Source organism: Cyprinus carpio, chromosome B2 (genome assembly GCF_018340385.1).
Source record: "Cyprinus carpio isolate SPL01 chromosome B2, ASM1834038v1, whole genome shotgun sequence".
Lineage (NCBI taxonomy): Eukaryota > Metazoa > Chordata > Actinopteri > Cypriniformes > Cyprinidae > Cyprinus > Cyprinus carpio.
The window spans coordinates 8,128,916-8,273,094 of record NC_056598.1 but is presented as its reverse complement, the minus strand read 5'-3'; the positions used below and the strand labels follow the sequence as shown (position 1 = coordinate 8,273,094).

General features: G+C 37.5%; 7 protein-coding genes, 1 long non-coding RNA gene and 3 pseudogenes across 36 annotated transcripts; 5 read left to right on the top strand and 6 right to left on the bottom strand.

The window, feature by feature from the left end:
• Nucleotides 1-16,781: 16,781 nt before the first annotated feature.
• On the bottom strand, nucleotides 16,782-18,200 carry LOC122136346 (annotated as a pseudogene).
• A 53,137-nt stretch (nucleotides 18,201-71,337) lies between these two features.
• On the bottom strand, nucleotides 71,338-76,435 carry LOC122136395 (glutamate-rich protein 6-like). Its single transcript, XM_042719348.1, has 6 exons — nucleotides 76,416-76,435; nucleotides 75,961-76,034; nucleotides 75,000-75,166; nucleotides 74,834-74,916; nucleotides 72,653-72,808; nucleotides 71,338-71,437 (listed from the first exon to the last, which is right to left on the bottom strand). Exons 2-6 carry the CDS (start codon nucleotides 76,010-76,012, stop codon nucleotides 71,338-71,340), a joined length of 558 nt encoding a protein of 185 aa, XP_042575282.1. The 5' UTR covers nucleotides 76,013-76,034; nucleotides 76,416-76,435.
• A 6,736-nt stretch (nucleotides 76,436-83,171) lies between these two features.
• On the top strand, nucleotides 83,172-89,049 carry LOC122134429 (basic proline-rich protein-like). 28 transcript variants are annotated; one of them, XM_042719224.1, is made up of 13 exons: nucleotides 83,174-83,434; nucleotides 83,521-83,670; nucleotides 83,828-83,943; nucleotides 84,018-84,681; nucleotides 85,063-85,264; nucleotides 85,383-85,564; nucleotides 85,684-85,943; nucleotides 86,063-86,116; nucleotides 86,501-86,563; nucleotides 87,182-87,536; nucleotides 87,684-87,998; nucleotides 88,113-88,310; nucleotides 88,428-89,049. In XM_042719224.1, the coding sequence occupies exons 1-13, from the start codon at nucleotides 83,215-83,217 to the stop codon at nucleotides 88,745-88,747; spliced, it is 3,099 nt and encodes a 1,032-aa protein (XP_042575158.1). In that variant the 5' UTR covers nucleotides 83,174-83,214; the 3' UTR covers nucleotides 88,748-89,049. The 28 variants fall into 28 exon arrangements, with proteins under 28 accessions (XP_042575157.1, XP_042575169.1, XP_042575171.1 ...); XM_042719220.1 differs by lacking the exon at nucleotides 86,501-86,563 and having other exon boundaries at nucleotides 86,063-86,443; nucleotides 87,050-87,536; nucleotides 88,428-88,462; nucleotides 88,529-89,049; XM_042719230.1 differs by lacking the exon at nucleotides 86,501-86,563 and having other exon boundaries at nucleotides 86,063-86,443; nucleotides 87,050-87,313; nucleotides 87,813-87,998; nucleotides 88,428-88,462; nucleotides 88,529-88,752.
• On the bottom strand, nucleotides 84,385-84,878 carry LOC122136348. The gene is made up of 3 exons (XR_006154080.1): nucleotides 84,822-84,878; nucleotides 84,562-84,693; nucleotides 84,385-84,444 (listed from the first exon to the last, which is right to left on the bottom strand). It is a non-coding gene; the product is annotated as an uncharacterized LOC122136348 (long non-coding RNA).
• Nucleotides 89,050-89,345: 296 nt separating the features above from the next.
• LOC122136345 (schwannomin-interacting protein 1-like) lies at nucleotides 89,346-94,207 on the top strand. 2 transcript variants are annotated; one of them, XM_042719295.1, is made up of 5 exons: nucleotides 89,346-89,461; nucleotides 90,948-91,066; nucleotides 93,487-93,604; nucleotides 93,718-93,922; nucleotides 94,072-94,207. In XM_042719295.1, the coding sequence occupies exons 1-5, from the start codon at nucleotides 89,432-89,434 to the stop codon at nucleotides 94,095-94,097; spliced, it is 498 nt and encodes a 165-aa protein (XP_042575229.1). In that variant the 5' UTR covers nucleotides 89,346-89,431; the 3' UTR covers nucleotides 94,098-94,207. The 2 variants fall into 2 exon arrangements, with proteins under 2 accessions (XP_042575229.1, XP_042575228.1); XM_042719294.1 differs by having other exon boundaries at nucleotides 93,718-94,204.
• A 9,704-nt stretch (nucleotides 94,208-103,911) lies between these two features.
• LOC109094186 (thioredoxin domain containing 12 (endoplasmic reticulum)) lies at nucleotides 103,912-109,214 on the top strand. The gene is given in 8 exon segments (XM_042719296.1): nucleotides 103,912-104,085; nucleotides 104,602-104,636; nucleotides 104,638-104,666; nucleotides 105,457-105,509; nucleotides 105,810-105,883; nucleotides 106,837-106,906; nucleotides 107,226-107,309; nucleotides 108,331-109,214. Coding segments are annotated over 8 exon segments (525 nt in total). The 5' UTR covers nucleotides 103,912-103,985; the 3' UTR covers nucleotides 108,411-109,214.
• Nucleotides 109,215-110,638: 1,424 nt separating this feature from the next.
• LOC122136394 lies at nucleotides 110,639-113,518 on the bottom strand (annotated as a pseudogene).
• A 427-nt stretch (nucleotides 113,519-113,945) lies between these two features.
• LOC122136393 lies at nucleotides 113,946-123,898 on the bottom strand (annotated as a pseudogene).
• A 1,020-nt stretch (nucleotides 123,899-124,918) lies between these two features.
• On the bottom strand, nucleotides 124,919-128,299 carry LOC109094184 (dnaJ homolog subfamily B member 4-like). Its single transcript, XM_042717946.1, has 3 exons — nucleotides 127,848-128,299; nucleotides 126,813-127,390; nucleotides 124,919-125,301 (listed from the first exon to the last, which is right to left on the bottom strand). Exons 1-3 carry the CDS (start codon nucleotides 128,056-128,058, stop codon nucleotides 125,068-125,070), a joined length of 1,023 nt encoding a protein of 340 aa, XP_042573880.1. The 5' UTR covers nucleotides 128,059-128,299; the 3' UTR covers nucleotides 124,919-125,067.
• Nucleotides 128,300-128,468: 169 nt separating this feature from the next.
• Nucleotides 128,469-137,527, top strand: slc25a24l (solute carrier family 25 member 24, like). The gene is made up of 10 exons (XM_042717945.1): nucleotides 128,469-129,670; nucleotides 129,792-129,918; nucleotides 130,083-130,170; nucleotides 131,141-131,252; nucleotides 131,717-131,875; nucleotides 132,762-132,899; nucleotides 133,035-133,142; nucleotides 134,832-134,999; nucleotides 135,750-135,888; nucleotides 136,337-137,527. The coding sequence occupies exons 1-10, from the start codon at nucleotides 129,548-129,550 to the stop codon at nucleotides 136,519-136,521; spliced, it is 1,347 nt and encodes a 448-aa protein (XP_042573879.1). The 5' UTR covers nucleotides 128,469-129,547; the 3' UTR covers nucleotides 136,522-137,527.
• A 1,746-nt stretch (nucleotides 137,528-139,273) lies between these two features.
• On the top strand, nucleotides 139,274-143,569 carry LOC109070137 (coatomer subunit epsilon-like). Its single transcript, XM_042717944.1, is given in 11 exon segments — nucleotides 139,274-139,431; nucleotides 139,619-139,681; nucleotides 139,969-140,069; nucleotides 140,249-140,401; nucleotides 141,158-141,211; nucleotides 141,408-141,489; nucleotides 142,336-142,491; nucleotides 142,864-142,873; nucleotides 142,876-142,931; nucleotides 143,120-143,194; nucleotides 143,327-143,569. Coding segments are annotated over 11 exon segments (900 nt in total). The 5' UTR covers nucleotides 139,274-139,329; the 3' UTR covers nucleotides 143,375-143,569.
• Nucleotides 143,570-144,179: the final 610 nt, after the last annotated feature.

Here is a 144,179-nt window from a genome sequence, read left to right as displayed (position 1 = left end):
CAGTTTTTATTTTTTATATTATAGCCTACTTACATTATTTACCAAGGAGGCAACAGTTATTTCCCGTAATTGTAAAATAAAATCAATAATAAATTTCTACTAACCAATACATTTACATTTTATAATTATTTAAATAATAATTTAAATTTTGTCAATAACATTTTGTTGCTTGAGCATAAAAAATTAACATTATAAACATTATAAATAAAATGAACACTATCTGAAATAAATTATGTTTAGGTTTTTTAGTTTAGTTTAGTTTAGTTTAGTTTAGTTTAGTTTAGTTAGTTGCGGCAAAATTTCTCTAGGCCCATATCAGCAAAAATATTTCATATACTTTGCATACTTTTGTAAACAACATTCTATAATGATATGACATAATTTCCAGAGTCATTTATAATTTATGTTGTTCATGTATATGTGTGTTTAAGTTGAATCGCCTAGATGATTAAAAAAGGCAAGGGTCAGATAATTTTTTTTTCTAGCCATTTGCAAGGAAAAAATCAACTTGATGGATTTGTTTCTTACAGACATGCAGCTTTTCGCTTCACAAGATGTTTAACTAATGGACTGGAGTGTTATGGATTACTTGCAAATTATTGTGATGTTTTTATCATCTGTTTGGGGCTCTCATTCTGACGGCACCCATTCACTGCAGAGGACGCCATTGGTGAACAAGTGATGCAATGCAAAACTTCTTCACATTGGTTCTGCCATTAACATCCTGGATGGCTTGAGGGTGAGTACATTTCTGCAAATTTTATGTCTGGATGAACTACTCAACAACTAAAGTATTCTTGTTTCAGTCAGCTGAGGTGTAGCATTCAAACGGGTGTCTGTTTCACACCACATGACAGAAGCCCCAGTTATTTTTGAACTGGCATTTTTACCAAAATGAAATGATGATTACTGCTACATACACAAAACCTTTCACTTTTTTTGTGCCTTTCGCACAGATGTACGAGGAAGCTTCTGCCCTGATAGTATACACAGCATTTTGGCACAGCACAAACTGAAGTCCCCTCTCTCATCACTTCAGATGTGTTATGAGAGAACTGCACACTGATATGAATCTTCCAGTCTTGCGCCAAAGAATCTCTGATTTGCATAAAACTGTGATGGGTCACGAAGTCTATCAAGCAGAATACAGAGATTATGCTGAACTAATTCACACCAAGGCTGCAGAAACCGTGTCAGCTGTTGAATAATCTTCTGCCTGATGCTTCCACAGATGTGTCAAGATAAACTTTTTCCACCAATCAAAAGATTTATTTGTTCAGGTGAGATACAGAAGTTGGTCAGAAAATATAAACAGGCATCAAAGAGATGACTTATCTGCATGTAAATTTGAGTTTTAGGGGGGCTTCAAGAGATGCACAAAAGAGTCCAACACTTCTTTTTTGTTTCTTTTTTTCTTTTCTTTTTTTACCAAGGTTTTAAATATCAAACTTTTGCTCAATGAATCACATCATCTCATAGACTGTTGTCTAATTTAAGGGCCATTTTAAGCTTCATTGCACTGTGTTCACTGTGTATGCACTGTCAGAGCATATAAATTAAAATGTTACACTTTATTTTTATAGCCCACTTTAGGCATTCTACTAACTATAAGTAACTTGGAACTGCATGTTAACTAACTCTCCTTAGAGTATTATTAGATTGTTAGGTTAGGGTTTAATTGATTAAGTTACTTCTACAAAGTGCAAAGTTACTAATAGTCAGTATATGTCTGTTAGGGGACCATCAAAAAGTGTGAGCAGACATTAAGCAGACAGTCTAATACTCTAGTAGTAGTTGAAATGTGGTTATAGTTAAAAGAATATCTAAAGTGGACTATCAAAATAAAGTGTAATCAGTTAAATTAGTGACAAAAAAAATTATGCAATACTGATATGTCACATTGGAGGATATGGCTATTCCTGTGTTTAGTTCCTGTTTTGGTTTCCTTGGTTTCTGATGACTGTATTTAAGTCCTCCTGGGAAGTTCGTATTTATGAGTTGGGAAGTCGTAATTAATACATTCAAATCACTTTGGTCAAAGCAAGATGGCAATGTACATTTTCTACAAGATATTTTCTCAGTGACACGCCCATAACTTGGAAAGTTTCTCACTCATAAATATGACATGGTGTTCATGTCTGTACAACTTGTAAATCTTTCCAGCATGACTTGAACACACCATATGTCTCTTGTTTCAGCAGTTACTGATCATATTCACCTGTTTTGCTTGCTTGGGTCCTCAGTTAATTCTGTGTATTTATAATCACTGTATGGTTTAGCTCTTTGTTTCATTTTGTATATAGGGTATGTTTACCTGAACCGCAATATACTAAAAACAGAAAAGGTTTTCTTTTGCAGTTTTCGTGTACAGATGACAATAGCCGTGTTTCCATTACCCTTCAAATTGTGCAAATTGAAAAATATGCCTAATTGAAACACATCAATTCGCAAAAACTGCCATATATTGCAAAAAAAGAAAAGAAAAGAATATATCACAAAACTGCAATGGAAACATTTGGCATCGCAAAACTGCTATGGAAACAGGTTTTTTAATTTTTAATGTATTATAAACCTCCAAATAAACACCTCATACATGGCCGCTCTCAAGTATACATGCATGGCTTTCCTTGCCATTAATGCTTGGATAACCCCTTATTTACACTACACATTACACTGTGGTGCATTACGGCTCCGCCACCAGCCACTCTAGTCAATGCTTGTGTTTATACCAGCTGCAAAACAGCACGTTTCAGATGGATCCCAGAAGCGACTTTCCGCACTGCGCTTCACTAAAGATAAATAATTGGCTAGTTGCGGTGACTGCAATATATGGTTATCCTACCAACATCCGTTGCTATGACTTATATCGCGAGAGGAAAAAAAATTGGTTTTATTTGCATAACATCTGTTAATGGAAAAGGCGTCAATTCGCAATAGGTTTTTTATCGACATTTCTAAAATATCACAAGTTTTACGCAAATCTGTAGTGGAAACCTGGCTAGCATTTACACAAAACGATCCCCGTTCACACCAAGTGTGCCAGAAATGACATAAAAGTGAAGCCAAGTGTTCAAGTGTTAATTTTTCTAAGAAGTTTGCTTTTATCTTGTTATGACATGCTATAAAAATGAGGTATGGTGTCAAGATTGTGTGCTTGCATTTGGCCTGTGGGAGTTTGGGCAGGACTTTGATACCGAGGCTCCAACTCACAATCACTACTGCGCAGACTCCAAATGACGTCATTTTCGTCAAGATGACAGTGGCCATACTGAGAATGTTTTGGCTTCACTTTCCACAAAAACAAACTTAAAGCACTATATAATGCATGTCAGGCCATTAGTTTGGCCAAAAATTAACATGTTAAAAAATGCATAAAAACATGTAATGTAAATGGTCCTTTAACATAGCGTTGGTTTTGCATGCTCCTTGAACTCCTGTGTGAATTAGCTGTAAATGATTAGGCTCATCACCACCTTGCCAATCCCAGTGCATACCCTCGCCTGAGTACTGATCGCACACACCCGCACCTCATCTGCACGCTCATCCAGCTGGCTTTATAAGCAAACACCTCACATCACTCTCCATCTACAAGTCAGCCAGCTGCATGAGGAAACTCTCCATCTCCTGGGTTCTGGAGGATTCCACCACTGATGTGATTCTTGGGCGCCCATGGTTTGTGCAGCATAAACCCCATCATCTCCTTGAAGATGGGTGATGTCCTGAAGTGGGGCACGTAGTACGATGTTTCCTGACTGGTTTTTCTCAAAACTCCTCATCCATCATGGCACCATTCCGAGACCCTCACCATCAACTTCCACGTCCACTGAAAGTCCATTTAAAGAAACAGTCAGTTGAGATTCCATCCTGTTATGCTACCTTTAGCGACGTTCCTTTGCCCGAAGAAAGTCTCACAGCTGCCTTCCACATTGGCCATGGGACTGAGCCATTTATCTGATTCCAGATGAACCAGTGCCCCATGGTCAAGATTTATCCACTGCTCACTCGCCCCGAACAGAAGGCCATGGAGGAGTATATTGAAGAAGGCTTTACAACAAGGCTACATGCCCCTTCAACACGATCCCCTGCTGCTAAGAGTTTCTTTCTTCGTGGCTAAGAAGGACAGAGGCCTTGTATATAGTGAAATGCCGGTATCAATTGTCCTGTTGCGATAATTTGATCATGTTTTTGTCACGGTATTACGGTATTATCACGGTGATTGAAATTTAGCTTTAAAAAAGGTGGTCATAATACAGTGTATAACAGGTTAAATAACTTTTTCTTATAACAAACAAATAACGGAACATTTAAATACAATTAATTTAAATAGCAATACAGAAAAAATGTATAAAGTTAAAAGTTTTACACATTCAAGTGCAAAAGAACTATAAAGACCAATAGGTATCACTTTACAATAAGAAATCATTAGTTAACCTTAGTTTAATGCATTAACACAAGGCAAGTTTTATTATTATAGCACATTTTGTACACAATGGTAATTCAAAGTGCTTTACATAAAAGAAAGTAAAAATAACATGAAGAAAAATAGGAAAAACCTCAAATAAAACAAGCGAGTTTTAAGAACTTTGAAAATTATTTAAAAATTGACTTAAAAAGAATTTAAGACAGTTTTAAAAATAGAAAATGATTTTACATATAAAATATAGTGCAATACATCACAAATGTGTAGTGTAATCAGTTTGGACATCGCATAGTGCTCATTCAATAAATGCACAGCTAAACAATGAGCAATAGTTAAATTTGCTACAGAAGTTAGCTAATCTTTGTTAAAAAAATACAAGTCTTATCCATGTTAGCTCATTAAATAACACAGTTGCAACTTTCGATTTTAACAATGTGTTTATTAAATATTGGAATACCTAAGATTAATGAATGTTCAGAAGAATTTTTCTCTGGCAGTTGGTTAACTAAAGAAGCCCTAATGTAAAGTGGTGAATGACCAATAAAGAAATCAAAACACTATTCAAACAATATCTAGGGCATGTTGTAGTCCAGATTTAAAAAAAAAAAAAAGTTTGTAAAAATAAATAGCTTTAAGTCTAAATATTAAAGTATCTTTGGCTCTGTGATGAACACCATAGCAAATACCACAAATCTGAAAATGAGGGGCTAGTTTAAAATTATTGTAAAAATGGTTTAGAAAGTAGCAGCTGCTTTATTAATGGGGTTTACAGGGGTAAGGGCGGCAGTTTAGCGCCCATCTGCTGTCAGAGAGTGGACACCTGTTGCTTTCATTCAGTGCGTACTCTCACGTGTTCCTCCTCCAGGTGCTTCTCTTACGTGCTTGTTTACATCAGAGCGCATGCTGCTTTCAAGCAGCATACAGCTGGTTCCCTGTTGTGCATTTTGAGCAGTTGATGGGAAAAATATTCTGTTAAACAATGCATTCCAAATTCTGACATAATTTGTAATATATAAGTATTCACGTTATTTAGAAGTGCCCACGATAACAATATCGTGCATATTCATTACCGCGATATCGCATTACCGAATACCGGCACAAGCTACTTGTATAGTCCGTTACCGGGGGTCCCGTGCCCTCAACACAGATAACGGTGAAGTTTCAGTATCCACTACCCCTCATTCAAGCGGGACTTGACACATCTCCGTGGAGCCAACGTTTTCGTCACGTTGGACCTCCACAGTGCTTACAACATCATCTGTATATGTGAGAGGAACGAGTGTGAAGACAACTTTCGTGCCCTCCACTAATGGCCATTTATGAATATCTGGCGATGCCATATGGCCTAGTAAATTCCACCTTCGTGTATTCCAAGACTTCATGACACAAGGTGCTCCAGGAGTATCTTCATTCGGTCTGTCCTCGATCTATATAGATGATATTTCTCATTTTACCTGTCCCAGGAGTCATGGCCGAACATCACCACCTTGTTTCGCTGGGAGGTCTCGAAATGCCTGAGAGGGAATTCCATCTTTTCCCTCAAAGCTGAGAAATGCCTCCTTCCATCAATCCTCAGTGCAGTTTCCTTGGATACATACATCAGCAGTGGGTGGCATCCAGGTGGAAGAGGGGCAGACGGAAGCCATTATGAACTTTGCCCGTTCCGACCACCATCAAGGAAACTTCAGCTGCTTCCTGGGATCTCAAACTTATATAGACCATTCAGTCACAACTACAGCTCCATCATCCTGTCCACTCCCCAGTCTGTTGAGGAACAAGCCCAAGTCTCTGTCGCCAGGTCACCAGCTGCCACAGAAGGCATTCCAAACTACTCAAAGACGGCATTCACCAACGCACCGCTCCTCAACCACCCAGACCCCAACAAACCCTTTGTTGTGTGGAAGTGGACACCTTCACCACTGGGGTAAGAGCGGTGTTGTCTCAGCAGCAGAGGACTCCAGCCAAACTCCATCTATGTACCTTCTCTTCCCGCAAACTCAGCCCGGCGGAGAGAAATTATGAACATTGGCAAAAGGGAACTCCTCGCTATCAAGCTGGCCCTTGAGAAATGGATGCGTTGGTTGGAGGGTGCACACACATCCTTTCATAATCCTCACTGATTCATAAGGCCTTACAATACCTGTGAGATGCCAAGAGGACTTCAACCCCCACCAGGCACATTGGGCACTATTTTTCACGACGCTTCAACTTTACCATTTGCCCTATTGTCCAGGCCCCAAGAATATGAAAGCTGATGCTCTCTTCTCAAACTCCATACCCCAGAGGAGATCAGTGAGGAACCGTAACCCATCAATCTCCAAAGAAAACTCATCGTAAGTCCCATACTAGTAGACCTTCAATCCAGCTACCTCCTCCAATGCTTCCACCACCACTTCGCCGGGCTGTCGCACCTGATTTATCAGCGTGTCACCAGAGCACAGCCATCTCCCTTGATTCACTCCGCTAGTTCACTCTTGTCTGGGCACTGGCCACCCAGGAGGCCCAAACACGCACCCTCTCGCGTGTTAAAGGACCCCTTCTGGTGCCCAACATCGCCCACCCAATGGATGTGAGAAGGTTTGTCCAAGCGTTTTTCCGACTGTGCCATCTTAAACAACCCTTGTCACCTTACCATCTGCGCAAACACCTTCTGCTGGCCCGTTTTCCCATCTGCCCATGGTCTACACATTAGGGGTGGATTTATCACGGACTTGCTGCCTCTGATGGAAACTGTTTAGTACAGAAAATTGTGGAGTCCGATTTTCCAATCCTGTCGTCTTCTCCCCCTCAACGGGTCCCTCTCCGGCAATGGGAGACGGCACTCATGTTTTAATCACATCTTCAGAAATCCGATCGAATTCCTGAACACATCATCTCAGACCGTTTGACCACAGCCCTTTTCCCTTCCGCCTCCAGTGGTACCATGATCCTCTCCTCTGTATACCATCCCCATTCAAATTTGCAGATGGAGAGGAAATCCAGACATTGTCTCTTCCTGCTACCACCCTCTGCCATTTCACTAAACCTCGTGGAACCATTCCTATGCTGGTCCGAGTACACGCAGAACGCTCTTTTGCCAACCTTCCACTTTCCACTCTGTACGCGCCACCCCTTTCCCCTGTTCTGAGGAACCATCCCAATGTTCCATCTGTCACTACTGGTTCCGAGAGAGCGCTAGGGTCTAGGATGTAGCTCACACCATCACTCCAGCGGGCAGTGCGCCCAGACAAAAGATTGACACCAGACCTTCGAAGATCTGAAACACCATCCTAACAACCCAGTCAGAATGTCTTCCCTCTCACTACAGAATTCACTCATCTTTCCATGTCTCATTGCTCAAACCTTACTATCCTCTCATTTCTGTTCCCACAGAGCTTGGCCCAACAGAGGAACACCCCACTTCAATCGATCCTCTTGGGACGGTGGCCATCTACAAGGTCAACAAGATCTTGGACTCCCGGCGCCATGGTGGTCTCTTGGAGTAACCTGGTAGATTGGGCGTGCTACGCCCTGAAAAAAATGTTCTTTGGGTTCCCAGGGATGACATCCTTAATCCCACATTGCTGGGAGCCTTCCACTCCACGCATCCCAATCGTCCTGCTCCCCGAGGAAGAGGTAGACTACACCATCCTACCCTCAGGAGCGGGCCCGTGGGGGGGTGCTGTCACAGATCTGCCAGGCACACTCACACACCCTCACCTCAGTAACTGATCGCACACACCTGCATCTCATCTGGCACCCTCATCAAGCTGCTTTCTAAGCACACACCCTCACGCCACTCCAGTGTCCGGTCTCGTTCATTTGAAGTGGACTCTCTCTGTTATTTGGCTCAAAACTGAATATCAATACTCCTACCTCCTTTGCGTTTCTCCAGCGCTCCACTCCAGCATTGTCTCCTCCCAAGTCTCTGGTGGGTATTACCCTTAATGGTTATACTTGAGTTTGTGTGCTGATCATCTGGTCCTCCATCCGTCTCATCCGCGATCTCCTGTAAGAACAAGTCTTTCATTACATTCCTCATCAAACTGTGAACTACATTAAACCATTTCTGCCATTTCTCCCAGGTGCCTCTGTTTGCCTTCAATAAAAGTAATCTGTTTCATTCTATCCTCTGTGTGAGTCTCCTTATGTAACAATAGGGTTGTTCATCATACCGTCTAATATTTATGACAGTACCTGTTTTGTATTTGTTAGGCAACCATGGATTAAAATGCAAATAATATAAAATTTGTTTTTCTTGTAAGATGTTTTGGTATAGCTCAATGTGCTAGATTAAATGGGCCAGTGGGTTTCAGTTAAAATAGTCCGCCTTTAACCCCGCAGGTATTCGACTCAGTATGAAAAATAATTGACAGTAACTGATTATTTTTATAATTGACGTATGATTGATGTGATTGACTGGTCATTGTCTAGCCGGTGTTTTCCAAGAGCTGGGACTGTTTCCAGCATCCCTGCAATTCTGCCGTGGAGAAGTAGTTTGCATACTTTTTTTCTCTCCCTTTTCAAATCTCGTTATCACATCGTTAAAGCATTTATTTTCAATATTAAGGAAATATCAAAAAGGTGAAAATAAAGTATAGGTTAGGGTAGGTGTAGGGAGTGATTTCTGTACCAATAACGTGGCATCCATTTAATTTGAAGTAAAATGATAATTTACACTCAATACAATATTATTGCGTACTGTTTTATAATTACTACAATACTGAATTGCAATCAATTGACCCTATTTGCAACAAGAAGTATACGTAGCCGAAAAATCCTGCTATTTTAACAGTGTAAATAGGTATTTGCACTCAGTGTAAATAGCATATTGCTAAAAATACTGCTATTTTCGCTTAGAGTAAATAGAAACGATTGCTAATATAGATTTGAAAGGGAGTCTCAAACTATATCTACCTCTTCCAGTTTGTCTGATTTGTCAGTGTGTTTTCTGACTGTTTAGTTTGTTTTCAAATTTGTCATTGTGTTTTCTGACTTATAATTTTTTCTGAACTGTTGTGTGGTTTCTGAATTGTGCCTTTTTGTTTTGTCGATTTGCATTTGCGTTTTAATTTATTTTGTTTTCATAACTGTAATCTGTTCTGCCACTTCGCGACCACCGTACTAATGAGATATCATACCTTCATTCCACATGTATAGACATATGGATCTTGTAGTCGCTGATGGGCCTTTTTTATTAATTGTCTGTTGCTGCACTGTCAGAAACAATATTGACAACAATGTCCTGTGAGGTCATCTCATCATACACAGCGAATTGGTGTCGATGCTAATGGATTATAAAAGATATAAGAAAGGAAAAAAGATGAACAGGACTAATAACAAGCCCAAGTCAAGATTAGGAAAAATCAGATTACTGATTCTACTAAATAGCTATCTTTACCAACAGTGAGTGCAGGCTTTTTATATTTCACAGGGGATGAATTGAATCTGGACACGACGAAAGCTCACCGCTGTTTTAGCAAATTTGCAGTGGGTTGATACTAATTAGTCCTTTCCTGCTCTCCCTCAGGACTAATTTTGTACACCGAATCCCCGGTCAGATAACTCCACCAGGACACTGTCACTATTAGTTAGATCATACATTGCGCAGGGAAAATGTATCATGGTTCAACATGCCACTTTCAAATCATGGATCAATGGTTAGATCGAGGCTTATGGTTCACTTTGTTGCATACAAATGGCTTTCCCTCAATATGCAAAGTAGATTGGCAGTATTCATTTTGAAATGTGATTCTAATAACAAAGAGAAAACTTACCTAGATTGTATGAATATCCCATATCGTTAACATCTGCGATAACAGTTTTCATATGGGGGGGGCTGTAACAAAAAAAAAAATTAGCAGCCAGTCATATAAATTAATTAACATACAGCAAGCACACTCACTTAATTCAATCAATCAATGAAATACATAATAGTTCAAAACATGCTAATGTACTTTTTGAATGCAGCTGCAGGAAAATTGTAAACCATATATGCGGGTCTAAGCAGGTTAAAGCTGTCTTTTTTCCACCATGAATTCCATGGAAAACACAGCAAGTATTGTTTACACATTACACTAGGTCTGCCTATAACCTATCACAAAAATAGGAGCCTACTGTCTATTTCGGCTTCATAGTGAGAAAGAGTTCCAATGTTCTGTTTCATATACAACAGGCTTTATTTGCTTAGGGTCACTCACTTGAGGAAGGGTGTATTTTACCGAATCCCGATTTTCCACAAAGAGCCCTTATAATATAAGTATTACCCCTCTCATGTACTATTAGTGAACAGAACGGGTCGTGGCGTGAAAGCGACTCAAAGTTTACAAACAGGTCTACCTGTCTAAATGTATACACATCTTCGAATTAAGAGTAACTGGCCTTCGTTCGTAAATATTTTATTATTTATTAATTTCATTATTTAGCTTTGAACACTGTGTTTAACTCTGTAGAGGTAGAGGTAACATTAAGTCTCGCGATACATACACATAAAATCGCGAGACATTGTTGCTCCGCTGTCAGTGCTGCAAATAGGAAGTTGAACTTGCTTGCAGGTCTGGTTTCTCACTTTATCCTTTATTGTTTATTATGAATCACTAACTGCATCACGTTGTGTGATTTAAAAATAACAGCTAGCAACATTGCATGCTTATCGCCTGTTGTTGTGAACTTTTTACACGATTGTTATTGAGGAAGTCTCGCAGTCTGTAGTTCTGTGTCTAATTTCACAATCTTGTTGCTCAATCATATATGCTTGTTGTTTGATGTGAATACGGTTGCGGGGATATATATACTGAACTGATAATAATCTCGACGGCACGAGCATGCATCTTAATGCATGCATTGCAATTGAATTTACTTATTGCATTCCGTATTTGGAACTCATGGACTGCACTAATGCAGTCTGTAATTCTTCAATCAGCTCGAAGTCCGACCCACGCAAGCGTGCTAACCCATTCCATCTCTTGATGAGACGCCAAATGATTCATTTGTACAGCAGCCTACAGTTTTACAACGCAGCCAAGCGTGGATTGTGGTCTTATTCACGCATGCATTATTGCTTTCAGACTGACGACGCAAACCTCTGTTTGCCCAGTGCAACATCAATTGTGCTTAGCAACCCTATTTATTTTAATAACTGTAATTATTTGTGGACAGGATCGCAGAACCTGCCCTGAACAGAGCGGTAATGGTCCAGACGGCTATTGCTGGTTCTGATTGACCCGATCAGCTGGGCCGCACCATGAACCCACGACACACCTTACAATGACGTTTGGAGAGTGCAGCCATGTTTCCCCCCACATCTTCTGAGCTAGGGCGCATTGCGCGCAGCTCCCATTGAGATGAAGCATCTTCACTGGCTGCAGCAGAATCCGTACAGCCATTCCCATGAGAACTGCTGCTTTGGCCTTAATCAAGAGATAGACGAGGGCGGTTGAGGAAGAGCTGTTGTGTGACCTGTAACGCAGGAGGTGAGGTATCCATAGTGGAGAACACCACCACGGGCAATCACCAGAAAATCTGCCAGTTTGGCGGCGAGCTGGCCAAAGTGGACGGGGGTGCATGTCATAGCTGAGCGTGGGTACTACGTGGACGTGACTCCACTCTGAGGAAACAAGGAAAAATGACCGTTGAGGTGAAGGTTGTGTGTGTGTTGTTATACACTGTCCGTGTTCAAGACGTTTGGACATAAAATATATTATATATAAGAAGTCTCTTATGCTTTACCAGTAGTGGGCTACCAGAATAATACAGTATAAACGCAGTCATATTGTGAGAGAATTGGTACATATTAACAATAACTTTTTTCGGTTTTAAAAATGTATTTATTATTCCCTGTGGTGGCAATTTTATGGCAAGAGAAATAATTTTTTTGGGAAGCATTATAAATATTTTTACTGTTCACTTTTGATGCAGTTTAAATTGCATTATTGTGTGAATAAAATAACAAATTTCTTTTTTGGTTATGCTTATCCCAAACTGTAGAATGGTAGTTTTTCTTGTGTTCTACATGACAAATAGCTAAAACTTTGCTTGCTTATTACTAATGAGTAAGGTAGTTGTTAGGTTTAGTTAGGGGATCTAAAAATATGGTTCATGCAGAATAAGGCATTAAAATGTAGGTTAGAGAAGTACTAATAAACAGCCAATATGCGCGTTAATTGTTGCAACACCAATAAGCAACTAGTTAATAGTTAGAATAAAAGGTGTCCCCTAAAATATTTTTTTTTTTTATATTTTGTTTTTTTTTTTTTGTTACCAAAAGTTCTTATTTCAAATAAATGCTGTCCTTTGGAAATTGCTTTTCATCAGTGAATCCTGAAAAAACTAAAATGTATCACGGTTGTTCCATCCCCACAAAAATATTGGGCATGCACAAACGTTTTCAACCATTAGATAATACTTTTTTCTAGTAGTGAAAGTTCTTTTGGAGATCACTAAAATAAACATATTAGAATGATTTCTGAAGGATCAATATGAAATGCTGAAGACTTGACTGGATGATGCCTGAACATTCAGCTTTGCCATCGCAGGAATAAATTACAGTTTAGAGATATACTTCATAAGTATAAACAGTAATTTTACATTCAAGTTATATATATATATATATATAGTTGTGTAGTTTTTATTGAATTAATGCAGCATTTGTAAATTCACTTCAAAGAACTACCTAATACAAAGTCAAAAAAAACAAAACCCACAAATCTAAATTATTTAATTGAACATGATACATTGTAACAACTGGATGGAAAAGATGGAAATGATTTGTTCTTATGATCTTTTTCCCCAAGCTACACTGTATCCTGTCAATGAGATTCTCATGCGCAGACGGTACAGATATCCGCTGTGGTGTAGGAGAGATCGGTACGAGGCGGCCAAATCACAGAGCGCGAGAAGAAGGTCTGCGAGCCACGCTCCACGCCAGACTCAGCCGGCTGCCAGTTATCATCCACCCGGACGAAACAAAGCCGCTCCTGGGGAGGCCATCCGAATTCTGCAAAGAAGCAGGTGGCGATATCTTCAAAACAGTCATGTCTCATCGTGGACAGGTAAGGCCACCACCCGAATGGGGAAAACACCTTGCAATAATGCATTCAAAACACATTTTATTACACCATGATAAATGACAAATTTGACTGATTCTGAAGCCCTAAAGACAAATCGGCTAAAGTCAAAAGCTACGGTCATATGACTTCCAACAACTCTCTTCAAGTCGTCTTTTCAACACACCACAAGTGTACTTCTAAACGTTGCACTCTAATATCAGCCGTGTCTCAACATCAATAGGAGCATATATGATCAACGAGAATTGCTGGCAGTCGCAAAGATGGGAGCTACCTTCGAATATGAGACCTCTTTGGCACCAGAGTGTTCCCTGAATATCAAGTTTTCACTGATGTTGACCATGTCTAGCCGACAGCCCGCCGAGCAGCATTTCAGACGGACGTATCTGTGTCAGCAGAAACAGACAGCCAATTACCCCTTCCACCTACAAGGGTTCATCAACATCGGCCTCTGTTTTCCTGGACTCCGTACCTCTTAGATTTCTAAACCATGCCCAAATTGATTAATGCCGCTATTCCTGTGAGACCAGATCATAGCTTCTGTAACGCTATCAAGCTACCTCATAGGCAAGAGTGCCACTTTACGTCTTGTTGCATTCGCTTGGGCTTCCTGATCCCGACAACCAGCCGGTTCTCGAAGCCGACCACCCATCCCTCCTCCTGACCACTGATACTCCACCCCCCCAGCACCGATGCCCCGTCTGACCACCGCCCCACCCGGTCATGGGCTGCTCCCACAGTGCCTGATACGCCTATTGTTCCCATACATGGCTGTCAGAGGGTCTACACCACATCCACCCGGTGGCCAAACTACTGCTCGCGCCATTCCTCCCCAATTGGTGGCATTTTAAATAAACCCAGCCGGCTTACACAACCTGTATTTCCCTTCACCACCCCGTCACATACACCCCCCAACGTGATTTCTACATTATTATTGTCAGCCGCACATTGTGTACGTTGTTGTCCTGTTGCATCGCATTTTTGGTGCTCACCAACTTCCCTACTGTGGTCCGACGCGGTGTTTTCATTCATGTTGCATCTGTTCAACCCTACCAGGTTTCCACACCCAGACCCCCCGCGGCTTTGTTATACGACCCACACTGCCCAAAGCCCCCCCCACCCCCCTGGCGCTTCCACCACGCCGCACAACCCTTGCCCATAAACCACCTCCCTTTTTTTAGCGCTGAAGAAGACTATTGTAATAATATAAAGATCTTTTTGGGCAAGTGGAATGAATTCTTAAATGGAAACATTGCTGAACTCCGACACAACCAACCTTTATGTAAGCTGGGCCAAAGTTGACACAGCAATCATAGCTCACATGTTACGTGTAACACTATCTAGAATCTTTCAAACACTCACATATGCACTAGTCTGTCACTGAGCAAAGTTCTCTCAGCACAACCCCGTGGGTTCCCCTCCCCACATGCTCTGCGTCATGGAAAAAAGGTGTTTTCCATTACCCTTGTGCTCGCCCCCCCCCGCCCAAATTTCCTATTTAGGCTCCTAATGCCAGCTCCGGGCCTCACCAAGTGCCCCCTTACTGCGCCTGTACTTCCCGGCTGACAACAGGGTACACCACGAACCACCCACCACACATGAAACGTCCCCACACAATCCCCCCACACATTCGACCCCCCCACCCCCGTGCCCACACACATCTTTTCCTCCCTCCCCCCTTTTACAGCGAGTCAACATCCAACAGTCACAACCACCAACCCCACACATGACCACTACCCACACAACCACAACACAAACAACACACCCCTCTAACGCCTTCCCGATTTCCTCCTGCGTTCCCTCTATGTATTAAATCCCGTGAACACGCATTACCCCTCCCCCCATTTCGCTTCACCCCCCTCGATTTGGTAAAACCATAACACACAATTTACTTATTTTCAGTCACCCGATTCGATAAAATAAATGTGCATGACTTCGACATTCGCAGGAATTGAACTAGTAAGCACTTGCGCAAGATTTAGCCCTCCTGTGTTTCTTCTGCATTGCCTGTGCCGCGGTTCGTACTACATTCTAATAGTTTCCAAACCCGTCTGCTTTCTGCTCTTGTGTCGCTGCCCCCCCATGTTGACCCTACCGTTGCCCCCTGGCCCCGGAAACACCCCACCCCCACCCTCCCCTGGGACTATTAGCAACTACGGTCGATGATGTGGAAAGGTGACAACAGTAGCCTAAAGCCACCACCAGCACCCCTAGCTTGCCTGTACACGTTTGTTGTTGTGGCAAGCTCTGATGTTTCACCAGCGCATACTTTTTGAAGGCATGGCGTTCTGACAGGTCATGGGTCAGGACAGATGAGATGAGTTTCTCTGTAGCAGGTGGCTGCTCACAGTGACTCCTGTAGGTAAAATTAATGACACTGTCAGGTGCTCTTTTCTCTTGTAACAATAAGGTAATATTAAAAAACATGCCGGAGTCATCCGTAAGTTACTTTTAAGAAGATGGCATGTAATTAATCTTGCCATTTCCTTTAATTTTAATATTTTTTTGCTCCAAGCATGAAAAAACTGATTTCCTTTTTTAATGTATAGATATAGGACTACATTTTACAATCGTATATATTTAGTGTTAGATGCTTTTAAAGAAAATAGCAAAATATTATAAATGTTACTGATCAATCATTCAGTAATCAAGTTGAAGGATGTTTTCATAGTTGCATTTGTTGAATTGCTGTACTGCACTATTTATGTAGAGCTTTTAGTTTTATATAGCAACTTTATACACGCATGCAAATCATACAAGATATTTTATTCACAATTATTTGATGGACACTGCAACATTACCAGACACATATTTTTAAATGACGACATTTATATAAAACGGTACAGAACGTGTGGCTTGAATGTGACAATTGTGTATGAAGAATGAGAAATTATAAAGAGATGTAATCTGAACTATATTCGGGGCTAATGGTGTGTGCTCTGTATTAGCCTCTTCTGATCAGCCATGTGTCAGTGTAAGGTAGACACATATGGAATGGAATGATGTCAAATGATTTTCTGCTTTCACGGCCAGTTAATCTCTCAATAAATATAACTGCAATCATCAGTGTTACGCTGTAAGATTTTTTTTTTTTCTAAATCACAGTGATTTTTCTAAAAACTAATTTGTGTGTAGAGGATGTGTTCTCATGCTTCGATATGTAATTCACTGGACATTCTGTTGTTTTGTCCTTCGCTCTGACATGGATGAGTTGTCACAGTCAAGAGGGTTAAACTTTTTTTTTGTGACCTCACTCTGATGCCGTTGTGATGTCAGAATGAGGTACATCTGAAAAGTGCAGTCCATGCCCACGGCCGTTAATCGGCGTAGACCATGAAGCCTGAAAATGTGCTGTATTTGTTGTTGTCTTCCCCCGTGCGCTCTTGCATCCATCTAGTTTAATGTAGATCTCATCTCCAGGCTCCCAGATGTAAAAATCACACTGTGGCTGGCGTAGTCATAGTTCTGATCTGCATCCTGTGCTATTGCACTTGCACGCACCTGCAAGAAAAAGATTTAGAACTTGTGTTAGATACAATTAATACCTTATTTATCCCATGAAATAATTGCACATAAAGTTATGACTCCATATTAATTACAACACCTTGTCCCTGTGGAAGTTAGCATTATTTTCTGAAAACTATAGGCAACATTTTGTTGTTTGGAACATTTTTTTGCAACATTTTAATGGGCATCTTTTAAAATAAAATATTTCTGATTTCTTAAATGCTATTGTCCTAAGAGGGACATGCTGGCTTTTACAATTTCAGAATATTATATGTGATATAGATACTTGCATAATAACAAAAACATAATGTAATTCTGATAATAATACAAAAAAACGATATAAAAAGGTAAATATAAATTATAATATTCAAATTTTATTAAAATGGGTAATATTACTATATTCAATACAGTATAGTCAGTGCATAAATAAAAAATGAACCTTTTTAAAAATATTTTTCAGCATATACAAGTGTTGATTATTAGAAAATATTTAAAGAAATGTTTTATTTAAAAAATATATTTTTTTCAAACAAATTAGAAAAAAAAAGATTTTCTTATGCATCAGTTGAGCATAGATTGATTTGTTGATTGATGAATATATAAATTGTGACAGCTGGATTTATGAGCTACCTGGTTATTCTTGCACAGATCAGCCCACATGCTGGTCCCGTCACCCACCTCTCATTAATACGTGATACACGAAAAAATAGATCCCGGGATGGAGCAGGTGAATTTACCGCTCGAGGGGTCATAGTGGTTGCCCAAGTTAGTGGACCACATCGTCAAACTTCAGCACCTCGTAACCTTCGTGTGCTTCTTGAGTCCCGCGTAGAAGGCGATTTTTGGTACGGTGCTGTACGTCGCCGCGCTTATGGACACCGGTGACCCCGGGCGAACCGGGTAATCCTGGTGGCCCCGGTTCTCCTATGACCCCGGGGGGGACCTGGAGGTCCGGGTGGACCCCTGGCGGTCCCGGCTGACCCCTCGGACCGATCCGTCCCGAGCGCCCTGACTCTCCTTTCGAACCGCGAATGAAAGTTGGTTGGGGACTGAACCAAGCGGTTATCTGTCGGTGCTGATGATGGAGACTTCGTTCCGTACGGATCGCACACACCATGCGGCAACCGCCGAGCATCTCGTAGCGCGGGTCAGATCCCGCCGCGCTGACCAGCACCGGGATGAGAATGACCAGCACCAGCACCATGGACAACACCCAGCACGCCCGTGGCGATCACCCGCGTTCTGACGCCCAGTCTCGACAGCACCGGGCGCGCCTCGCGCTGCGATTTACGTGCAATCTTGCTCGGCGCAAAAGAGGACGCCAAAAACAAAAATGAACTCCCTGCAGCTCCAGGAAAAGTCAATTAACTTTGTAATGAGGACGTTATATCATTCCCTGAACTGATGTAAACGTCACCTGAACCAAGTTTTTGTTTGTTTATAATGAAAACGAAGTTAAAGACTGGGAACACAAACAGAAGAGTGTGAGAGATGCATTACAGCCCTGCCTTCTCACCTGAGGGAGGGTGGTTACGTCGTGAGAAAGACAAAGAGAGAGAGAGTGCGCGCGCACGTGAGCTGTATCTTCAGAAAGATGCAAAGACACAGGGGACTGATCCAAAGTGGCCCGATATAAAAAGTGACTAAGAGGTTAAGTGAACTGTGTATTCACGGTAAAGGGTATTTTTTATTAAATAGTTTCTTTACAACAATAGTTTGTATGCGTGCGTGTGTGTTGTACAGTGTGGGACCAGCATTTTTTTTTTTCTCAGCATCATTTTATTCAGGATGGATCAAACTGATCAAAGTTAAAAAATACGGAAATATAATATTTATTTAATATTTATTAGTGTGTGTGTGTGTGTGTGTGTGTGTATATATATATTTGCTTGTTTTTCTTGTGTGTGTGTGTGTGTGTGTGTATATATATATATATATATATATATATATAATATATATATATATATATATATACAACGTTCAAAAAAAATGCTATTACTTGGCATAATGAGCAGTAACTTTTTTCAACATTGGAAAAAAAAAGAAATGTTTCTTTAGCACCAAATAAACATAATATTATGATTTCTGAAGGAACTGTGTGAGACAATGAAGATAATGGCTGCTGAAATTTCAGTTTTTCCATCACATGAATAAATTAACCCTTTAAGCCCTGAGGCCATTTTTGCCTCACTGAAGTTGATGTTTTTTATGAGTGACATACACAAAAATAATGACTCATAACTCGAAGACTGTAGCAAGGAGAATCAAAAGTATCCCTTGGTAGAAAATTTCTGTGCTTTCAGAAATATTTCATTTGGACATCTCCTCCTGATGAGAAAGTGCTGATAAAATGTAAGAAAAAAAAAAAATGTTCAAGAGAAATTTTTCATATCTGTCTTTCAATGTATTTACAATTATTTGACATTCAATATCTCAGGACAGAAATAAGGTAGAAGGACAATCATTTTGTTGGTTATGTTTATTTGTTTTTTATTTTTTTGTGTTAGCATAAAGTATACAAAAGTTAAAGTATTTTGTTAGCTGTATTGGCCTTTTTGTTTAGCTCTTGACTACCTGAAGGCATTTTTTAAAAAGCTTTTTCTGAGTGCCATACACAAAAATAATGACTCGTAACTTCAAGACTGTAGCAAAGAGAGTCAAAAGGTAGGTATCATTTGATAGAAATCTTTCTATATTTTTAGGGGGGAAAAATCTTTGCATTTGAATATTCTCATGTGAGAAAATAGGTGATAAAATGTAAGAAAACTTAGTGTGGTAAGGGAAAATTTTTCATATCATTCTTATTTGACATTCAATATCTAATGAAAAAAATAAGGTAGGAGAAAAATAATTTTTTGGGGATGTTCCCCAACGTATGTGAATAAAATTTTGTGGTGATATCATGAAGGTAATCAAAAGTTACAGCATTTGGAACCAAAGATAGCCTTCTCTTAGCCCTTTACAGTTTGAAATTGTTGTTTTGAATTTGAAGTAATGCCTCACTTAAGTAGGCACTGCAGGCACAGGACATCAGTATAACCTTAGGTTAACTTGGACATGATGTTGGACAAACATGTGCATTTTGGTTGGAGAATGAAAATCTGGTTGACATCAGTATTTGATGCCAATTTGACATTGACTTATGTTGGATTTGGTTAAGCACACAAAACAACAAATATCAGCATCATCTGACGTCAGAATTGGACATCAAATTAACGTGACATTAGATGTTGAATTGATTGCCTCATAAAAGAACACAAGGAACAACTTAAGAGCCGAAAACTGTCATCAGTGTAAATTGTTATTCTGATCATCTACAGTAATAGAGTCACCTAAAGTCTCTCTTTGCCCATAAATCAGCTAGAGAAATATAATCAATTGCACCAATTCAGAGTGATTTATAAAGCACCTCTAAAAGTTCCCACACATTGTCATCTTAGGACACACTAATATCAATGACTTAAAATTAAGTTCTCAGCACCTCATCAAACTGAAGGAATCAGTGAGTGTCAATTTGCATATTCAGTCACTAAATTAAGATAGTTCACCCACAAAATGGAAATTCTGCCATCGTTTACTGTCTACATGTTCTACAGTTTCTTCTATTGAATGCAAAGACAGAAGATATTTGAAAGAATGTGTGGTAACCAAGCAGTTTAATAGTAGACATTGACTTTTCCCCCCTTGTTATTAAAAGCCAATGGCGATCTTCATCTGTAAGTTTACCAACATTCTTCAGAATATCTTCTTTTTCTCAAAAGAAAACAGACCATTCATACACGGTTTAGAACAAATTGAATGACAGACTTGTCATGTTTTGGGTGAACTATCCCTTTAAAGACTGGTCTAAAGAACTTAATTGACGCAACTAGCAGGTTAGTCAATGAGGTAATCAGTCTTTTTTGGATTCAAGTGTAGACTATATTTTATGTAACCCACTTAAAAGGTCTTTTTAAAACCATTTAAAAACAATGATTACCTGTGCAAAGACTATATCGTAAGCCGTTTATTATTTCGCAAACCAACCACAGGTATTTGTGGAATGAGAGATTAGGTCTGCTGCTTAATGAAGATTATTATACTGCATAAAACAACACCCCTCCATATGGAAGCGCTAACTTGTGTTGAAATTCCAAAGGGTGAAATTAAAAACAGCATGATCTTCATCCTATAACCTTAACTAGAGCATTTATGTTACTAGAGCATTACTAGAACATTTATGATGTTATAAAGAGCATAGGTGGGGACCATGATATTCACCAAATGTGTTCTCAACACATGCATATATCTCATGATTAAAGAAGCAATCATGCATTTTCATAGAGCTCACTGCTTTCAATCACACCTCACTGCACTGTATGTACACAGACAGACACAGACCTTGCACCAGTGCACACAAACCCTCTCGGAGTCAATGAGCACTTGTGTCCTGTCTTGTCCTCCTCTCCAGCTGGCTCAAAATCTCAGTGGGCTTACCCTCAGCGTGATTGGACCGTTACGGATAATCATGAGTCACATGCCATCTTCATTGGACAGCAAGTGCTCCAACAGACAAAACATGAAACAACTTTTTTCACCATTAATGTTTCACATTACTATTGTGAAATATATCTAAATGCAACGGACAAAGCAAAGCAGCTGTTCGATAAAACAATGATCTATGATGAAAAGATTGCACAAGAGTATGCAAATTGTTTGGTCACTGAAAAGCAGACAGAAACAGTGCAGAGCTCTCATTGTTTCTGATATCTGCAAACAGGTGAGCACGTTCTACTTGAACCATAATCAAGCTTTTTTTTGAGCTATAATAATAATAGGCAAGACTAAGGTGGCGGTGGCACAAGGAACAAATTTCCACAAGATGGTAGGTACTGGATAGTCTCACATAGCCAATCTGTTGACTGGATTGGCAAAAAGGCTGATCTTGTAAAAATGATTTAGCCACGTTTTAAGTAACGCAAAGATAATTAAGGTTTAAATGCTATTTCAGTCAGTTCTCGATATTTCAAAATCTGATGAAGTATTATTGAATTAAAACGTGTTTAATAAAGGTTAAGTTGCACATTGTCCTTGAATTTATTTGTGAAATTTACTAGCAATTCCTACAATGGAATACTCAAGAAAAGTATGAACCAATCTGCATAAAAACACAAGTGAAGAATCATGACTGATACTAGATTGCTTCCTGATTTTAAGGAAGTAATAGACGCAGTAAAGTTCCAGGTGATGGCATGAAGTCAAGAAAAAGAATCTGTTCCTATATAAAGTAAATGACATAGACCTTGATATAGTCGTGCAAATATTCATTACATGGAAAGAACTTTTGAATGCAATGAAAAAAAATGAAAAATCACATGGGTTTATGTCTGTTAAATGGGGTGTATTACTCTGCAGATACTTTAATCTTTGTTCGTGTTTTTTCTCATCATGGTTTCCAAGTATGAACTCAAACAACGTGCTTCACAGAAGCCATGCGCTCTGCATCTTCTTGCTCTGTGACTTAACTTGTTTTTCTATGTGTGGTCTTTGTTAGTTTGTCAACTCGGCAGGTCTGTGGAAATATCCAGGCCTGATCCAGAATGTAGAGAGCAGTGCAACAGAAAGGTAAGAAAGGATAGGTGCAACCAACACCATCAACCCCCTCAAAGACATGGCCACGCCCCCTCATTACTGCCTGGTACCAACTCACTAACCTGGTCACTGGCCGAGGGATGATTAACATCTTATGTAACCAGCCCGTTTCTTGGACTTACTTTAGAACATTCACACCAACCCTATGCAAGCCTCATTATCGGATTCTTCAAATGAATAGTCGTAAACGCACTGGACCATGATGTTTACAGGACAAAGAATGTATTAAAAAACCGGATTATTTCTCTTTGCCACTTTTTGAAAACGTTTCACTGTAATGGACAACATACATTGTCAAAAATGATCCCCATTCAAACACAGATCATGCGAAAATTACTGTAAAAATGCCTTCAATAAATGTTATGGCAGACCAGATAGGTTTGGTGATTGTGATGTTGTAAAGAAACACTACTCTGCACTCAAGAATGAACAAGTAAGACATGCATACCAGTGACATGGCAAAACAACCAGTGTTTTCCCAACAAATTTTGTGATTTTGTTTTTCACAAAGTTAGCATTTTGTAGGTTCCCCCTCATGCTGCCAAAACTACTTTTGATGCATCAAGGTTTGGACCAGAGATTTGTCTTACTATTCGCATATGAGAGGGTCTTGTAACAATTTCTTCCTATGGAGGGAAACGGGGAAAAGGAAAGGCGACTTAATCAACTTGGATCACATGTGCCATTAATAACCAATCATATTTACAGCCCTTGACGTCACTGAAATTTCAGTCATAAGTTGTGCATCACTCCAGTCCCCTTTTTACGGATAGCGTAGGAATGACAATGAGAAGTGACATTCTCAATTATTAACCACGGCACTTTTGAGGTGTAAACTCTAAAAATAGTTCAATAGCAGATGTACTGGTTTAGATGTAAAAACATGTTGAAGATTAGCAGAATAGGCGTGTTGAAATCATTTAAATGATAAGCTGTTTCCATCTAAAAAGCTGTGATTATTCAGCATAGTTGAAACTATCCTTCTCATCCTTGACATACAGTCCACAAGAAAACTGGGTTCATCATTGTTCTCCTTTCCCACCAAGTGACATGCCAGACCAAGAAAGCGTTAGCATATATCTCATTAACCTTTTTTTTTTCAGCTAAAGCTTGCGATCTTGAGCCTTCTAGTGGCTTTGGTTTGGACTCCAACCAAGCCCTCTGACCATTGTCTTATGGTATCTGGTTCTGAGAACATTAGCCGCAGATCCTTTAAAGTTACTGCAAGTTCTGCAGGGTTGGGGCCCAAACCCCCCTCCATGGTATTTGGATCTGTTGGTCCAGCATAAATGCTTACATCCGACATTGCAATCGGGGGTTCGGTTGTTGTGTTTTCTTGTTAGCAGGTGGAGGTATGACAAAACAGCGAACTTCGTCCTGTTCCTTAAACCATTCCTGAACCCATATTTTGCAATGTGGCGGGGTGCATTATATCCTGGCCGAAAGAGGCCACTGCCATCATGGACACTCAACACAAGTCCACACCCTTGCCACATGCAGTGGACAATACGTGGTCACTGCAACCAACAGTCAGGGTGTACCTGTCAAAAGTACCACCCACAACATGAAATACAAGGGACATTTTTCCCACTTCCTAACAGCAGCAGCAAATTAGTAGTTTCTTGAAACCAAAAGTCGATAGTTACATAGTTTAGTTATATGCAAGAATTGGACCGTAAAGAAAAGTGTGACCCGAGCTTCGTAGGTTTCAACGAACCGCAAGTCACTCGGCGAGAAGGAAACGATTTTTAATTAACTCAATTTAATGTTTCACAAAATACAGGTCCTACATTCTTTATCTTTGCCCTAAACTTCATTTGCCTTGTGTCTTGTTAAAGCATTTGAAAATACTTATGATTTCATTCTCAGAAAGATCCTTGTAATGACAAGTGAAAACTGAAGCAAACATCCAGTGAGTGTGTGGACAGAAACATCTGGGCTGGAGAGAGTGTTTCGGCACAATCGGAAGAATCTTTGAGTTCACCAATTTTTTGATCAAAAATATCTAGTCCTAAGTATTGATCAATTACTCTGTACACGGTCTACCTAGACCGCAGGGAGGCACAGTATTGAATAACCTTGATAAGGAAAGAGATTTATCCTAACTCACCCTGTCAAACTCGTTATCATTTTCAAATTCATTAGCATGTTTTAGGCATCTACATATTCACCCATCCCATGTTTTTTTTCACTAAGGGCGGCTGTTCCTGTTAGACCAAACTTTGGTTAACTGTGAAATAAACCAGGGCCTCAAATTGTATTTAGTGCCGTTTTGGATACTTAAAGCACATAGTTAATAAAGCCACAATACAACCCTAGAACCCCATTCCTCAGAACAAAATTTTTCTAAGTAGCCTTTGTTTTTAAAACCAACTTAGTCCCCGAGGTTATTTTTAGTGGACATATGAAGTCGTTTAATGTTTAGGTGGTTCAAGCACCACATGGTGAAGTTAATCACATTAACCTAATGGAACATGACCCAGTGTTTGAGGTGCATAGCCTTTCACAAGTTACGTTATCAGATTACTTTTTTTTTTTCAAGTCAACTAGTAAAGCAAACACAAATTACTTTTAACAAGAGAATAGCAAGAGATTAACAAGAAAAAATCTTACTTTTTTCAAATACGTAACCCGGGCAAGTTACCTTAGTTTTTCTATTTAATATTCTTTGCAGAGACAGATGTTGTGCATTTTCTCCTTTCAGCCTGAGGCTTTGTAATTTCCACTTTTGGTGTGATCAAAGGGCCTTTATACCAGTTGCCAAAAATATAAGTTTGGGTAGTTTTGGGTTTAAAAATAAATAAGTAAACCCAAACCAGTTGAAAAAAGGTAACGCTAAAGTAATATAATGCAGATTACCATTCCCATACAGGAGAGTAACTAACAGAAGTTTTTATTTATGGAGTAATGCATGCCATTGTAATGCATTACTTTTAAAATAACTTTTCCCCCAAACACTGAACATGACCCATTAAACGTATTGACTACCAAAGTGCCACAACAGGAGATTTTTCACGGAGTCAATTTATTTACTTGAAAAAGATTGATTGTGCTATTAGTTTTTTTTTATATATCTTTTCTTATGTAATAAAATTGTGTTCTTACCTTTTTAATTGTGGTTTAAAGTGTCCAAGTTTTCGATTACTATTCTGCAAGTAGATCAGGATTGGTCATTCTGAAGGATAAGCCACGTTTTTAAATCAATAAAATTCATCTTGATATAAGGAGTTTCTCTTTCCTAAGATAGCTTTCAGATGCGAGGCAAAAGCAGATAAAGTTGTCAATTATCAACAACTTGTTCCAAGATTGAAGTCAGTGTCTGTATCTATATAGCACACTGGAGTTGTTGGTTGTGACTTATGTATATGAGTGGTGAAGCATGCTCAGAGAGACCCCTACGGGGTGTTAGTCTGCATCAGAGAGACTGGCACACGTCTCACACCATGTCTCTCGTCGCCTCTCTTGCTGTCCGTGACAAGATGGGGAAGCATTACTAATCTGCCCACAAAGCCAGCAGCAACAGAGGCTCTCAGAGATGAAGGCCAGAGGATGTATAGAAAAACATGTATGGAGAAAGAGCAAGGAGGATGAGAGAGAAACAAAAACCTAGGAACATATAAATTGAGCATGTAAAGGGCCACTTTTGTTCGTGGCTAATGTGACAAAAATGAGTGGGGTCTTCTTCTCTTATACCTACGTGCCTTGCATGGGTGAAACTTTCCATGACAAAGTCTAAGCCCAAGCTTTGACTAAATCGCAATGCAGTTACACCATTTATTTGCGTCCAGGACCCTGAAATAAATTCTGGGAAACGCCAATCTAATGTTATTCATCACTTTGAAAGAGGTCACAATAATTCCTGTGAGTGCATTCATTCCGGCAGCACACAGACGGGTTGATATGTAGGCAGTGAAAGATCAGATGGGCAAAAAACGTTTTGAGAAAGCTTGCCTCACATTGCAATGTGAGTTTGAAAGGGACAACACTCAAGTGTTAGCTTAGGTGCCCAGTTTTTTAAACCGCCCTGACACACTATAGCTAACTGATTGCTTTTTGCTTTTTGTGACTAGCCTATTGGAGGTTTTGTTCTCTCATCCTGGCAACGAGCCTGACAATGCCTGTTCTTAATTTAAGTTTTTAAGAATCACAGAGACTGAAGAATTGAATAGAAAAGCAAATGAAAGGTGCCTAAAAGGTGAGAAAGCATACAACGATGGAGGTTGAAGGCAGCGTCTGGATATAAACAAATCGTTTGAAGTTTTTTATTACATGTTCCAACCCGGTTGAAATGGAGTGCTAGACACACTTACAACCGTGCACATAAGTGGCTACACATTTCCGCTCGTTATTCAATTTAGTCCACCTCATGAAATTAGAGAATATGATGCTATTTCTAATAATTGTGCTGGTAAAGACTGATTTATATTTCAGTACACACATATATTGAAATGTGAAATAGGCTTGCATCAGGGACCCCTTAAAGGGGAAAACATTTTCTAAGGACCCTTTCATAATAATTGTAACAGTGATTAATCATACGGTATGTAAAATGTAACAGTTCCTATTCTTTTGTTAAACACTGGGCTGCACAACATAGGTTTACTGATAAAATTGAAACATGGAAGAAAATTTGTGTGATAATTTCTTTAAAATAAAGTTTTATTATTAGTGGTATAGTTATAGTAGTAATATTATTATTATTATTATTAATAATAATAATAATAGTAGTAATGAGAAGTACATTGTACTGAACAATACTAAAGTCAAACTAAACTTAAACATTTTGATGGGTTGTCGTGTATATTATATGACAATAGTTTGATGAAATGGAGAAATTCTGGTTTAGTGACTCAGATCATCTCTGGAGATGAAGTGCATGTGTTCATGTCCTTATATATTAGTGAGAGAGTATGTATAGATGAAACTGCACATCTGTGGCACCCATTGTCAAGTGTATGGTCAGCTTTTTCTGTTTCAAGATGTTTCTGTTTTTCTTTGTTGACCTAGTTTCCTTTGTTTTCCGTAGCTCCTGATTAGCCTCAACACGCTGTTCCTCTGTTTCTTTGATTACTCCCGGCAAGTATGTATAGGCCCTCAGTTTCTTCCCTTCCTCCCTATTTGTTCATTCTTGATTCTTTGTCTCTTGCATTGATGTTGTAATGTTGGTTGTAGTTTAAATCGTTGTTCTGGTTTCATTTGGTTCCTTTTCATCTTGTATTTTTGGAATTTACTATACCAGCTGGTCTGTGACACCTATTTACACACAGACACAGAACATGCAGACTTCATATTTAAATAGCAGTCTTTACACTTTAAGATTCTTTGACACTAGTCCATATCATTCGGTTTTAAATTGTACAATGCTACTACTTTAGATTTATAAATTTGTGTTCTGCATTATACAGTAAATTTCATTTTTATGACCGGATTTTTGCAATTCCATCCACTTTTTTGCATTTTCTGAAATCATAGACTCTCTAAAATTATTTTGTGGACCCCTGAGTATGGGTCACTGGCCCACTTTGAGAACCTCTGATCTATATCATCGCTAAGATATCTATATACAGTGCATGTAGGGGGTCCAAAAGTGAAAGGTCACTACAATAACGACTTTTAACAGGACTGACAATGGTATTGTCAGGTATTCTGCTACTTTTGTGAATGTGGTCCGTTTATAGTGGTCCGAATTTACAATATTCCATAAGCCAAGAACATTTTGCTGATATTCTGGGTTAGAATATCTAACAAGGCCACAGGATTCAAGCATGGAAGGTGGGGAAGTGATGCTACTGACCTTATAGTTCATGAGATGCAGTTTCAATGAATTCCGATACCAAGAGTGGGCAACACTATACATGTGATACATGATTTTTTAAAAAATGTCCACAGGTCGACCACTTCCAGTGACAGTTGAAAATACAATGGAATTGGCTTTCATCCTGCTGAACAATTTGTATGGTCAAATGCATTCGAACAGCCACAAAAGACCTGCTTTGCACACCTATTGAACTAACCATGAGCAATAACACATGATCAAAACAAGCCAAGGGTATGTCTAAAATAACCTTGACGGTGGCGTCATTGGATTACGCACCTGAGGGGTAAAAATAGACGTAAGCGGACACACCTTCAGGTTTCTTTGTCTTTAGAACTGCGTGTGTGTGTGTTGTGTGTTCAATCATGTCTAAAAGAAAGCGATCTGCACAAAGTCATTCCCTGGACGATAACATAAACAATCGATTTATGTTGGTGAGGGTCTTGGGGGGAAGAACACGCGCCGTTTGTGTGCCGAGTTGAGTCGCTGAGTATGAACACTAGTTGTGAGTCATTGTCCATCGGAGTTCTCCACTCCAAGATCACCTTCATTTAGAAGCCAAACACTCCAAGCTGGATGGTTTCTGGGGAGCGGCTTTCTGCTCTCAGCAGCCCAATAAGAGGCCAGACCTGAGGATGATCATTTTGTCCAAGAAGAAGTCCTGTGGGTGATGCGCCCATGACCGTGGGGGCACAAAAAATTCCAACAGAGAGTAGGTGCTCCTTCCCGGCACCTTCAGGGGACTGCTGGACAAACTCCACCCCCACTGGTGTTTCGGGGAGCACTGGTCTCCATTGAAATGTTACATGTTTGGTTGCCTCCTGCCACATTTCAGGACATGAACATCTAACATCCCCCCAGCAAAGCGAAGAGTCAAAACTAGTGCCCCTTTCAGAGAAACTGGCAGCGTGGAGGCTACTGCCAATATCTCTCCATGGGTCCAAAGGACTGTAGAGAAAGGCTACAGTTGTTGATACAGGAATTGCAATTGGAATTGGTTCTCAAGTTCAGTGACGCAGGTAGTGACGATGCTCTCCGGCCAATCCGTGATAAGCAGAGTTTACACATCACATTTTGGTAACGGTATGGTTCACTTGGAACCTCAACCGAGGTGGTACTAAAAAAAAGTACCAGGTACTGTACCCAGTGGAAAACCCCTCAAAAGTGAACTGTACCGTGCCGTATCATGCAGTGGAAAAGCACCATAAGAGATGCTGGGCTTCCAGTCGATATAGTACATACTATTCTAAGTGCTAGGGCTCCCTGCACTAAAAGATGTTATGCCCTCCGATGTAGGGCTGTGTATTGGCAAGAATCAGGTGGTATGATACTCATCACGATACAGCGTTGGTATTCTCATTCCCATATGCGTTATTAAAATGCAGCACTGGGAGTAGCTATTGATAAGGAACGTCTCAGGTTACTTGACTGTAACCCTGTTCCCTGAAAAAGTGGGAACAAGCTGTACCTCAATGCCGCACTGTAGGCATGCCTGGACATCTCTTCAGACAAAGGTATAACCTGAAGGTGTTATACTACAGTACGCTGACTGACAGTCTGGTTGTGTCTGAAATATAATACTCTCTGAGTAGATACTCCTTTTGAACAATTTATTACTTTGCAACTGTAAAAAAAAATACATTCTATACTGAATTAATGTAATCCTGACATACAACACACCAAACAAACTAGCCCAACCGTCGCTCGCTGTGTGTCCCGGCCTTAAGGTGTCCATCCATTGGATGCACAATTCAGAATCTCACCTGGATTGTGTCATTTATCACCACCTACTGGCAGAACAATTTAACCTGCAGAAAGAGTCACTAAAAATCCCACTTTAATGCACTACAGAACAAAGACTCACAGCCTTTCTGGACACACAAACAGATTAGCAGAGTGATACAAACAGTGAAAATTCTTAGTGGTTTTGGAATACCAATCAAATTCAATATACTCTACTGCTATACTGTTTGAATCAGTACGTTTTTTTTTTTTTATGTTTTTAAAAGAAGTCTCTTCTGCTAACTAAGGCTAAATTTATTTGATCCAGAATACAGCAAAACAGTAATACTGTGAAAAATGATTGATTCTTTGATCAATAGAAAGTTCAAAAGGACAGTGGTTAAAAAAAGAAAGCTAAATTGTTATAATATATTGTTTATATATAGTATTTCTAGAGTATTTCTTTAGTCAAAGACTTGACTGAAAACAAAATTCTAATCAAATCAAGTTCAATGTGGTTTCAGATTTTTGCTTTGGTAAGAAATGTATGTTGAGGTCACAAACGTAAGCATGTTCATTAAAGAATTGTCATGTGCAAAACATTCTGGATGCATGATTGTCTCATGCCACATTTGTCTTTGAGCGGCTGGCATATTAGATCTGCCTCTACTGTTGCTGTCACTCCTTGTTAAGACAAGCATCAAGATCAATCAGTAAGCAGCAGAAGCAGGGGCAGCATTTAGAAGCGGTGCGTCAGGTACAAAAAGAAGAAGAAGGCAAAGGCGGCGGGTGAAATGCAGCCGAACAAGATGCTGGTTAATTAAAAGCCAACTCTAGCACTCAGCACACTGCTAATATGGCCTGACAGAGAGGTCGGGGACAGTATATCGTGGAACTGTTTAAAGTTTGGATAGACTTACTAGTGGATAACCTCTTTTCTCATCTTGAAATATGATTTTATTCTTCTGAGGAAACAGGAAACTGAATAAAATGATATCACATGCCATTATGATTATAGGTCTTATGGCTTGTGTGTTTCTGTGCAGCATCGAGATTTCACAGGCAATATTCACCAGTATCTCTGATGAGGAAAATTGTTTTGTTCCCCTCAGGGAACCTAATGTTGTGCACTGCATTTGTTGACATCCCTGAATTCCATGATCGGTCCTTCTACTCCTATTGTTTCTTGAATTATCCTTCTATGTTTATGCACATCAGATCAAATGGAATATGTGTAGTTTTATAACGTTTTTGATAGATGTCTCTTTTTTGCTCATCAAGGCCGAATTTTATGTGGTAACAAATTTATTTAAAACTGTAATACTGATACATTTTATTGCAATTCTAAAAACCTTTTCTGTTTCAATTTATTTAAAAAAAAAATTATTTATTCCTGTGATGGCAAAGCTGACATTACTCCAGTCTTCAGTGTCACATGTTTTCACTCTCTTTTTTTTCAGGATTTTTTTTTAATGAATAGAAAGTTTAAAGGAACAGAGTTTATTTTAAATGGAAATCTTTTGTAACATTATTAAAGTTTTACTGACTTTACTGACACTTTGAAAATTGATTACACCCTTCCTAAATAAAAATATTTATTTTTTATCCTACACCCCAAACATTTAAATGGTAGTATATATAATAAGAAGAAATATATTTTGAGCAACAAATTACACTCTTAAAAATAAAGATGCTTCAAAAGGTTCTTAACAGCTTGATACCCATAGAAGAACCTTTTGGTTCCAATAAAGAACCACGTCCAGTCCAAAGAGTTCTTTAAAGAGACCATCTCTTTCTTACCTTTTTAATAATCTGAAAATAAACAGAAATTTTCTTCAGATGTTAAAGGTTCATTATGAACCATTTAGAACAAAAAAGGTTCTCTATATGAATTTTCATGAAGTTTCTTTATTTTTAAGAGTGTAGCTTATTAGAAATATATCTGAAAGATCATGTAATGCTGAACATCAGTGCAATGCCTGCTGCTATCACCTAAAACAATTACATTTAATATATTCAAAGAGAAAACAGCTTTTTTTAAAATTGTAATATTTCCACTTTTTCAGCTTTGCTGAGCATGAAGAAGACTTTTACAAATATATGTAAAAAAAAAAAAAAAATGTATTTATTCCAGACTTTTGATTGATAGTATCAAAACTACCATGATATATGTATGTATATATCATATATATCATATCATATGTATCACACACACACAAACCACCAAACAATAATTTTTGTGCGGAAACATTTGGATTAAAATGGCTGTGGAATATCATGCCTTGTAGTTAAAATCAGAGCACTTTCTTACAGATGCTTTGACGAGATAATTGGCTTTTAAAGAGTTCTGAGATGTGAAGTTCTCAAAGTTTATCTCTGTCCATTATGTCTCTTAACTCATTATTAACAAAATGGCTTACCATCAAGGAACAAAGCAGTTGGGCCTCAGTAAAAGTGTGCCTCGGTGTGTGGGATAACATGCAGGTGTGTTACAAAAACAAGGCTTCAATTCAAAACATGATCAAGTGTGAATTCATGGTGGTGTCCTCTAGTGGTGTGAGAATATAAGAAAAATGTGTCTACACTTAAAACAGCACAGGGCACAAAGTATTGTCCATGATATTTGTATTATATCTGCTATATAATCAATGAGCAGTTTACACACATACAGCGCAATATTGTACCATACATTGATTCAAGGAATGCATTTAGGAGCTCAGCGGCCACAAAGCACTGAAGGGAAAGAGTCTGAGGTCAATACCCCATTATTTTCATTTTACAATTCACACACCACACTAACATACATCCTATTACACTATACCACATTGAGAAGATCTGGGCGTCAGGAATTGTTGGGACTGTTTTAAAGAAATATCATCATTTTGTTTAAAATCTTGTGAAATCAGAAATCAAGTCTTGCTATTTCTACCCACTGCATGTTAAAAGAGTAATATCAAGTCCATAATTATAGGTTTACGGTATGTCCATTAATCTCTAACTACAAGGCATAAAATGATCCAGTGGCAAAGGTGCAGATTAGTGTCCATCAAGGCTCAAGTGATTATTTGGCCACATTCTGACCAAACATTAAGTGAAAATCTTTAGTTGTGGTAGAAGGGCTGTGATTGGTCGAGCTGAACTGGGTCAAGAATACTGCTGGGTGAATTTCTGATGGAATTCCTTCAGTTTGTTGAGCATAATCTTGAGCTTTGTCTGTCGGAGGATGGTCATCCTGGTGGCTCAAAGAAAACAAAGATTTTTTTTTTTTTTTTTGGTCCCCCTACCTTTTAGCAAATATTGCATTTAATCCTCACAATTCTAATAATTTCAATATGTTAATTACGAATGTTTGGACTATTTGCTAAATAATTATTTGCTTATAAAAAACAGCATGTATGCATATAGAAATAAATTCCATTTATTTTTCTACGAATTAATCTACAAATATACTATTTTTATTTTATATTTTTTATTATTTATTTTTTTAGCCCAATATTTCATGCACTACAATTTCTCAATTAATAAGAGCCTAATAGCATGTATAATAAAGTTGGCATGAAATCTATTTTTTATTGCATGTTATAGGTATAATTGTGTATGTTTAATTTGTACTTTTTCTTTTGACATAACCCATCCAGTGAAACCTCTCAGTCTCAATCCAATCAACAATCAAAGGATAAAACCAAATTCCCTCCATACATTTAATCCATTTCAAACAGATCTGTCACAATACAGGAGAAAAGATCTATTGTGACTCCAGTTTCATCACAAGAACTAGAAAATGTAGCTTAAAACAGTTTTAGATTAAATATAGCACTGCAGGACACTGATGTCACTGCTTGATATTTCATGTCAGCTATCCATATATCGTGTGTCAACAGATCCTTTCACAAACCATGAGAAGAAAGTTCAAAACTCTTGAGGACACACACACACACACCTGAAGTGATAAGTGCCTTCTCGTTGACCAAAACCACTGCCAGGAACGAGACAGATCCTGGCCCTCCCAGACTTCATGCAGTAGAACATGCCTGGTTTTGAACCTCGGTCAGGTCTACACACACAACAAGCCATGAAGCAACTTAACTGGGTGACCTCAAGTGGTACACATAAAAGAACATGATACAAAACTGACCTTGCTTCGCTTGATGCCATGCCAGCCTCAGGAGTGCATTACAGGAAGAGTACAGGCTCCCTGCACAGGGTTACAGCTGATGCCTGGCACTCAGGTCTGCAACCCTTCAAGCCGCTGGCCTTTTTTCAGCCAAGGCACTTCCAGAACGCCTCACCGTCTACATAAAGAGAGAGACAGAGAAAGTGACCTGAAAAAAAGGAAGAAGACTGGGATAATAGCCAATGAAGCTAACTGCATTATATATATAGCTAATTGGGAGCTAAACACCCCAGCCTTTCTTGCAGAAACAGAAGAAACACTGTACAGCAGTTGAAAACTATATCTACGTTCTTAACTGAATGTAGACAAAGGAACCAAGTAACTGACCATCTATTCTTTCATATTTACAGTGATAGATCGCTTAAAAATGAAAATTCAGTTATCATCTACTCATACTCTTATCATTCCAAACCTTAATTATTTAATTTCTTCAGCAGAACTTTTTTTTTGGTCCATATAATACATATAGACCACATTATATACACAAAAGCAGTTGAAACATAAAAATATAAAAATAAAAAATATTTTCATATAATTTGTGTTCCCCAGAAGATAGAAGGAGACAATGGGTCTCATTTACTAATCGTGTAGGCAGTCAAATTTGTGTGAAATATTGCATAAGAATATTTTATCAAACAAGATACCAATTTAACCAACAATAACTTGTTTTACTAACTTCAATTCTAATTTACAAATATATAGGAACAATGAAACCACAAAATTACACACTGGGTAGCCTTATAATGTTTATGATGACATTTTGATATTCAGCGTATATTTTACATATCTATCTATATATATATATTATACTATAAATATAATAGTATATATATATATACTATATATGATATATATAGATATATATATATATAGCACACAACCACCACTTATGATCAAAAGTTTGGAATCTTTTTTTATACATTTTTGAAAGCGGGGAGCGACACGCCGCCGCGCGGGACCCCTCGGCTCGCGAGGGCGCGACTCTGCTGCTCGCTCTAGCCTTGTTTTGGAAAGACATGGGTCTTTACTAATCGTTGTACAGTCAAATTTGTGTGAACTCTGCATAAGAATATTTTATTCAAACAAATACCCATTTAAACAACATAACTTTTACTCTAAATTAAATTCTAAATTTACAAACTATATAGGAACATGGAAACCACAACAAATTCACCACTGGGTAGCCTTATAAAATGTGTTATGTGATGTGAAATTTTCTATTCAGATATTTACATATATATAATATATATATATTAATATAATATAGGATCTATATATATATATATATATCTCTATATATAATTATATATTATATACACACAAACACAACTTATGATCAAAAGTTTGAATCCTTTTTTTTACATTTTGAAAGAATTATCTTATGTCACCAAGGCTGAACTTATTTGATCAAAAATACAGTAAAAATGGTAATGCTGCAAAATATTATTAGAATTTAAAATAACTTTTCTATTTGACTATATTTTAATATGTAATTTATTCTTGTGATGGCAAAACTGAATTTTCAGCAGGCATTGGCTACTTCAGTCTGCAGCATCACATGAATCCATGATGAAAAATACATGTGAATATGCAAAAATGTATGCCTATTTGGTGCTAAAGAAACGATTCTAATAATTATTAATGTTAAAAACACTTTTGCTGCTTATTATTTTTATGGAAACTGTGATAGACCACCATTCAAATGTTTGGGGTACATAAGATTTTGAACATAGCGTGTGTGTGTGTGTGTGTGTGTGTGTGTGTGTATATATATTAAATTAAGGTTAAGAAAAAAATTATGTGTGTGTTGTGAATTACTTTTTTTTTTTTTTTTTTTGGTAATTGTAATCCATGCAGTTCCTTGTGAATGAGACCCAGTGTCTTGAAAATATATTTTCCAATAACCAGAGTCGTACACCACCATGCTAGTTTGTCTGCTTGCTGTGGTAAGAATTCTGCAACATTGTCAGAGGTAGGCACCTTGATGAAGGTTTGGTAGGAGGGTTCTCCAGGTTGAGGGGAGTTGACCACCAGATCCATGAGGGCTTGTCCAGGTGCAGGTGGGCACAGACGCACTGAGACCAGCTTGGTGAGCTGAGCCTTCACCTCTGGGTCCATGTTGATGACCTCCATGTACCCCCCTCGAAAACCACATCTGAAAGTGTGTGTTTGTTTATGAATGTTAGAAAACCAGGTACATTGTATGGACTGGATGAACTCAAACCATCAACATGCCATGTATTGTTTAACTCAGCAGGGCCAGATGTCACTCCCATACCAGGATTTTTATCTGAAATGACAGCGTGATAGGCTGTACTCACTCTCCCCATGAAGCACTTAGAGGTGGAGTGGAATGATGCCAGCTCAACTTTGCTTGAATACTCTGGACCCATCTCAAACAGCACTTTCTTGAAGGAGTGAAACTCACAGCCCTCTGCGCCACATTATCCTGATACCTATGAAAGAAAAGTAAGATAAAATATTTCGTGTTTTTTAAAAGGAATATCGTCTTTAACCCTTCTATGAATATTAAGCCTTCTCTCAAGCCTGTAGATGCTGATGCTAGGGGGCAGTGAACTTTGATGTGAATACAGATTTCATAAATGATATAAATATGGTAAAACCCCCAGTGTTAAACTTCTACCTCATCAGCCATTAGGGAAGAGGTTTTCTTTGACTGCAAATCGGATTACATCTTCAATACATTGTTCAGCTTGTACCGACCTATTAAAAAGACAGAATGGAAAGAAATTGTTTCAAAAAGAAATAAGTCGTAAAATAATCTTGCAAAAGGTTATTTATACTATATTTTGGATTGCTATACCATGCAAAAATGCTCTCCAAGGTTACAAAAATTTAGTGAAAACTGTAATATTGTGAAATATTAAAACACCTGTTTTCTATTTGAATATTTTATAATGTAATTTATTTCTGTCATTGCAAAGCAGCTTACTGATCCCAAAAATCTTCTGACTACAAACTTTTTGAACTGTAGCATCTGTTTATATACTGTATGAAGAGTTCAGATGCAAATCCCTCTGAGCTGGCCTGAAATTTTCATCTTTTAAATGAGCATTTTTATTAGGCTATTAACCTATGTTTAGGTTCCTCAGTAATTTTACTGTAATGGCAATGTATAGGCCATTTTCTATGCAATTAAAGTGAAACACCTTAACATATATATAGATAAAAATGCTAATTTTAGAAGAAAATTTCAGAAGGCACTTAACTATGACTTAGAACATTATATTATAATATTTTACATAATATTTATATTTGAAAAAACAAATATACATACATTTATTATTTTATAATTCATTATTATTATTATACTGTTATTATACCAAATAAAAATCCGTTTGAATAGGTAGTTGTTAGACTGTATATAAATTTGAATTCTTTCCTGTAAGGGAAAGGATGCGTGTCAAAAGGTGCAGCTCACCTGTGGCGCGTTACCGGGAGGGAGTTTGTGAATACTAGTAGATTATCGGGGAAACGGGGGTCGCAATGCTCCCTGGCTGCCTGTAGAGAGCGCTGTAGCTCCCTTAATGTCTAGGAACTCCAGCCAATCTTGCACATCATTAAAGTAGGTACATTTTGATACTGAAACTAGCCACCCGAAGCCTCTTGCCTTCTAGGACTATAAGATGGGGGAGGTAAAGGAGTTACCCAGGGTAATGGGGACACAATAAGAGATCATGGGACAACACCTCCCGCTCCTTGTACGACCTTCCCAGCCGGGTCCACACAGCTTTAGATATGGATCTACGTCTAAAAACGAACAAAACCAAGAAGAATAAAACATACTTAGAAGACCATAAAAAACACCCGAAAAGTAGCTACATCTTCTTTATCAGATATTTCTCTCACAGTGGTGAGGGGCTTGCCCACAGTTGAATGCTGATGTTTGGCGGGATCTTGTCGATGTCGGGTTTCTAAAGAGCCTGCTCAGTGCTAAGGGACTATGGGATTTTTTTTAAGCTGTAAAAGCAGATTGTTTAATGTGACTATGTTGAAAATTACAGTAAACTATAACATGCAACATGTAATTCTGAATACAAAAAACAAAAAAAAATATAAAAAAATCGATTATAATATATCTATAATAATATATATCTATGATATATACACATGTATAGATTATATAACTATTCATACTATTGCTCTGCCTCCCTATTTATACGTCCGCAAACTCCGTTTGAATAAGCTAGTTGTTATAGTTGTATTATAATTTGAATTCTAGCCAGAGCAGGCAGGGAAATGGGTGGGTCACTGTTTCTTTAAAATGGGGCCCATTGATACTACAGGACACTGGCGCGGGTCTGAGATGCTACCTGTCGTGCCTGTACAGCGAACTGTAGTTTGCTTAATGTTCTAGGACCTCGGGAACGTACCCTCATTCAATTAGCCGGTTCAATCTGAACATCACCCAGTTCTGTTATAGATGCTGGAAGTGTATATAGCGGTTACCTCCGGAATCAGGACGGACAAAATTACCGACGTTGTCACGACGGCTGTTATTGGTCAACAGCTGAAACATCGTGCCTCCAAACGGAATCACACGAGAACCCCCTGACTGGTTGATGTACGCACTGATGGAGAAGGCTCTACATTTCTACAAGAGGGCCAGAGGGTGAGGGATGTGCATGATGCATATTTGGGGTCTTGTCATGGGGTTTCTCAGGCCAGTGTAGGGACTATAGCAGCCCTACAAATGAACATCTTTAGTGCGGACAGGTTGCAAAATTGATTTATTTAGGGTTTTTCAACTTTTAGATCAGATGCGCCAACCTTGATATGGAAAACAACTGGGGAGATATAAAAAAACATTTTTTTTTCTCCCAGTTTTAGTCACTAATCAAGTACACGTTTATAGCAGAGCAGGAAAGTAACTGGTGGACGGTTTCTTTCATTGATACAGGAGACTCTGGAGTATACAAAAAAAATGTAAAGACTATTGTGTTAAAAATTTGCCTGCCATACCAGAACGCCGTCATTTTTTTTAAAAACGAAGTTTCCTGTAACCGACTCGCTCCGGGATCAACCAACTTTTTGTTTTTGTTTCTTTTTTCTTCTTGGCCCCTTGACAAATTAAAAAACCGAGCAATCGCCATAAAAACACATGCTTTTGGTAGCTCCCAATAAAAATACAAAAAAAAAAATCAGGTTTTTTTTTTTTTATTCCATATAAAACCCAGTTGAAACCGGCAATCTGGGCCGTCAAAAAAACCAAAAAACAAAAGCTATCTCTTGGGCGCTTCCTGCAGCGGTTACTCTCAAAATCGTCCCCAAAATGGAGCCAAACAATCTTTTTTGACACTGCTTGTGAGTGATGATTTTCTTTCTCTTGTTAACAATGACACTGTGAGACTTTTTCTTCTTCTTCTTCTTCTAAGGGTATATGGATTAATACATTTAAACCAAAATGGCTTATCCACCAAACGGTCGGTGGTTGATTATTTCACATACGCTACGGTTCACATTATATGAAAGCATCATTTGGGGCATGTGTAATAAACTTATTAACAAAATTTTTATTTGGGAGAACAATGGACAGATAATTACAAATAATTGGGAAAGGACTGTTGGTACATTTGATATTTCATGACCAACTCTCATTATTTACACCACATCACAGTTTTTTACCCGGATTGCTGTTAGTCCTCCAAACATGAATTGGGGCACGGAAAGAAAATACTGCCCTCAGCTCGATGTTTGGCATCTTCTGGGAAAACCTTACCGTTGTGTCATCAACAGCGACGTTGTGGATTAAGCTACACAAAAAAACAACGCCATGGACCCTAAGACTGAAAAACTAAACAGGCCTTAAAATTTTCAGGCTACATAAAAAATATAGAAAACACAAGCCCAAAAACTTAAATTTAAAAAAAATAAAAGACACAAAACTTTGGCTATGGTACCAAAAAAATTCTCGGGGTCTATCGATCCCGAAAAACTGATGACTTTGCCGTATAATGCATAGCGAACAGGCTGGCGAAAAGCGCAGAATGGGAAAATCGCGAAAAAAAATTACTGGAAAAACGTCAATGAATGAGTAGATCATTCATTAAGACTCTTAGTCGAAAAAGCAAGGAAATCGTGTGTACCTGTCGGAAAAATGTGATTGGCCGTTGGCCATAGCATGAAACATCTCCGATGTTTGCTATGACCTCTTCAAAAGGCTTCTTGACCCCCCTGTAATAGAGTAAAAAACCAGACTTCAAGTCATTCCAAACACTCAAAACTCAGACAAAAACTCATGCACCTTAGTTGTGAGAAAGTGGTGACAAATGAAAACAATGGGTATTCTTAAACTGGCTCAAAAAAAAATGAGAAATTGTTTGTAATCTTCCAACTGGATAGAATCTTAGTTTAAAGCCAAATAAATAAAAATAAAATGATCAAAGTCTGTGCCCATCTTACACTACAAGCAATTTTCTGTTAAATCTACCTTCAACTCCAACTGCCCAAAATCTGGGAATGACTATGACTTTTTGCCACGATACAAGGTTGAAGAATTGCCAAAGGTTTTTTTTGTAGTGGTGGTTGGTAAGAGTTCTGGCCAGCCAACTCAGAAGTGCCCACCAACAAGTCTCAATAGGTGTGTTTGCCAGCACTGTGAGCAGCAGTGAGTGAGAAGTAGTGCAGTGGTTCTAAAAAAAATTGGTAAAAAAAAAATCTATTATGACGTACCTACTGATACAAAATTAAAATTTGCATATATGTAGGGATTTGGGTTAAGTCATATTTTTGGACAATAATGTGAGCCAGGGATCAGTCCAAAAGATGTTGACCCAGAAGAAACATGTCTTACTTGGCAAATCCCAGCGACTGCAGCCGCAATGCGACAACTGTAGCGTCCGGTTAGACCGGTGAGGAAGCCGAGAGCAAGATATGACTCGTAAGAATTTTTAAAATTTAGCTTTGAAATGACCAGCACCTGTAGCTTGTGAGACTTTATCTATGGCTTTTCCCTCTCTCCGTTGTCATAAACCGATCCATCGCCCAGAAAACACAGAAGAAAACAAGAAGTCTTCAAACTCAGTTGTAAAACATAAAACCCTTTTGGTTTGTTAGGTTCTCATGACCTAGCGGTCGCACCTGGCAGGAGAAGGATAGATAATAAACATTCTCCACGGACCCTGAAGCATGACACACTGCCCCAGCAGCCAGAAACGAAGTTTTCAAAAGTTTTCAATCTTTCTCATAATATAAATGCCTTACTGTGAAAATTTTAACCAATCGTACGGCGACCTTTAGAATGATACCAAACAGGGAGGGTTTAAGATCATTGTAATTCTTAAGATATATAAATACATTTAAATAAATTCAAATTTAAATAAATGAAGTATGGTAGTCTGGGCAACTTGAGTTCTTGACACTATGTCAACTGTTCAGTGACCTGGACCATATGCCCGGGGGAAAGGAAGGGGCCCTAAGAGATGCGTGAAGAGACAGATGAGCAAATGGTCTTTCAACCCAGATCTTCCTGTCAGATTAGAAAGGTTTATTTGTTTTGTTGGCAATGGCATGTGTTTACTGCGAGGAGTTCCTGAGTTTTTTGGCTTCACTAGTAAATTAATTTCATAAGGAAATAAATTTCCACTCCTTACAACACAGTGACACCACACCTTATGATCTGTCCCAGGTTGTGAACTGAAATGTAGAACATTGTAATATTCATTATGAAGGCTTACCTGATTGGTTTTGGTAAAACACACGCTAATTAAGCAGCTTTAATATAGAGTGGGCTTTAGGCAATGGGGTACGGAACAAAGGCTCGCAGGACTTTCTTCCCACCAAGCCATCTAACATTTTAGCACATTTGCACCTCAAGAGCTCTATTTGGCAGTCAGTGTTTACTCGAAGAACGAAGAATTTACTCTGAAGGCGTGGACAACAGTTATTTGTATGCGCCAGACCTTTATGGTGAAGTATGCATTTTTGGTAGAAAGTTTCCCTGTCCAATGCAAAATTTATGGGAGGAGAGTAGATAAAAATGAATCACACAACACGATTTACTAACATTTGCGCTCGTCACAAATTACTGGTAAGGTATTGAGACACTATTTAACCGCGCCAAAAAAGCATATTTTAAACGTATTAGCAACTGTGTCTTCAAGTAGTAACACCGCCACCGTAATGCATATTGCCTCTGCTTATTGGAAAACTACGCTAATTGGGCACTGCGGCTTGGTAGGGATAACTTATACCCATTGGTCCGGCATATGTAAATGAGATGTTGCATCTGTGTGAAAATTGCCACGCGCATCAGGTGGCCTGTTTTGGAATTGGCGCTCTATCGATCAGCTAATTTGCCCTGTTTAGAGTAAATCTTGGCCAGAAGTATAAGGGAACTTTTTTTCACAGATTCTATTCATTCACCAGAAAAATCCTTAATCTGATTGCGTAGAAAAGTTAATAGCAGATCCTCCTCAATGTGCAAGATGATTTTTGTGATTTTTTAACTCAGCCTCGAAATCATCTGATCAGCCAGAGGGTTAAAATTCTGTTTACGTGTTTCTTTTTTTTTTATCTGGTGAACAAACAAGCAGTCAAGGTGCAGTGGTATTGCTAATGGCAGGGGTTCACCCAGTCCCCTTCTGTGTCCCCATTCTTTCTGTTTAATCATTTCAAAAACACGATAACAGACTGCGCAGCTGAAGTCTCACAACAACCCCCCCGTCACTCTCGCGGCATTCTGATTGGAACACACAAACACTTTGTTTTTCCAAATATGCTGTTCTCTCTCTGTGGTAACACCACGGTTCTGACAGAAGCAAGATAATAAAACTGTGTGTTTAAACTGGCATCTGAGGATTTTTTTTCAGTGACGTATTACCTGCCCTAAGGAAATGATAAAAGATTTCAATGATCAGACAAGATGGAGTGAAAGCCTATTCAAATGCTGAATGTGAAGTGTGCGGAATTAAGACATCACCGTAGAAAGAGACATCAATGAAATCTCTTCAGATAGCTCAACTGTTGCTCCTACATGGGATTAGATTAAAAGGAGACAGGGCTTAGCCCCCATATGTGCCCCTGTAAAGTGTGTTATATTTGACTGCAATTAAAGTCATAGTTTTCAATATGAAGATTTGTCCATCATTCTCTGAATTGTGTAGCCATCAAAAAGAGTGATGAGTTGACAAGGAATGAAGCGATTCCCCAGTCTGCTGTGAGTCATGCATTCCTCAGCTGCATTTTGAACTCTCTATGAGGGTTTGATAGAGTTCTTTCGTACATCAGCCAATTACTCAACTATTGCACTATATGAAAAGTGTAGAATTAACAAATGGGGTGTGAATGCATGAATTTTCTCACTGCCTATAAGAGAGAGAATATCACACACCCTCGAGACGACAGTAATAGGCTGTTCTACAAATGATGGAAATAATGTTTGTTTTATAAAAATCATTATACATTATTGACATTATGTCAGTGTTGCAACTTTTCAATGTGAAGTGGTCAAAATCCTTCTCATAGAATGTGAACTCTTGCAGCCAATGGCAGGTCCTTACATGATCAGCAGGAATGTGCTCCCTAAATCCAATCTCATAAACACGTTATACAATGAGAGTCAGACTTCTAGATGTCATGTCGAAAACTCGGAAACGATCAAGAATTGCATGCAAATGCAGTATTTTAATAATATAATAACAGATGTACAAGAAACCAAGGAAACCACAAATAAGAAAAAAGAGAACTAAACTGGCGTGTAAGCAGATTATACGAAAAGAATACACTTCAAATCCTATCAAATCCCAGACAGCGGCTAATAATGCTGTTCATTTATGAATAGGGCAAGCAAAAGTTACGTAGAGTTAAAGAAAATAGTTCACTTTAAAAATCAATAAGAAAGAGAAGTGGTTACCAAAACTGGTTCAACAAACTTGTTCCACAATAGAAAAAGAGTCATAAAGGTTTTGAGCAACAAATTTTCATGGTAAACTAGCCTTTTAAAACCCCCTAAATAACATTTTAAAACATGTTTTTTCTCTAGCTAAAACATATATATGTATGGTTTGTAAATTTGGTCCTTTGAATTTGAGTTTAGGGCCATAGGAAATCTTACACCTGTGATGGAAATATTTTATGTATTGGCCTCAGAAGGAGTCAAAAGGGTACGATCAACATAAAATTTTCTGAAATGTTCATACTAAGGATGCTTAGATCAAAGACTGTGTCTCTATGATTAAATAATCTATACTTACCCAAAAAATGCTTAAAACAGTAGAATGACAAAACCAATGACCAGATCAGTAAACCCATTACAGTGAAGAAGACTTGCTTAACCAAAAAGTGACATTGATTTTTACGCAACTACAAAGTGTATCCTTCTGTTCAGGGAGTCTCTCTTGGTTGGTGTGACCAGTAGGCTCCCAGCCGTGAATAAAACTTTCATTCCTGCAACGAGCAACTTGGGAGTGGTTTCTGCAACGCAGCTGAGGAATAGAAGTACTAAAGATTCTATGCTCAAAAGACCACCGCAAAGACAGTGATAGTGTTGGAAGACTATAGAGCTGTCCTCAGGCTGAGGCTGTAACACTCAGAGTTAGTATTAAAGATCCTGTGTCGGACCAGCGTACAGCTGAGAAGGGCGGTGAGAGTGTGCTAAACACCTGTGTGCTCATGTGTGATTGAGATAGTGATAGTAGCTTCTTGACGGGATGCCGTCACCATACTTCAGTGAAGTATTGTATTGTATTGTAAGTATTTGGGGAATTCAGGGAATTAGCTCGAGATACTGTAGTTATTATATTAATAACTGGTAATTCCACGACACACTGTACACACAAACAGTGTATGAAAAGAAGCAACCTTTCTATTGCTGTGAAAAAAATATTTTCATAATTTTTCAAATTTGCTTAAACTGTACAATGGTTGTCAGGCCACAGGAATCATTACAAACTTGATTGTTGTGAAATCTAACTTACATAAGGAGGGGGATCACATATACAAATAAATGATAATTCATTTAAAACTAAACAGATTCAGTCAGCTTGAATAAAAAAAGAGCTTGTCACGGCGTGTTTAACTTGTATCACACCTGACATCTTAACAAAAGGCAAGTAGTACATCGCCAATATTTTTTGCTGTTTCATAAAAGGCATTCTTGCAAAAGAGTTCAGCATGCTATTTGTGTGATATAAAACATAGGCTTAGTGCTGAAATTGTACTTGCACTTGATGTATATGGTTCTTTCATTTTCTTACATGTCATCTTGTCCCTCAGGCTCCAGCTGTCTGGAATTCAAAACAACAGCAGCAGCACTCACAATTTGGTACGGACGAGACTAGATTACAAGCGGCACAATCTGTTTCTCACTAGGGCGAGACTGAGTCTCTGTCCAATAGAACCAGATGCATCTACCAGAAACTCACCACCTCCCCCCTAAAAAAGACCAAAAGCATTATTTCCCAACCCTTTAACTATTGGTCACAAAGAGGAGATGATTGTAAATGGCAGCCAATCAGAAGTAGCTGTGTGTCTACCGCCCCTAAGGGAATGACAACCTTCATTCCTGTTTGAGCAGAGGGTGGATGGTTTGTGAGGTTTTAAAACCTCAAAAACCTGTAAAACTGAGTCACGCACACTTTTCGCAGTAGGGACAGTGGGTCAGATTTCACTAAGCATTTCTGTATTTATTACAGCTTGCCTTGCACATTAACTGCCATTCATTTAGTCAACATATGACTGATGATCTACATTCCAGATTTATAGCAGCATATGTATTAAAAAAACAGTGCAGGATAAACACATTGCAAGGTTAAAAGGCTGTTTTAAATTAAATGTAAAAAAAATAAAAAATAAAAAAAAAGACTGCAAACAGTGTGCTGTTTTTGTTATTTGTTGTCGTGTACACCACCCCACTCCTTAGAGGACAGAGGTAATGGGTATCTGCTGCTTAAAAAAATTATGGAAAGTTTGAGGAAATGTTCATAACATCTAATATAAATTTCTGGTGTATGTGGAACACTTATGATTGATAATCAGAGACATCTTTTCTCTATTTTTCTGATAATAATAATTCTGTAATACATTTAGGGTGTAACTGTGTACTGTTTGTGTTTTTTGTGGAAGTCACCAGTTTCAGTTCCAGCAGCAAAAACCAGCAGAGGATATTATTTTAGAAAGGTTATTCATAATGTCATAATGAAAGCAGTTATTTTTGTTTTTTCCCTTTTATTAATGTAGATCCTATTTTAACAGTAGGACATAATGAAGGGTTTACTTGCTAGTTAGTTGCAGGAAATTGTAGAGGGGGCGGGACATTCTCACTCTAGCAAGCATTTATTGGGGGACAAAATCCTGTTCAGCATTAAGATGATTCATCAATTAGTAAATCAGTTTTTGGTCCATAATCCATAATGTCCATAATGAATTTAGTTCACTTTTAGGATGTATGCTAAACATATATGGACTCAAAGCTAAAGCCTTAGACCTAAAATGTCATCAAAACTTAATTCTGATTTAAATAAAATCTTTTAGGTACCATATTTCTGTAAGTCACTATACAAAAGATCATTCTGTTATATTGTCTATCATTATCTGGAACAAATTAGGCCATTTTAAGAATAAATGCACAATGATTTGGTGTTCGCATGAATGTTATTAAGCATTTTGCATACTGTGTACGGGTCTGTCTCAATACAGTATAATTTACACATCTTCTCCTGTCTCCTGTGCCCCTGAAACATTTCATGAAACAGCTTTTTGTTTTTGGACTTTCTGTAGCTCTGGGCATCGTAGTCCTCTGTCCTGCAGAGTTTGAGCTGCCAACCGAATCAAAAAAGAGAATATACAAGAAAGAGCCTGTACATCTTACAAGTAAGCCTGGAAGACTTTGGTTAACATGTTTTCATGGTGCATTTTATTAGGGGTGGAACTAAACTCTGCAGGGCAGTGGACTTTTGAGTCTTGCTCCCACCTCTGACGTAAATTTCATGTACTTTGAACTACATGGATACTATACGTCATACTTGCTTTTGCATTATTGTTATCTTTTACATACCAATAAAACTTTGCTGAGAAAAGACAAAGACAAAGAACAAAAAAAAAAAAAAGATGTGTGGGAAAAAAAAAACAAAAGAATTGCAGAGTGAAATTAAGATTGCATCAAGAAAAAATAAGGGAAAGCAATGGCAGGTAGGAAGCCAAAGAAAGATTTGTACAGTATTAGGTGAAGGCCACCTTTGTCAATCGGCATGTCTTTCCCAGAAACCTAAAACCAATTAGATCTGACCAGCGGGTGCCAAGACTAAAACAGAGTGCATATTCTTTCCTAGAATCAAGAAATGCCCCAAACAACAGACTATGCTGAAAAAACATCTTTCTTGGCCCTGTGCATGTTTTTATACATGAGAAATCCTGGTAAAACAGTCAACAGTACCGAAAACCAGTTTTTATGACAGCAATGAGAGAAGGATGTTTGTGATTGATCTCTTTCACAATTTATTTTACCAATGGACACCATTTACTAGAGTCCTGTTGACTTTATTGTTCTTTGCAGTACACACCAGTGTGTGTGTGTGTGGTGTGTGTGCGTGTGGATGTTGTCATTGCGTGACGGCCAGTACCTTGCATCTGAGCAAAGGCCTTTTGTATATGGAGCAAATTTATAGTGATTTGAAATTATTGTGTGGCAGTTATAATTTGTATAAAACTGGATTAAATCATTGTCACACAATATTGAAAGGTTTATTTTCATGCTATGATTTAGATTATCACAGGTTTAAAATGGTAATTATTATTTTTATAATACACTTTTAAAGTGTTTAATTTTCATGTTTGTACTATCTGAAGGTCTCTTGCTCTGAGACAAAGGGAGCATAAATGCATTTGGAAAACCAATCAAATAACCAAATGACCTTTGTAAGCTTTAAATAAGTGATGAATGGTGGTTTAAAAACAAAATATACCAGAAGATTTTCTGGTGAGAATGTGTGTTAAATGTTAGATCTGGAAGAAAATACTCCAGCTTTCAGCTGTTTGTTTTGCAACTGTGTGGCAACAGATGTTTGAAATCTAATAGAATTTTCCATGTGTGTTAGTTCTGGAAGGGCTGTAGCTTTACTTAGATACAGCCACCCAATTTAAAGAGTAAAATAAGACTTGACAAACAGAGATGTTCTCTGTTTCTCGATGACAATCAGTGCTGACTCTATCCTGTGATCTTATAAAGCGGCATGACCTCAGAGTTTACTACGAGCCTACCCAGCACCACTCATACTGGGTATGGCCATCAGCAAATGAGGATTGCTACTAAGTAAAGATGTCTGTAGCCATAACTACTCATGAAAGGTAATAAAGAATAAACTTTATACACGAGTGATGACAGTCTGCTTTTCACAACGGAACCTATGAGAATAATTGTTAATTTTTAACTATATTTTTCTGCTAATTTGTTGTTTGGATTATCCTAATCACAAGCTTTTCTTTTGAATTGCAACCCACTTTTAAAAGTGTCTTTGGTAATGAACCTATGAACTCACACACAAGCTAAAAACAAAAAAAAAAAAAAAAAAAAAAAAAGAAACGATATTCACTAGAAAAAGCGAAACAAAGCGCCGCCCACTAAGAACAAGATAAATAGCCTATGTATATGATCCGACGGAGTGAGAAGGTTGCCAGCACTGCACATGCACTATAAGAATCTTTTGTCAATGTAACCTAAAATGTGTTTTTACGTAGCTTAAAATCTGGTTCTATTCACAAAAATCACACTACACTACAGCAAACAAAATAATTTGATAAAGTTATATATCATAACAACCCAAAAAAAAATAGCTTTTAAATTTCACAGTATCTTACCTCGTTCGTTGTTGTTTTCAAGACTTTAGAGAGGGGGTGATAGTCACATGAAAACACACTGCATTGTTATCCCCACGATGACTTGTGCCTATTCCAAACTGTGCGCCACGAGAAATTACGGGATGTTTGCTGAATTTACAGCCTGCCATAACATAAACTATTCTGGCGCCAATGGCATTACTTTTTTTGCGGAAGATGTAATGATATTACTAGCTTGTACCTCGTCTTTTAAGCTGCACTTCTCGACGTCTGAACCGCACGCGGGAAGCGATTGGTCCGGGGTCGGACCGCCACGTAGGCATCAACCTTCTTCACAGTTGCGGTTCATGGCCGTCAACGGTTAGAGCACTTTCCCTCACCCCTCTGAACGGGTAAACGGCTCAGTTTTCGGACATCTTCTTGGTGTATATGTTTCGCCTTGGGTCCGCCGGGAATGCTAGAACGCTATGCTCTGGGTCGAGCCAAAGAGAAGGGAAGGCGAGTGGAGAAGGAAAGTTCATAGGCTGGACCCGGTCCTGGACACTCTGCGGGTAGCACCGCCAGGCGAAAGACCTCACCTCTTCCCCTTTCAAAACATTCACGGTGGCTTTTAGATAAGCCTTTTTATAAAAACTTTTGGAAAAGCGCCACAGGCTTACTTAAGCGGTTTAAAAGGCATGGTAGAGCTTACACAATTTGCCGGTTCTTACACAGCTTTGGTTTAGTTCAGCCACAAGTTTTTCTGTGTTGTAGATCTACCCTAGAAGACGCTTTGGATGTGCGCATCAGTATCAGCTATGAATCAAGATTTGATAAGCACAGTAGCAAACTGCTTCCACCAGCTGTAAACAACCCCACGCCTCTTTTTTCTCTACCAGGCTCAAAAACAGTTTACTATTTCAGTCTGTATTCTCCCTGATTACTTTTTCCACTGACTGGCCTCTATTGCTTAAATGGGGAGTTCACTAGTAGTCAGTCACGTCACATAGTCCTCCTCCTACAGTGCGGGCTATATTACTGGCATACGCACCAGAATTGTTAGAGCAAAGGGGAAGGTCCAGTCCTCGCTGCTTACCGAGACCGACCAGACAGCACAATTGTAGCCCGCACCCGTGTGAAGCGTCTGAGGAAGCCGCCTAACACACACTTGTTTGACCGTTGTAAAACTCCGCTTCACAGTGAACAATCCGCGGCCACGACGACGATCCAACCTGTAACTGCCGAATTAAAGAACGCCATCTCTTCCTAAACTTATAAGGCTCTGTTGTGTATCTTGCCATAAGAGAGTTAGGCAAGTCAGTGTGATCACCCATTACACATGTTGTTCTAGCGAAAGAGATTGGTTCCTCCGCATACCTGGCAAACGTTTCAGGACCTAAGTGGTATTAGATCTCAGTTGAGGAAAATGGCCAAATGACTTTTCATAGAAAAAAACCAATTGCAATAATCTAATTAGTCTTTTCATGTGACTGCAGGAACCATTGATTTTCTTCATGATATTCAACCGACTTTGTGTCTTATTAGAAAATGTGCGAAGATGGGGGTGCTGGGCACTTGGTGTTCAAGAGACTGAGATAATTAACATTATTATTATTAAAATGTTCTTCACACCAAGAGAAAAAAAAATGGTTATTTTAAGAAAACGGTTCTTTCACATAAAGTTTATTTAAGGAACGGCCCAGAACTAGGTTCTTCCTAAGGACAGCACAGACCCCCATCAGACACACTCGATCCTTGAATGAGCCTGATGGACAACAAACAGCATAGTGGGGCATTTCAGGCTTCTATGACATCTGTTTCCAGATGCTATAAGACGCGTAGATTGATGGTGTGAAAGACCCTTTTTCACCCTCGTCCTCTCACCCATCTCCCTTCATATGTTTCTCACTCGAGAATGGTCTTGTAGCATAATATATTTTACATGAATTGAAAGTGATATTTACAGCTCCTTGTTTGGTTATCATGGTGAATTGTCTCAGGGCGACTGGTACAATGGTCTATTTTACAAGTAAAAACTAAAGGTGATACCGATCTAAGTTTAGCGGATATTTGCCATGTCGAGGGTGTGCCATTCCCAGTGTGTTTCCTGCAGATTACCATCGTTCCCCAACAAAGGGTGTAAACATCATGTCTAGGACTTATGTTGCTGATGCTCTCTATTGAATATTCTTGGCAATTTAGGCTCTGTAATGGCCTACATTTTTTACCTGACATGCGTACTAGAAAATGTTACATGTATTTTATTCTACTACTCTGACATTATTTTCTCAAGAGTAGATTAAGTGAAGGGCTGTGTTTCCCGGCAAATCTGGCGTTCCAGCAGCGTTAAGATATACTAGCTCTCTAGATTTTTTAGAAACATTTCAAACAGAACAGCAAAGGGTTCACCCAAGTTGCACCAGGGGAGACAGTAGCCTTGCCAATAAAAGTGTTAATCCATATTGTACACCTATGACGATATATACTGTACAGGCTCCTTATGATGACCATTTATTCCATCTCATTTATCTATCTAGAGGTCAGATTTAACTATTCGTGTAAAACTGCAATCGACTAATCCTCTGTAAACGGCTCGGTGGATTATGTGGTGCAGCACCCAGCTTATAGAGGCACTCGACGTCTTAATAAAGATTGTAATGATGACCGATGATGCCGGGTTTACTAGCACATAGTTTTATGTAAGAGACCACACCCCGCTGTCACGGCTACTGTTTTGTACTATTCGTTTAACTGCAACAGATAACCTGTACTTGCCCTGATTATGTGGTTAGAGCATTAGAGGCACTCAGAAGTATTAATAAAGATTCATGATTACAGATTGTGAAAAAAAAAAAAAAACGCTGGTTACTAGCAGATTTTAGTAAGAGACCACACCAGCCAATGCCTGCTTCTCCTATTCTGTGTACAAACTTCTGATTAACACTCAAACTATTTTTGCAGCCCATGACTAACAGGTGTTTGCATAATGCTCTGGTCAGGGGCCCATAGACACTTCCATTGTGGATGCCTTTGCTATCAACACATGTCTTTGGCAAAGTTAGGCATGTCACCAATCTCAACTATAGTATTTAACCCAGATTATCTCTTTAAAGCCAAAGATAATGAGACTGGGTGAGGTGTAGAACAGCTTGATATAAAACATGCCCTATTTTATTTTTATTATTGCTATACAGCTTATTGGCTGTACTACTCAAGCATTTTTCGCTCTGTGTCAATCAAGAAACTGCATTGACCTTTGACTTGAAGGAACTGACTCAGGAAACTGTTTTCCACCAATTGAAGACGTGGATAAGTTGAATTTGTTAATGGATAAGTTATATATGAATCCGAAAACAACTCTGAAGGTCTGCGCACTTTAGTTGCCTGCAAAATTTCCTATCCTGTGAAAACAGTAACACACCTCTTTCAGCACACATTCATACTGCACAAAGTCTTCATAAGAAAAAATGTTTAAACAGAAAGTAGCTAAGATTGGACGTTCTTTTCCTAAGGGCATCCAATAAAAAGACCATGTTTCACTTTGTTACACCGCACGCACATTCAATTTATTTTGTCATTATCTTTTTTTTTTTAGTTTCTCAATTGTTGCGTGCAATTGCAGTGTTAACAATTGTGCTGGCTGTACAATGCTATTTATATTTAAAAATAGATGTACACATGTCATTAAAATGTTGTCATTGCATCAATTCTCCACACCCAATATCATGTCTTTATTTAACCTGCAAGTGTTTATTTCTTCTTTTATACTCACCTACTCTTGTTTTACAAAAACTACACGGACTCTGTTCTCGGCAACATAATACGATTGGGAACAGGGGGTGTGATTACACAGATTTTCTGCTGTCATTTTACATAATAACGCGCAAAAAAAAAAAACCAAGTAAAACAAAATTCACACCTGTGAAAACATGAATGTGCCTTTTGTAGCAATCATAACAGCAGATTTTTTTGCTAGAATGCAGAAATGATTTTATTTTCCTTGTTGGTCCATGAAACATGAAAAAATATAACAGAAACATTAAGAAACAAAAATCTAAAGATGCATATGTATTCATTCAAAAAAAACAAAAATCATAAATTCAAACCATACTATAAAATTAATCTGGTCACCAGTGTCATTAAGTGAATATTACATAACACAGCTTTTGAAAATAAGGTTTATGTTTGCCCTCACACGGGCTCAAACACATTTTCCGTTCAATGAACTATTTGTAACACTAACACAACACCTAAGGATGTGTATCACAGTGGTGAATGCTTCACATATACCGTTATAACAGTAGTGCTTTTGAGTCTATAGTTTTCATTCAACTTTTCTAGAATCACATTTGTTTATATCTTGCGTGTTTTTTTTCATCCAGCCTCCTAAGAAAGGTACTTAAACAGTGACAGTTAAGAATTAATAGTCACTACCACTTACAATCAAGGTTTCAGTTTGTGAACATAGTTAATGCATTAGGTTTTTACAAACTAACAATGAATAATACTTATGCACACAGAATGTGTTATTATAGTTTTTGTTCATTTTATAAATCGCTATTGTTCAATGTTTAATTTATACTATCAACTTCTTTAAAAATAAAACATTGTATAGTAAATGCAGAATAACTACAGTAACTAATATTAATAAATGGTTTACAATCATTTAGTGCTAGTTCACAAATTTCATTCAAAGTTAAAGGGAGAGCTCCACCCGAATGGAAGTCTGTCATCACTTTACTCTCACCCTCATGTCGTTCCAAATCTGCATGTCAGCATGAAACGTAAGATATTGGAAAGAATGGGGGGCTTGCCATTTTTCTCACTAGTGCACTCACACTCGCCACCTGTTTCACAAATACATGACTGTCATTCTCTAACCATAACCCAACCACGCGAACCAATTTTCACGTTGAGTCGATTTGTATCTTTCGCAGAAAACACTTACTCAAACAGGTAATCAACGGCCCTTGAGTGTACGGAAAAATGATGATGTTTTAATTTTCTGCGGAAACATATCCTCTACTATTAATGCTTGAGCTGTTCCAAGTTTGTTTTGCAAATCCAGTAAGCATACTTGGTACCTGGCTGTAGGTAATCTCCTCCCTGTCCAAACCCAATCTTCTACAAAACACAGTTGCAGCCAGTAATTGATGCATGAGAGCCTGTGTAGCCCACCACATTCAGCAATGGAAAAATGTGGGCCAGAGAGATCATTGAGGGCGAACGAGCTGGTGTTGGGAACCTGTCTTGCAGCTCAATAACACTTACTACTCATCTGTGACAAGATCCCACTGCCCACCCACGGGGGTACGTGAGTTAAACCCATTCATGAGAACTCCTCTAGAGGTATTCGAGGCTGACGGAAACTGATGCCCTCCAGTCACGTGAGATAAATCACACGTAGTCACGGCAACATACGTATAAAAAAGGCGGAGGAAGTCCCACAGCGGGCTGACGACCCCCTGGAGTGCCCTGCAGCCGACTGAGGGTGTTTAGCTCTCGCTAGACCTGTGCCTCGAGAACACGACTTTTTCGCGTCTGCACCGACTGAGACGCTGCTTTTCTCTGATGACGGTCGCTATCGTCGCCCGAGTTTTCCCCGATGCACACGAGGGCAATGTCTGCCCATATCCTTCCCCTTCTTGGCGTTCCAGCTTTTTTTGCTATCCGCGCAAGGAGACACGGTCCTCTGGGAAGACGTAGCAATGCTTTTGGCCTGTTCTAAACCGATACGCAGGTTCTCCACAAAAGTGCGACAACAAACCGACCGATGAGCTCATTCTCTGCCATGTATAAAGAGGGTTTGGTGGCCACAACGCACGAAAAAACAACCGTGATACTCCAGGAAGCAGTACGTTGGAATACTGAGTCCGCGGATAATGGCGACCGGTAGGTAGGATGCCTTGGGGGAAGGAAGACGGGGTTAGTCCACATGCAAGATTGCACGTTGACGCAGACGAGTGCACTGACAAAGACTGGAGCCCCACAAACAACTTCCTGGGACGGTCGTCGACGACCACAAGGTCTGACCCAGTTGGCCAGCTGCCACCACCCTGGCCGATTGCACACAGCAGGAAGCCAAATTCACTCTTCCGGACTTGATGCATCACGAGGTCTAGGGCTCCTGACTACTGACGTAGAAGCATGAGTGGGCTGGAGAGATCATTACAGTCGGCACACTGGGTCAGATGATCCAATTAATATCCTGTTCGTCAATGACCACTGCTCCAGGGAGAATGTCGATCCGGCCGACAAGCTACAGAGGCGCAACTCCGTGTTGTAGCGACTACCACGTTGCGTCTGTTTGCCAGCTCGTCACTGTCCCAGTTACCAAGGACCATTTGCAGGTTACCACCACAACGTCTCATGCAGGCGGCCGCAGCTGACAGCATTCACTGATTGCGGGGACACCCGCACCGCCACCTTCCCGCAATCAGCATTCAGGCTCTCTGAAAGACCGCCCAAACCACACGGCTCCCTCGATCGTGCTCACAGCTTCATTAACTGAGCCCCGTGCAGACCACTGGCCCTCAAACATATGGGACAACATTTAGGGACCGACCGATGACAGTACGACTAAGGGAAAGACTGCTTTGCGGAGCCTCGTGAGAAACAGAGGGACCCCACTGGTGGCTGTTGAGGCCCACACAGCCACGTGGAGGGCTCTCATGCCTGCAGCATAGTGCCAATGTTTAGAATGGGATGGAACCGTGGCTTCAACACTAAATCAGTGTATGGAGAAATTCTTAAAAGCCTTTAGGTGCACAACAAAATAACAAAAAAAAAAAAAAGGAAATGAACATCATTAGACCTTCCCAACACTGAACCCTACTGCAAAACGAAGACATCCACTGACCTGACACCTGTGAACGGTAAGATAGGGTAAGATGCGCTCCTAATGTGCTTTACTTTTAAATTCTAACATGTGTGAGATACAAGTTTAGCATGTGACAGCCTGATCACAAATCCCTCATTAACTATAAAGGGAAAAAAAAACACAGGCGGGTTGCCCGGGCGGCAACGTTACCCCTTTACTAACAGGAGAAAAGCTGGTGTGCTTGTCATGTAAAGTGTATGCTAACGTGAACCTGTTCTGCATAATATTACAGAACTCAGTTTTTGCCTGTGTTTTTTTTCGTCAGTCTTAATTATGAACAAACTGCTAACGTTCAATCCACGCCGCGAAACATTCACAGCCTACCTTGGGAATACACTAAGCGCACTAGTTCGCATCATTTTGACCAAAGGTTTTCCCACACAGAATTCATAAGCCGCTAAAGACTTGGTAGTAGATAAATGCTAATAAGAAAAATAATTCAACTTAATATTTTCTTGCCTTCTACAAAGTTGTAAACTTCACGTACCACAGCAAATCCCTGACTACAGCGGTTTCCGTTCTTCTTCGCAGCCAAATGAAAGTAAAAGAGAACTGACCCAGGCTCCATGACCGCCACCTTCCGGAGACTATATGTGAATGCAAGTGCAGGTATAAAAAGAGTTCAAGCTCTTGCACACGTTTTGCGTTCAAGTTTGTGTGTTTAGAATTATTCAGTCCTGTATGAACTGCAAATATACGTCACTGTCTACGCATACTTTAACATTTTGCTTTATTTTATCAATCGTGAACAGTCTCACTTTAAGTACATACTTTTAACTTATAAAATAATCAACACCCTCTTATTTTTTTATAACCCTCTATATTATTATTTTATATATATTTTTTAATACCCTCTATTATTTTTTTACCCAGATTATTATTATTATTTTAAAAGGAATTAGCAACCAAAAATAAAAGTTAAGATATGCCACAATTATTCACTGGCATATTTCAAAATGTGATAAATTTTCTAAACTATGTGTCTTTCTAAACATTCACAATTTGACAGTTAAATGGTTACTTGCTACAGTGTTCTTAGCAGTGAGCAGAATTTCATGTTACATTTGAAAAAACACACAAAGAATTGTTTTAATCATGCCACAACTAAAAAATAAATCAATCAAAATGAAAACTGAGATCAAATCAAATCAAAACATATTTTTAATGCCACTTATCTTATTGTAAACGAATACCAAATGCTTAGTTCATACCAAAAATGAATGAAAATTCACACTTGAAATGCAATCAACTCTGTATCGACTCCCTTGTGTGACTCTTACAATTGGCAAGTCAAATGTAATCACTGAAGATCTTTGAGTGAAGCTGCTGTCTTTGGGCATTGCTAAGGCTATCCATCTAACAAGCCAAAGAAAGTAATTAATCATACTTAAACAGTGACGAAATCATGACAGAAGTAATCAATCACAGTCATGGATGTGGCCTACTCATGGCGGGAATTTCTGGTCAGAGAACAGGGGTTCGTCGTTTTTTAGTCCTTTTAAGCCAGTATTAAACAGCTCAAAGATGGTTTGTTTCATTTAACCTACTAGAGTCTTATGACCTCAGCTAGCTGATAATTCGCCCAAAAAGTACACATTCACAATGCATGTCATTTATAAAGATTTTATTTTAGTCCAGCTCTTTTTACTCCGTCCTCTTTACGCCATTCATAGCATACAGTATATACCATCATCAGTTCTGAAAAAAGCAGAGAATTGCTAAGCCTCATTCTATTATGGTAAACAGTACCACAATTACAAAGAATATGTGCCAGAGAAACTAATCATTCAGGTTAAGTTCCATATTCAAGAAAGAAGGAGGCAGCTAGTAAATTACAAAGAAAAACAAGTAAAAGAAAAGTAATACAATGTGTGACAAGAGGACATTTTTTACATTTATGATTTAGATTTGCTGACTGGCTTTTTCATTCGTATACTTTATCCCATGCAAACTACAAAACGGCCCTGTTACGGCTGTTTTGGGGGCCCAAAAAAAGCAAACAAAAAGACATGAAATGATTTCTGCACCATTATTTGAATGAAAAATCAGGAATTACAAATCACATCACTGCGTGTGACATATCAAGCTTTTTACATCACATCAAGGTAGATTGTCAGAAAATAAACATTACAATTCATTCGGAATGCAATTTATGGCTTTTTGATTTCTTCATTAACAAGGCACCAGAGAGGAATGATAGGATTATTGCACCTTCATAGAAGATAAATCAATAAAAATCAGCAAAAAAGCCTTGAAGAGAGGCTCCTTGGCAAAAAATCGCCAGAATGTGGAACTGGCAAGGACTTGGTGGATACTTGAGACATCATTGGTCCTCTTTACATGCCCATTCGCATATGCTCTGGAATGATCTGGAATATTGCTGAGGAGAGAAAAAAAAAAAAAAACAGAAGTGACATTACAGATGGCTGACATTCCAGCCTTTGGAAAAGTTGAGGAGGAAGAGTAATGAAAAGCTAAACTTGTTGAAGTTAATCTTAACATAAACGCCAGCTTCGGGGCGTTTATATAATGGGCCATTGCGCTAGTGGATATGTTTCTTCACTCTTTTGTCTCATAAAAGTAAAAAGTAATCTGTATTTCTCAAAAAGAGAGTGTGTATCTCTAACAATGTAAATCTTATTCTTTTGTGGATCGAATCATAATAAAAAGATTGCAAAATCATCCAAGGCACAAAAGTAAGGCACAAGATGACCAATATCATTTGTTCAAAGCAAACAGGTTCTCATGAAGGCAATGGGTAAAAACTCTGCGAGAGCTGGCGGCAACCCAGAAGTCCGGGCCAAAGAATGTTGCCACATCAGATCTGGATGGTACTGTTTTGTGACGTTGTCAAAAAGGCTACATCTTTTAAGCTATGTCTCAAAGCCTCCAAGCCAGCTGGCAATGAGATCCATTACTTCTTCTTACTGTGAAACTTAAGCGGGTTGTTGGAAACGTTTCTTCAATGCTGTTTCCAGAATAGCAACACTTGCAGATCCACGTGTTGTACATGTACGTGAAAATAAGCAGATAAAGTCATGCTATCAGTCCAGCCCTTGTCCATTGTAAACAGTGTGCATTATTATCTCAGCCTTCACTACAGTGCAAGTTTTCACAGCGTGTGCCAAAAAATGAAGTGGAGGTCAGCATTGTCTGCCTACCTTGGGCTAAACCAAAAAGTAAAACATATGCTAGAATATCAATAAAATACCATCTAATTTAATGCGTTTGTCATTGATGTGAGATGTGACAGGATCACTCGTAATGTTATTGTATTGGTTAGACTCCTGAACCGCAGACAACAAAGATGAAGAGCGCCAAGAGCCATGGTCCCACAGAAAACTTTATCATCACCTGACATTTCTCTGCGTGGCATCACATTCAAAATCAGTTGCAAATGCGCGTATTAGTTCTCGATTTAATTGCTAGTAGTTGCAGTGAACGGAATTTAGCAATAAAAGTGCCTATATTACATCTGCAGTATTAAGAACCACTACTTTATTGCAAAGACTTAGTAATGCTCTTAAAGTAAATAGTAATCAGACGTCAAAAAATTTTCCCCTCTTACTTTGCAAATCCAGTTAAGTTAATCCATGGACATGAACGTTTTAAATTTCACTTACTGTTGCCTACAGTCTATCGCCAACATACCTGAGAGTGGCTGTTAACCGAGGACACCGACGGCTTTTTTCCTTCTTCTGGCGGGATTGTTGTTTGTCTCCGACGCCCCCTGTGATTTCTGTTTCTCGTGCGCCCTACCGAATCTCCTGTTCAGCGACCCATCGCTGCAAAACGCTGCGTGCCGTTTGTAAACGTGAGCTGGAGACAGCAAAAAATCACAATTTTGCCAAGAACCACAAACTCATGGGAGTATGAAGAGAAAAACTCCGTCGATTTTGTTCTACGCTACCACGCTACCCAAATGTAAGCTCCGAACCCACTCCGGACAGCACGCAAATGGACTGACCGCCTTGCTTTTTGAAAAAGAAAGTTAACACGATGATTTGCTCACACCCATTAGTTTTTCAAATTTTGTGGTCAGCTTTTTGCTGTCCGTTTTTACGAGGGCTTCATAAAGCTTGATTACCACATTTACTTCTTGCTCATAAGACCACTTCTTTTTATTCCCGTGTGTTGTGGGTTGCACATTTTTTTTACGTCAATTTAAATTTGGATTACACACAACAGAGCCAGTAGTGTAACATTATTTACTGGAGATAGCAACTACTGATTTTATGGAAGAACAATTGTTCTTTTTGGGTGAGAAATAAATCGTTTGAACGGACGTTTGTAACAGTCTGGGTTTTGAATTACTATCCATTTATTAGCTGAACTGACGACGCTATGAATGTTTGATGATTACGGACGGAACACAGGCTGAATTGTTTTATTTTAATTTTATTTTATTTTTTACTATTCATCGCCCAAACGACGTACATACATTGCACCAAGTGCAGAAACAACAGGAATAATAGAAAACAAACACATAGCATATAATAATAACAACAACAACAACAACAACAGTACATTTATACACTACACGGTTAACGCCTGAAAGCAATTTGTGGCTTTTCAAAGATTTTTTTGTTTGGTTTTTTTTTAATGCTAATCATAGACAAAACATATGAATTGTCATACTAAAATGCACAGTTCTTACCCCGCAAAGATAATTGTTATTATATAGTTACTTGTTGGGTTTTTAATAAAAATATAAGTAAAATAAACAATGTACTGAATGCGGGCGGAGTAATTTGACATGTAAATAAGCAAAATAATATTAAAATAATCGTACATGTCTGTTTTTAGCTTCTGGCTTTTTTTTTCTGAGATTACGTATGCCTACAGAAATCGTCTTCAAAAAAGCTTAACACACCCGAGACATATTTCACAATTGGTTAAATTACAAATATTCAATTTTTGGCTCGTTTTATCTTGCTTTATTAATAGCTATTTGTTTGGTCTGGACGAGGACCAGATTTCATATCCGACGACCACATTGCAATTGAAAGTAGTATTTAAACACATTTGATGCGGCACAAGTATTTCTTTTTTTAATTGTATTTTTTTTTCTTTTTTTTTGTTTTGCGAAACGGGGTTCAGTTAAAACGCCCCAGTCTCAAAAGAACCAGACGTTCTTTGTCCAAATGTTGGGACCCACACGTCACGCTAGTCGCCAACCAATCTTACTAGCGTGTCTTACCTGGAATTTCCCCGTAAATGTAAGAATCAGCGACACCACTTTTTTTTCCTGCTCATCAGTAAGTAATCATGTCGCTCGTGACGGAAGCATGCGTTGGTTACTCTCTACGAGTGATATTGCTGTGGGCGCTGTTCTCTTTACAGATGCCCTCTGCGGATAACGGTGGCGTCCAGAAAATGAAGGTGCAATTTGCCCACCGGTCCAGACCCCCATTCTCAAATTCCAGATTTGGTGAGTAAGAGTTTTGGGCATTTTCGGCACCGGGGGGGGGGGGGGGGGGGGTCGGTCCCCGGAACAAGGGCCAACCAGTGTGTGACATTTGCCGTCAGCACGTGTTTGATAGTAGCACCGCGCGGCTTTGTGCGATTAACCTTGCAGAGATATAAACCACGTTTAATGGAAAAGTGTACTGTGACAGAAGCGTTAAATTTGCATCTCGTCATTGGCACAAGTAGTCTCGCAGATAACCTGCGGCAGGGTATGTTATTTATCGGCCGTAATCCGGTGCTGTGCCCATTTTCGACTCCCTACCAAATTCATTACTCCCCCCCTCGTTGAAATCGTTCCTCTTGCCTGATTGCTTATACCCCTAACGCCCCCCCCCCCCCCCCCCCCCCCCCCCCCCCCCCCCCCCCCCCCCCCCTCCCCACACACCTTACCCTACCCCCCCCCCCCCCCCAGAACCTCACCCCCCCGCATACCGATACTAAGGGCGGTAATAATCTGGGCGCGGGGGTGGAGGACTGTCATTTGGAGGATTAGCCAATTAGTGTATACATCTGCTATGCTTGCACTTATTAATTTGGAGAACGCGTGGCACGTTTAATAATGCATCTTTTATGGATTTTATAAAGCCAATTTGAAGTGGCTGCTGTAAACATCGGTAGTCTCCAGTGGTGGGTCATTTATCATAATCTGAAATGGAAATCATTGATTTACATACGTTACTTGCACACAATCAAGTCATATTTCACTCAAGCTAGTGGTTGCGAACCAAACGGCTCTGAGGTGTGTCTTCAATCGTCTTGTTTGTTTTCTGCAGTGTCTCCTGAGTATACAAAGGGTGTGTTTTGAGAGAGTACATGCAGCGTTTCGTTTGTATCCCAGCGGTACCCAGTACATCCCGCATAGAAGGAGAGAACTACCTTCCTCTGCCTATCTACAGGTAATCCACTTACATGTCTGTCCTCAATCTGCCAGTAATTTAAAAAAAAAAAAGTTTCTGTTGTGATGTGTATAAACCGGGTGCTATATAACACAAATACACACACAATCACACACACACTCATGCAAAAGAATTCACATCATTGGGTCTCTGTTACGTTGTTAACTGGAATGAAACATCTGTTTTTCCCCCTTCTTCTCAACAAAAATCTGCGCATTTTATGTTGCTCACAGATAATAAGTAAACCTCAAGAACCCATTTAATTAGTAGCAATGTTTAGAAACTAGTTTTACTACTTATTAAGAAACCATGATATAGCTAGCGATTTAAAATGTTTAAGGTATGATAAATTAATGCTTTTTATTCAGAAAATATGTATTATGTATTCAATCAAACACAGTAACAGTAAAAAACAGTAAAATGTTACAAATAGATTTATATTTTCAAATAAAATGTTTTTCTATTCTCATTGATACCAAAGAACCATTATTAATAACCGAGCAGGCGGCAGTAATATTTTAATGATAAAACTTCAGTAATTAGAGCTTAAACTATGGCCGACCATATATAATTGAAAAGTGTATGAATGCATATTGTTTTAATTTAAAGAAAAAAATGGCTGGTACTTGAGACCTTGTTGGTCCTATTTTTTAGTGTTTCTTTCTCTTTAACAAAAAAAAAATAAAAGTTCGAGCACACTCACAAAATACTACTAAATTCACTAGTGGATGTTTATGAACATGAATTTATGATATAGTGTACCTTTGTTGTTTGTGTCGTGCCTTCCAGGCGCAGGGCTTTGCCGTCGGGCTAATGCTTAAAGCTGTGTTGTTTAATCGTACGTGATCATTGTGGGCAAGGAGCCATTTTGCTCTATTTGGCATGCAGGCCTCCAGGTCTCGGGGTTTTTGGAGTTCAGGAGAATAAGGCAAGACCGCAAACTTGTTACCGGTTGAGAGATATTAATTCATTTGATTGTTAAGATACTGTAGTGCTTAACGAAACCTGGTTTTACACTAAAAAAAAAAATAAATAATGTGCCAAATCCAAGGAAAACGTGTTTTCCCCCCAGGGAAGGCGCATTCGTCTGTAACTGGTCACCTCAGTGACGATTGTTGGGTGATAGGAGAGAAATGTAATACCCAGAGGACCAACGAGGCAAGCTCTCATGTTAATGTTCACCTGAACGAGTTCGGGATATGTAAGGCATCAAATGTACACAAAGGGGGGCGAGGAAAAGTTTAATGTGCATGCCTTCCCTTTGATTTTTGTTGGTTTCATTTGGAAAAAGTAGCACAATTCATGTAGCCGCTCTACCACAAAATTAGTCACATCCAAGCAAACTTGCTGTCAGTAACTGTGTATTTTTATGTATTTTGTGTTTTTAGATATATGCCTGTATTAGGGTTTTCTGTCTTCAGCAAGTATGAAAAAAAAAATAGGTCGAAATCATTGTGAGGTTACAGGTGCTTGTTGAATACAACAGCGCAGGATACTAATGGTAATTGTATATGATTCAACAATTTGATTAGTTATATGGACGAATGTAAAATGTTTAATTTATATATTTTTTTGTTCATAATCATATTTGTTTATAATCAAACCATAATAGTCATTGTACTTGGGGGGGAAAACTTGTAGGAGTAATTGCAATACCTGTTTATTTCTTCCCTTGTTGGTAAAATGGGGGAAGACTGAATGAATGGGTAACGTAATAGAGTACACTTATCTGTCTTAACCGCGGGCATTTGGTTTTTCTGGAATTAGCAGCACATAGAAAATTGGTGCGTGATTAAGAACTTCTTAGAAGCAGAAGAATTAAAGTTGCCTCTCGGTCCATGTTGGACATGTCTAAGTGTTGTTACCGTCCTTTGAAGAGAAGCATATAAAATGGCGGCTCAGCCTACGATGTGTTTTTAGTCTGGAGCGGAAGTGAGCAAAATGGGGCTAGACTATGGTTACGCTATTTTTGGGTTTGGGGCATTTTTTGTTTTGGTTAGATTTCCAGTTTGGTCCAACTGATGAGTACAGGCCACCTGCCTTCCATGGGGCACAACGTAGTTTCCAAATTCTGGAGAATGGAATGAATGAGGAACGTGCACATGGACCACACTTCCACCACCATCGCTCGTAACCTTGCCTCTGATTCACTGAATGGAGCCGGTGACCCTTCAGTGTATAAAATAAAAAAATTACCCAATCATAGCCACTAAAACCAATATTCAATTAATTTCTATTTTTTAAATATAGTCCTTGGGTTGTTTTAAAGATTTCTATAATGGTACTAAGTTTTTTGACACAACGCGGATAGCCCACAGATGCTGACATAAATACATATTAATAGAGCTATAATAGATTACACTACAAAGTTTTGGGTGCAGTAGATGTTTTTTACGATATAATGGTTTTCTTATGCTCACCAAGCATGTGCCTGATTGAATAAAATAACATATTATAAATATCTACAATAAACAAAGATTATAACAATTTAAAATAAATGATTTGTTTTAGGTTTTTATTAATTTATTTTTTTACATTGGAATACATTAATATATGTAATTTATTTGTGCTGGCAAAGCCAAATTTTCAGTAGCAATACTTCAGTCCCGCATTGTCACATCGTACTTGTGAAATCATTTCAAATATATTCTTTTTCGGAATTTATTTGGCGAGCCGCCCGACTTCTCAAAAAGAACGGCATTTATTTTACAAATATCATCCATCCCTCGGGTCATTTTGTACACAAAACTAAGTTTTCCAGCTTTTTTTTTTTTAAAACACTCAAGTGTTGATCATTATGGGTCTGAGAAGTTTGTGACTTTTTGGTACACTTGAAATGGGCATACTCACAAATACTTTTAGTGAAGTCGAAGACGTTAACATGGGTGTTATATAAAAAACGTAACAAAAAGTGTCCCTCGAAGAGGTCATTTTGACACACCCCGGGAAAAAAGCATGGAATTTTACAAAAAAAAATGAAACAGAATTGTTTTATTTAATTTATCAACACTTGAGCATTGAACACACACACACAAATCTGAGTCGACTCGAGGATTCTATGTGGGTGTAAATTAAAAAAAGTAACAAAAGTGTCCCTCGTGTGTCATTTTGATCTGGCCATAGGAATAAGTGGTATGTCCAAAAAAAAAAAAAAACCAGCAATTCAAACAATTCAGAAAATATGCATATCAATACGAAGGGCTGAGACTGCAGCCAGACCTGTGCCCCATGCACAAAAAACAAAACATACAAACCACACATGGAATCACACTCTCTTCATTGGAAAACAACAATTATAGCATGTATGATATTATACTGGGCAATTACTCATTTTAATTTGTTTTATTAACACAGTTAAATTTGAGTGATGGGGTGGAGACCAATGAGTTTATATACTCTTTATAATTTTTTAAACTTTAAATCTTGTACTAATTAATGAAACCATATGAATATGCATATGGTTGGATTAAAAATCAGCTATGAACAACGGTTTTTGTGTTGCTGTTTTGTATAAACACAAAATATAGATTGTTTTAATGTTTTTATCATATCTATCTGAAAGCCCTTGAGCCTATAAGCTGAACGCTTAAATGAAGCCCCAAGTTGGTTGTGACTATTTTAAAGATTTAACTTTGTTTGGGGGGGGTTGGTGACATCTTATTATATAATTTACCCATAGAAATTCTGTAGGCCCCCGTGTGGCTGTACATCATAAATGCAATGTTATGTATTTTTCCCCCACCAGATGCCATCAGAGACCACTCAGTGACCTAGTCCCGGATAGTGGATCAGCATGTTGAAGTTATAAATATTCAAGAAAGTGTTCTTGTTCGTTTAAGGTGTTGTTTGTAGTTGGTGAAATAATGTATAAAAACTATGCTACTTTGAACTCAAATTAATCCAGAATGCAAGGTGAATGAAATAAAAAAAACACCCCCCCAAAAAAGACGCTACATACATACATAAATAAATGAAATTAAATAACTATATCTCTATAGCGATATATAGATATCATTATATATATATGAGAATCCAATTTAAGATTTGTGGCCTTTGGTCATTTTGGACTTGTGAGGACACACTTTTTGTTATAGGTTCGGAAGTGAACGAATGAGAAGTAACAAATATTGGTAATTGTTGTAAAATGCGCATTACTGTAATATTTGATCAATTTGATGCATTCTGTGCTACAGTAAATATACATTTTTAACACCAAAAAAAAAAAAACTCCACTACATTTTTTTGAACAGTATGTGTTTATATAGGTAAGCAGCTTACTACAACACTTAAACTGACAATATAACAAACGTTTTTTACACAGGGCCATTTAGACGTTTCATGTTTTGACTGTTCAACTAATCGAAAGTGCGTTTTGAGCCAAAAAATGGTTACCATTTTTATTTTTTTTTTTGTACAGTGGAATATATAAATGAACTGTTTTTTTTTTTATTTTTTTTTTTTTTTTATTAATGACACAGTGAGTTAAAGCAGATAATAATTGCTTTTTCCCCCTTTAGGTGCATTAATTAACTGTACTTTTTTTCCACATTGTCTTTTAGGTCTGTGGTGAAGCTCTCCTACGGTTGTGATGGTGACGTTTATGAAGGTTTTGCGCTGAAAGTAGAGACTCTACTAGCGCACGCCGGATGTTCTGTTGTTCTCCTCACCGTGCCCCTCGGAGATGCACCACCTACAGATGCTTGTGTGGGATCATACGGGCAACAAACAGTGGCCATATAAATATGATTACATCCCAACTCTTGTATAATTACCATTTGTTCAGGTCAGGATATATGTTCACAATGACTCCAATTTTCATTGATTAGTTCAGTTAGCTCAGTCAACAGAATTTATCATGGCATGTAATTTTTCTTTTCACATCCTAACTGTACTGCTAACTCTTGGTCTCTGTTTTATATTAATAAGTAGATATGAGAAAGCTCCTAACTTATACACCCAACCCCCCTAATGATATTTTAACAACTAAGTACATTAATTATATTTCTGAGCCCTTGGATTTTTATATTGCTTTGTATAGCTTAATGTTTTACTACAAAAGTAAAATAAAATGGAATAAACGAAATATTGGTTGTTCTTTATTAGGAGAACAGACTTGCGAATGCTTTTTTACAGACTTGGGGAAAAAAAAGAGAAAAAATTACAATGAGTAAAACATTGTTGCAATTAAGGTTTGAAAAGAATACTTTACCATTAGAAAATGACTCCTTTCTTTTTATTAAACATGCTGTGAAATATTATTGGTTCAGCCATTTTGTCCTGTATTTGTCATTAACCTAGGTCCCAGAGTTGGGTTTATATCTTGTCTACCCAGATCACTTCAGGTGAAGAGTCTTATGTGCTTATCACCATCTAGAAATCCAATTGTGAACTGAGATTTACAGGCAGTGTATTTTGTCTAATAAAGGCTTTCATCTTATTTGGTGATTGAAATGCACAATTTTTCACAGAACAAAAAGATTTCAGCTTAAAGTCTTGTGTGAACCGGAAGTTGCTGCTGGATTTTATTTCAGTGTCGGTAACACTGTCGTTTTCCAGCTGAAACGGTATATCAAATGGAGGGCGTAATGGTTTTTATTTTTACGCTCCTGCTCTCGGTCGCTCACGCATAGCAAACCTAACAGTTGGAGGGTGAATGCCATTCCAGAGTGGAAGCAAACGTTCCGATTTTGATTAAAGATAACCAAACTATTTTTTTTTTCTTAGGATTATCTTGCATGGATTAATCAAGACTAGCAATGTGAAGTAGTAAAGTAAAAAGTCCATTTTGATTTCATGCAAGACTTTTCAACATGGAGTTATATTTCTATAATTGGGAAATAAAAAGAACGACATTATACATTGCAATACCTAGAATTTTTTATTAAAATTACACAATATGGTTGGTTACTAGTAAAACAGTCTGTGTAATGTTTGATTAGGTTAAGATAGTGTTTGTAAATTCTCTCTAAAAAGGTCTGTCTAAAGACCTAGCCTTAAGGCCTGTTCACCCCAAGGATGATAACTATAAAGTTAAATGTATTTTTAATTCTATGAGAAATAGCAGAGGCCACACCAAAGCTATAACGATAACACCACAGAGGAACAATATACAGGTCGTTCTCTCAAAAATTAGCATATTGTGATAAAAGTTCATTATTTTCCATAATATATGATAAAAATTAAACTTTCATATATTTTAGATTCATTGCACACCAACTGAAATATTTCAGGTCTTTTATTGTTTTAATACTGATGATTTTGGCATACAGCTCATGAAAACCCATAATTCCTATCTCAAAAAATTAGCATATCATGAAAAGGTTCTCTAAATGAGCTATTAACCTAATCTGCCTCAAATCAACTAATTAACTCTAAACACCTGCAAAAGTTCCTGAGGCTTTTAAAAACTCCCAGCCTGGTCATTACTCAAAACCGCAATCATGGGCTAAGAACTGCCGCCATGACTGCTGGTCCCAGGAAGGCCATCATTGCGACACCCTCAAGCGAGAGGGTAAAGACACCGAAAAGAAATTTTCTGAACGAAATAGGCTGTTCCCAGAGTGAATGTATCAAGGCACCTCAGTGGGAAGTCTGTGGGAAGGAAAAAGTGTGGGCAAAAAACAGCTGCACAACGAGAAGAGGTCGACCGGACCCATGAGGAAGATTGTGAGAGAATGACCGATTCCATACCTTGGGGGACCTTCGGGAAGCAGTGGACTGAGTCTGAGTAGAAACACTCCAGAGCCACCGTGCACAGGCATGTGCTTTTGAACCAGAAACAGGCGGCAGAAGCGCATGACCTGGGCTACAGAGAAGCCAGGCATCTGGACTGTTGCTCAGTGGTCCAAAGTACTTTTTCGGATGAAAGCAAATTTTGCATGTCATTCGGGAAATCAAGGTTGCCAGAGTCTGGAGGCAGACTGGGGAGAAGGAAATGCCAAAAATGCTCCTGAAGTCCAGTGTCAAGTACCCACAGTCAGTGATGGTCTGGGGCGCCATGTCAGCTGCTGGGGTTGGTCCACTGTGTTTTTTTTTATCAAGGGCAGGGTCAATGCAGCTAGCTATCAGGGAGAATTTGGAGACACATTCATGCTTTGTTTTCCATCTGCTGAAAAGCTTTATGGAGATGAAGATTTCGTTTTTCAGCACGACCTGGCACCTGCTCACAGTGCCAAAACCACTGGTAAATGGGTTACTGACCATGGTATTACTGTGCTCAATTGGCCTGCCAACTCTCCTGACCTGAACCCCATAGAGAATCTGTGGGATATTGTGAAGAGAAAGTTGAGAGACGCAAGACCCAAACACTCTGGATGAGCTTAAGGCCCGCTTATCGAAGGCATCCTGGGCCTCCATAACACCTCAGCAGTGCCACAGGCTGATTGCCTCCATAAACCACGCCGCATTGACGCAGTCCATTCTGCAAAAGGATTCCCGACCAAGTATTGAGTGCATAACTGAACATAATTATTTGAAGGTTGACTTTTTTGTATTAAAACACTTTTACTTTTATTGGTCGGATGAAATATGCTAATTTTTTTGAGATAGGAAGTTTGGGTTTTTCATGAGCTGTATGCCAAATCATCAGTATTAAAACAATAAAAGACCTGAAATATTTCAGTTGGTGTGCAACATGAATCTAAAATATATGAAAGTTTAATTTTTATCATTAAATTATTGAAAATAATGAAATTTTTCTGAACACTATGTTAATTTTTTGAGAGGTACCATGTAGGTAAAGTCATTTTCTCAACACAGTTTTTTCAGCACTCCATGAATGGTTAACACAGACAGGTCACACCGGCAGGCAGCAAAAAGCTACCCGCATATGCCTTCTAGGATAATTGAAGAATGATGTTTTCGTTCCTTGTGTTGGATTCCAGTTATGGGTGCTGTTTCAGGAGTGGATCAGTCTATATTATCTGATTTGGCGAAGAGCAACCCTTAACAGGGATCGTTCAGTCCCAAAATGAAAATTAATTTTTGCTCACCCTCAGGCACCTCTCCTCCCACCTTCAATACCATTACTTATGTGCCCTTGGAGCAAGGCCCCGAACCCCCCGCCAACTGCTCCCTGGCGACCGACCAGCAAAACATGGTTGACCACTGCTCCGTGTAAGTGTTCACTTTCTGTGTGTTTGGCACGTTGGATTATGTGCCTTACTTTCTGAGTATGTTCACCATACGTGGCCACATGTCCACGTCCCATGAATTACGTTATTGACCTCGCCATGAGATGTTTTTGGATGTTAGTATGAGGGTGCAGATTTTGAAACTGTTTGTAGTTGGTTGCCTGAATTTGCCACATTGACTGCAACAGAAAAGCTGCTGTGTTTGACAGTCCCTTCTGTCTGACGCTACTACTTTTCGTAAACTGCTATAATATTGCCTTGGGGCATCAGAACTTTTTTCCATAAAAATTTGCACACCTTTAGTCAAGTCAAATTACTCCAGCATGTTCTGTATGCTTTTTTCAAGCATGTCAGTTCATGGATAGGCCTGCAGACAGCGCTGGATAAAGGCCTTGTCTGGCTCTTCCATTTGTACTCCGTGGCTTAAACTCCTCAACCTTCGGACCAGCGAGTGAAGGAAAGGTGGAGGTCTGACCCGCAGGTGTGTTGGGCTGGATGGGAAGGCTTGGCACTGCTGTAGCCGTATCAGAGCCATGTGAAGGCCAACCCTGCACGCCAGAAGTACCAATTCCTCTTACACATGAGGACTTGAGGAGGTATGTTGTGTTCTTTGGACTATAAGCAAAGACATGGCAGACACAACATTTAGCAGGACCGGTTTGAGTTGAGTAGTAAGTGTGACGAATCAAGAAAATGTCTTAAATTGGAGATCAAATTAAAAAAGACAAGACTTGTGTACTTTCCTTTACCAGCTCACAGCTGCCTACTCTGAATCTGGCTTGCTGTCCAGAAGCAAGGAATGACACAAACACCAACTGTTGACCAAGAACTCGAAACCCCTATATTTCTGTTGAGGGACAGAAGAGAGAGTGGTCTCAGGGGTGTTGGTGTTTGAGCTTGTCTGTCCAGTTCCATGTTCTGATCCTTCTCCCGCCTTCATCTAGACTCCGTCCACCCCAAGCATCCATACTCAACCTGCTCCACAGGACACAAGAGCCACGCAGTTATGTCATTTGTATTTTTGCTGTTCAATTAACTGAGATACTTTTAACCTGAGGGATTATTAGTTTAACCCAAAAATAAAAATTCTGACATAATTTCATGTTGTTTCAAACCAATACGTCTTCTGTTCATCTTCAGAACACAAAGATATTTTATTGATTTATTAAAGATACTATTAATATTCTCTTATGTTCTTTGTCCTTCCATTGACACCCAATGAATCCAAAACTTTTACACTTTAAAAAGTACAATAACATTTGAACATGCTTGAGCTTTCTATTTTCCTATAGTTGATGTGCTCTATGGATGTGCATTGATCAAATGCTGAATAAAGGCCTAAATTAAATATATCTTAATATATTAATATAATATAATATATCTTATAAAGTGATAATGTCTCTTGAATTCAATCCCTTGATTCATAAGAATTACATTTACACAGTCTTTTTGAAAAAATGTGAATCATCAATATTCTGGTCGCTTGGACTTTCAGTCAAAAGTTTCATTCACTGAAGCACTGCCTATTTTCTATTTTCATTTGTGTTTCAAAAATCACCTAAGTCTCATAGGTTTGGAATGACATGAGGTCGTGAGGTCGAACATTTACACTAGATTAATAAATGCTATATGGATACAGTTTATGTTAAAATGAAATGGCTTAATGTTGCTGTGTTTAAATTCGGGGCTGTGTTTAAAATCTTTTGAATGGAAATCTGTTTGTGTGTAGACAGGTTTTTTAAAAAAAATATTGTAACAAAATTTGTAACAAATTAATAGTATTCTCTGCATTGTTGGCTATAATAGAAGAAAATATATAGAAAAAAAAAAACATCTTTTGTGTTTCTGAATGGAAACGTGGAACTCACAATAGTTCACCCCAAAAAAAAAAACATTTAATCATCAATTACTCATCCTCATGTGACTAAACCTGTATGACTTGCTTTCTCAGAAGATATTTTGAAAAATGTTGGTAACCAAACAGTAAGCAAAACATTTCTCAAAATATAATCCACAGATGAAAGAAAATCCTACAGGTTTGAAATGACATGAGGGTGAGTAAATCTTGACAAAATTTCCTTATTGAACTACCGCTTTAAGCGCTTCAGACTGTCCCCTCCTCTGTTAGATCAATAATCAGTCTGCTTGAGACACTGAGATCTGTGTCAGTGTAATATCAATAGACCCTACCAAATGCTGCCGTTGCTATGGTAACAAGTGGCTCTGCCATTAGACTGAAAGAGGGCTCTGACTGGACAGAGAGGAGTCGGCATGTCATCATGAATGATACAGATCCTTTGCTTCTTGCTGCTGAGAATGATGAGAGCCAAGTTTCCTGAGGGATAGCTGTAGCCATGACAATAAGGACAAACAACAGCAATGTATAATAGACTAAATCCAATTTATAATTACTTCAAAATCATCTATAGTTTTTAATGATTAATTGCACCACTCTCTTGCCCTTATACCTGTACACTTAAAAAACAAAACAAAAAAAAAAACCTTTTAGTTTGTCTTTTCTGTATCTTAATGAAATTTTAAAGTCACAGACAATCCAAGAAATTAATCATTACTTTTTATTTATTTTAAGTTTCATGTGTTTTTTGTTGCCTATCATATTTGATACATCAGGTTTTTTATGTCTCATATGTGACGCTGGACCACAAAACCAGTCTTAATTCGCTGGGGTATATTTGTAGGAATAGCCAAAAATACACTGTATGGGTCAAAATTATAGATTTTTCTTTTATGCCAAAAATCATTAGAATATTAAGTAAAGATCATGTTCCATGAAGATATTTTGTAAATTTCCCACTGTATATATATCAAAACTTAATTTTTGATTAGTACTATGCATTGCTAAGAACTTAATTTGGACAACTTTAAAGGCAATTTTCTCAATATTTAGATTTTTTTTTTTTTTGCACCCTCAGATTCCAGATTTTCAAATAGTTGTATCTCAGCCAAATATTGTCCTATTCTAACAAACCATACATCAATGGAAAGCTTATTTAAGCTTATGTATAAATCTCAATTTCGAAAAATGGACCCTTATGACTGATTTTGTGGTCCTGGGTCACATAGTATCATATGGGAAAAAACATTAGAATTTTATTCAGAGGCCCAAATTGGAAAAACTAAAAGAAGAAAAGAAAATAGCAATTATGTGCAGTTGCTAATATTTACAAGATCAAAATTAAGGTGCAAATCTGATCTGATCTTGTCTTTATGAGAGTATAGCAGATTACTTACATAAAATTAAAATAAATACCAGATGTCACTCTATATCTCCTAATAATATGTCTTAAGATTATATTTAAATGCTTAGTTACAGTGCCGTGAAAAGGTTTTTGCCTGTCCCAATGCTTTAGAAATGGCTTTATAATCCTTTCCAGACTGATATATGTCAACTATTTTGTTTCTAATCTGTTCTTGAATTTCTTTAGATCATGGCATAATGTGTTGCTCTTTAAACACGCTTCACTTTGTCAGACAGTTTCTATTTTAAGTGATTTCTCGATTCAACAGGTCTGGCAGTAATCAGGTCTGGGTTTGGCTAGTGAAATTTAACTCAGCTTTTAAAATAATGTGGTTAATCACAGTTCTTTCATGATTTAACAGGAGGGGGCAATTCATTTTTCACACAGGGCCAGGTAGTTTTGGACAGCTTTTTTCCCTTAATAAATGAAATCATCATTTTAAAAAACTGCATTTTGTATTTACTTGCATTATCTTTGTGTAATATTAAAAATTGTTTGATGATCTGAATCTTTTAAATGTGACAAATATGCAAACAATTAAAAAAAACAGGAAGGGTGCCAAAACCCTTTTCACAGTACTTTATATGATTACAGCTCTCTTTTATGGTGGGGGGCAAACATATAATGCAATCGCAATGAAATATGATGATTGAGAGATGTAGAAATAAACACTTCACTTGATGTGCATGATTTTTCTAAAAATCACGCATAGATAATCAAGTAAAACTAAATGGCTTCAGTCCAGTTAGTGTTCATATTGAAATATTACTACCAATATAAACGTTATTCTTACATATACTTACATATACAAGATCATAAAAGAGACGTATAACACAACCTGAAGGGGGATAATTTAAATGATACTTAAAGGCCTTTTACTTACTAAAAAATATGAACTATCAATCAGATGACAGAAGGCATGTATTAGATGGTTTTTCAACAAAGTTTTGGTCATGTTGATAATTTAGAGGCCTTGGAAATTTGCGCATCAAATATGGTACAATAAGATTTATAAGGTTAAATAATAATGGATGAGCATATATAGCCGATTTCACACAGCTATTTCTGCTTAAAAGGACTCATTTAGTATTTCACATTATCAAAAGGATACAAAACTTGTGCAGAAGCATCTGGAAACACAGTGAGAAATTTATCTCCATTAGAGTAGTACTTCTCCAAGAAACTTGAATTGTACTGAAAAAAGAGACCAGAGCGTTTAGTTCAAGCACATGATGACACAACTTAAAACTCTAAAACAGTACTTTATGGTCAGGTACCTGGTGATGAGTTAAACCAAACTGAATTGACCCCGGATCAAAAGACTCATGTGTCCATTGTCCAGAGGTCTCGTCCACATGCATGAACTCTATAACTTTACAAACATCCTCATTGGGTGGACAGTTAGAGAGCCGGAAACTGATGACTGTTTTATCATGAGGCACATCTGGGAAAAGAAACCATTCATTTTACCTCATCAACATTTCTGTAATATCACATCACACACAAACTAATAACTTCACACTTTGGAAGTCATTCAAACATTTAGTGGGTGTTATACAGTAAATCTGATACATTTATTTTTATCCTAAATGTTAAATAAATGTCTAAACAGTGGAAATGGTTTGATTTTAAATGGCGGCTTGTGAAATATGAAAGCACTTTTACTTTCCCTTTACTACAGTGACTGGCATACACTCTGGCAACAGACTTTCCAGGTATGTTACGGAATAATGATTTTTATAATTATTTAGGCATTTTATGTAATATAATTTACACATGATATGATGTAATGGAATATAGGTTCAGTATATATAATATTGTCCATGATAAAGAAAATATTTTAAAACGTTTACAATGCCTGTGCCAAATTCTTAGAAATGTTGTCTATGCATTGTTGGCGTCAATGTTTGTACCATTTTCAAAAAACATTAAAACTTAACGACACATAAAAATGTTATGTAATCTTGGTGTACCATCAAGTAAAAAAAAAAAGTATTTAAATTTTTTTTTTTTTTTCATATTATCAACTTATTCACTGAAGAAGTCCTGAATCAGATATCACTAAAACTGCTTACAACACAAATTTACTGTACAACTTCAGATAGATAGAATATAGTCATATGGACCACTTTTGTAATGCTTTTATTGTGATGTTTTATTGTATAACAGGCAGTAAATAATAACTAAATTTAGCATTTTTTGTAATGGGCATCCTGTCCAACACATGTGGATACTCACTGTTGTTTGATGCCAATGAACTGGCGTGAGCATCTCTGTCATATCTCTGCATCTCTCTCTGCTGCTGTCTGAAACTAAGCCAAAGGTGGGAATAAACAATAAAGAAAAGCATTTCATTCTGTGAAAGCATATTTTACATTTTCATAATATGATTAAATTACAACAAAGTAGCCTACATGCCATGTCAGTACGTACATTTTTTAACAAAAATTCTGAAAGAGGTCTATTATGTTATTTACAGTGGCATTGAGACAAGTTTTTAAGGAAACGAAGAACAGAACTTATTTAAAATAGAAATCTTTTGTAAGGTTATAAATGTATTTCCTGTCAGTTTACTTTCTTTACTGTCACTGTCAATTCACTGCATCCTTGTTAAATAAAGTTGTACGTTTTTTTTTTTTTTTTTTTTTTTTTTTTAACAAAGCCAGAACATAAGTGTATTGTACAACACAAACCTGCGTTTTCCTCTTTCTTGTGCTTTTATCTTGTAGTTCTTCGTCCTCAGTGATGAAGGGGTCATCTAGTCGAGCAGGTCCACTAGGCCTTGCATCAGAACGTTTCATAGCTAGATGCTTTTCATGGACCACAATCTCAAACAACTCTCTGTATTCCTCACAGCAGAAGTCCTGAAGTCCAATAAGACGATCATAAACGTCATATCATAAAAAAGTGCAGAAGCAGTAAATGTTAGTGTTGGCTGCATCCTTTCTCAAAAGACGAACCTCTCGTGTCTCTGCATAAACCAGATCCAGAGGCGGCCAAGCTCTCGAACCACAGAACTGACAGCATATTGGAGAGTCCAGTTGCTGTTGGTGCTGGGTAAAAACATCAACAATGTTATAAATGTTACACTTTTACCATGGCAGTGATCAAATGAATGGCTACCTGAGGACTGTACATCCTTTCCTGGGACTCTCTTTTGTATCTTAGAAGTCCTGGAAGCCCACGGCAGAGATCTGCTGAGGATTCCAACGTCTGGAAATACTCCTGCTCCATCTGCTGGACAGTACAGAAAATAAGACCATAAGGGTGAACAGGTTAAGAAAAAAACATTAATTTTTTTTTAAACACTAAAAGCACAACCTGTTTTCTTGTTGTACGTAAATTCGGTACACTGTAAAAAAAAAATAATAATAATAATAATAATAAATAAAAAAAATAAAAGTTGTAAATAAAGATTATTGGAGTATGTTTTAGAAAATAAGTACTATTTTAGTCTTTATACTTCAAAATTTCATGTTTAATTCAATGTTATATGCAGTTTTTTATAATTATAACATTTTCTAGCAATTTCTGAGTAAAAACTGTTTCAAACTCTGCACCATTATTTATTTATTTATTTTCAGTTCAAGTGATCTCTGTGTAAAAAAATAAAAATCAAAAAGCACAAGTTTCCATAATGTAAAAAACTTTCAATGTCTGTAAATATCATAAATGCTTCTTACACAATCAATATAATTTAGGAGTGTACCCATCTCTGAATCCATCACTGCCAAATCAGCATCTGACAAAGTGAAAAACAACTTTAATATAGATGTAATTCTTATAACTGCTATGGTATTTTCTGGGATACACATCAGGTAGTATTATTTTCATTTTAGTTAGGTGCTCTAAAATCAGAATATCATTCAATCTCTCAATCATATCACACTAATGAGTTATAATAAAAAAAAAGTTTAAGAACTTAAAAAAGCACACACAAAATCTTAATGTTTCTGCCACACAACTTACACTCTAAATTCAAAACAAATTCTGCAAATGATGATGAACTGATATGCTCACCTTGCTGAAAAAGTTCTCTTTTGATTTTCCATATCACACGGGTATTCCTGGGAGCATATGATCAATATTCCAATGATCCAGATTATATTTTACCTGCAGTTTCTTATACATCACACTTTTTTTTTTCTCCTTGAGTAGAGAAAATATACAAGTATATGAAATATTAGATATTTTTATTCCTCTGTCACACTTTATCTTTTGAATAATGATCAAACCTGAGGTGAGGAATGTTTAGCTGGATTGTTCCACAGCAGTGCATTGAAGGTATGCACCCAGTGCAGTGTTGATGGTATCCATGGATATTTGAGAGCTCTTAGGGAGTTGTCCAGCCTGTATCAAACGCTGTGGGAGACCGTATAGCTTTCAGGCAGACCTGAGTGTCAAAACAGAAGCACACTGTTGCACTTGTGTCTTGGTATAAATTTTACACAACTAGTATGTTTGTAAATAATTCATCACATATTTAGTTTTTCTCTCACTGTATGTTTGTACTGTATTTGATTGGGTTGTATGTACCCAAATTATCAAAAGTATTAATTATTATGTTACATTATTATATTAATTTTTATTATGTTAAATTAAGCAATTATTATCAACAATTATTTAAACTGCGTGTATATCAAAATGCGTGTTTTCTGTGCAAAAATAAGGGTCATTTTTGGCTTTGGACTAAAACAAAATGCAGAAGGGCTTTTTGAAAAATGCAAATTCATTCTCTCTTCATTCTTTTGCTTTATGCCAGGAATATAGCCATTTCCCTGGTAGCCTCAGTATACAAAGCAGCGCAGCACCTAATTTTGCAACTTGCAGAGCTGGTATTTAATCAATTAAACCTTAGCGGTTTGAAGTGTAAGCTATCTCAATAATGGGCCATGCCCAAGTCAGTGGCTACTTAATCACCTGGAGACTGCACAGCGTAGCGACTTTGTCCCACCCTGGTGGATTATATGATACACCACAGAGTTGCTGCCTGTTCTCACTAGCACATGCTTGTGATGAATGAAGTGTAGCAACCTCTTGAGGCAATAAACTGCCTTTAGTTTGAGCACATTTGTGTGTTCCAAAGACCAGTAGAGCTTCCACGTGCCCCTAAATGACCAGCCCTGACAGACAGCTCTCCAGCCTGTCAGTGATGCATCTGTTGTGATCAATGCTGTTCTGTGAGGAAGAACTCCTAGTGGAACTCCTCTGAGAAGAAAGTCTCTGTTCCTCCAGGGGAGCAGAGCCTTCATGCAGAACTGTGTCACCAACGGCTCTACTCCTTTGTCTTTATTAGATGGAGATGAAATTAATTAACCAACACTGTATGCCACGCACTCTCAACAGGCCCAGAAGGATCACCATTGATGCTGCTGCTATCAGCCAAAACAACTTCTGTAATTTGTGTGCATTCACCAGTTTTTCCTGACTGGAAATGTCTTAATGCTTTCCCCAGACTGTTGGCCCTCTGAGGTGAGACGTGCATTCATTATCACAGAATCAAAATGGATCCCCAGAAAGTTCACTTGTTGTTGAGGCTGGAGACTACTGCTGTTCTTCCAGTTTACAGTGGAACCAAGGGATTGAATATGGGCCAGTACTTTCTCTGTGTCCATTACTCCTTGATTTAGAGTGGAGATGCAGATCAACCAATCGTCTAGATATGGAAGAATTCTTATACCCTGTAACTGAACGGGGGGCTAAGGCCTGAGACTATTCGAGTAATACTCTTTGTGAATCATTTTGAATGAAAGTACCTTTAAGTATTATTTGAGACTCATGAGGTTGGGAATGGCCGATAACCACCCATTTTTTCCCAATTGTGGAGTAACACCATTTTGCTGTGCGCTGGGAGTCACCTCTAAAATGGCTCCTTTTTTTTCAACACACTTTGTACTTCCTTCACTAAAACTGGCTCTAAAAAGGGTATCCTTGACAATAGTCATTTGGACCCCTGGAAAGAGATGTAAAACTGCAGTTGACACCCATAAGTAACCATGGACAACCCCTGGGGGAAGTGAGGTGGGAATTTGACAGTTGACATGAAGCTATGTTCTTGGACACCAGCAGGGCCACCACATCCTGTCAGACAGGCCATTGCTTTGAGGTGTTTTAAACCTTTGTTTAAAGGCCAAGGAATAGCCGCAACCCCTTTGAATAGTCTCCTTCAATGTATGCATGCTCAGGTCTGTCCAGCATTTCCTGAGAATCTGGGATGAAAGACATGACCAGACATTACTGTTAAATTCATCAGTTTGCTCCTTATGGCAAAGAAGTCTGAGCCAGCCATATCTGCCTGTGACATAAGACAGCTGATGATATAACCTTACTTACATCAGTGTTTGTTGTGAATGTGCTACCAAAGCCAAATAACACACACACACACACACACACACACACACACACTGAATTTGCCACTGATAATTCAAACGCCAGTTTTGAGCAGTGTAGAGTAGCGCTTGCTGTTTGTCATTTCTCTAATCACAAATGCAGACATGGTTTTATGTTTACGCAGCGCAATATGCAACGCAACACGTAAAAAGACAGTATAAGTCATTATAATCAGTAATCATGTCCTCACTAGACTGCAACAAATGCCTCGTTTGTAATGGGTTTTATTGGTTTTGTCTCGTCGCGGGGACACACGGCATCACAGTATGGTAGGGGCATAACATTTCCGTCACGCTTGAGGCATTCGGCCAATCACAACGCATTGCATAGCTGGCCAATCAGCATACACCTCGCTTTTCAGACCGACGAGCTTTGTAAAAATCGACACGTTTCAGAAGACAGGGCATAGAGGAGCAACAATAATGGACAGTATGTGTAAAATAATGTGTTTTTTGAACCTTTAACCACATAAACACATTGCATTACACCAAATCCACAAAATAATGTTCTTTTTAGCAACGTCATATGACCCCTTTAAATTAAATTACACAGTAGATGTGTGATCCATCTTAACACGAATGTACTGTCCCTGAGCACATTCGTCACATGTGTTAAAAATCTCTTTTTGCAGTGTAGTGTCATATCCACATAAATCATTATTATGGTTTCTGTGGCTAGGACCTGCAGTTCCTAAAAGGAATTAGGTTTACAACTAGACTAAAAACAGCAGGTGCACAAGACATTTTTTTTTTGTTGCTGAAATTCATTGTGCTGTTGTTGTTAACAGGCATGGTTTATTTGCTCTTCCTTAGGATTGCAAGTGTCCTGGGACAGGTGAGGGAGTGAGTGGAAGCTGGTGAAGCTGATCAGGGAGGATATCAAACTCCAGAGAGAGAGACAGAGGAGAGAACGGAGAGACTGTTTTCTCTTCTTGAGAGAATGGTTAACAAACTATTTATTAGCCATTCTCAGTGGAAAAATGGGAACAGTACAATTTTCAATATCTTTTTTTTTTAAATGTCACATTGTAAATGAAACAACCCACTTTCTGTAGTTTTTATTTTTGTGATGTAAGTTAAAAATGATATTAATAAGTTGTATACATTATTCTTTTTTTGTAGTGTAATTTATTTGAGAGTACTTTCTGTATATTTTGTATTTTTGTTTTGCATATTCACACGTGTAAATAAAAGTAATTATGTACATTGCTAATTTTTAATGTAGTTAATATTTTTTTCACAAAACATTCTTCTATATGTTTATTTATTTATTTATTGTTTGTCCTGTAAATATTTTTTTTGCACATGAAAACAAACTGTTCTATACATTACTGAAAGTACTTTTACCACTATTTACAGGATCGCTTAGGTTTAACATCAGAAAAACAACATCAATATTGAGCCCAGCTCTGCCTCCTGGTCTTCTGGGGTTTTCGGGAGGTGGATTACTTGGTGGTGAATGGCCAGTGGAACGAGGCATGTCAAACACTCTGGAGACCACTCTGTATGATGTACCACTGGCCAGACAGAAAAGAAACACCATGTCTGCCACCCCATCACTGGTGACGTTCACTTCCCAGAAGATCCAGCAGCACTGTCAGGGCAGCCGAAAACATGCAGTTAAAAAAACCTGTCCAGCACTGATACATTCAGCTTTATCTTGCAGTACGGGGGTCTGGTCTGATTTAGGGAAAGAAGGAAAAGAAAAACGGTTTAAAGTGGTGACAAAGTAATTAATAGAAGAAATATTGAGGTACTTTAGTAAACTATACTTTTAGTAACTACTAATACCACATTGGGGGAAAAATACTAGTCATATTTAAAACCTTAGTTAAAGGGATAGTTCACCCAAAAATGAAAATTTTTGGGTGAACTATCCTTTAAGTAAAAGTATTATCTTGAGAGTAAAAGTAAAGATATTCAGTATTGTTTTGAAAAAGAATTTGTCAGGGTGGTTTTGCATTAACATTACTGCTGCACTACTGTGTATGCTGTTGCATTTTACTTCCGAATGTGTTTAAGGTTGTTAAATTTCAAATAGCCTACTTCATATACTCTTGGGCAGTTAAATCTACAACAATGCATCAAAAGACCGTATTTTTATGGTGCTGCTGTCCTGTGAGAATGAGAAAAAAAAATTCATAGTAACCTACTTCACATTTGTACTGAATACTTAACAAATGTGCTTCGTTCCAGTCCACCACTGGTCATTTTGAAAATGTAACTAACATTTATTTTCAGAATATTAACAAAGTAGTTAATACTACAGCTGCAACCCATATCAAAGGCTGCATCCGAAGAACAGAACACCAGTCATACATAGGACTGTTCAGCTTTCACAGCTGCCGCTGATCATTGAGCTGAACAATGCATAATTTATTTTTATTTATGCACAGTTTTATGCCTAAAATCAAGGTTGCAAGGGTTATTGCAAATCATAATGAAATCAGGGCCGTACACCATGGTAAAGACAATAAACTATTATAAAATCGCACCTTGGTAAGATATCAGTCAGCATTTGAACTGCTATGTGGATGAGTTTGTATTCTTTTTTTATATATATGTATCATTAAATTATTCAAGTCAGTTCAAACGCAATGACAGCATTTAAAGTTGTAATCCAGCAAGGTCGCAGCAAAACAATATGGCCAAAGTCTTGGCTAAGCCTGAGGCTACATCACCCGGCGCCGCCGGGGGTGAAGCATTCCCACCAACTCCTTCAGTACAATATAAAATATAAAGACAAATATGAGCAGAGCAATGCTGGCTCCAGAACTTTTTAAAATCCTGTCAGGATGGCAGTTGTCCTCTCGCACCGTTGCTATGCGACGAAGCGGCAATCAACACCTGGTGGCGCATGGAAATCCTCCAAAGGCGGAGCGTCTTATGCACTTCGAAGTGTCCTTTGTGCACAAGTCCGCACACTTCGGATTCCGCGCTTCACTTTGGGACACAGCTAGTGAATCTCGCGTAGTAATCAAATGGAACAGGTGATTTGCCTTTTAATTACGCGTTAATTTATGGAACGTGCGAGTGCTTAAAGCAGCGCAGTACCGCGCGGTATTTAATAGACGCATCACATGCTTCACGAGCATGTGCTACAATGGAATTTTGGAAAATATGGGGAAGGTTGTTAATTATACAAAGTTTTTTCACATGCATTACTTTAATACACTGCAGAAATCTGCTACGGTTTTCTGGAACGGAAAAAACGAACAATGAAGGTGGCGAAGATATTTCAGAAAAAAATATATCAGACCACAAGGGATATTTTGAGCCCTTAGCTGATTTTGACCATCTTGGTGATAACGCCGGAGTTTCAGGTATGTAATTAATGCTTGGTTAAATATTGGTGTATAAATATGTAAATTGAAAATTTGAATGTAAGAGAACTATATACACATTTCAGGTCTTCAGAAAAAATCATTAATTAAAGGACAGCTACTCAGTTCTTCTGAAGCAGCCTGGGATGCCATGTCTCCAAAGTTGAGGTGTGGTGACGATCTCGTGAAGTTACAGCTCAGTGGTCCAGAATTAGCAAATGTTGAACTCTGTCGAGGTAACCTGAAAATGTATTATGTTTGTTTACTAAAGTTTTTGATACCAGTATTGTCTTCAAGCTGTACTAACTTGCTTGTCCCACCTAGACTTTACATGCTTCAATACACAATAGAATTCCATATAGTTTTGTAATAGTCCTTATACCTTTGTCACAGGTAATGGGGTGCCTGTTCCTCTCACTCAGTTGCCACCTCACTGTGGACACACAGCACTCACTTATGCAGGTCTTGTCTATGCTACTCCCTATGATGGATGTGGTGTTGTGCAACAGGTATTGTGTTCGCCATTCAATTTAGCACGAAAACTGGGTAATGTAGACCAACCTTGATGTTCATTGTTTTTCAGGGAGGGTATTATGTGATGCAGATACAGTGGCAGGGAAACTCTGCAGTCATTACTTGTCCTATGACCTCTACCATTGCAAATGAAACCTTCCTGGGACCTCATCCTCCTAAATATCTGCACATTTTGCTGCCTCCCTTCTCTCCTGATACACAAAGTCCAGATGCACCTGCAATGCCACAAGTGTCTGATACTGCAACACTGAAGCCACCACCTCTTGTGTATCCACAAGGGTTTTGGCCTTTCCCTCATTATCTTTATCCTGGAAGGGTTTATGCCACAGCTAAACAAACGGAGAAACCTGTTACAACTACTCTAGTTTCCCAAGCACCAACTGGAGAACCTCAACCTCCCAAATACCCCGAGATGTCTTGGCCACACTACCATCCTGATTACCTCTATCATGGCAGACCAAAACCCACTTTGAAACCTGTTCCCGCCTCTGGCTCTGACACTAAATCAGATGCACCAGCTGAAAAGCCTCAACCTCCCAAATACCCCCAGAAGCCATGGCCTTATCCTGGCTACCCTTCTGGTGACCCAAAACCTGTTCCCGCCTCTGGCTTTGACACTGAATCGGATGCACCAGCTGAAAAGCCTCAACCTCCCAAATACCCCCAGAAGCCTTGGCCTTATCCTGGTTGGCAGCATCCTGGCTACCCTTCTGGTGACCCAAAACCTGTTTCCCGCCTCTGGCTCTGAATCGGATGCACCAGGTGAAAAGCCTCACCCTCCCAAATACCCCCAGAAGACTTGGCCTTATCCTGGTTGGCAGTATCCTGGCTACCCTTTCTGGTGACTCAAAACCTGTTCCCGCCTCTGGCTCTGACACTGAATCGGATGCACCAGGTGAGAAGCCTCACCCTCCCAAATACCCCCAGAAGCCTTGGCCTTATCCTGGTTACCCTTCTGGTGACCCAAAAAACCCGTTCCCGACTCCGGCTCTGACACTGAATCGGATGCACCACGTGAAAAAGCCTTAACCTCCCAAATACCCCCAGAAGCCTTGGCCTTATCCTGGGTTGGCAGCATCCTGGCTACCCTTCTGGTGACCCAAAACCTGTTACAGCCTCTGGCTCTGAATCGGATGCACCAGGTGAAAAGCCTCACCCTCCCAAATACCCCCAGAAGACTTGGCCTTATCCTGGTTGGCAGTATCCTGGCTACCCTTCTGGTGACTCAAAACCTGTTCCTGCCTCTGGCTCTGACACTGAATCGGATGCACCAGGTGAAAAGCCTCACCCTCCCAAATACCCCCAGAAGCCTTGGCCTTATCCTGGTTACCCTTCTGGTGACCCAAAACCCGTTCCCGACTCCGGCTCTGACACTGAATCGGATGCACCACATGAAAAAGCCTCAACCTCCCAAATACCCCCAGAAGACTTGGCCTTATCCTGGTTGGCAGTATCCTGGCTACCCTTCTGGTGACCCAAAACCTGTTCCCGCCTCTGGCTCTGAATCGGATGCACCAGGTGAAAAGCCTCACCCTCCCAAATACCCCCAGAAGACTTGGCCTTATCCTGGTTGGCAGTATCCTGGCTACCCTTCTGGTGACCCAAAACCTGTTCCCGCCTCTGGCTTTGACACTGAATCGGATATGCACCAGGTGAAAAGCCTCACCCTCCCAAATACCCCCAGAAGCCTTGGCCTTATCCTGGCTACCCTTCTGGTGACCCAAAACCTGTTCCAGCTTCTGGCTCTGACACTGAATCGGATGCACCAGGTGAAAAGCCTCACCCTCCCAAATACCCCCAGAAGACTTGGCCTTATCCTGGTTGGCAGTATCCTGGCTACCCTTCTGGTGACCCAAAACCTGTTCCAGCTTCTGGCTCTGAATCGGATGCACACCAGCTGAAAAGCCTCAACCTCCCAAATACCCCCAGAAGCCTTGGCCTTATCCTGGTTGGCAGCATCCTGGTTACCCTTCTGGTGACCCAAAAACCTGTCCCCGCCTCTGGCTCTGACACTGAATCGGATGCACCAGGTGGAAAAGCCTCACCCTCCCAAATACCCCCAGAAGCCTTGGCCTTATCCTGGCTACCCTTCTGGTGACCCAAAACCTGTTCCAGCCTCTGGCTCTGACACTGAATCGGATGCACCAGGTGAAAAGCCTCAACCTCCGAAATACCCCCAGAAGCTTTGGCCTTATCCTGGTTGGCAGCATCCTGGTTACCCTTCTGGTGACCCAAAACCTGTTCCCGCCTCTGGCTCTGACACTGAATCGGAATCGGATGCACCAGGTAAAAAGCCTCACCCTCCCAAATACCCCCAGAAGCCTTGGCCTTATCCTGGCTACCCTTCTGGTGACCCAAAACCTGTTCCAGCTTCTGGCTCTGAATCGGATGCACCAGCTGAAAAGCCTCAACCTCCCAAATACCCCCAGAAGCCTTGGCCTTATCCTGGTTGGCAGTATCCTGGCTACCCTTCTGGTGACCCAAAACCTGTTGCCCCTGTTTCTGGCTCTGACACTGAATCAGATGCACCAGGTGAAAAGCCTCACCCTCCCAAATACCCCCAGACGCCTTGGCCTTATCCTGGCTACCCTTCTGGTGACCCAAAACCTGTTCCAGCTTCTGGCTCTGACACTGAATCGGATGCACCAGGTGAAAAGCCTCAACCTCCGAAATACCCCCAGAAGCTTTGGCCTTATCCTGGTTGGCAGCATCCTGGCTACCCTTCTGTTGACCCAAAACCTGTTCCCGCCTCTGGCTCTGAATCGGATGCACCAGGTGAAAAGCCTCACCCTCCCAAATACCCCCAGAAGCCTTGGCCTTATCCTGGCTACCCTTCTGGTGACCCAAAACCTGTTCCAGCCTCTGGCTCTGAATCGGATGCACCAGGTGAAAAGCCTCACCCTCCCAAATACCCCCAGAAGCCTTGGCCTTATCCTGGTTGGCAGTATCCTGGCTACCCTTCTGGTGACCCAAAACCTGTTCCCGCCTCTGGCTCTGACACTGAATCGGATGCACCAGGTGAAAAGCCTCACCCTCCCAAATACCCCCAGACGCCTTGGCCTTATCCTGGCTACCCTTCTGGTGACCCAAAACCTGTTCCAGCTTCTGGCTCTGACACTGAATCGGATACACCAGGTGAAAAGCCTCGACCTCCCAAATACCCCCAGAAGACTTGGCCTTATCCTGGTTGGCAGTATCCTGGCTACCCTTCTGGTGACCCAAAACCTGTTCCAGCTTCTGGCTCTGACACCGAATCGGATGCACCAGGTGAAAAGCCTCGACCTCCCAAATACCCCCAGAAGACTTGGCCTTATCCTGGTTGGCAGTATCCTGGCTACCCTTCTGGTGACCCAAAACCTGTTCCAGCTTCTGGCTCTGGCTCTGAATCGGATGCACCAGGTGAAAAGCCTCACCCTCCCAAATACCCCCAGAAGCCTTGGCCTTATCCTGGCTACCCTTCTGGTGACCCAAAACCTGTTTCCAGCTTCTGGCTCTGGCTCTGAATCGGATGCACCAGCTGAAAAGCCTCACCCTCCCAAGTACCCCCAGAAGCCTTGGCCTTATCCTGGTTGGCAGCATCCTGGTTACCCTTCTGGTGACCCAAAACCTGTCCCAGCCTCTGGCTCTGACACTGAAATGGATGCACCAGGTGAAAAGCCTCACCCTCCCAAATACCCCCAGAAGACTGGGCCTTATCCTGGTTGGCAGTATCCTGGCTACCCTTCTGGTGACCCAAAACCTGTTCCAGCCTCTGGCTCTGACACTGAATCGGATGCACCAGGTGAAAAGCCTCACCCTCCCAAATACCCCCAGAAGCCTTGGCCTTATCCTGACTACCCTTCTGGTGACCCAAAACCTGTTCCAGCTTCTGGCTCTGGCTCTGAATCGGATGCACCAGGTGAAAAGCCTCACCCTCCCAAATACCCCCAGAAGCCTTGGCCTTATCCTGGTTGGCAGTATCCTGGCTACCCTTCTGGTGACCCAAAACCTGTTCCAGCCTCTGGCTCTGACACTGAATCGGATGCACCAGGTGAAAAGCCTCACCCTCCATACCCCCAGAAGCCTTGGCCTTATCCTGACTACCCTTCTGGTGACCCAAAACCTGTTCCAGCTTCTGGCTCTGACACTGAATCGGATGCACCAGGTGAAAAGCCTCACCCTCCCAAATACCCCCAGAAGACTTGGCCTTATCCTGGTTGGCAGTATCCTGGCTACCCTTCTGGTGACCCAAAACCTGTTCCAGCCTCTGGCTCTGACACTGAATTGGATGCACCAGGTGAAAAGCCTCACCCTCCCAAATACCCCCAGAAGCCTTGGCCTTATCCTGGTTGGCAGCATCCTGGTTACCCTTCTGGTGACCCAAAACCTGTTCCAGCCTCTGGCTCTGACACTGAATCGGATGCACCAGCTGAAAAGCCCTCACCCTCCAAATACCCCCAGAAGCCTTGGCCTTATCCTGGCTACCCTTCTGGTGACCCAAAACCTGTTCCAGCCTCTGGCTCTGAATCGGATGCACCAGGTGAAAAGCCTCAACCTCCCAAATACCCCCAGAAGACTGGGTCTTACTACTATCCTCATGACCCTGGACATATATTTCCTCCGTATAGTCATTACCCCGATTATCCTCTCCATTTGCAAGAGTTTTATCCACAATACCCAGTTCAGCCTCCCAGAATTCCTACTGCACCACCTATAACCACCACTCCTCAACCCTGTACTACAACTGCAGCTGCTGAATGCAAACCTTTTGCCACTAGCCCTCCCAATGTGCCACCCTAGCGTAATATACCTCCCCAGTTATTTATTATTATTATTATTATTATTATTATTATATATATATTTTTTTTTTAAGGCCCCTTTACGCTTCAACTTTTGGACTTTTCAGATCCCAACTCTTTCCCATGAAGCTTTGAGGACTGAGTCCAGATGCTTAGAATTAGGGTGGTAATTTGCTCCATGTGGCTCTGAAAGATTTCCTCCTGATTTAATGCTAATACTGCAAAGTGATTCCTGCTCATGAACCTGCTGGTTTCTGCTTTTTGGCAGTTGTCTCAAACGATTCAATAAATCAAATGATTAAATGCCTTTGTCCTTGGTTGTTTGTGTGTGTGTGTGTGTTGGGTGTTGGTGGTTTTTTTTTTTTTTTTTTTTTTTTTTTGTCCAAGGTGGTTTAAGCCATGTTTAAATGACATCGTAAGGTGCCTGCTGGTAGAGAACACACTGCAGTGGGGAAATGGTTTGATGTATGATTGGAACATTTAGTATGAAACTGATGCCAAAACATAGATCTAGTTCACTGCATCTTTTTAGAGCATGTTTCATTGTGCTCCTCCTTAGCAAGCTTGCTTGCACTCTACATCCTCCCCCTCCTTTCGTGTGTGTGATGCTGGTCTCAGGGGGTGTAGCTCAGACACTGCAGTAGAAGGTAGGGCTTGGCTGCTGCACTATACAATGCGCTGAAAGATGGTGCACCAGGAGAAATGTGTTTACCAGGTAAGATTGGTCAATATATCTTGTGTAGCGTCAGTGTTATCTGTATGTTATATGGTATCGGTTTGCCGTGTGTGCCTTATTGTGCATTTTAAAAAGTTGTTGCTTGAGGCTTTCAGATTTTTTTCAATTTCTGATACGAAGAGTGATAAATGTTAAAATGCTTGTAGGTTTATTTTGATGATAACTGGGGGAAAAGTAGGTGCTGCTTGAATTGGAATCAAATGGAACCCATCGCACGGTTTTTTTTTTTGTTTTTTTTTTTTTTTTTTTTTTTTTTGTATAGCTGGCTGCATTTGCTTGAAGTGGCAACGTCTCCCACTAATGAAAGTAACTGAATCTAGCTGTTACTGTTTTTTTTAGATTGTAGCGGAAACCTGGTTTACAGACTGCTAATATTACATCACAAGCAGATCTATTAAGGTTTTTCAATTGCCTCTCTTCTGCATCCCTTTATTTAAATGCTCATCTCAGTAGAACTGCAACCTGAGAAAAATAAGTGTCCATGGATATAGGAAGGGATTATTGACTCACAATAGTAGGCCTTATAATTATTACAGTGTTAAGTGCAAGGAATTTCTTTTTATATTAGTTATTCAGCACCAGAAGGCAACCATGTTGCCATGGCAATGAACTGAGTGTAATATGAAGATCTGAGAGAACATGTTATTCTTGCCAATATAGCATCATCAGGAATAGTCACGCAGTTCTGTATTTACCCATCTAACAGAGAACATTCTCAGAACTATGGCTAGTGTTCTGGTCAAACTGGAAATTAATAGAATGTTTGTTCAAAGTTATCTGGCTTTAATAATGTTCTCAAAATGTTAGCACAAAAACATTTATACAGTTTATGGAACTTTTTCCAGAAAATGTTTTGGTTGGATGTTTGTGTAACATTAATTTTTTTTTTTTTTCTGGTCTCAGAATGTTCAGAAAACATATCAAAAGTGATATTCCCATAATGTTTGCAAAATGCCATAACTAAGGGAAAAAAAAACAACAACTTTAAAACGTTTAAAAAAACTGGACATTTTCAATGTTTGGAGAACTTTTAGAAATTACGTTTTTATAGCTTAACTGAAATGTAATCAAAACATATTTTTGTACTTATGCGGATATGTTTGTCGAGCGCCTGAGCTCTTCCTTCACGTGTACTGCCTCGGGTCCCTCTACAGTTTTTCTCTTCGTCTCTGTAATTTGCCGTTTATTGAGGCAGCAGTGATTTCACCACAAGCACAGAATCAGAATTTATATCATACATTCCACTTCCAATCCACACTCTCTCTTTCCCCACAGCGATACCTTCATGCCCTTGATATCCAGCATGTTATTTAAACTCTGTCACGAGGATTGAGTAGCCTGTATGAAATAGGAGGACATCTATTTTAAAATGCCACATCAAATATTCCGGGATGTGAGGTCTTCTGTGGCCTACTACATGCTGAGCATTCTCTTAATTTATTGAAGTCGACTGTGTTTTCATCAGGCCCAGAGGAATGAGAGAGAGTCCATTAGGCAGAAGCTGGCCCTTGGCAGTTTCTATGACGACGGACCGGTTACCTTTACTGGCTGCAGCAAGAGCAGCAAAAACTGCCTGTCCTCACGGTCAGTGTGCGCTTGTGTTCAGTGGGTCAGTGGTGTGTCTTATGTAATGTTGATTGTTTTGTTTTTTTAGTGATCGACTGGAATGGCACTGTATACGCTATTGGTCAATGGTTTTGAATAATTGCCACTTTTTTTTTTTATTTTATTTTTTTTTATTGTTTTTGAAAGTCTCATGCTCACCAAGGCTACATTTGCTTAATTAAAAACAGTAAAAGCTTGAATATTGAGAAATATTATTGCAATTTAGAATGATTGTTTTCTGTTTTATTTTTTAATATATATATAATTTACTCCTGTGATGGAAAAGCTGAATTCTCATCAGCCATTACTCCAGCGTCAGTGTCACGTGTTCCTTCAGAAATCATAATATGCTGATTTGGTGCTCAATTATTATTAATACTCAGTTATTAATAATGGAAGTTTTATATTATTATTTTTTGGAAGTCATGATAAAAAGCCATTAAGGACTTTATGATATAGATACATAGAAAATTGAAAAGAACAGGATTTGTTTAAAATAGAAATCTTTTGTAGCATTATATAATTGCAATTAAACAATTTTTTTTTTTTTCAATTTTTTCAGTCATACAAAAATGTAAAGCACCAAAAACTGAAAATTCAGCTTTGCCATCACAGAAATAAATATTTTTTTTTTTAAATGTATTCATTAAAAAAAAGAAAAAAAAAGTAAATTACAAACTGTAATAATAAATTTTTTAATATTATTGTTTTTTTAGTATTTTTTTTTGATTAAATGATTTTTGTTTTTTTTCAACATTAAAAATGCTAATTATGCCAAACTGATAAAATAAAAACTAAAATGTGAAATATTTTCTTTTATTTTAGGGTTCTGCTGATACATTTTTTGTGTGTGTTGTCCTTTATGCCACAAGGTATATTGAGGGCTCGTAATTGTCTAATTTTTATCATTGCATACCAAATATATAATTTGTTTTCAGCATATAAGTCATGTTAACTTGAGTAGTTAACCCCTTTCTCACTTGACGTCTGAGTCTACTTTGTTTCCACTGTTTGATCATACAAATGTTTGACAGAAAAAAAGTGGCTATTTTAGTCTGCTGTGTTTATTGTTTAATGTTTGGAGCACTTTGGTAAGGAAGAAATCGTGTCTGTCGACTTGACCCATTTTCTCAAGAATAACACGTGGAGGAAATGTAGACAGTGCTGATGTAGAGGCAAAAATGTTGCAGAGAGTGAAAATAGCAGCAATTAATCTTCAAAATAATGTTTCTGCAAGAATCTGCTCCTTAAGAGATTAGTGTTTGTAGTTGTCATTTATGCAATTATTTATATTATCCCCTAGTTTTATCAACTTTTCCATTAACCCTAAAACACAATGCAATGAAGTGCAAAATTCTAAATACAGGTAAAACATCTGTTTGAACAAATAAATATTTTTCATACTTACTTAATATACCTATGTGTGGTCCAAGCAAAAAGTGAATGCTATATTTTTTTCAGGATTATATTTTATTCATCTTTGTTCTACCTTTAAACTGAAAGCAAGGAACAAATGAGAGAATGACATTAAAACAGAGTCTAAAAAATGCTGAAAAGAAAAGAAGCCAACATGACAAATAAATATGCCTGGTATAGTGCTGTTATATTTAATCTTTCCTAAACATTTATTAGCAGAGTTACTGTATATAATTATTACTTTTAGTTCTTTCTCTTAATAAAGACAGAAACCTCTTACTAGTTATCACTTATTTTATATTATGACAATTTATTGCATCACAAATCCATGGACTGACCATGTTAATTGGTGTAGTTGCTGCTTTTCTGTATCTTTTCTTGTATTGCAACCACGTTTCAACAAGGTTCCTAGAAAGCTAAAGGAAAGTCCAATAATCATTCAAATTTAGGTGCCTACAGAATTTTCCCACTCTACACTCCGCAGTGTATATTTCACAGAGTAATTTTCCACAGCATATACCCTTTTCTGTACAAGAGATACCACAGAACCAGGTTCATTCCAGTCTACAGAACTGAACTCTTGACATTGAAGACATTTCTATGTACAGGCTTCAATTGAAGCTTATAGCCAGTGTTTTCATAGAATACTATTAACCACAAAATTCTACTGCAACTGAAGAGAAAAGTCTAATGCACAGCTTTCTGTGGGAAGTTCATCACTGTGGTTCACAAACTCTAAATAGAATGTTCACTCTTTCTTTCTCTTTTCAGTAAATACTATCTCAAGTGTTTATTTTAGAGTTATACTTCACAGTTTACTACCCACTGTAATAACATGGATAGATTACTAATCAAAATGCATTCTAAATGAAAAATGCATTCTAATGAAAAGCAGTGAAATAAAAAGGTCAACAACAAATTGATAGCTTTGATTTAATTGAATTGAATTTAATCTTTTTTCACTGCACTCTCTCTCTCTATAGGCTTCAGAATGGGGTGAATCTACAGATGTGCTTTGTGAATGACAGCAGCAGTGACAGGGACAGTGATGCAGAGGACAGCAGAACAGAGACCAGCTTGGACACCCCATTGTCACCTATGGTATAAAGCCTAGCCTTTTAATAATACATTAAACAAAGTTCTTCTACATTTTGGAACTGTGATAAAAAATGGTGTGATTTAATTCAGCAGTTTTTGTTTCTGTCTGACTATAGAGCAAACAGAGTTCCTCCCTGTCTGACCGGGATACAGGAGAGGAAGACCTGGACTCAGAGGATTCAGAATGTTTTTGGCGGATACAGCGGCGGCTGCAGGAGGAGGCCCGTGTGGCTCTGGCGTTGGCCCGTCCCATGGCCCGCATGCAGGTGGAGGTGGAGAGACAGATTCAGCTACACCGCAGGTCCCCTGTGGCCAGACCTGGTCAGTCACACAAGTGTCCAAGAATAGTGCTGCGCTGAGTTTCTCCTCACTGTAGTTTTCAAAAGGGCCTTCACTTCACCTCAGAGCACTTGCTAATAAGAAAAAACACAATACATTCAACTTCACTTAACTTTGTTCTTGTGTTATAGTTACCACATCTGCCACATATCAGTGAGAGTCTAATGAAGAGGAATCTGAGGCCTGTGGACCTGAGGGACATGAGTCTCGGTCAGTTACAGGTCATCACCAATGACCTGCACTCTCAGATACAAGGTAAAGAAAGCAGACAGAAATATTCTAAATAAGCACGTAGTTTGTGATGTTATTATTTTCTAAAATATTCTTTTTTTTCTTTATTGTTTTTGTGTCTGTGTGTGTACTTAATGCAAAATCTAAAAATATATAAATAATAAATACAAATAATTACAAAACATATATATAAAATATTTAATTGATTAAATATACTGTATATACACACACAAAAACGTGTATATTAAAGTAAATATTATCATTAAATATTAAATATAACTATTTCATTTATATATTAAATAGTATTAATATTTTATATATATATATTTATATATACAATTCGCAAAAACAACAGTAAAGACACTTACAATATAATTCTGAAAATGTTATGTCTTGGTTTGCACCAAAACATTAAGCAGTTTATCTTTTCAACATAATATTAAGACATGTTTCTTGAAAGAATGCTTTCTGAATGCTTTCATGTAACACTGAAGGCTGGAGAAATGAATGCTGAAAATTCAGCTTTGCCATTATAGGAACATTTTTAAAATAGGCTATATTTATATAAAAAACTGATATTTTTTTATATTTTGTATTAAATTGTTCATAATATTTCACTGTATTGCTGTATTAACTGTTTTTATTATTATTTTTATTATTATTATTAAAATAAACACAGTTTTGGTGAGCAAAAGAAACTTCTTTAAAAAAAAAATCTTACTGACCCTAAACTTCTGAACTGTGTTGAATATTTTTTTTTACACACACACAGCTGTTTTTATTTCTTTTGTAGTTATATGATGCATCATCTAGAAAGACAAGTAAGTCTTTGTAGTAAATGGCAATAAAGTGGTTGATTTGACTTGTATTGCGTTGCAGGTCTGGAATGAGAGAGCTGGTTCAGCTGTTGCTCATGAGAGATGAACTACACATGGAACAGGATGCCATGCTGGTAGATGTGGAGGATCTAACCAGGTTAGGCCGTGACCCATTTAAAACGCAGCTTAAATTAGAGCTTACATTAAGGTTGGGATGAGTACACATCTAAAAAAAGGTATTTTCTTTCATGTTTTTGAACAGGCATGCACATAGCCAGCAGAGGCACATGATGGAGAAATCTGTGACCAGGTGTAAAGCAGCTTGCCACGGTCGCTGTGATTCTCCATTTTGAGGCAAACAGCACAGGGTCCAACCTCTTGTGATGAAGCAGTGTACTCACTACAGATCCTTTTTTTTTTTTTTTTTTTACTAGATGTGTGTGGGTTTTTTGCTATGTTTCAAGCTTTTGTGTGGATGTATGTTTAATTATACATGCTATAAGTGTTCATGCATGTCCGCACCTTAGCTGAGGGTTTCACACTCACTTTGTTGATCCTGCATAATGTATAAATACAGAAAGAATCACTGACAAACTGGATCTTTTCCTGTACAAAAAATATCTGCTGGTTTCATGATACTGAATGGGAATGGACCTTATAGGAAACAACACTATAGAGTAAAGGCTAGTTCACCCAAAAATGATGGTTGTGTTATTATTTACTCACCCAGATGTCAATCCAAACCTTTATGAAGATTTGCAAAGAATATTTCTGAACTGTTTTTGCCCATACAGGGAAAGTTTTACTTTCGTTTTTAGGTGAACTATCTATCAGCTAGTAAACTGCTTCTCTGTGCAGATTATTGCTGGATTCGCATATTAACCTTCTGCAGTTTCCCTCCTTAGGGATGAATACGTTTACTCTACTCTCTGTTTTTAGTCTGATGCAGTGTTTGCAATGGCTGATGTGCTGTGTATGAAGCTCTCCTACCTAAAATAACTACAAGTGAATATTAGGATGATGTTATTTGTTTGAAGCTGCCTGGTGTGGTGGTAATTAATTATTGTGTTCACAATGAACTGTTAACGTCAGTCTTTTAAGAATGTCTATTTTACTTACTTTTTCATCCAAATGTGGCATTTCCTGTTTCACAGATGTAAGTGACACAACATGGCTGAAATGCTGTATATCTTTGTGCACAGAACTGTAAAAGGAAATCATGAACAAATAAATGACTTAATATGGGCCAGTATGGAATGGAATTAGAATTGTGTTCTTCTTAAAGGGATAATTCACCCAAAAATGACAATAACACCATGATTTACTCACCCTCAAGCCATCCTAGGTGTATATGACTTTCTTCTTTCAGATGAACACAGTCGGAGTGTTATATAAAAAAAAATAGCAGTTATGGCTGTTGATATTCAATAGTCCAATAGAAGTCCAATAAAGTGCACCCATCCATCAAATAAAGTGCTCCACGCAGCTCTGTGGGGTTAATAAAGGCCTCCTGAAGCGAATTGATACGTATTTGTAAAAAAAAAAAAAGGCATATTTAAAAATTTTCTAAACCTTAATCTCTAGCTTCGTCGCATTTAAGAAGATGATGTAGGTGTAGCATATGCTCTGGTGAGAAGTGACAAACACGAAAACAAAACAAAATAAAACACCGGTCATGAATTTGAAGTGCAGGAGGATTTGTAAAGAAAAATGTTGTTTGTTAAATGTTACAAATATGGATATCTTTCTTACAAAAAGCATAGATTCGCTTCAGAATGCTTTATAAATAATTTGGGGCATTTTTATGATGGGTGGATGCACTTTATTTGACTTCAAAATCTCAGCACCCATTCACTGCCATTATAAAGCTTGGAAGAGTCAGGACATTTTTTTTAAATACACCTCCGATTGTATTGGTCTGAAAGAAGAAAGTCATATTCATCAAGGATGGCTTGAGGTTGAGTAAATCATGGGGTAATTGTCATTTTTCAGTGAACTATCCCTTCAAGTTCCAACTGTTTAGCAGAGTCACAAGGGATGAAGCATTCAACAGCAAGTGTCATTGTGGTTTGTATTAGGTCAGTCCCCAAAACAAAACCTGTTAAAATGAAAAAAAAAAAGTACCTTTATTTCTTTAAGTTCACTCGTCTAATTTTTGTACCCAAGATATACACAGAAGTGGAACAAAGCAGTGAATGATAGCACTTGGTCATGAAGTATCAGCATTTGGTATCTGAACCGAAAGTCGAGTAGTTGTGTCTACTTCCCTTTTGTGGCCAGATTGCGCAAAACACAGGTCACCACCACGCTCCTGCTCTCTCCCCTTGAGCCCATAGCCACAGTATTACATCATTTTTAGGAGATATGTGTCTGCTCCATCAAATGATCACAAAAATAGGGAAAATAAAACAGTTAAGTTGTTTTTAGTGGATATTCCACTCTTGTTCAACATTGTGGCCTACAAAACCAATAATATGTGAATGTATATGAAATGTAATAAAATGAAAGAATAAATACATACGTAACACTTAAAATACATAAAATTAATGTAACAAATAAACTATGAATGTAAGGGCCCGTCTAGTTTCTACAAATGCAATATGCAGTGTAAACTCTGCATGTGAGGTATTTCCAGGAACAGCAATGTGTTACGTGCAAATAAGGGCAAGCCATGTGAGTTTTTGATGTCAGTCTCTGTTAACACTTTTTTTTTTTTTTTTTTGTGATGAAAATGTTTGAAAAACATGACACTGGGAAAGCTTGTAGTTTCATGCTTAAATCATTGGTCACATTTCCAAAGAAAGGAAATGTGACATTCTAATTGTCGAATTAAAGGAATATTCCAGTTTAATGCAAGTTAAATGCAATAAATAGTATATGGGACAAAATGTTGATTAAAAATTACCATAAAAATTATTATGACTTGTTCCTTGTTTTCTTGTGTTCCTTGAAGAAGAAGAAGAAGAAGAAGAAGAAGAAGAAGAAAAGAAGAAGAAGAAGAAGAAGAAGAAGAAGCAAAAATCAAGGGGCAAAGTTTTGGATGATTTAAGGAAAGTTATTCTGCTAAAACGTGTTTGAGTAAATCTGTTTGAATCCTTGTTTTCACAGTCATTTTATGATTTTAACGTTAAAATCACTCTTAAATATTGAGCAGGCTATTTTAACATTTTCAGATAGACTCAATTGACTTCCATTTTAAGTGTCCTTTTCTTCAGGGGAATGAATGAATGAATGAATGAATTAATGAATGAATGAATGAATAGCAGAGATCAACATTATACCCAAACACAAATTCTGTCAGACTGAGCTTAACCTGGAATATTTTTGACGTTTTACATTTTATACTAGGCTATGATAACATTCCACGAAATTCCTATAGGACCTTACATCTCTTAAACGCCCAGCTTTCTTTTAAACCTTCTTTTGCCTGTTTCTGCAAAAATTTTACTATGACTGTAAACGAGAATGCAACTAATTAAAGATTCTTATCCTGAACACACAAACACACAAACACTGTATACGTGTGAAGTAAATCGAAACGTGCGTTAATTCCCACATATGCACGCAGTGTGTCCTAAACTCCAGAGCTGTAATACCACGGAAATTACAAAACACATGGGTAGCCGGTTATTTTCATTTTAGTTAACAGCAATACGTTTTGAAAAGGAAACTCCCTTATCTCCAAATGATTTATAAAGCACAAATCCTGAGCATTAGAATATGCAAAAGTTGAATGCAACAATGCTCCCCGGGGTCTGTACTTGTAAGTATTAGTATTTATGATTTTAATCTACAAACGATTTCATGTGCTCTTTCCTATTCATTTTAATTAATTTTATTTCTAATAAATGAAAGATACATCCTATTTACATAATATGTTGTGAAATGTGACATTTTGTGACAGATTTGGCCGTCAGCACTCTGTGCTTTGCTTTGCTGTGGCAATGTAGCATCGCCGTTCCGCTCGGAGCGCGTCAATCACCGTTGCGCCTCACCGGAACGTGCAACGTTCTCGCGCGCTCTCTGCTCTGGAACGTATCAGCGGTGATCGAGATGGTGAGTGTCATTCAGTAAAGCAACACATAATAGCTAACACACACACGAGTGGTCTGAAGTCTAATAGCATGTTTATTATCCGCTTACAGGACCACTTGTTCAGCGGGTTTGACTGCACACAGCAGAACGCAGAGGTGCACATCAGGACACAAACGGTTTCTGTTTGCACACCACAGGTAAGAGAAGAGCGTCACATTAAAAATGATATGATGAAGCTATCCTAATGGAGTTTAAGTTTACAATGAAATTATTATTAGCAGTATATTATAGCCATCATAAATATTCATAGCGCAAATAGTCATACCACATAACTGGACAAGGCATTACAGTAGAATGGCATGTCCATTAACTTAAAAAAAAAGAAAAGAAAAGAAAAGAAAAGAAAAGAAAAGAAAAGAAAAGAAAAGAAAAGAAAAGAAAAGAAAAGAAAAAATAAGCACGAATATGTTCAATTTACATATAAGCCAATGTATAACATAATATTTTAGGTAGGTGTTTTAGTAGGTGTAATATAAATCAATTTTATTCATTTCAAGGATCTTTTTGCCTTCATTGTTAAATGTATAATTACACTGTAATAATGAGACTTTGAAATAAAGTGTTATACTGTAAATACTACCAATCATAATAATAAAAACTGAAATTGTTGTTGCTGTTTAAAATAACTATAAAATATAAAAGTTTAGCTTGTTAAAATGATAGATAAAATTGGTTTATTTAAAATAATAATTATTCATTATTGTCAGTGGAAGCCAGTTAAATCAGTTACCTCAATTTCCTTTATTAATAAAGATCAGTAAGTTTGCAGATGAATATAAATAGCTGTTGTATATATATATATATATATATATTATATATATATATATATTCATCAATTCATCAAGTATTTTTTTTTTAAAAAAAACGTATACTTCTCCTTTCTTCATCATAGTACATTCTTGATTGTTGAATTTCACCATAATCAAAACGTAACATATTATATTATGTTTTCCACCCCGCAGAACTCCAACTGTGCTCACAGTGCTGTTCTAAATATTGATGAGGTAAATGTATAATCCATTTCTCCAATTCTTCTGTTTGTTTTCTGTTTATTCTTCTGTTGATTAGTGTCTGTTGTCTGTTACACTGACATAGCCTACACTGACATGTCTCTTTGTAGAATGAATGTCTACAGAGAATTCTAGAAGATCTCCACTACTATCGGGAGACATTTAGAGCCTACTCCAACCCAGAGCTCACCAAATCCGTAGTTAGGAGCATTGATGAACTCATGCAGGTAAACACAAACAGCTCTCTATAATTACTGTTGATTGCAAGGCTCTTTTTCACTTTCTTTTTTTTATGTTGTAATAGAACTGCTTCTCTGTCTCTGCGATGGAGAACTCTCCGGCCAAGGTAAAGCAGGCTATAATTTATTGATAATAGGCATGTAACATTTTAAATGCATTCATTTGGCCTCTGTAAAGCTCTCGTATTGAAGTATGATTATGTATTTTTTTTTTTTTCAGGTGTCCATGGATCATCAAAAATCTTTTCAAGAACGACTGCAGCTGTGCAAAGTCCTTAAAGGTTTCCCTTCGAACAATAACAATAAATCGTGTTTTCAACTACATTTTGTCCAAGTAGCAAACTAGCAGTTGTTACATGCCAAGCTTCTTTTCATTTTAAGGTGTTATAAAAAGCAATGATTATTTATTAGTAAGTTATTTATTGTATTTGAACATTATTTATTAATGCAATAATGTATGCTATTTATTTTTTGTTTCTTGTTGTTTTATTAAAGGTCACCATGCACTTCAGCAAAACCTTGTTGTAGTCATGCATTGTTTTATACATACAGTAATAAGATGTGATTAGTTAATAATACAACATATATAATTTGTTTCATATTGGTTGGTTGCTTGAGAGAAAATCACAAAGAAAATTGCTTCAATATTGCAAACAGTTGAAATGTTTACGTAAATAATCAAGACGACCAATAAGGAAAGTGATCATTGTTATCATTTCTTTCTATTTTAGACTATCACTGCCATATTCAAACATATGTATATGTTTAAGGCTTAGCAGTGTATATTATAGTCTGGTAATTGCTTAACAGGTGTACTATTACCAATACAACTAATTTACTAACATCCTTTCTACTTCCCTACACCTTTCTGCAGTTTCATCATCAGTGTGACCAAATACTGAGAAATTTTATTTTCCTTTTGGTTTCATATACAAGCCAATGCTTAATGACAAAACAATTGCTGTCATCACATAAGAGGAAGTATCCAACCACTGGATTACTGCATTGTAATTCCAAGAAACATTTTCAGTAATATAACAAAATTTCTGAATATTCTTATTTCATTCTAGCCATAAAAGAGAGAATAAATAAATAAATAAATAAATAAATAAAGTGATCAAAAAACTTTTTTTCCCCAAGGTGCCAAATAATAATAATAATAATAATAATTAAAATGGGGATTTAGTGAAAATGAAAATGAACAAAATCATCTGCAAATGGAACTTGGACTGCTCCCTCTGATTCTTCCAAAAGAAATGGTTCTTATGCCCAACTGTATTTCTGAATTTGTTTAAGTAGTTACAAAGTTCGAATCTAGCAGGTCTAAGTGTTTCTTGCACTGTGTTCACCTCAACTGAAATAACATCAAACTGGAACTCATAACTTCATGCTACAAACAGACAAAAAAAAAAAAATGTTAGGGTTTATACAACGTGACTGTCTGAAACTTTAAACAGCAGCATTCTGCAAAATACAACAAGTTTTAAATTATGGGAGGCACTTTTGGTTTGGGGAAATTCCACTCAAAAAGACCAAAACAACCATTTCAAATAAAAAGGCTGCGTTACAAATAATCTGTATCCATCAATTTGACGGAACGAGATGTACATTTTCCTTCATGATTCATATTCAGATGTCAGGAGAATAACGTAATGCTTGGTATTTTAATGAGAATAACAAGAATATCCACAAAGAGCTTTCTTTTTCTCAATTGTTTTCTCCTTTCTGTTTCACGGTAACAATATGAAAAAAAGACAACATATACTGTGCATTTGTGGTCTTTTATATATATATATATATATAAAATGCTTGCACTTGTACATTTAATGAACTGTAAACTTCAATATTTTTACAAAAAAGATTCAAATGTCATAAAAATTATCCCATGCAACTTGTTCCATATCCCAAGTGTTCTTAAGGCATACAGTAGGGTTTGTTGAGAAAAAAATTCGAAAATGTATCTGTTATTAAGAGAAAAATCTCCAGTACATGAGTTATTTTGAAACATCAACACACAAATAAAATCATAACACAAAACACAAGTCTTTCTTCTCTGAGGGTTAATATATCCATTCTGAGAAGGTCAGACAGTATTATACCACCTAGAAAGAGCTACTTCCACTTCTACTAATCTACCTCTCATATCACTAAAAGCTGTCCTTCATATCAGTTCATTGCGATCTCACAATGTTCTGTTAATCAATGAAGCTGCTTGCACTGCACAATGAATCTCTTATTTATATTGTAACTACACGTTATTACAATGAGAAGAGGGTCCTCTAGTCAGGATTCGAACTTGGGTTGCCTGTAGCGCAATAGCACTGTATATATCAGCACGCTGCCCACAAGGCTATCAGTGCAGACTCCGAGATAACGTTCACAGAAAAGTCCAGTTATGACATTTAAAAAAATACGGAAACACGTCACTTGAGTCCATGAAAAGGGGTCCATAAAATGTGATGCATTTGACGTCATCAACGTGTGAAAATGGCCATAACGAATAAAGAAAAGACAAAAGTCTTAGCTAAAACTTTTGCTAAAGTTCACAGAATTTAAAACTTGATTTAGAAGTTCTTAAAAAGAAGACAAGAACTAAGTAAAATATTTGAGAATGTTCGTATGAAAAAAAAGTTGATGGATGAGGATTTTAATTATTTTGAGTAAAAAAAAAAAAGCCCTTAACAATTCAAAGAATACAATGCTAGGGAGAAACATGATCAGTTACAGTATGTTAAAAAATTACCAGACATAGCCATAAAAGCATTATTGGATTATGGATTACAAAGAAAAAGAAAATGGAACAAATGACACTGAAATGATATGACTAATTGTTAGAAAGAGTGGCAGAGTTCAAATAGCTTGGATTAATCTTTGATGAGAAATAAACTCGGAAGAGACGTATTAAGTGGGGAAGTTGTGGCCTAATGGTTAGAGAGTTTGACTCCTAACTCTAAGGTTGTGGGTTCATGTCTCGGGCCGGCAATGCCATGACTGAGCCGACTTTGAGCAAAGCACCAAACCCCCAACTGCTCCCTGGGCGCCGCTGCATCAGCATAAATGGCTGCCCACTGCTCCTGGTGTGTGTGTGTGTGTGTGTGTGTGTGTGTTCGTGTTCACTGCTGTGTGGGTGCACTGGGAAAAAGCAGAAGAAAGAAATACTAGTAATGAAATCAATGTTTTTACGAGAGAAAATTTGTATATTCTTTTATACAGATCTGTACAGATGGATCTAAATACCCACTCAAACAAAAAGTGAGCATAGGAGTGTACATTCCAAGAATTAAGACACAAATAAGTTTAAGGTTAAGTGACAAATTGTCTGTATATTCTACAGAATTAACTGCTATCATAGTAGGATTGCAATGAGTAGAACAGACACACAGGACTGAATTTAACACTTGCATTAAAATTGTATGTGTGATGAATGTGATGTTTTTGAAACAGTAGAGCTTGTGCTTTTTAAATGTAGTAAATAATGTTTGTTAAAAGCGATACAGATTACACGCTTGCCCATGTGCGCAAGATATACAACAGGTGGCGGTAATACTCCTAAGGAGTGAATGGCCATTGAACAAAAAGAAGAAGAAGAAGTCTTCAAGGCGTTCCTTCTGTCCGTCACATCCAGGGTAGCTCGAGGCTAACGACCGTCGGAATGAAAATGCCGTCGTCTTTATTCAACATTGCCCTGGTTTCTTTTATACTGGTTTTTATTGCGTCACATTTCGGAGAGGTGTTAGCCGATGGCAATGGAACGAGGTAAAAATATCTATTAATTTAAACATTGGATCAAATATTTCCTATCAACGCTAGCCGTGCTAGACCACCGGCTTCTGACCCGGAACGCGGATCTAATGTAACTCCCGATTGACCGAAATAAATCTCAGTACTGTCTCAGTAAGGCTGAACGTCTACTGCTAAATTACAATATTATATCTAACGGTATTCCTGTATAAGTGGAAGAGTATGTTTTATTAAACGTTGAGCTCATTATAAACCTCAGTTGATGGGATTTTGCAGCCGCTATTAAGAATTGTGATCATAAATGATCAGATGTATTCAGATGTAAAATTATGCACTTTGTCTGACGTGCCTCTGTCATTGCAATATGTATTGTACGAAAGACTATGTTGAGATCTCTGATCAGAGGTGCATTGTTGCAGATCTCTTTGTTCTGTGGTTGTAGTCGTGGCTTGTTTCAACAGGTACACTTGTTCCTAACCGGGTGTATCATGTTAAATATCTACAATGGACTTTTATGTGTGTATTTCAAGGATTTGGGGACCATATTACCTGGCGGAGCCTGTGAAGATGGGAAGAAGGAGGCAGAAGCAAGGTGCATATGGTGTAATCTTGTCCTTCAATATTCTTTGTGCTTTGTAACATTGTAGTTTAGGTATTTCTATAAAAGGTAGGCCTATGCCAGACTTTAATCTGGTCAGGTTCAGGCCCTTAACCCTATAAAGCCTGCTGTATCATATTTGGAAAACACATTTCACACACAGGGCTTATCAGCATGATCAAAAATTTGCTTAATAATAATAATAATAATAATAATAAACTACTACATGCCTCGTGTCATCTAATTGGTAGTTTATACTTTTTTAAACAAATAAAAAGCATTTTACATTTGACATTTTAAAAAGCATTTTACAGGTGATATTTATATATTTATTTTGCTGTGAAGTCCTTACTGAGTTACTTGCTTACACATATTATTGGTAGACATAGTGACAATATATATAGAGCATTATATGCATTTTATGCAATTAGCTATACTGTAATATCTAATTGATTCACATTATAGTCTATTAGAATTTCATCTTACTTTTTCTCCCATGTATATATCTATATTTACACCAAATTTTTTCTTTCCTCAAATATGAACTCAGTCTTCTCCTTTATTATGCTATGTAAGCCATAAGAGCCCAGTGTATCAAATGTGATACTCAACAAAATATATTTTTTTAAGATAACTATTTAGTAGAAAATTACCAGGATCCCTAGCAGAATGGAATTATGTTAAGTGTTTTTCTGTGAGGCACTGTGAGTTATCTTGAAACATTTGCTTTTGAATGAATTGTTTTAAAAGTGATTTAACAAATGTAATTCTGATCTTGCTTCAGTGGACTCCCTCTGATGGTCATTATTCACAAGACTTGGTGTGGAGCCTGTAAAGGTATGATATATATATATAGATATAAATATATAAGGGTGTGTATATGATGAATATCTGTCATAGGAACTGAAATACAATATATTGTTAAATACAAACAATAATACTGTTATTTAAATTACTACAATTTGAAATAATATATATATATATATATATATATATATATATATATATATATATATATATATATACACATTTTCATCAAAAAAAACTTTGGAATGGTTGTGTTTTTGACGCATGAATGGCTTATTCTGTTACCTCAAAGTGTACAGATGATTAATGATGTTTTAAAAATAACTTTAGCATTAAAGCCCAAGTTTGCTGAATCAAAGGACATCTCTGAGTTGGCTCACAACTTTGTCATGATTAACTTGGAGGTAAGGAGCTCCTCTTCTCATTATTTACAAAATGCATATTTTAATTCTGTCAGAGAGGGTTAGATGGTAGATGGTTATAATGTGTTTTTTTTCCCCTGTATAATTTTTCCCTATAATAATTAGGGGTTTAAACACGTAGTGTAATTGTAAGGATTTTTATTATTATTTTTCAAATGGTCTAGGAGATTGATATTCAGATAGTCTAGGAGCGATTTCATGTTTTTGTTTGCCGTTTTTTTCGCCCCCTATTGGCCGATTGGTGTGAGTCTTTGTCAGGTTCTCCCCAAATTGAGCTTTACCATCTGGCCAAGTTTCAAGTCTCCAGGTCTTACGGTTTGGTCTGCACGATCAGTTTTAAAAATAATAATAAAAATCCGCACCACAAGGATGCACTGTTTCTATGTGTATTTAGCTTTGATTTGAAATAAAACAGCGCATCCTTGTGGCGCGGATGACACAGAAGAGCATACACAGCATACGGTGATATGGAGAGAGACAGAGGAAACCGTTGACAAAGGAATTATTGAATTGTGGTTATGTTTGTTTTCTTCGCTTACAAAAAGTGTTCCCATCGCTTCATATAACCCAGATTGCACTTCTGATGGAAGATGGAGTATTCTGACGACGACTTTCATACCTTTTATGGACCTTGACACTGTTATTTACTTGGCAGTCTATGGCGCCAGTCTCAAGCCTCCTGGTTTTCATCCAAAATATCTTAAATTGTGTTCCAAAGACAAACTGATCTTTTACAGGTTTGGAACAACATAGGGGTAGGTGCTTAATTACAAAATTTTCATTTTGGGTATCCCTTTAAAGTGCATGAAACCCGGTAATCGGTGCTTGTAGATATATTATTTATTTATTTATTTATTTTTTTTGGCTGAAACCACATGTAGTAATAGTGTGTTATTATATTTCACATTCTGATTGCATGTCCCATGTGGCTATAGGATGAAGAGGAGCCAAAAGATGATGCCTTCAGCCCAGATGGCGGATACATTCCAAGAATACTTTTCCTTGGTAGGTCATATACATAAACAAACCTTGCATGCAAATTGACTAGCTTAGAACTTCAACCATTGTTTAAAGGTAGACTCTTCCTTCAAATATTAGTGGCCTAATAAAAGTCCATTTTTGTGGTGGTAGTAAGAGTCAGTCACCTTATGGGTGTGGAAAAGTTTTTACCAATAACCAGAAGAATATGACTCCTTTTATCCCGGTAACCATGGGACGGTTGCAGAATTGCAGAAACACAATGTTTTTATTCTTGTGTGATGCTACATGATCAAGGTGACTATCACACACCATAGATGGAAAAATATATTTTTTTCTTTTGTAGATCCCACTGGTAAAGTCCATTCTGAGATCACAAACAAGAATGGGAACCCCAACTACAAGTACTTCTACAGCAATGCAGATCAAGGTAAGAAATTCCAAGAAAAAGAATATTTAAAAAAGACACACACACATATTATATTCATTTATTATCGCTCACTTTTTTTAGCAGTGCTGTTGTTTGAAGCATTTTTACCTTTCATTTTTCCCATATGGATTTAAAAAAGTCTTTACTACACCATTAACTAAACCAGCTGCAAGTGAACCACAGATTTACTAACTTTTATTTGAAGTATTTAAAAATCAGACAAAAATACAAAGGTACAATACTGTGTAATTAACACTTTATTGAAGGAAAGAGCAATGTTTCCATCCACCTGTTTTTATGCACATTTTAAAATATTGCATAAAAAAATGCTGGATGGAAACACAAAGATTCATTTTTTTATCGATAAGAAATAATATGCATAAACTGTGATAAATTCCTCCATGCGCATCGAAAAAGTCATGTGACTTTGCACAATGGGACAGGATAACTTGACTAGCAGTGGATCGATCTTGCTGCACAGCTTCTGAAATGTTGTTATGGTCATTCTGAAATCCCTGAGCAAACTTCAATAATGCGAAATGATGGCGTCAACAAAAGCATATATCTTTGATTACCAAAGCTCACAGTAGGTCTGCCTTTTAAGGTTTTCTAAGTTAATGTTCAAAAATGAATTTTCCTATGGAGAAAACAATGGGCATTTTTACTTCTGGAAATCTGACTGTTGCACTCTGTAGAATAGGAATGCAGTAGTTATGATGTAACATTTTGCTCAAATATTTTACAGTACATTGAAAAATGTTGTTGTCGTCATGCACACTATAGGGCATTGTTTACTTGATCATAAATACATGATAAATAATGCAATGATATTGACTTGATCTGTTTCTGAAATGAATAGTTTTTGCTTGTTTTGCTTCTAATAGCAAACTTTCCAATGGCAATGCAAAACAGGGCTGACTGTGTGTGCAGTCTGAATTTGAAAGACAAATGAGATTTTAGGCGCAATGTGAGCAAAAAACGAGCGAGATGTCCCTTGACCACATTTCTCTTCTGTGTGCAGTTGTGGCTAGCATGAAGGAAGCTCAAGACAAGCTGACTGGCGATGCCTTCAGGAACGCTCACATCGGAGATGAACTCTAAGAAGGGCAGAAGCAGCATGGAGAGATCTCAGCCAGAATACTGCATCACATTGCTGGCCACATTATCTCCATCCATCCATCTCCAACCTCAGCTCCTCCTGTCTGGTGTTGATCTGCTATAGCACAAGACAAGCTTCAAAAATGAAGGGATTTATAATGCATTCACGGATTACATTTGAAAGTATCACAGCTTGCGGTAGATTGGGCTTATTACTTTGAGAACCAAAGCATACTTACTGTCCATGTCACACAAAGGGTGCTAAAAGGTTTTTTTTCTCGTCTTGCATTTCAGAAATTTAAAGCTGACGTGTTCATATTGATTATTCATGTTGAAAACAATCGCCCCTCTTGACTGCATTCTCCACGTTTTTTAAGAAACATGCCAGTAAGGCAATTCTCATGTGCTTCCAAGCCATATCTTGCAAGCTGCGGTAAAACTAATCCAGTTACCCAGTCACTTTTATGAAGAGCTTTATAATCCCTAAACTGTACCCACCTAAAAACTATTATGTATGTTTTCATGAGCGTACCAGTTCTGTTAAGTTAAAAGTTATTAAAAATGCTAACAGTATCTCTTAAACTTGCCAAGTTTAGTCCTCAATATATGGAGTCACCTTTCATTTTAAAGACAGATTTTTACTATTGACAATACCTGTGAATTAATGCCTGTAATGTGAACTGGTACTTTTTTCTTTTCTTTTTTCTCTTTTGGGATTGAGAGAGAATTGTCCGTCTTTGCCATACTGTATTTTTTTACCAACATGTAAAATGAGGCTACAAATAAAGTTGATATAAAATATTGGAATACAGTGTTAACTTACAGAGTAGAGTGACCAATACTTAAATCTATTATATTTTAGCAACAAGTTTCCAAAAGGTACTTTATGGTAATGAAATACCACCTAGACTAATTGGTGCAAAACTAACTTAATTATTTGCTGCATGGTGTTAAAACTAGACTAAAATTAAGTTGAAAACCCATTTGTAAACCAAACAAAAGTTAAAAAGGATATAAAAGGATCCCTAAACTATTGTTCAAAGGACTTAATAATTAATGCTTTTATTCATCAAGGATGAATTAAGTTTACCAAAAAAGTGACAGTAAGGACATGTATAATGTCACAAGATTTCTATTTTCGAATAAATGCTGTTCATTTGAACCCCATTTCTTAATACATGCGCAGCCTTGGTGAGATTTAAAAAAAAAAAAAACTTAAAATATCTTACAGGCCCCATTTTTTATTTTGAGTGGTAGTGTACAGTACATGCATCTCAAAACTTTGTGGTTCATCGGTATTAAAAGGACAACAATTTTTGTATTCATATTCCACATTATGTTGTTGTTTTGCCTGCTAGGGCTCTTACACAGACCACAACCTCATGATTGTTGCTACAGCAGGGGGCAGTCATTATCCAGATAGTCCTTTTGTTCCACTGTGAAATGAAAAATTGATGGGTTTGCGGTAAGTCAAACCCCAGTGCAAAAACACTAATAACATTCTGAGCATAATTCAATGCTGTTAAATAAGAACTAAATGACATGCTGTGGTTTGAATTCTAAGCAGCAATCTAACCCACCGTTGATAATCTAAAAAAATAGAAAATTCACAATGCAGTTTAATGTATCCTTTTTTCACCTTTAATAAATGGAGGGGGAAAAAAAACAGGCGAAGACAAAAACCTGTGATTTGAGCACAACAGAAATTGTTCATACAAAATTACACTGACAACACAAATGTGAAGGCACAAAAACATACATCTATCATACAAAGTGATCCCTTATGGATTATTTTTTACAATAAACTAATAATAAAATCAACAATGTAACCAATTAATTTGTTTTTGTTTTTTTAATTAACTGGTTGGCACTATTTTTTTATGTGTATATTTTAAATTGACTACAGTGTGATAATCAGCTACTGAAAATGCAATTTCTCAAAGTTTCATTACTTTATTAAATAAATTACAGTCTAAAATCGCGCTCTAAAAAAGACAATTGATGTATATCCATACTTCTATACAAAATTCTCTCTATGCAAAAGTGTGTTTCAAACACCACCCTTTCCCTTGGCTTTTTTTTTAAAAAATTTTTAAATATCATAAACTCCCAGCTAAAACCACAGAAATAAATTCTTTAGATTCTCATCATCATCCTGGTGCAACTGCTGTTGAAGCTCTTTGAAAGGCTTGAGAATGTATTATGTGAAGGAAAATACAGTGGGTGATATTTACTATTATGTTTTTTTTATTTATTTGTAAAAGTATTTTTGTCAATCACCCTTAATTAAAATGTTCAGCATGCTAGCTATAAACTGCATGAATCTGAACAGGATGCTCGATTTCAGCTCAGTTTTTTTAATGTGTGTGGTGGTGGTGTGTGTGTGTGTGTGTGTAGCAGCACTTAAAACCGTCCCTGTTTAGCGTCACCGATGGCTCCCCAGACATCGAACACAAACTCATCTGGGAAGGCAAAGTCACCGAGAGGCCTCGTCCAGAGCCATGGCAAACTCATCAGGGTTCTTCTTATCTCTGCCCACCTCGACCATTGTGGCGGCTGTAACGCAAGTCCGTGAAATGGAGGATATCAGTCATCTCGTTTTGCAATACTTAAAGCCTGACACATTTTTAATAATATTTGTTAATGCAACCAAACCTTTGCAAAAAGTCACTTCGGCACCCCAGATTTGACCCAGATTTTTTTTTATACAATTTATATATATATAAAATGTATTTATTTGTTTTAAATATAAGCAATGCAGAAATTAAAAGTGTATAAAATGCACACTACCAGTGCAAAGTTTCTTTTCCTTTTTTTTTTGTAATTAATGTTTATTCAGTAAGGATGCATTAAATGATCAAAAAGTGTCAGTACAGACACAATGTTTAACAGATTTCCATCTCAATTAAATGCTGTTCTTTTGAACATTCTCTATTTAATAAAAGATTATAAAATAATATTTAACAATATTACTGTTTAAAAATTGCATGTTGTTCAATAAAATTCAGCCTTGGTGAGCATAAGAGACTTTTTTCAAAACGTTAAAAATCTTACTGACCCCCAAATCTTTCATTGGTAGTGTATTGTCTATAAAACACACTTTCATAAATAATAATAAACATAGCACCTTTATACAAGATATGCAGCTCAAAGTGCTTCACAACATATAATGCAGGCATGAAAAGAAACATTGACAATAACAATTTCACAGAAATCTCACCTAATTCAGTGTCTCGAATGCCCATGTAACTCTCAAGAAGGTCATCCACTTTTCTTCACTGCCTTCTCGTCAAACTCTGAGGGCTGTGGAGTAAGAGAAAATCTTTAGATATACTCCTCAGTTGAATGTCATCATGACTCTTAATTCTATCAGTGACCATGTTATTACATGTTTCTGCTTCCAACATGAAATATGAAATGAAAGGTCAATTTTATTTCAAAATTCTTCTGAATTTAGTTTTTTGTTGCACAATTCTGACTTACGGTGTGTGTGTGTGTTCACTGCTGTGTGTGTACACTTTGGAATGGGTTAAAAGCAGAGCACGAAATTCTGAGTATGGGGTCACCATACTTGGCTGTATGTCATGTCACTTTTTTCACTTTCTTAGTTTTCTTTTTTCTGAAATCTTAATTTCCATCTCTCACAATTCTCAACTTTTTTCTTGAAATGCTTTACATCTTGCCAATCCCCAACTTTCCCTATACCAAAATCGAGCGTTACAAAAAACGTGGTCAGAATTGCCAGACATACCTAAGGAATAACAATACAAAAGCCAGAATTGTAAAAATAAACGAGAAAAACAAGCTTACCATCTCCTCGAGAATTGCAAGACCCTTGGATAATCTGAGGGTTTCTAACTGTGACTATCTTGCCATCGTCCCTGACCAATTTGCCTCCGCCTCACCGAAATGACCTTGGTCAAGCATCTTATAAGTGAAAGAAACTTTTTACAGTTATGTTACCCCAGTGGGGGTCAATTGTTGACTGTTTGGTTTGCATGGTATCTGTTTTGGGTTGGTTGAAAGTTGGAGTGAGTGCGTCATAATGACTGATGGTTTCTACACCTGTGTGATGCGGCCATGCCGTCCCAACTAAGCCATCCCTTCAGTCGAATTTGCTCTCCCCCTACGTGCCTGATTGTCTTGGTTTTGTTTCCGTTTTTGGTGTTATTCTTTGACCTTGGACGGTTACGTTTACTTTAATAAATGCATCCTTTTTTGCATTACAACTTCACAAAGTCTTTCCATTTTTGTACATTAAATGAGCCGGCCGTGGACAATTCAAAAATGAACATTTATCAACACAGTAACATTTAATAGACCACATAATACATAGCAATAGGGTAAACAGTAACAATAACAGTTCTAGAATTCATCAATACTTATTTTTCCATCTAGACTTCAAAAAATTATTCAATAAAAAGTTCTAAGCCTCTAAGTCTTGTAATCTCACATAAGAAAGTGTGGATATGAGGCAAAAAAAGATGCATTTAATGTATTTCATAAGACAATTATCTACTAATCAAGTATGGTGAATTATGGTAAAAGAAAATTGAGTATAAAACGTAAATACATAAAAGTAATTTAAGTCTGGATTTTGTCTATTGCAAGTTTTTTTTCCAAGCTTTCTTGCTGCAGTACACATTGCCATGACTTCACTAATTGGTTGATCTCTCTTGAGGATTATGGGTAGTGTAGTTCTTCATTAGGAATTAAGCAATTACACATTTTTCTTTAAAAATGAAATTAAAAAATAATTGACTTTTGGCTTCTTCAGAAGCGAATACAATCACTTATCAACCTTAGAGCTCAAGAGCAGTCTTGTAGCATAAGATGTATACTTTAATGTAAAAAAATACATTTTCTGGTATTGAGAATATAAATGGGATTTTTCAGTTCAGAAACTACTGTTGCACTATACTGTCTAGATTTTTTTTTTTCAAACACCAGTCACAAAATGTTCTAAAACCAAAAATATCCAGACAAAAATTAGTATTTCAACAAGAATGAATGGACAAACCGAAGGCTTTCATGGGCTCCACGAGTTTGATGGTGAAGGATTGATCCTTGGGTAGCTCCTTCAGCATTCGTGCCACCTCAAAATGCCGCATTCCAACGATGTTCTTTTCTTTCCCATTATGCATTCGACATGATCGACCACACAGAAATCACCTTTACACCCCATCCCACCACACAGGGGCCCTCTTTGAGAAAAAACAAAGAGCGAATACGCTGCCAAATGGACACAGAGGAACAAAAAACAAAAACAGACATGCTTCATATTTTAATAATAACTTTTGTTAACATGTTAACAGTAAACAATTGAACAAATGCATTTTTGGCACACTTTTAATTTAACCATTAACCAGTCTTAAAATAATAGTGTATAAAGAGTGAAAAAAAAAAAAAAAAAAAGGGTCTAAAACTCTACTAACACTTTGCTTTGAAGATACATATCCAGCAATTAGAGTACTACAGCATGTGATCTTACAAACACAGGGTGGCGTTCTTCTAAATTAAATCATTAACTTTTCTCAATCAAAAGCCTGGCTAAAAGAGATTAAAAATTACTTTTATTTGTGCACAGGGATATCTTACAATTTACAGAAAATCATAAAATACTTTTACTTTCAAAAACATGCAAATTGTTATCTGTACATGGGCAGTGCTAGTACTACAAGCTATGAGCACTGCACTTGGAAAAACTAATTACACCTGCTAAAGGGGTGGCATCCCAAAATAGCACTGATCTAACAAAAGCGTCCATTGTGAGTCTACCTTTATGAAGGGCGTATCCAGCTCCATTGTCTGTGATGGTGAGCCCAAGTGCCTCCTCAGCTTTGTACACCTCCACCTCCTTTTGAGCCCTTTTATGTGAGCGAAGATGAAGTCCTCCAGTCCTATCTGCCCTCCCGCAGCTGTTTTCCATATCAATTTTGTGGGTGTTGAGTGTGCAAAATAGGATCTGTTGTAATGCATCGAGAGAAGAGTTTCAACTATGAGATGGCAAGTTTTAAAGTCAGAGAACAATGAGAACATTGAGGATTTATGCAAATGTACTAAATTTAGTTTAGTAGCTAATCCCACAGCCAAAAATATAAAATGTTCATTTGTTGTTTAAAGGGATCATGAAATGAAGAATCAAAATGTTCCTGACATTTACACGTATAAAATGTTACTCTAGAATAAAAGCATACTGAAAGTTTCAAAACTCAAAAGTAATCCCCAGTTTAAAGGTATGCTTACATATAACAACACACATAGTAGAAATTGTTTTTAAAAAAAAGTTATGTTGATTATAATGTAAATTTTTAGGGGTTTTTTGTTTGAGTTTTTTTATATTAAAAATTTTTAAAGTTTTTCCTTTGAGTTTTTGAAAATTATTGTGACTCAGCAAGTAACTAGGGCGTCATTGATGTATGTAATCATGAGAGGTGTGTTTTTGAAAAACTCATATCTGTCCATTAATCACAAGAGCAATACTGCTGTTAGGTAAAAAAAAAAAAGACATTTTTGGTGCCAAAAATGTATATATATAAAATCACATTTTCATGACCATCACATCATAACCTGTGATTGTGTGCTCATGTACATATGTTCTTTGATCGTTTTTTGTTTTTAATGAGGACAAAACTTTTATCGTTTTATAAGTGCACCTCAGTGAAACATTATAAAATAATTTCATGACTCCTGTAACTTCACCGAACATACTGTAACATTTTTAAAAGATAAATCAGAAAAACATACTCTACTGACTCTAAGTAACTTTGCAAATACATCATCTTATTCTACTTATAAACCTAACATTCTGTTAATACTGGCTTTATTTGTCATGTCTTGCAAAGCTATTTTTACTTAGTACTGTAGAATGTCTTAAAATGGACTATCGAACATCAAGTGTAACCAAACTTTGTGCATTCACTAAAAAAAAAAGTGTTCTCTTGAAAACCTTTCCAGAGAACCTCTCCAGAGAAACTGCAAAAAACATCTGCATTTTCTCACTAAAAGTGTTGCATTCCTCTGAAAACTTTGCTTTTACTCACAAAAGCATTGCAATACAGTTTTTTCCTCCCACCTCAAAAGTATTTTGAGAGAATACATAACAAAGACAATTGACAAAGTTTCTCACCGGAACTATTAATCCCATTGCAAAAAAATAGTTTTTCTCCCATCTCTCTCTCTCTTCTCTCTCTCTTTTCGTGTCCCCTTTAAGGCCTTAAGGCCTCATTTCAGAACACAGAGTGCAAAAAGAAAAAAATAATCATAACCAATAAAATTTCCCTTTATTCTATCAAAATCTATCAGGACTGTACTGCATTAGCTCCCAAATTATGTCCTACAACTGTCCAGGGTTTCCCTTAAAGATAACAACATAAATAAAGGACACAAATAATTAACATTAATTTTAGTAATAATATTAATAATAATAATTTGTTCTGTAAGTGTTTCAATTAATACAGTAGGATCTTTTTTTTTTTTAATTTATGATCCAACAATGATTTCTTTTTGATTGTTTCCCAATTACGATACAAATAAAATCCCTGGAATCCTGTACACCCTATAAATATACATTTCACTAGGTATAAACAGTTTATATATATAAAAAAAATCTGATTTAAAAATTGTTAATTTTTCAGCAACAAGTTTATCAGCCATTAACATTTCACAACATTCTCATTTTACAGAATTCCCCCCCTTAATCAATGCAGAAAATGTAAAAGAAGTGCAGATTAAGGATATAAGATGCATTTAAAATAATAGTTTTTACTATCTATTATGTAAAATAAAATAAAATATACTTAAAAAAAATACTGGCATATTATACACACAATTTAATACTAATACACAAAATGCAAGAAGAACTTATGCTATTTGTTAGGCTATTGCTCTGACAACCCAGGCCTTTCCATGATGCTGCCAATCCAATAACACTGTTTTGTTGACCTCCAAATGCAGATATCCACACAGACAGATGGAGTCACCCTGGTGTCAGTCATCTAGAAATCTGGCATCATGTCTTTCACTGTGACTTCCTGGCAGCAGCCAAGGAAACATGAGACCTGGCAACCTGATACCCCAGATTTAAGGTTCACAGCTGATGAGTTGGGCCATTCAACGCTTGGTGAAAACTAGTAGTATTATATAACAAGTCAAGAAAGACTATTTGTTTCATGATAAACTGATTGTATACATGTACAAACACGCACATTTTTCTAGGTAAAGGACAACCTTTTGGACACAATTTGAGACGTGAGGAGAAAAGATCAGTCCATATCAGCTCTTTATAACGACCTTTGGTGGAGCAGCCACTCCAACAAAGACGGCTTGTTTTTTCTCCCCCTTTTGTTCACTGCGGGCACTTTGGACCACACATCAGCTGGAACATGCAATACAAGACTGTTTGCCCTGGTTACCGGAGCCTATCAAAAGGCCTGGGATTAAGAGGGAGATTGCGTAGGGACACAAGGGGGGAAGGAGAGGGCTGTTGGCCACTAGACGGCCAGCTTTGCTTTCACTCTGGCAGCCTGGGAGGCGGATCTTTGCCATATCTGTGGGCGGATTCATAGACACCTACACTGTGTTACCAAGGCTGCGACTGAAATCATGCTTCCTCTTAAACATCACATGTTTTTAGAGACACAGGACGTCACTCAGCAGCTACGCCCGTGATGTACCACACCCACTTCAATGATGAGAAAAAAACCATCCTACAACTGGCAAATGTTTCACCTTCGATACAAGGCACACCCACAGACAGGATTCCGACAGGCCAACCTCTGCAGAATCACATTCTTGAGGACAAGCAGGAAGTCAACTGAGCTGATCAAAACAATCTTGTCAGCCAATATACAGAATTATAGTAATCTACTACAACACTTCTGAGGAAATAAAGTGGATTGTGGGACAAATCTCCATTTTTGGTTGGATAAATAGACGGAGAGGCCTGTTTCTTTGGCAACCAGGTGCAATTTTGTGGTCTTGGCAAGGCAATCTGTTCTAATTAAAATGAATGAATGAATGAATGAATGAATGAATGAATGAATGAATGAATGAATGAAAGAGCGGAGCCTAAAGATTAATCAGGCATTAATATGAGTCCAAAAAAAAAGAACTAACGTGATGTATATAGTGGGTTGGGGCTTTGAAAGATTAACAGACTTTAACAGGTCAAAATGCTGAAGCAGCCAGGATTAACACCACATGAACATGTTTGTTGATGAGGTGAAGAGAATCATCAAATCATTCATTACAACGACTGACTAACCAGCTAGCTTAAAGATTACTGCATAAATCCTATTCACAACAGCAAATAAGACTCAATCAACATTTTTCCATAGGTAATCATAACATTGGCTGAGGTAAAGGATGCTTTCAAAAACTTCACTGTTAATGCCCTGTCAATGAAGAGAGTGTCGATCCTGCTAGTGGAAATCTCAAGTGGGTCAACTTTGTTTTTAACATACTTTACATGAGACCTGTTAAAGAGAGTTTCCTAAAAAAATTACATTTCTGTCTTCATTTACTCACTTTCATTTCAAAACCCGGTATGACCCTTATTTCTTTATTTCTACAAATTTTCAGTTCAGATGCTTATGTCCAAAACCAAAACGGTTGCTTTTATTTTTGGTGTGGTTCGCTTTCACACGGCAAAGTTTAAAACGGACTAAATTTGTTAATTCAAGTCTCGCGCGAGTAAACTGTTCTCTCATTTGTCAAAGTTCCACGGTTTATTTTCCAGGATTCCACCGCTGTCATCCGTCAGGATATAGAACGACAACAGCTTTGCGGGCTTATTGTTGTTGTTTTTTTGGTAACTTTCGTTATATTAATTTATCATTTTGAGTAGAAGTACAGGATTCATCGGGAAAACATTTTTTAAAATGCACCCTAATAGGAAGAAGAGCAATAAGACAACATTATAAAATGAAAAAAGTGCGCTTTGATTTTGAATGGCAAGACATGCTCACCCAGACATTCAACAGGTTTATTTTGAAGTATTAGCAAAAACAACAAAGCTAATACTTTTCACAGAAATTTACGTAATTACCCATCATACATTGTGATAAAAGCCTGGTTCGTTTGTTCCGTTAGATCGGATTGATTTCTCACTACACAACCAAACCACTCCAGGGTTCGTTTTTCAATCGAGCCGAGACCACCTCGTTCAGGTGATCTCGGATCGATTGTTTTGGCCCGGTTGCCGGGTTCACATATGCCCAAACAAACTGAACTAAGGGTGTAAAAGCACCCTAACATTTCTGGGAAAACTATCGTACTGTGGTAGCCAAAATAAATGGCATGTTTCTGCTATTTTTTCATTAAGTAAAGGTAACAATCCCATATAACATCTATTATGGAACGTGTTGTTTAAATTACACAGACTGACGTCTGAAGTTAGAAACATAACACATCTAAAACGGTTTCAATAGAGGCGCGACTGAAATGTGTTGTGTTGAATACATTCCATTCAGTGACAACAGCAAGTACATACTTGAAGGACACGTTACAACACTGATAATTATATTCCTTATAATGACCCATGAGCGGGATCAGCCTCTGCTTTCAAGGTGACAAGTATTGCAACATATGACAAGCATGTAAAGACTTCTAAATGAAAGTGAGATGAAAATGGCAAAGACATGCACGAGGACAACTGATTTATGAATCAATACTTTGTAAGGGACAATAGTCAATATATCCCCAAAGAGTTTACGTAAGGTATTTTTTCAAATTCTCATTATAGTAATGCATCTTTTACTTTTGAGCTTTGTATTTGTCATACCTTAACAAAATATTATTCCACTGAAAATATAAGTGATCGTTTTCTTGAGTAAAAGTACAAAAGCACTTGATTTATTCTCAAAACATTAAACTTAAATATACTAAAGTATTAATTTAGGTTACTGATAATTCAAGAGTAAAAAAAGGTGTACCATATAGTATTTAAGAATGAAGACAAACAAAATGTGTACTTGTGTGCTAGGTTGAAAATATCAAAACACTGGGGGAAAATGTGGTAATATTTAATTCAATATATTCACTGATTAAAATTACTGTCCACCACTGGTAATTCTCCAACTATGACACAATAATGTAATATAGTAATAAAAAATCACTGTGACAGGACACAATTTTATTAAACTAGCATAAAGGCAGTGCAGCAAATACTAACTTTATGCATAAATACTGTTCAAACAATAAATCAATTATTTGAAAAATGGTAATACGAATTCTTAATAATCCCATATATTTTTCTATCTATTTTCTATCTATCTGTCTATATATCTAGCACCAATAGGTTCTTGTTACGTGTTAGTCATGAATCATAATGCTAGTAGCTGCTGGTGTGGGTAGGTGGGATATTTCTAAGATATGACTAGACACAAATTTGTGTAGTGCAGAATGAGTCATGAAATATTTTTGCTGGTTTTCCCAGGAATAAATAGACATTTTTTTTCTATATTAGCTACCTTCAGTGGCACAAAAACTCTAGTTTATAAGTCTTTAAAACACACATTAAAATAAGTTGAATTTTTTATATGCAAAATATAAAATGCTTTACTTCCTTCGAATTTTAAAATTTCCTGCTTGGCATTACAAAATTCACCTTAGCATACAACATACCATATCACTGAATAATTCAACACTGTCATAACTGGAATTAAGTGTTTAGCTAGATTTCAAATGGTTACTGAGAACTGGTCTTGTATCTACAATGGATGATACTGTCTATGAAGCATTACAGGAATCTAGATTGTACATATCTTCACTGGAGTCCATTGTCACAACTATAGTTTACATGAAAGTGTATGTTGATGTCACACAGAGATAGACTGTGTGTACCTGCCAAACCAGATAACATTGATGCTAATCAACATTGCTGCAGTCTTTCCAGTTTTTCAAAAAAGGTCTACTGCTAATTCAAAGACAACACAAAAATCAACCAACACTCCTATTGATCCTGCAAATCATAGAAAGCAAAACCGACTGTTGAGCAGACAACGCAGTGTCCAGACAGCAGCACCTGCATGCAAATGCTAAACAAATGATATGTTAGCTCCATGAAAACGACACATGCAGTGAAGTCACGCAGTCGAGCTCGTGAAAACAAGAGTTCAACTGCCATAGTAATAAACAGACTTTGACCAGTGAAGTTCTGTAAAATTAGATGAATGTCTTTTTTACCTCGTATTAAACCACCAGCAGTGAGACATTTTGCTTCAGTCATGCCATTCATTTGACAAAAAGGAGTCTCTTTGTCACATTAATTTTTTTGCATAGGAAGGTAATGAATGTTGTACACGCGTTAACAAGTTAACAGAGGGCAGTCTAACCTAATCGACACACTGCCCTTTTAACTGGGTATACCTTATTTTCACGAAGCCGACAAGGAGAAGGTTTTAATGTCTTGGGTGATTACGATATTGGGATTATTTTAAGTATACCAAACAATCCATAACATATGACAGCTTTTCAAACAGTAGCCACCTTATCAAATCATCCCTAAAAAAACATGTAAAAAAAACAAATTATTTGTAAATAGCGTTAAGGTGAAGACCACCTCAAATTCTTCTGGGAAATGAAATGCCTGCACAGTATATGCACTACTCCGCTCCCTCCATCCCCGGGGAGGCGGAGCGATTTAATATGTTTAGGGTTGTGCCCACTGTAACAGGATGTGAGGGGACTTCCTCTGAGGACCTGCAATAAACCCCACCATTTCAACATGCAAATATTAATGGTACATTTCTAAAGAAAATACGCTGGATTGAGGTACAGCAATGGTTTAAAAATTCACAAGGCCATTGGTGATTTATAATTCAGATTACTATCAAATCCATCTGTTAGCTGACCTTTAAACACCACACACTTGATAGGTCTGTCCAAACAGTCTGGCACTAGTCTGACTGGGTTTTTAGGATGAACCCCCTTAAGTGCTTTAAGTAGAGCAACTATTCTAGGAAACTTTCTCAAATGAGGACCAACTGATACATGAGAGGCCAGACAACACTATTCACTGACACTCTGAAGAATAAAAGTTTCAGTTACAACCAATAGGATTTTTTAACACCTGATGCATTAGGAGAATCTTTTATTACTCGATACTTTTTTAGTTTTTCTATTGATTTAGAAAGTATCTATGCACTGCTTTTGAGCACCCAGAATCGAATACACTGAACTCAGAATCCTATAACACTATATCAACAACTATTTTTAATCTCTAATAACCAAACTCCAATTTTTAGAACCGTCTAAGTTCCACATACCTAATTAAGGAACTTGGATACATCCTTGGAAAATAAAATAAAAATAAAAATCATCCAGTGAGAATAACTACATTAATAATAATGTAATGATAATAATAACATTTCCAACCCAATCCTGAGAAAACACCTAGTTTACAGTGTGGTGGTTTCATTTGAATTTGTAAGAAATTTGTAAAAAAAAAAAAACAATTTGTATGTAAAACATTATAAATTGCAATGAGGTTGTTGGCATTTCACCTAAAGATTTTATTACAAATATTATAAGCTAAAAGTGGTGCTTTTAGCTTAAGTGAAAGTGAAAGTGAAAGTGAACGTGACATTCAGCCAAGTATGGTGAACCCATACTCAGAATTCGTGCTCTGCATTTAACCCATCCGAAGTGCACACACACAGAGCAGTGAACACACACACACACACACTGTTGAACACACACCCGGAGCAGTGGGCAGCCATTTTATGCTGTGGCGCGCCGGGGAGCAGTTGGGGGTTCGATGCCTTGCTCATGGGCACCTAAGTCATGGTATTGACTTAGGTGCCATATATGACTTAGGTGACATATATGTGGTGTATGTGATGCTTTTAAAATAATGTATATGGGTCAATGTTATACCACTTCTAATTTTTTATATAATCTATTAGTAAAAAATTATATTAAATAGTAATGCACGTAACACAAATATTAACTCGAAAACACACTTAGGAACTATGCCAATGATTAAACTAGAAAAGTTTTTTGAAGAAGCAATTTCTTGAATAAAAGAAAGAAAAAATTTTTTTGCTTTTATTCTAAGGATAAAAAAGAACCATCAGTGTGTTGTAAACATCATACAGTAAATCTATCATGTAACAAGAACATCACATAACAGAGAGGACCCCTTTAGACCCTTATGACTGTCAAGGTCATCAAGTCCTAAGCTTTTTATGAAGAGGTTTTGTTAAGGTTAAATGGATTAACAATAGGAAAACCTTTTGGTATTCATGACTTTTGTATTCACAATGTTTGCAAAAAAATTTAGCTTTACCACTTCGGTGAAATTAATGTCTGGGTAAAGTATTTTAGAACATTTTACTTGGTGATTACCACCACGTTTTCCTAAAAACAGTATGGATATACAGTATATATAGCTATATATATATATATATATATATATATATATATATGATATATATTCTAAGCACTTTTCACGTTTTAAACACGTTTTTTCCTTTATATCATATAAAATACCCCTATTTGCCATTGACCAATTTTCATTATTTTAAAAAGATTCCACTTTCAGAATACAACCTTATTTCTGAAAACCAAAGCTGGTTATCATCAGACAAAAATGTCAACGACGTCCCACGATTTTCAGTTCCCTGTACCCAGAAAGACGCACCTTATGCAAACACCAGCAGGTAATGTAGTTCGAGGAGTTTTTGATTTGCATGTCAACTTAGTTTGTGTAATTCATTTCTGACTCACCGCCTGCCTACTGACTCGAGTTCACGCTGAGATTCTGAAATATATTTAACAAGTTGACATTTACCTCATCCGGATGTAAATTAAACGCTTCAGCTATTTTGCCGTACAGCTCTTTGACGTTCGTGAAGCCCTCGATGCGGCCCGTCGGACTCCCGTGCGCGAGCTGCGTGTGAAACACCAGTTTCGGTCGCATGCTGGCAGGTGGAGCAGGCAGACCGCCACCGTTCACCGCGGGCTTCCCAACACTTGCGTGTCCGCTGACCTCCTCGTTTTCCACTAAGTTCGAGCTTTCCTTCGACTTGTTTTTCTTTTTCCTGAGTCCCAAAGGCATGTTCGCTCCTCCTGTAAATCCGTAGGGGGGATGAAGTACACGGGAACCGGACAGCTAAAACATTGAAGGACGGAAATCAACCTGTTGAATATGTCCTTTTTGTTCCCACTTTCGAAACCGAGCCAGGGGTTAAAAACGGTAGTATTCAACGGATAATAGATTAGAAATAGACGTTGTGCTGGTCTACTGTAAACTCTCTTGCCGTTGAGGCGCGGACAATGAACAACTCTATGGCCGAACGCACGCGCGCTACAGGACGCCGTGACGTCATCCAGAAACTCATTTACCTGGCTCAGGTGTCAATTAATTATTTTTTTTAAACTCCAACCGGTGAAAGCAGAAGATAAACACGCGCCTACCAATAAAGATTATTATATCATAAATAGTAGCCTACTAAAGATACACTTTCCTCTCAAAAGTCAGATTACGTAACAGTTACAGTAGTGTAGAAACTATAGCTAGATAACCAATAATCATTTTGAATTTCTAATAGGCCTAATCTATTTCGCCCAGTAGTGTGTAAATAATTTTTACATCTTCGTACCATTCACTTTTAATCATTTAGTCTTGTTTGCCATAATTGTTTTCACTGAGTTTTAAAATCTCGTTTCTGCTTTCAGAAATCATATCTATCACAGATACGATGACTTATTCTGAGTAGCAAAGGGTGCTGACTATTCTGGATCTTATTTCCCTCATATAGACTGATTTTTAACATGTGGCGTCCTCTGGCGGATATTTCAATGAATCACGTGTACAGTAGTTGAGGGTTCTGTACCTCCTACAATTTTATTCAGTTGTATCATAAAGATTTAACCATAAACTTTCAACACAATGCACTAGGAGTAGTCAATGTAAGATAAAGTAATTCTAATAATGCAAACGCTCTCCTAACTTTCCATGAATAAACATTGTATGCTAAGAACCAACAGCACAAGTAACCAAATTTTTGGTCTCTGTCAAAGACAGTTACATTATGTGAGTCCGTTCCTCACATTTAAAAGGATCTGACGAATCAGATCTGAAAAGGCATTAGTAGAGTCCAGCTAAATGCTATCACAAATGAAGGCAGGTATCCATGGCACCATCACAGTTCACTCCAAGCCATCATTTACTAAAATGATATCATATTGTGCATTTAGAAAGAATAACAGTACATGATCTGTCAGTACAGATGGGATCTACTTGTAAAAGGCAAACAAATAAATCTGTATAATTTAGTCTGCAAAATACTTATTTCAATACCGCACAATTCAAAAGAAGCATACAAATAACTAACTTTGTAACTAACTGGACACAGATTGTCACTTTGAGTTGGCACTGTCACTGACATTCACAAGCATGCAACATTATTCATATCAGATACATAACAAAACACACACACACATATATATATATATATATATATATATATATATATATATATATATATATATATATATATATATATATATATATATATATATATATATTTAACACAGATTTAGATAAAAAATAGAAATTGCACATTCTCAAAATTTGATTTGTCATATTAGTCCACCTATGAAGGGGACTGAATTGTTCATGTAGAAATGTCACTAAAGTCCAACCTAGCTCACTTTATGAGACCGGTAAGTGTCGTTTCAGGACATCCTTGGCATTAGATGGCAGACTGTCAGGAAAGTTCACATCAAACTCCACAATAAGGTCCCCTCTTTGTTCTGGGTTCTTTGGCAAGGGCAGTCCTTGTCCAGCAATGATCTTCCTCATGCCAGGTTTGACAACATCAGTTATCTTTATATTGCACGTTTTACCATCTATTGTCGACACGGTGACAGAGCAGCCACACAATGACTTTGAGCAAAGAAAAAAAAAAACAATCGTTAGTAGGATAAGAAATATTGGTAGAACTTTACAATAATATTCTAAATAATATTATCTTAACTTTAAATATGCTATAAGATGAAGAACACATAAAAGCAGTATCGTTAGTATTTATAACTGCATAACTACTATATAAATACTACATTTATAAAAAAAAATGATTGACTATTTTAATGGATGCCTGGTGCGAGACACTTTCAACTCGGAGATAGTAACTCTGTAACTGAACTGAACCTGCTTTTAGATACGCATTCATTTAATTTAATTTGTCATCTTATTCATAGATCTTGTTTCACAGTATGTTCTTTATGTGCTGTTCTTAAAATGACAAGCATCAGGATAGGAAGCTGGGAACAGAATGAAACTTTCACATTATGACAGTAACCTGGGCAAATACCTATAATTCAAATTAGGCAATACTGCAGATATTATGTGCAAAAATGCATCCAACTTTTTCCCTTTTGTTGCCTATATCCCATCCAACAGCCTGATAGCATGTTTTACTGGTTTGACGGCCACTCTGTGTCATGACATTTACAGACACACTGTCTATCAATGATTCTGCCATATATGTCCAGTTTAAGTGGGCGAACTCCTTTTCTGGCATCTCACATCAGCTGACTGAGCTCATATTCCTTCCTGCCCAAACTGCATTATGTAAGAGACAAGATTTCACACAAAGACTTTGACATTTCTAGCTAGGCAAATTTACAAAACCTTGCCTTATACAAATACAATCCTGCACAGATAAGATAGGTCTATAGACTGTAAAAGTGTTTGTATTTTTAAATTGACACAAAATGCTACAGCTAAACTGTACTTCTTACATACTGTAATTTTACCTAAGATAAATTGTGGAAAATTTGCTTGCATTTAATAGGATTAATAACTGGTACACATTTAATACATGTAGGTCTTATTTTACTGTAAAATACTGTTTAAAAATATACTATTGAAAGTAAAAATAATGAATTACCATATAATTTACAAGGTGAAAATCTATATTATGTTCAACAAGACAACATTTTTCAGTCAGATGCATGAATGGATGAACAGATAGATTCAGAGCTCTGCTGTGATTTAATTTACCATATATAATTGAAAATTATATTTCATGTACTTTTATTGTAAAATACTGTAAAAAATGATTTTGGAAGTAAAAAAAAATCATCTAATTAAGGAGAAAATCTATATTATGTTCAACAAGACAACATTTTTCAGTCAGATGCATGAATGGATGAACAGATAGATTCAGAGCTCTCTATATATATTGTCTTTTAGAGTCGGATGGATGGAAAGATGGATAGATAGACATTTACAGTTAGATGAATGAATGAACATACAGACAGACAGTCACAGATAGATAGATAGATAGATAGATAGATAGATAGATAGATAGATAGATAGATAGATAGATAGATAGATAGATAGATAGATAGACGGATTGATGAACAAATTAATTTGTAAGTTGCTTCTCTCACCTGGCGCAAACTGACCCGGACCGGGTACACGATATCAGACCCCTCTCGGCGAAAGTGGGCGTGGGGCTTGTCTTTAATGACAAACACGATATCGGCAGGAATAGTATTAGGCGATTCGTCCCCCTCGCGTGGAAAAGTGATTTTGGTTCCCTCTTTCCATCCACGCTTGATCTCAATTGTGAGGATTTTGTCCTCGGTTCTCAAAGTCCGACCGTCTGGATTCAAGCGCTTGCGTGAGATTTTCATGCGCTTGGTGCATCCGTGAAAGACCTCCTCTAGAGACACCCGGAGCTCGTGGTGGATCGCGGGGTCCTGTTTTCTGCGCGGCGGGCCTCCCTGACCGACGTGCCGCTCGCGTGGAAATCCATTTATGTTAAAACTCGTGAAAGAGCCAAAGGGGTCATTTCCGTCCACCTCCATGTCATCGTCATCTCGTCCATTAACTTTCCTGCCAAAAAATATCTCGAAAGGATTGGCTCCCCCGAAAAACGTGGCAAACGTCGCGTGAGGATCTCCATGGAATGTGTAGGTGAAGTTGCCTCCTGGCCCGTCGGTCGCCCCTCCACCTCCTTTCAGGCCTAAAATTCACAGATTTTACAGAACACACGTGTTTTTTATTCTCTGGAAAAAATCTGAGGAAGATTTAGGCCACAGGGCCCATGATGTTAAAGGCTTTAATTACTTCTGCATCCCACTGCAGAATGCTTAATAAACAAACACACATAAATCATGCGCACGTCAAACCAGAGCCTATAATTACAACAGCGGTGACATAGCCTATGCAATTTCGACTCATAAATACAGAACATATAGAGTATTTTCCGATTTTAAAGAATGTGTTGGTTGAGCACTGAAAAGGACAATAAACCGTTCCCCTATGGTCAACTTTGTGTAGGCTACTGTTCGGTAAATGTCCTGAGAATTCGCTTTCATTACTTTTACATCCGATAGGATTTAAGAGATTAGCAGAAAGAAGGATTAAGCATTCATATTTTCGCTGTTTTTACGGATATTACAGAGATGAAGCAAGCCTACCTTCTTCGCCGTACTGGTCATATATTTCTCTTTTCTTTGGATCACTAAGGACATCATAAGCCTCCGCGACCTCCTTGAATTTCTCCTCCGCATTGGCTGTCTTGTTTTTGTCAGGATGCCATTTCAGAGCCTGTTTTCTGTACGCCTTTTTGATGTCGTCTTCTGATGCTCCTTTTGCGATTCCCAATATTTTGTAATAATCTTTGCCCATTTTCTCCTACACGCTTCCCGAGGATTCGTCAGTGTCTTGAAAAAGACAGCGAATAAATGCACCGTCGTGGCTACGGTGTCAAAACCTGCCTCTTTAAACCGTGATACAGATGATCAGTCGATCCCGTTGTGTCTGTTTGGAAGCGGTTACTCAGCGCTAAAGATCTTGTGTTATTTTACCCTCTTTAAATAGCCATTGCTCCCTCCCCTGTACCAGTGCAGCTCTGGAATCAGAGTGTGCTTTCTAGAACGTAATAGCCGAGGCACGTCATTTCCCATTTCAGACAAATCTAAATTCACTCGAGCACGATTTATCTATCTATCTATCTATCTATCTATCTATCTATCTATCTATCTATCTATCTATCTATCTATCTATAGGATTATGGGATGGCATTTCAGTGGCTCTGTATTTACAGTTAATAATATATATTTCAGTAGATGATACAATGTTATATACCAACCTTGAACCACTTAAATCTGATTTGTGCCTTAAAATATATTCACAACATTATAATAATACACGTGGTAAAATGGAAAAACATCTGATGACTTAATCTTTTGATGAAGTTCATCAAAGATGGACTTTCCATGAACGCTGGCTAATAATAGACAGAGCAGTATTAAAATACCACCAGGGAAACATACGTAAAAAAACAACAACAACAACAACAAAATAAACATTAAACAACATAAATCAAATATAATCGATCTATCTATCTGTCTATCTATGTCTGTTACCTGACTGTTGTCGATTAAAGAAAGCCTGATTTCGATTTAGAAACCTTTAGATTAAAACAATAGTAATAAAACTAAATAATAATAATAATAAAACAATAGGCCTAAAAGTCAGACCCCATATGCTATCATATCTTTACCTATTTTAAAACTGTAATGCTACAATTGTGTTGCAGCTAGTAATCAAAGTTGCTATGGATGCAGGCTATTAGACGTCATTTTCTGAAAATAGATGGAAAATATGAGATAATAAAAGGCACCACTCTAAGAATAGTAGTTCGATCTTTCACTGGCAGGCGGCATCCTGCCAGAAAAAGATCCAGTTTCCTCCCCATCCCAACCTTGTCCTCACTCAGACCTGCTTTGCATACTTGAAGCAATCTTTGAAAAAATATTAGATAACTAGTCTAATGCAACATAAAGGAAATAACCAGAAATAACCATGTTTGGTCTGTAAACAATACTGACTCGACTTTACAATTTTTGACGGCGCTGCTTGTCCATATAATAACGCCACAGGTCCATCTGCTGGTTAGCGTCGGTATAGCATGAATTCTCCCTGTGAGATGCTGCTATTCAAGACCACCGCATCACTCCATTCTCTGGCGAGAGATGTGACTCAGCATTATCAGAGTAAATAAGGTGAAAATACAGTAATTCACCACAAATAAAACTAATAGACTTACTTAACACTATTTCCGTATCATTTAAGTACGACCGTTTTTCTTTTACACTGGATAACAATATTAACCATGGATCACTTCCGCGGCTTATTTGATAAACTCGACAAGAATAAAGACGGGTTTATATCTACAGAGGAGCTGCAGAGTGAAATGCGAAGGATAGGTGTGGAGCCAGTTTGTGAAAAGGTTCAAGTAAGACTTCTTTGTGTGGAATTACATACTGATACATTTGTAGAGGTGTAGCCAGAATTATGCATCCATTCATATGTATCTGGATTGCATTATTGTCAGTAAATACAATTCTTTCGTTTAGGCTATCATGTCCAGTTATGACCAAAATGAGGATGGACGTCTAAGCTATCAGGAATTTCTTATTTACATGATGGACAAAGAGAAGAAATGGAAAATAGATTTCCATGCCCTTGACAGAAATAAACGTGGTAAGCTGTCTGTGACATATAGCCTATCCATATTTTCTGTTTGAAACAGCTTTATGTTTTATATCTGGTCTTTGTTTAGAAGTGTAAAATGTGCTCTTGATGCACAAAACAAAGTAACAAGAAAGTGGAAAAACTTTATTTGTATAATCTCTCCTTTTATATAGGGTCCATTGACCTGGAGGATATAATGTCTCTGTTTAAGGAATTAGGTTTGGTTATCTCAAAACCCAACGCAAAGCGGATCATTCAAATGTAAGACGCCTGATGGTGTTGCCTTCACATTTGTAATATTTTACCAAGTCACAAACATCAAGATCACTCCATGTGTGTAAGATGAGGTGGATTTGATGTAAATCTCAAAGAGACTTTGTTATCTGACACAGTTTAAAACTCATTTAATCCCACCGGTCACGATAGTGACCTTGAAAAAGGTTTTCATTAATAATGCTCTAAAAACCGTATTGACTGATGTTTTAGTGCACTTCCTGCAAATATGGAAAAAATAAAGGGTCTCATTTAAATATGTGCAGTTTCATATGGTTAGTACAAATTGTCAAATGACCAAAGCAGTTTATTTCCTGTTTGCACCATGAGAAGATGATGGCTGCATCAAAGCTCCAAAATTAAAGGCTATGTTAACATAAAGATATGACAAAGATTTTTGGTACACATTATCTTTGAGGTGTCTAATGTTAATATATAAATTCATATATAGTCAGTTTTGTTGAGTGTGGTCATAGAATGAGTGAACATCTTGATAACAGTGAACTTAGGTATACAGTTTAAATCCAATTGCAGTTGTTAGCGAAAACTGCACTAAAATGTTGCAATGACAAAATATTGCACTAAATTATTATTTTATTTTTTATTTTTATTTTTTATCTCCGTATTCTTATCAGTGCTGTTTAAGGGCTTTGTTACACATAATAGTAACCATATGTGATCAAACAGTTTAAAATAGCTGAGCTAAAATATATAACAATTTTATTGAGTGCAGAAATATTATCCCACCACAATTATTCACACACTTTTACAAAAAAAAAAAAAAAATTCTTGATTATTTCAAAGGGTTACTAATGACACATCATTTGGATATTTTCATGTCTAGGAAAATTTTGAGATGAATTGGGTTAAGTTAAATCCATGACATGCATATGCGTATTTGTATTGATTATGTTATTAATCAGCTAGATTATTAATGTTAAATTCTGATTGTCATTAGGATGGATGACGACAACTCTATGACGGTAGACTGGGAGGAATTCCTCCAGCACGTCATCATTAACCCAGCAGAAAACATTGGCGAGTTGGTATCTTCCTGGAAACATAACCTGGTAAAAACCAGCTTTTAAATGCTTAAAAAATAAATTTAAAGGCATACCTCACAAATTCTCTCAATATTTACTCACCCCCAGTGCCATCTCTGATGTGTAAGACTTTATTTGTTCTGCAGAACATAAACAATATATTTCAGCTTCAGGAGTGACATTTATGTGTGTTACCTCCCAAAAGTGATTAAATCGCATCGCCATACACTAATTAAACCACTGGAGCCATATGAATTATGTTTATACATGTGCTTTTTGGAGCTTCAAACTTGTATGCAGACTTTGTTTGAATGCAGACTTTGTGTGGAGATTTCAATCTAAAAATCATTGTGTTCTGCAGAAACGTACACAAGTGTGACACGAGTAAAAGATGAAATTGTCATTTTTAGCTTAACTATTACTATTTTGCATGTATACATTTAATCTGCAATGCTCATAACCAGTTTTATAAAAGGATTTTGTCTTTTTAGGTGTTTGATGTAGGAGAGAGTCGCTCTATGCCAGTTGAGTTAACCCAGCAGGAGACTGACCTGTCTATCTGGGGGAACTTTATATTGGCCTCAGGACTGGCAGATGCTGTGTCTAGAACTGTGACAGCACCAATAGACCTGTTAAAGACACGACTTCAGGTGGTTTTTGTTAGTCACAACTAAAAAAAGGGATTAACGTCAGCTGTGAATGTCAGCATATGAATGTCAGCAGGATGACCCAGGGTTAAATATTTCAGAAGCGAAAAGCCATTTTGATTGTAAAATCAAAGGAAATAAAGTATGATAAAGTAATAATAATAAATAAGTAGTGTTAGTGCAACTAAAGATAAACCTACTAGACATGAACAAGAAATTATGATGACACTGTAATGTTTTTGTTTTATTTTTCCAGAAAAGAGAAAAACTCATCATCATTATTTCTTGTAGGTGTATCTTTAGTTGTATTGCAAGCACTTCCTGCATTTATTTGCCTCTGATGAATCTCATTTGTAATCCTCAATTGTAAGTAGCTTTGGATAAAAGCTTCTGCTAAATGAATAAATGTAAATGTAAATATACATTTACAATTTACGTTTACATATAGGCCAGACAACCTGGGTGAACAGAGCGAAAAATTTAACTAATAGATATTGTCAAACTTCCCCAGCTGATAGATTTTATTAAGAATTGCAAGCATTTTTTGTTTGTTTGTATAACAAGTTTTCTCAAATGTTTACATGTGCGATTTGGGCATTTTCTAATTAAAATGCATTTATTTTTTTTTCATACATTTCCAGAACAATCTGAACATTGCATCAAGCCAGATTCAACAATATCATACAATGTCATAAAGAAACACTCATTTTGAATTTTGTTAGATCTTTCAAATCAAAAGTCTCAAGAAAAGCACGGTCAGGGCAATTCTTTAGCTTAGAAAAAATTTGTATTTCAATTAAATTGCGAGTAATCACAATAAATTTTATATGTAAAACTGTGAGTGTCTGATCTGACAATAATAGCCTAAACAGTGCAAAATGCTAAACAGGTTTTTGGATCCAAAGCTGTGTTTCTGGGATTCCGAGAGCTGCAGACTGGAGGTTTTAGATCCTTGTGGCAAGGAAATGCTGTAAATGTTCTTAAAGGAACACCACAATCAACGCTTCAGTGCTTCATCTATGCCCAGGTGTGCCCACATACACACACACACACACACACACACACACACACACACACACACACACACACACACACACACACACATTCACTCACATGAACATAAATGTTCAAACATTAATTCTTTATCTCACTGTCCTTACAGATGAGGATGTATACACTTGGCGAGAGGGACAGTCTGTCGGTCCATCAAAGGTTTGGACTGGGCTGTGTGTCAGGGGCCGTGGCACATGCTGCGTTCTACCCCTTAGAGGTATCACAGTGACACATCAGGTTGGAGTTCCTTACTGTTAGAGGTGTTGTTTGTGAAATGTTTGTGAAAGAAAGTGTGTAGTTGTCATGTCTGTCATCATTTATATCTAGAAGGTGAACTTTTACAAAGAATTTCTCATGCAATAACCAGTAACACTCAGGCAATATTCCTTGAAGTATTTCTTCTTTTTTTTTTCGTTATAATTGACACATTAAGAAATATCCGTATAATATTACTTTCTAATTTACTTTACAACAAAGGCAGGATACAACAACATAAAAAGCGAATATGGATGCAAATTAGGTGTATAACTGATTCTTTATCTTTGTGTTGTATTGTTTTCATGCTTGTTTCCTGCAGAGAATGATGTCTAATGTAGATTTGTTACACAAGCCTGTTGCCTCATTTAACAGCTAAATGCACGTCAAAATAAACTGCTACATTTAATTGTCTGAAATTGTGACAAAAAATGAACATAAAAAGCATAAAAAAATATTTTTGTACTAAAATAACAATAACTGATGTAAAAGATAATAAATATAGACAAGAAAGACAAAGCACAACTAAAACTTTAACTGAAATTAAAATGAAAAATCAATAAATAAAATAAAAACATATTCAAAATATTAATACAACTATTATATTTATATAGTTATAATTGTGAATTACAAGAAATAAACTCAATTCATACATACAATTACTTTTGATATTATAATCATTTTCATCAACAGGACATGGAATCAGTGTTGGGGAAAGTTACTTTTAAAAGTAATGCCTTACAATATTGCGTTACTCCCTAAAAAAGTAACTAAATACGTTACTTAGTTACTTTTTATGGAAAGTAATGTGTTACATTACTTTTGCGTTACTTTCACGTTACTTTTTAAATATGAGCAGGGCTTGATTGTTTTTAATATAAGAAGTTCTATTTATAGCAAATGTAAAAGCCCTTTCACACCAAAAAGTGTAATGAATAAACCTCAGGCTGAAGGAAAAGTAAATTCACGTCTGTACAGTAGAACACAGGAGAAGAAGGTTCAACACTCTTCAGCAATAAAAAAAAAAACAATGAAGCACAATTGTTAGTTTATCTAAAGTCATTTTTTTATTATTTAGTATGGGTTGAACTGGATCATTAAAGGTCAGCAGCAAAGACACTGTTAATAAAATGGGAATAGATACATTTGTGTTATTTAATATATTTAGTTTTTGCAGGTTTGCGTCATATTCTGAGTTTGCATTTCACTGTTTTGATTAATTTTGATGAATACTAAATCTGTTTTTGTTTTTTGTTTTTTTGTGAGTGGGATGAATTAATGCACATTCACATCTAGTCTAAAGCTACAGTAACATCATGTTCACACAGTGCACACAACGCCTCCATACTTCCGATTTCTCCCAATATGGGAACAGGAGGGTTGTCAGTCAAAAAATTGGAATACAAAGTAACTGGCGTTACTTTTTTGAAAAAAGTAACTCAGATATTTTCTTGTAAATTAAAAAGTAATGCGTTACTTTACTAGTTACTTGAAAAAAGTAATCTGATTACGTAACTCGCGTTACTTGTAATGCATTACCCCCAACACTGCATGGAATGCATTCAAACTGACTTGTAGTTAACATTCACAGTTATGACTAATTAGATCAACACTAATTTGCTGACTCATTTTTGAATTCTTCTAATGGCAGGTGTTGAAAGTTAGACTCAATCTCCAGCCTGCTGGTACCTACATTGGAGTTTTGGGATGTGCCAGGTTGATTTACCAGAATGAGTCTATGTCAGCTTTCTACAGAGGGTTCAAACCCAGCATACTCTGCATGATCCCTTATGCTGGAGTGGAATGTGCAGTGCATCAGGTAATTCAGGGCACTGGAGGAGGTACCGTATCTGAGCATTCAATCAAGAAGAGACAAACTGCTTTTACTTTCAGGCAGTGTTATTGCTGAATAGGCAGACTGCAAGTTTTACTTTCTTAACATCCAAAGTTACATAGCTGTAAATTTAAAACTAAAAATCTTAGTCTGTGTTTTATTATGTGACATTTTGTACAATTAATTACCAGTAATTTCATGTTTATTAATGTTGTTTTATTTTTTATTATAGGAAATTATTTGTATCAATGAAGAAAATATTATCCTAAAATGTGCTCCATGCAAAAACATCTACATTCATAGATTTTATTCAATAATATTTGACATCATTCATCTCAATTTAAATATATTAAGTTAAACCAGTAAATCCAAATGTAGTGGTTAGATCAAATAGAAATAACTCCGTAAGAAATGCAGATTAAAACCTTTTTACATGTTTGATTATTACTAAAATCATCAAAATTATACAGTCTATTATGTTGTTACCATTGTGAAAAAAAGTAAGCATTTTTGTCAAATCAGACCATTGCACAAAAATAGTGTAATTGTACTAAATATAAAAGCCTTTAATACGGCACTGTAATAATATAATGATTATTGCCACCACTGCATTGATGTGCAAGTAATAAAGAAAATGTTCAATTATAGTGACTAATTTCAATTTTTAACTTAAAATATTTGATTTTATTTCACTCATGAATCAGTCATTAACATGAAACCTTTCTCCTCTGGCAGTCAATAATGAGCTGGGTTAAACAGGATCCAGAGCACTTCAGTGACTCCAAGCTCTTCCTCTTCAGTTTTGCAGCATTTGCATCAGGACAGGCCACCAGTTACCCTCTTGCTGTCATCAGAACTCACCAGCAAGCGCAAGGTGAACGTTAACCTGAACTGATGATAATTACTTGGATAAATGTCTTCTGTGCTGTAGAATCATTTTTATCTTCCTCATCATAGAATATAGCTGTCAATCTTGTTTTAAAGCACTAATACAGTTCTGTTCGCATACAGTTTGTTAATTTGTTAGCATTTTCAGTAATGTTAAGGCTTCCCGGTGTTGTAGAAGTTGCTACTTTTTATACACTCTCTCTGTGGTGGCAAGCATTATTCAAAGGTTTGAGGGCAAAGAGCTTGACCTTCAGTTGTTCTTTCAAACTGGTGCAGTAAGCTCAAGAATAGTAAATATTCTACTGCTAGTTTAAATGTAATCGTCAGTCCCAGACTGTGCAAATATGTTGTACAGTATTCGTCTTCTGAATTTCTTCAGCGTTTACTTAAAAATTAATTGACCACTATGTTGTTTTTTTTCCTCACAATTTCAGCTTTCTGTTCAAGCTCACAGAAGCCTACAGATGCTCTTCAAGGACTCTTTGGAATCTATGAGAAATATGGAGTCAGAGGTTTTTATAATGGAATGGGTGCTAGCTTTCTAAGAGCGGTTCCTTGTGCTTTACTGAATTACACCCTGACCTCAAAATTTGAGACATTGCTTTCTTCATTGTTATAATGTTGAACAATGGTTCAGGAATGATGTCATGAACCATGTGTATATTTTTTGTTTTATTCCTTTGAATTACGTAAGATTACATTGGGTTACCTGTTATGGTAACAACTTATGACTATGGTATCAGTATCATATTATCAGTTTTTGATATCTGAGCCTTTTAACAAGTACATGAGCACAGTATCTGTAATGTGCATTCATATTTGCAGCACTGTATTGGGTTAATATGTATTTCACAGATTACAATATGGTATTTGCCATGAAATGTTAACCATGTTTCCAACTGTTACGGGGCGAAGAAGACATGAAACGTGTGGATCCATTTGCAAAGCTTTATTCATTAGAATGGTCAGAAACAGGCGAGGGTCAGACAATGGCAACAGGTATATAGAGGGCAAGACACAAGAGTAATCTGATGAACAGGCGTAGGTTGATCAACGGTGAACATAATCCAAAGGGCTTGACAAGAAGGGTGATCCAATACAATGAGCAATAGTTCAGGCGATAATAGTTCAGGGTTAATCCAAGATACACAGGCAGAAGATCAGAAAACAGGCAAGGCAAGACTTTGACTAGACTAAGGAAACTAGAACTAGAAACTTAAACAAGGACAGGGAACTGGCTCCGTAAAATAGCCATGCTAAACAGCATAAGTACTTAAACAATACTTGGCAGTTTGATAAGGATCTGAATGGGTGTACTATAGTTAGTGTGATTTTTGGCTACAGCTGTGTGCAATCAGTGCAATGGATGATGGGATATGTAGTCCGGGATGACATACAACAGTTTGTGTAGTGTGAGAGTCCATGGACAGGACTTGTGACATCAACCATCCTGACATCAGAAATCTTTATTTGCTTGCTTCTATGAACTTAATCACTATATGACACTGGTGTTAAGTTGTAAGGCCAACTCAGACTTTATAAATCTGGCATTTCCTTTTTTTATTTTGCTTTATTCCTTTATATTTCCTTTTATGCTAAGCTCCATATGCTAATAAATTCCATTAACACCCTTCCTGGATGTATGTGAATATTATTTTTACTCTGTATAAAACTTGTGCTATAATGGTACTCAGTCTACCCTATCAATATATGTACTGAATGAAACAAATCTACTATTGGCAGTACATTTTCCAGTTTGTTCGCAAAGAACTAAACTACAGGTATGAAAAGTAAGATGGGTAGAGAGATGCAGTGAGCTAGTGAGAAAAGTTTCAATGAGCCCTCCCAAAAAAGAGAGAAAGACTTTAAACTTGTGATATGATCACATACTGTACATCTAAACATTTTGTAAATATTGAAGGAATAGTTCTGCCAATAATGAAAAATCATTCTTCATTGGAACAGATTTGAATGAATTTAACATTACATCACTTTACTTACCAATGGATCATCTGTAGTGAATGGGTGCCATCAGAATGAGAGTCCAAACAGTTGATAAAAACATCACAATAATCCACACACACACACACACACACACACACACACACACACACACACACACACACACACACACACACACACACACACACACACACACACACACACACACACACACACACACACAAAAGGACATAGGTAAGCCTATTTCTAGCATGAGGAAGTATAAGGGCTATATACTGTAGCTCAGTAACTAAGGTTTTAAAACAAGAGTCAAATTATACAAATGCTGTTTTTCTATGCTGGTTTCAAACACCACAACTGTATTAATTTACAGGATAATTTCTGTAAATGTTCTGACCTCGAAACAAAACTTCCAATATCAATATGAGTATGATTTTTTCTTGATTATAATTTAAAGACATTCCCCGACATTATGTTATTGTGCTGTAGGCTATGTGTAACTGTGAGGGATTGAAAGACGATAGCAGAGCTGACATTATCGAGTCATTAGATACAGAAACCCAAAACCCTTCAATGATTCTTGAGTCGACTATTTCTTTTGAGGGACAATAACTTTATACACGGTGCACTTTCAGATTTAAAACTTTGCAGGATGTTTTCATTCACTTACACACTACATGAAAGGTTATTTTCAAAAATCCATAATAAACCCAATACATTATAACCATTAAAACCCTTAAAAATTTGTGAGGGTTTCTATCGTGTGTGTTTTTTTCCATACCCTGCAAGGATTCACTTTCTTTCTTTCTTTCTTTCTTTCTTTCTTTCTTTCTTTCTTTCTTTCTTTCTTTCTTTCTTTCTTTCTTTCTTTTCTTTCTTTCTTTCTTCTTTCTTTCTTTTTTCTTTCTTTCATTTCACAAAGACTTATTTCTTTCTTTTCTTCATTTTATTATACAGAAATATAATAAGATATCTTATAAGATATATATATTATATATATATATTATATATATATATATATATAATATATATTAATATATATATAAATAACAAATAGCCTATAATTTCATATCAAATAAATATAATATGGTTCCTACAATAAACAGGAATAGTACAAACCTTTTTGTTTGAGAGGCCTTTTATAGGCAACGGTGCCCAAATTTCCAATCATATTTAGCTAAACATGTTTTCATTGTTACCAGCACCATGCAATGAGCAGTTTTTTTAGACACATAACTAAAACTTGATTGATCAATCGATCTTTTTCTCCTGATGGGCTGTTCGGACCCTCATAATTTACTGTATGGTTAATTGACCTTATCAAACCTGCTTGACAAGCAGCAGTGAGTCTATTCCTTGCTGTGCCACAAGAGGACAGCATCCACAAACCGGATTTAATTGATCGAAGCAAGCCGTTCTGGTTACGTGGCCAAAGTGACGTCGCCAAAGTTGACGTTTCACCAACATGGCGTCGCAGCAGAATGAAGTGGACGAGCTCTTCGATGTGAAGAACGCGTTTTATATTGGCAGCTATCAACACTGCATTAACGAAGCCCAGAAAGTAAAGGTGTGTGTCCTGTAAAAACAATATTGTTCATGAGACGAAAACATTTCATCAAGAGTTTTATGTTCTTTAGTATGTTTGTTAGCTAGTGGCTAATTCATTATAGCTTCTATGTATCACTTACCTGTTTAAAAAATGGTAATTAACAAAATGACAAACAACCACATGTAACTGTTCATATTTCTTTCAGACGTCAAATCCAGAAAAGGATGTTGAGAAGAACCTTTTTCTGTACAGAGCATACATTGCTCAGGTAAGTTCATCAGTCTGTTGTGATGCTGCTGCTGCGTTGTTTTGATGTTCTTTGGAATAAACACTTGTACAAATGTAGATTGATTTGCATATTATAGTTTTATATAACTGTCAGGTGCAAGGTCTTTTTTCCGCCTGTCTGTAAAAATAACACCGCTGTTTCATCTTTAGAACAGCAAACACCGTAAAGAGTGTTTATATAAAAAGGAGTTTGAGAAGTTTGGTTAGTACTGGAAATTATATAATCAATAATTAGGTGGCTAACAGTGATGATTTCTGCATCCTCAGAGGAAGTATGGTGTGGTGCTGGATGACGTAAAGCCCAGCTCCTCTGAGGAGCTGCAGGCTGTCAGGATGTTTGCAGAGTACATGTCCAATGAAGGCAAGAGGTTTGTACAGTCTTTTTGTCTTTATTACATCAGACAATAGGTATATATAATTTAAAATCTAGAAACATACAGTTTAGCCATTTTTCTGTGATTTAAAAACATCTCTTCGTAAAACCTGCAGAAGCCTTGGATTACGCATGAACGGATTCATTTATCTTATGGCCAAATACTTTTTTTAGGGATGCAATAGTGGCAGAACTGGACAAAAAGATGGCCAAGAGTGTTGATGTTTCCAACACCACCTTCCTGCTGATGGCGGCATCAATCTACCTGCATGAGATGAACACAGATGCTGCATTACGTACCCTGCACCAGGGAGACAGTCTGGAGTGGTGAGTTTCCAGAGTTGGCAGTTTCAAAAAATAGTTGATTTAGGGTGTATTCACACCAAGAAAGTCCACTTGTTCACTTGCTTCAGTTCTCATTTATACTTCTGCGTTGTTGTCCACATCGTTGTGCAGTACACGTGCAAACCACTAGTCTGCAGTGTCCACCGACATGTTCCTGGTGTAACCTGCAGTACCACGACAAAATATGCATTCATGAACTCTAGACAAAAGCCGAAGAAGCAGCGGCTAGTAGGAGAAGCATTATAGCTGTGACGGCGGCAAATAAATAATCAAATCATTAAATCATTATTTAAAACTACAAAAGGAGACAACAACGGAACAGGAGAAGATATGGCATACTTTCCATCTCCACAAGGACTTGTACCACGGCAGATCAACATTGTTTGATGTATAATGCTATGTACTGTAATAAATGAAAAGATACTTGTTCTTTGCTCTGTTTTATTTTATATAAGAAGGTGTAACATTAAAATATATTAAAGTGCACATAAACACACAGAAATCTCAAGCACATATGGAGGGAGGGATTGTAGCAGACCAATCACAGCGCTTGCTGTCCGCGTAGAATTGACACGCTGTTAGATTTTTGGAGAGGTGCACGTCAGCCTAAGGCGTAGGCTACGCGTGCTACACACAACTACGTCGTAGGTTCGATGCAGAAGTATAAATTGGGCTTTAATCTAACACACAATTACGAATCTATAAGTTGCTCACTGTCTTTTTGTATTTCTCTTATAGCATGGCCATGACGGTCCAGACACTTCTAAAGTTGGACAGAGTTGATATGGCAAGGTATTTCTTTTAATTTATTCATTTTAATTATTATTTAGTTTTGTATGCATGTACAGTATAAATGTTATATACATGTTTTTTTAAGAAAAATGTGAATGTCAAAATATTTTTTTGCTACAAATATAAAAAACCTGCTTTTAGTTAATGTCTTTAAATATATTATTGGCATGGATCTGTTGTCGTCTTGTCTTCACAGAAAGGAATTAAAGAAGATGCAAGACCAAGATGAAGATGCCACGCTGACCCAGCTTGCTACAGCTTGGGTCAACCTTGCAATTGTGAGTATTGAAGTAAATGTGAAAAATGATTTTCTTGGACGTTCCTTGCCTGAAGGCTGTGAAAACACCAAGTTGGCCAGTGTCAGGCAGTCGCTAACCATCTCTGTCACCCCAGTTTTTGTGGTGTGTTCTGCACTGTTTACACTAGTTTGACCACCATCGGTTGGCTTTTGTTCAATTGAGCATATTGAAATGGAATCAGAGCCTTTGGTTGTGAGAGATCACTGCTATTGGCTGTTCATCTGACCCAAACAGTGCATGAGAAAAAAACAAAACAAAAGTCAGCATTCCAATATGCATATATTTACACAATGACATAGCCATTGGTGATGTGAGCAACTGACCAACATGATTCATATTTTATATAGTATGCAAGTGCTGCATTGTTAATGTTTTTATATCCTTTGACAACAAAGCATTGTAAAAATGTAATTAAAGTTTTCACAGAATTTAATATTTTGGACAGGCCCTGAGTGCTAGTTGGCTGTTGACTGTGGTCTTTGCGGTGTGTTCGAATGCAGCTTTTTGGCCCAGCACAGTTGGCTTTCATTGCCTCTATTTCTCTGATGTCAGCTTGATGTGTGACAGCCTTTACTGTGACTGATTCATTATTGCATGTCTTTCTAAAGAAAAATTGTTGTTTTAGATTTTCATCAAAATGTAATAACTTGCCTTTCTTCTAAATGCATCAGTTTACATTTGTTTGCATTTAAAACATGAGTTGAAAAGTGTCAAATTATTTTGTTTTTCTATAAAATCTCTGCATATAGCTACTTGTTCAGTTTTTGCTGAACTGTATATTGTTTTTTTTCTTCTTCTTGTTTTTCATTCTTCTTCTGCCAACAGGGGGGAGAGAAATTGCAGGATGCGTTCTATATCTTCCAGGAAATGTCAGACAAGTACTCGCCCACACTGCTGCTGCTGAACGGTCAGGCTGCAAGTCACATGGCTCAGAATAAGTGGGATGAGGCTGAGTCAGTACTACAGGATGCTCTGGATAAAGTAAGAGCCTGGATTTCTGCACAGCAAATGTCAAGAAGTTTTGACAAACTAATTTGACAAGTGTAGACTTGGTTGAATCCAAGACCTTCAAGCTAAGCAAAAAACCATAACTCATACTATATTAGAAATGCTATCCTGAATCACAATCTAATCAGGGCGTAATTTTTTCTGCTTGTCTGTTGACCTATACAAGACAGCAAATTGGTTGCCTTGCAAGCAAAATAAGCATTTGTGGTTGAAAACTGGAATTACTATTGAAATTGACAGCAGAACTCATTTAGATGTGCTTCATATTGATTATTCAATGAGCTGGCTTTGGTCCACTTTTAACTGCGGTGAAATGTTCACGATTTTGTCCTTTATCTTCTATAGGACAGCAGCCACCGGAGACACTCATCAACCTCATTGTGTTGACACAGCATTTGGGCAAACCTCCTGAGGTGACCTTAATAAATATAAATGTTCTCAGCACAGTCAGCTACAGAAGCAGTGGGATGATAAGATTTTAATATTAACACTATAATCTGCATGCTTTCAGAGTGTATGCAAAAGCATTTTATACCCCTGAGGAAGCATTAGTTATGTAAAGGATAACAGAGATGTTCATAGTTTCTTTGTTTCTGCGCAGGTGACAAATCGATATTTGTCTCAACTGAAAGATGCACATAAGTCACATCCATTTATTAAAGAATATCTTGTTAAGGTAAGATTGTTTAGTGTGATACAGGACACCTTGTTCTGTTTTTCTTTTCTGAGAAGGCATTACTTGAGTAACTGTGAAAGTTAAGTATTAAGTTTTAATAAAGATATTGTAAACTCAATTATGTTCCCACAGGAGAATGAATTCGACAGGCTTGCCATGCAGTACGCCCCCAGCGCCTGAAAGAACTACGCAGTTTTAATTTATGTCTCCTACAATGCGCCGCAATATTATTTCTCCTCTTTAAACCTTTTTAATGCCTTTAAACAAAATAATATTAAACTGTTTGAGATTTTTGTTTGCTCTGTCTTTTTTGACATGTCCAAAAACTCTACAAGCATTCCTGTATAATGGTTAAATAAACATGTTTATCATACATACTGTAGTGTTGTGTTATTGAATGCTCATATCAGCCAGAGAACTTTCTCCACATCATAGCCAACGTGTTCCTTGCCAGGCAATGGGCAAAAAAAATCAAGCCTTGACAACACTCCACAACTGTCACCATATGCCAATTCTCTGTTGGCTGATTATGTTCCTGCCTCTTCTCTCTTTGTAAGATTGAACCCTGCTTCATGTACAAAAATGCATTCCTGGGGCCTTTTTCAAGAAATCCATTTCAAACCGTATAAATACAAAATGAAGTAATTTAGTAAATGATCCAGAAAGACAGACTTCTGCTCCCGATTTATACTATAATATACTGCAATTTACAATAACTGTAGGCTTGTAGCACAGAACTGGACTGTTAAGCATCAACTGAAAATCTACACTTACTAGCACATACTGATATTGTAGATCTTTGACCCTTTCTGAGTTGCACTCAACGGGAACAGTCAATGGTTGAAAGGCTGACAATCATTCAAAGTTTACATTGTCTTCAACTATTGGCTGAATTTCACAGTCAAACAGCAGTGTTTTTGATAGAACATCAGCAATGAGAGCAATTAGAAGTTGGGAGAACATGGCAAGCTTTCCACCCTCATGT

Excerpts from the sequence above, each read along its gene's own strand:
- LOC109094184 (XM_042717946.1), bottom strand. The coding sequence starts at position 128,058 with ATGGGCAAAGATTATTACAAAATATTGGGAATCGCAAAAGGAGCATCA. Across the intron at positions 127,391-127,847 it reads TGACCAGTACGGCGAAGAAG|GCCTGAAAGGAGGTGGAGGG; the intron begins GTAGGCTTGCTT and ends TGTGAATTTTAG. Across the intron at positions 125,302-126,812 it reads TCCGGGTCAGTTTGCGCCAG|TCATTGTGTGGCTGCTCTGT; the intron begins GTGAGAGAAGCA and ends CTTTGCTCAAAG.
- LOC122136395 (XM_042719348.1), bottom strand. The coding sequence starts at position 76,012 with ATGCAGAGATATGACAGAGATGCTCACGCCAGTTCATTGGCATCAAAC. Across the intron at positions 74,917-74,999 it reads TTGGTTTAACTCATCACCAG|TACAATTCAAGTTTCTTGGA; the intron begins GTACCTGACCAT and ends CTCTTTTTTCAG. Across the intron at positions 72,809-74,833 it reads GATGCTTCTGCACAAGTTTT|CTATCCCTCAGGAAACTTGG; the intron begins GTATCCTTTTGA and ends TCATGGCTACAG.
- LOC122136345 (XM_042719294.1), top strand. The coding sequence starts at position 89,432 with ATGGTGCACCAGGAGAAATGTGTTTACCAG. Across the intron at positions 89,462-90,947 it reads AGGAGAAATGTGTTTACCAG|GCCCAGAGGAATGAGAGAGA; the intron begins GTAAGATTGGTC and ends TGTTTTCATCAG. Across the intron at positions 91,067-93,486 it reads AAAAACTGCCTGTCCTCACG|GCTTCAGAATGGGGTGAATC; the intron begins GTCAGTGTGCGC and ends CTCTCTCTATAG.
- LOC122134429 (XM_042719213.1), top strand. The coding sequence starts at position 83,215 with ATGGAATTTTGGAAAATATGGGGAAGGTTGTTAATTATACAAAGTTTT. Across the intron at positions 83,944-84,017 it reads GATGTGGTGTTGTGCAACAG|GGAGGGTATTATGTGATGCA; the intron begins GTATTGTGTTCG and ends ATTGTTTTTCAG. Across the intron at positions 84,682-85,062 it reads GCATCCTGGCTACCCTTCTG|GTGACCCAAAACCTGTTACA; the intron begins GTGACCCAAAAC and ends GCTACCCTTCTG.
- slc25a24l (XM_042717945.1), top strand. The coding sequence starts at position 129,548 with ATGGATCACTTCCGCGGCTTATTTGATAAACTCGACAAGAATAAAGAC. Across the intron at positions 129,671-129,791 it reads CAGTTTGTGAAAAGGTTCAA|GCTATCATGTCCAGTTATGA; the intron begins GTAAGACTTCTT and ends TCTTTCGTTTAG. Across the intron at positions 129,919-130,082 it reads CCTTGACAGAAATAAACGTG|GGTCCATTGACCTGGAGGAT; the intron begins GTAAGCTGTCTG and ends CCTTTTATATAG.